Source organism: Oryx dammah, unplaced genomic scaffold (assembly GCF_014754425.2).
Source record: "Oryx dammah isolate SB20612 unplaced genomic scaffold, SCBI_Odam_1.1 HiC_scaffold_25, whole genome shotgun sequence".
Taxonomy (NCBI): Eukaryota; Metazoa; Chordata; class Mammalia; order Artiodactyla; family Bovidae; genus Oryx; species Oryx dammah.
This window is the reverse complement of record NW_024070209.1, coordinates 67,518,701-67,635,997: the sequence shown is the minus strand read 5'-3', so window position 1 is coordinate 67,635,997 and position 117,297 is coordinate 67,518,701. Positions and strand designations below refer to the sequence as shown.

At 44.5% G+C, this 117,297-nt stretch overlaps 1 protein-coding gene and 2 long non-coding RNA genes across 12 annotated transcripts; 1 reads left to right on the top strand and 2 right to left on the bottom strand.

Annotated features, from left to right (window-relative positions):
• Window positions 1-13,764: 13,764 nt before the first annotated feature.
• On the bottom strand, window positions 13,765-15,482 carry PCBP1 (poly(rC) binding protein 1). Its single transcript, XM_040224109.1, has one exon. The coding sequence runs from the start codon at window positions 15,219-15,221 to the stop codon at window positions 14,151-14,153; it is 1,071 nt and encodes a 356-aa protein (XP_040080043.1). The 5' UTR covers window positions 15,222-15,482; the 3' UTR covers window positions 13,765-14,150.
• A 937-nt stretch (window positions 15,483-16,419) lies between these two features.
• On the top strand, window positions 16,420-73,854 carry LOC120851389. 10 transcript variants are annotated; one of them, XR_005718309.1, is made up of 8 exons: window positions 16,420-16,505; window positions 17,533-17,623; window positions 19,466-19,621; window positions 31,092-31,156; window positions 33,769-33,949; window positions 42,688-42,792; window positions 60,684-60,831; window positions 73,509-73,854. It is a non-coding gene; the product is annotated as an uncharacterized LOC120851389 (long non-coding RNA). The 10 variants fall into 10 exon arrangements; XR_005718308.1 differs by having other exon boundaries at window positions 16,478-16,783; XR_005718304.1 differs by lacking the exon at window positions 16,420-16,505 and adding an exon at window positions 16,551-16,822.
• On the bottom strand, window positions 42,712-64,629 carry LOC120851392. The gene is made up of 3 exons (XR_005718316.1): window positions 64,617-64,629; window positions 58,228-58,233; window positions 42,712-42,810 (listed from the first exon to the last, which is right to left on the bottom strand). It is a non-coding gene; the product is annotated as an uncharacterized LOC120851392 (long non-coding RNA).
• Window positions 73,855-117,297: the final 43,443 nt, after the last annotated feature.

Below are 117,297 nucleotides of genomic sequence, written 5' to 3'. Positions count from 1 at the left end.
ATTCTCTCTGTGAATTTATCTATCCCAAGGCTTCAACTCCTACCTACATGATGTTAACTCCCAAATCTTTGTCTCCAGCCCAGATTTCTTACATGTCCAGCTGTCTCCTGGACATCTCCACACTGATACCCCTCTGAACATGTCCAGAATAGAACCATTATATTTCTTCCACCAAATTTGCTTTTACTCTAGTCATCATACTTAACAGTGAAACACTAGAAGTATTACCATAAAAGGAACGCAAAAAGGTACCCACTGTCATCTCTATAATTTAGGATTGTTCTCAAAGGACAATAGAAACCTGAATAGATAAAAAAGAAAAAATATAAAAAAAAAGAAACCTGAATAGAAAAATCTATTTAATTCAATGTCTTACGAGAAAAATCAATAAGAACAATACATATTGGCAAGAAGATAATTGTCATATTTGCAAATGTGGAAAATTCCAGAGAATCACATGAAAAACAAAGCTAATCAAATTAGTAAAGTTGTCTGTTACAAATTAATGACACACTAAGACCACAGCATTGCTTTATGCTATTATCCCTTCACTCATTTAAAAATTTATATAGAGCCTACAGAGGAGCTACAGTTATGAACAAAAGGTGTGTGGTCTCTGCTCTCATGAAGCCTACACTCTGGTAATAGAAGTTAGATGTTGTATCAGTAAGAAAGGTCTCACCACAAATATAAAATATCTAGGAACAAAGTTAGCCAATAATGTGTAGGACTTAGAATAAAACTATTCAGAAATGTGTTAGTCACTCAGTTGTGTCCAACTCTTTGAGACCCCATGAACTGTAGCCCACCAGGCTCCTCTGTTAATGGAATTCTCCAGGCAAGAATACTGGAGTGGGGTGGCAATTTTCTTCTCCAGGAGATCTTATTGACCCAGAATCAAACTCAGGTCTCCTGCTTTGCAGGCGGATTCTTTACTGTCTGAGCCACCAGGGACTCCTCAGAAACATAAAGGGAATCTTTAAAAATGGAAAGAAATACCATGTACCTAAACTGGGAATGAGTTTTAAATTTTAATTAAAATTAATGAATTAAATAAATAAAATTTAAATGAATATGAATTTTAAGTTTTGTTAACTTATTCTGGAGGCACTTTGATTCAATAAACGTAGAAGTTTAAATGAGAGAAAATATTCAAGAATGTGTTGCAAAGTGTATAAACCTTATGCTACTAGTCATTACCTTCTAGTGCATGGAAGTAATAACCAAACAAGGTGGAGATGGCACAGGAAAAGACAGGCATATTGATAAGACAGAAAGGAAAGTCTAGAATAAAAAAGAATAATTTCTAGTAACAGTCTTCTCATATCAATGGGGAAGAAGAAGGATTAGTCTCTGTTGTGATTTGCTAAGTCGCTCAGTCCTGTCTGACTCTTTGCGACCCCGTGGACTGTAGCCGGCCAAGCTCCTCTGTCCGTGGGGATTCTCCAGGCAAGAATACTGGAGTGGGTTGCCATGGCCCTCGCCAGGTGATCTTCCCAACCCAGGGATCGAACCCAGGTCTCCACATTGTAGGCGGATTCTTTACCATCTTAGTCACCAGGGAAGCCCAAGAATATGGGTCGACTATCCCTTCTCCAGGGGAGCTTCCCTGACCCAGGAGCTGAATTGCGGACTCCTGCAATTGCAGGTGGATTCTTTACCAGCTGAGCTACCAGGGAAGCCCTAAGGATTAATCTGCTGCTGCTGCTGCTGCTAAGTCGCTTCAGTCGTGTAAATGACAGAGTTTCATCTTGATACCAAGTGGCTACCTTGAAACTATCAAGTTTCATCTTGATACCAGGGCAGGAGGTGGCTGCCCTGAAGTGCTAGCAGGGCTGTGAGGCCTAGTCTAGGCTTAGCCAGGAGTTCTGCATTTGATTAGAAATGTCTTCCAGGGGCCCAGGAACAGAAAACTACACTAAGGCACATATTTGTCATTCCTGGATTATTCAAGAAATATCAATGGGATAACTAGCCAGCAATTTGGGGAAAAAACTATTAGCTTTCTCTTCCATATATACCACAATCAATTTCAGATGGATTAGATTTAAATGTAAAAGATGAAAATATAAAACACTAGAAGAAAAAACAGGATTTTTTTTTCTAATAATTGTGGTTCGGCAAGGATTTCCCAAGCGTGACACTTTTAAAGGCAGAAACCATAAAGTTAAAGATTGATAGATTTAGCTTCTTAGTCATTAGAAACTTGTGCAGAACAAAGTTAAAAGGAAACTGACAACTTGAGGGGAAAAAATGCAGTATATGGATTAATATTTTATTATATAATGAGTTCCTCAATCAATATGAAAAATATGACCACCCCAACAGAAAAAAGTGAAAAAGATGTTAATAGGTAATTCACCAAAAGAGAAATGCAAACAGCTGAGAAACATAATTTTTTCTTTTTTTTTTAATTACCAATAATCTAAGGAATGAAAATTCACACAATGCAATGATATTTGTTTTCACCTGCCAGATTGGCAAAGAAAAATCTCTAGTCTGCTTGAGAATATGGGAAACAATATTGGGAAAATCCCTGCTAATGCAGTTTAGCCATCTTGGCTGCAAAAATCCACTCTGTAATGGTTTCTGATTACCTTTTTCAGAGAGCAGTCAAATTCTAGAAGTTAGCATTTACTGGAGAGATTTGCAAAAAGTTGCAAAAGGAGAAGATCTCTGTAGCTAAGCTATAATTCTGTAAATTTGTGGTTAGCTAGAATATCCTGTCAGTCTGTTAGGTTCTAGTTTCCTTTTCTTATTTTAAAATGTCTCTTCCTAAGAAATGGGTCATGAGTGCTTAGGCTACTGACCCTGAATAAAGCTTTGACTTCTTGGAGACCCAAATCCTTTGCTAAAATTTTTGGGTAAAAATTGGCCCCACCTCAGGTACGTTGAGACAGCCACCTGCTGGGCACCAAAGTGTTGGCATGAGGCCAGGAGGCCCACTCAGATGGGCTATCTCCTCCTCAGTGAGGAACAGGAGACTCACCAGTCTCCAGCCTTCTGAGCCGATAAGATCCACCTCATCAGATACACAAAGAATAAATCCTACTTTTGTCACCTTGTTCTGAGGCAAGAATTTCCCCCCCAAGGACATTTGGTTGGGTGATGTCCTGGGATAATGACATTAAAGATCTTCTTTCACTTTCATTGTGTAATACAGAATCAATAGAATGAAAATAAGAAGATATTATTGATACTATAAAAGTGCTAATTCTGTACTTCTCAATGCCTTCCTAGGACAACAGGCCCATTCACCTGGTGGTGGTGGGAAATTAAATTAGAGGAGAATTTATTTGACTATAGGTAGGACAAAAGGAGAGCTTCCCTGGTGGCTCAGACGGTAAAAAAATCCACCTGCAATGTGGGAGACCTAGGTTCAATCCCTGGGTCGGGAAAATCCCCTGGAGGAGGGCATGGCAACCCACCCCAGTATTCTTGCCTGAAGAATCCCCAAGGACAGAGGAGCCTGGCAGGCTATAGTCCATGGGGTCACAGAGTCGGACACGATTGAGCAATTAAGCACAGCACAGCACAGGGCAAAAGGAAAGGACAAAACCATTAAAACTGCTGATAGGTTTGCCTATATAAAACAACACAAAACTCATGCACAAATATCCTTCAATAAAAAGAAAATGGGGAAAAAAACTCATGCATATCAAAAAACTTCAACATTCATAACCCCTGGAATTTAGATGCACATATATTTAGGCTATAATAGATGTACACCATCACCTTGCTCTAGAACAGTTTTCAAATTTTTTGGTCTTGGGATCCCTTCACATTCAAAAACTATTGTGGTTCCTAACACGCTTTTCTTGTGTGGGTTATTTTTATTCATATTAACTGCCTTAGAAATTATAGCTTATATATTTAGGGTAACTTCTAAATATATAGAATGCTCTTAGAATTATTAAGATAGAAGCTATTCATCTCAGGAAGAAAATGTACAAAGGATATGAAGAGGCAATCTATAAAAGAAAAACATAAATTACAAAAATCATGAAAAAATTTCAACATTATGAGAAATTACAGAACGCAAATTCAAATCATAAAGAGAGCCTACTTATTGCTTAACAAATTAGTAAATGTGACAAAAAGATATAAAATTGATAACCAACAAGGAACTACTGTACAGCACAGGGAACTCTCCTCAATCTTTTGTAATAACCTCAATGGGAAAATAATTTGAAAAAGAAAAGATAAATGCATATGCATAACTGAATTACTCTGCTGTATACCTGAAACTAATCAACTATATTCCAATATAAAATAAAATTAAAAAAAAGGTAATTCCCAGTGTTGGTGGAAGTGTAGAGAAAAGGACACAGTTGTAAGAGTATACTTTGGAAAATTTTTTCTACAGAGCAGTATTTCTACAAGAGTGGTCAGGGACCCATAAGAGCTCCTTGAGACTCTTTAGGGGTCTGAGAGGTAAAAGCTATTAAAAAAAATTTTTTTTTAAACAATTTCTCAGCTCCGCCAGGTAGTCTTCTAAAACTATTTTCATGATAACACTGAGATGTCATTTGCCATTTTGTTTTCTCTCATTAGTGTGGAGAGCAGTTTTTCAGAGGCTAGTTGATGTTTGGTATCTCAGCAGACTGATGCAGAAGGAGATATGACCCCTCAGAATATTCTATTAAGCCAAGATATTAAAAGGCTCTGTACAAGTGTCAAACTGCCACTTTTCTCACTAAACATTTTTGTTGTGGAAAATACTGTTTTTTATAAAAATATATATAACTTATTTTAACACTTAATGGGTTCATTATATTTATTTTGAAATGAATACAAAAATATTTAATTTTTTTTAATGCTATAATTTCAAGATCCCCTGGAGAAGGGCATGGCAATCCACTCCAGTATTCTTGCCTGAAGAATCACATGGACAGAGTAGCCTGGCGGGATATATATAGTCCATAGGGTCGCAGAGAACTGGACACGACTGAAGCGACTTAGCACAGCACAGCACATAATTTTTCAGATGGTTAATATGAATAAAAACAATCCACACAAACAAAAGCCTGTTAGGAACCACAGTGGGTTTTGAGTGTAAACGGATCCCAAGACCAAAAAGTTTGAGAACTGTTCTAGAGCAAGCTGATGGTGAGCATCTAAAGCCTCGAAAATAAAGCTACCCTTTAATCCAGACTTTCCTGTTTTGATAATTTTTCATAAGAAAATAGAGATGAATCTCAAGATATTTTTCTAAGTATATTCACCATTGTATTGTTTAAGACAGTAAAATGTAAAAACAATTTAAATTCTGTAAATAGATTAGTTAAATAAATTACATCAATGTGATGAAGCACATATGGCTAATAAAAATACCACTATAAAATAGTATATATTGATTTATTGCAGTGAAAATGTTCATAGTTGATTGTTAAAAAATAGGATATAATTTAAAAAAATTTTTTTCAACCAATAGTGCTGAGACAATTGGATATCCACATACAAAAGAAGGAATCTGCATCTGTACTCAGACCATATATAAGAATTAGCTCAAAGTGAGTGGATCAAAGGCTTAAATCTAAGGTCATGAAGATTTATACTAATGTTTTCTTTTAAGAGTTTTATAGTGTAAGAGGTAGAACTATAAAACTCTCAGAAGAAAACATTAGTATAAATCTCCCATCCAAGTACTAACCAGGCCCAACCCTGCTTAGTTAGTATAAATCTTTATGACTGTATATTAAGCAATGGTTTCTTAGCTATGACATCCAAAGGCATAACAAAGAAAAAATAAACTGGATTTCATCTAAATTTAAAACTTTTTGGGAATTCCTTAGTGGCCCAGTGGCTAGGACTTGGATCTCTCACTGCCAGGGCCTAGGTCCAGTCCATGGTCAGGGAACTAAGCTCCTGCAAGCTGTGCATGGTATGGCCAAAAAAAAAAATTAAACAAAATTTAAAACTTTTACACTTCAAAGAACACTATCAAGAAAGTTAAGAGACAACCCACAGAATGGGAGAAATATTTGCAGTCATCTCTCAGATAAGATTCTATTATAGAATATATAAAGAACTCTTACAACTCAACAGCAAGATAACCTAATTTTTTAGATGGGCAAAGTATTTGAATAAACATTTCTCCAAAGAAGATATTCAAATGACTGATAAGCACAAGAAAAAATGCTCAACGAAGGAAATGCAAATCATTAGGGAAATGCCAACCGAAACCACAGTGAGGTACTATTTCACACCCACTAGGATGACTCCAAAAAAAAAAAAAACAGAAAAACTAACAGGCATTAGCAAGATGGTAGAAAAATTGGAACACTTATTCCCTGCCGGTGGGAATGTAAAATGGTACAGCCACCATGTTAAACTATTTGGCAGTTCCTCAAAAGTTAAACAGATTTACCACATGATCCAGCAACTCTACTCCTAGGTATATCCTCAAAAGAAATGAAAATATATGTCCACACAAAAACTTAGAAAGCAATGTTCCTTATAGCATTATTTACAATAGCCAGAGTGGAAACAGCTCAAATGTCTATTGACTGATAAATGGTTAAACAACCTGTGCTACAGCCATACAATGGAATATATTCAGCCATACAAGGGAACAAAGTATTGATATGTGTTATGGAGGAAACCTTGAAGACATTATGCTAAGTGAAAGAAACTAGACACAAAAGGTCACATACTAGATAACTCTATCTATATGAAATATCCAGACTAAGCAAATCCATAGTCAGGAAGTAGATTATTGGAAGTAGAGTCAGGAAGGAGTTCTGGTTGCCAAGCCCTAGGGTAGATGGGGTGTATGAGGAATGATGAGTGAGTGGTATGGTTTTCTTTTCAAGGTGGTGAAACGTTTGGCATAAGATAGTGGTGATGATTATACAACGCTGTGAACATACTAAAATCTACAAAATTGTATACTTTAAAATGGTGAATTTTATGGTATATGGATATCTTAATTTAATAAAAATGAAAATAGTGTACAAATTAGTGTGTAGAGTATGATCCATTTTTAAAAGGCTAATATATATATTACTTTAAAAGAGTAGTATATAAAAGACTAGAGAATGTTAAGCTCTAGTCACAATAATGCAGTAATATGGGTTTTCATATGTATTATATATTTATGTATGTTCTATGAAATATGTATTGCTGTGTTAATTGAAAAATTGGGCAATAAAAGTTATTAAAGACAAAATAAAATACATGGGATTTTGTTTAAAGTATCTTGAATATTAACTTGATACTAATTTCTCATTTAAATGCTTTATTCTCTGCAATCACCCTCTGTGTTTTTTTCAGTCTAGCTTTATGGAAGCTTTTGATGACTAAGTCAAAGATCTCTCTTGGTAAATGTCACATTGCACTTGAAAATATGTGGGTTATTTTCAAATATCTTTTGATATTGATACCTAACATAATTCCACAGTGATAAGAGAACAGATTCTGTACGATTTCAACACCTTTATACCATGAAATTTTTGTACCTTGTTTTATGTTCCAATGTCTCCTAGTTTACAGTCTATGGGAACTTGAATAGAATTTGTATCCTACCATTGTGTGAAAATTTATAAATCTTAATTATGTTGAATTGGTTCACAGAGATTTTCAGGTCTACTATATCCTTCTGCTTCTCTATGTATTCATTCTATTAATTTTTGAGAGTTTGATAGTAAAACTCCAACTAAAATTTTTAATTTACCTACTTAAAAATAATTGTAATATATAGTGGAACTATATAGAAACTTGTTCTGTATTTTCCAAGCCTTCTGTAAATCTGTTATCAATTTTCATAATTTAAAAAAAGACAAAATAAAACAATATGCAGACTCTCTGACCATTTAGACTCTCCTGGGGAAAAATGTGTTATCATACTTTCATAATTTAAAAAAATGACAAAATAAAACAATGTGCAGACTCTCTGACCCTTTAGACTCTCTTGGGGCAATTTTTCTGGCCTAGTGGGACAACCCAAAATGGTGGTTAGGGGCTTCCCTGGTGGCTTAGAGGTAAAGAATCCACCTGCCAATGCAGGAGACACGTGTTTGATCTCTGATCCGGGAAGATCCCACATGCCAAGGGGAACTAAATCCGTGTGCCACAACTACTGAGCCTGTGGTCTAGAGCCTGGGAGCCCAGCTACTGAAGCCCTAACGCCCTAAAGCCCATGTTCTGCAACAAGAGAAGCCACCACCACGAGAAACCCGTACATCACAGCTAGAGAAAGCTGGAGCAGCAATCAAGACCCAGTACGGCCAAAAATAAGTAAATAAACATTAAAAAAAAAACCACCCCAAAACCCCAAAACAAACAAAACCAAAATGGTGGTTAGAAAGCAGCTTGAGAGCCACATTGTGCTCAAATACTGGCTCTGCCTCCCATTGGCTCTGTAGCCTTGGACAAGTCATCTCATTGCTGCGTGCCTCAGTTTCCTCACCTGTAAAGTGGCATCAGGATAATATGTACCTCACAGGGCCTTGTAGATTCAAGGAGTTAATTCATTTAAAGTGCTTGGAGCAGTGCTTTGCACATACCAAGCTTTTGATAAATGTTAGCCAGTCCTGGAGATGTTGCTGGCATGGCTCAGGTTGCAGGCTGGAGAATGACCACATCTGACCTCACTGATGTTCTGTTGGGAGCCAGTGGGAGAAGGTTTTCTTGAGGACCCATTGAACAAGCCCCAAAAATGCTTTCTGAAATAGAGGTAAACTAACAAATGATGGCATGGGTTTTCATCTCCATGAAGGCAGGTTTAAGAAAGTGCATCTATCTCCTTGCTGTTGCTGCATAGCTCAGGGAATAAGTGATTTGGGGTCTTCTACCACCTGAGTGAGTGACTGGGGAATGTGTTTGCTCTCACTGAAGAAGAGCTGCCTCAGTTCCCCACCAAGATGTGCTCAGCCTCGAGGCAGATGTCTGGAGTCTTAAGAGGCTGCTGGGAGGAGAAGGGGGCAGCTAGTTATCCTCTCCTTACTTTAGTGTCCAGGGGACACTCGGGGGAGCCATAGCCACTTCATAGAGCCCTCACTGCTAGGGCCTAGAACGGGGGAAGGAAGGTGTGGGGGCCTGTGTCTGCTGGTGGGACAGCTTACTCTGCCTGCCTGTGTGTAACCTTCCCTGGCACGGACCCCTGTGCCTTCCCCTCTCCTGCCCTCTCTGCTTCCCCATAAAGTCTAAAGGTGCCAGCACCTTCAGATGTTCAGAGCAAATGTCTCTGGTAGTTCCTTCCTTTCTGCTTTTTCCTCCATCAAGACCTGGTTGAATAGTTATCTAAAATGCCAAGCTGGGCTTGTTGTTGCCAGGTTTTTTAACTTCCCTTTTTCTTAAGAGTGTTTACAGAAGGCATGTGTCAAAAGTTGGTTCTGTGGCAGGAAGAGAAGCAGAGGTAGGTGCCCATGAAGGCAGTATCATTTCCCCAGGCAACCATGGATATTATCTTATTCAGTTATCTCAGATGAAGGACTGAAACCCAGAAAGGTGAGCAATTTGTCCAAAATCACCTAGAGCCAGGACTAGAACTCAGGTCTCTTGCTCATCCGTATAAATCTCCTTGCAGAATTTTCATGCTAAAAGAGCAGGAGCCCCAGAACCCAGGAAAGTAATGAAGAGAACATCCAGGGACAGATTATGAAGAAACAAACGCTTTTCCAAATGCAAGGATGTCCAAACAGAATGACTTTGGAGAATGTAAGAAGCTGGCAGGCTTTGCACTGGTGGGAACAGATCCCAAAGGGTCTGGAAACTCCACTGAGTTTGGATTTTCTTTTGAAGACCATGGGTGGAGGTGGGACTTGATGGCCTTTAAGCATGGGAGTGATGTGATCAGATTGGAATCTTCAGGTGACCAGGCCAGGCAAGGTGGCCAGAGGACTCAGCAGTGGGCAGCTCCTCTGACGATGACTGCCTATTTATATGTTTGGCTGGGTGCTGTCTTTTTGGCAGGAGGTGACAGGCCCAGCAATGCTGGACCGTATGTGTTTCACTCCTTGGGGTAGCTGGGGGGTGGGGTGAGGGTGGTGGTGGTGAGGTGGACTCAGCTCACAAACCTCAAGCTCTTGGCAAACAAGTGACAGAGAATAGGGAACTGCTCTAGGGGGTGAACCCTAAAATGGCGATGCACTGCCCAGTGGTTCTGCTGGCAGGGGTGGGGTACATGGCGGTGATATATGTGTGCGGAGTGGGACAACGGAGGGCACAGGGGTTGGGGAAAGACTAGCCTTCTAAATACAGGGGACAACTTTGGGGGTCTCACACAACAGGTGCTTGTCCAGCTGTTTAGCCTCCTCCAGACTGTGGCAGTGGCTGAGGCCTAACAGCTGGTGGTAGGAATGATGGGGCTGTGAGAAGAAACACAGCAACTGCAGAGAGTGTGCATCCATTTTCAGTCCTCAGTCCAGAAGAGGACAGGATGGGCTCAAGCTGCCCCAAAGAGAAAGGGGAGGCCTCTTGAAGTGTGAGTGCCCGTAAGAGAGGGGACAAAGTGGATTCAACTGTAATAGTCAAACTAACTTGCAGGATATCCGACAGTCACTGCCCCAAGGCTCTATTTAGTCTTCTCAAACCTGCAGCTTTCATTTTCAGCTTTCTACTGCCTCCTTATTACTCTGCCTTTAGTGAGGTTTCTTTCAAAAACAACAAAAAAAGACAAGACCTTTCCCCCAGTTTTTCCCCATCAAGTTATTGTCCTATTTCTTTCCCTCCTCTGTACCAAGCATTTGAGCCATCTACACTGCTGTCTTCACTGCTTTGGCCCCCAAGCCCTCCTCTCCGGCAGCAATCTGGCTTCTCTGCATCTCTCTTCTGAAATTCTGTTTCCTAAGGATGAGTTGGTGATGGACAGGGAGGCCTGGCGTGCTGCGATCCATGGGGTCACAGAGTCGGACACGACTGAGCGACTGAACTGAACTGAAGGATACCCATGACATTGAAATTATCTTCTCCAGTGTCCCCTTTAATCTCCAAAATGACTGGAGGAAATGGGATTAAAAAAAGTTATTAGAAATTAAGACTTCAGTTTATCTTTTCTAAGATATATTTCAAATTATGCATGTATATAGTTTATAAATAAGCATAATGACTACAGACACAAGTAATTTATTGATAAATGAGCATGTAATAAGGACTTTTTATAAAAGGGGTACACTTTAAGAAAATATTTGGAGATGACTGGTTTTCAAGATAAAGCTCAAACCCTTACTTTGGCACTGAAAGCTGTTTATAATTTAGTCTCAAATGATCCCACGGCTTCCTCCACCTCCCCTTCCCTCCCTTACCAAGTATTATGCTCTAACTACAACGGGCTATTACACATCTCCCAAGTGCATCAAAACTGGAGTTTTAGTTCAAGTATTTTTGCACCTAGTAGATGTCCAATAAACCTTAAAACCTTGTAATTACTGCCTTATTGTCATTCCACTGGCCTTGAAACTTTCCTCCTTGACCATTTTCAAGGGTGCTATTCTGGTTTCTCTCCTGCTGCCTATATTTCTTCTTCTTTGGCTGCATCCTTCATATTCCTTCCAAAAATACTTGCTGAGCCTTTGTTGTATGTCAGGTATGGTGACAGGCACTAGAAATATAGTGGTGAACAATTAAACTAGATCCCTTTACCACCAGGTTATACCCCAAAGCTCAGTCTCTAGCCCTTTCCTCTCCTTGTCTCCCGTAGCTGATTCCCTTTCAGTGTCTTCTATTTCAAGCTACTTGTTGAGTATTTCTGCCTGCAAATACTCCAGTTACCAGGTCTGACTTCTCATTCCATACATCTTTTTTTCTCACCCCCTCAAGCACTTTCAATCTCTCTCGCATTGGCGGCCCCTTCTATATGAACTTCTATTGATAACTACCTCCCCACCAATATTAGAACCTGCTTACCTGAGGCATTTTTCTAACTGCTGTTCTTGCCTTTATTCTAAGCTGCCAGTCTTTCTCTCCTATCCATTCTTGCTACCTAAATCATTAGTCTACAAATTAGTGTCAGCTTTGCCTTTGAAGCAGTGGGAAGGAAAATGATTTGAGGAAAATGAGGCCTACTTTTTATAGGGCATTGGAATCATCCCCCCAGCAAGCTTCAGGGACATCTCACAAACCATTTAGCTTGGTGTCTCAGGGTCCAACCTAATTATGCCCTCCTATTCTACACAGACAAGAGCTCATTATTTCTAGAAGACACTGAACCCATTTCTGGGTCTTCGCTAGGGTCTCCCTAACTTATCCTGGCCCAAGACAACTACCTTCTCTCAGCTTATCATTTAGTAAACATTGCTTTCTTTCAGTATTTCTCGGCCCACAGGGCCTTTGGCTTTTCACAATCTATATTGAAGTTTACTGTCTTGTTTTACTGTTCTGTTTTACATATGCTTGCCCCACCCTCCCCCCACCCCAAACCCGGGAGACGCTGATTTCAACAACTCCATCTTATACAGAGCGTAAGTAATTCGCTCAGGGCCACAGTGGCAGAATGCAAATTTAAATTCAGGTTTGACTCCAGGATTTGTGCTCCTTGTGACCACCTGCCTGACTTCACTCTACTGTGAAGTACATAATAGACCCCAATCTTACCTCCAGGGACCCTGGGAACCAGGTCTGTACCTCTGAAAAAAGATGCCCTGCAGAGAAGAAACCTCAACAGGTACTTATGGTGGCTAACACTCCCCTCCCACAGGGATTTCTCTGTGATCTCCCACATTGCCTGGTTTGAACTACACACTTTGGCACCTAATTGTGTTTTCCTAATCTGTTTCTTGTGTGTTTTTGCCTACTAGTAGAAAAATTTCCTCATCAGGTTCAGCCTAGGTCTACTGGCTGACAGGAGGCTGGCTGCTAGGCCTTTACAGCAAAACCTTCTCCACCGGTGAAGAGAATTAGCGGCACTAATTCTGAACCTTTCCGAGTCTTGTTAAAAATGCAGTCTTCTGATGAGATTTGGGGTGGGACCCAAGAATCTGCATTTTTAACATTAAAGTCATTCTTCGGCGGTTGTCAACGGATCAGCCTACATTCCTGCCAGTGTGGACTGCCCCATTTAGGCAGAATTATTTCCTGGTACAATGATTTCTCTAAACATTGCACACAGTTGGAAGAATTATAAGCTGGGCCTCCTTTGTTTCTGGATACGCCACTTGGCAGGTGTAGTAACATCCTCTGACAGGCTGCTTGCCACAGGTGCTATGCTCGACATGTGTGCCCCGCTGGTACCATCCCCCTTCAGTCCGGCTGCCCAAACCCCACCCTCTATGCCTACCACCACCCTGCAGCACCTACCCTCTCCCAAGCCCTTAGACCCACCCTAGCCCCCTTCCCTTCCCTCCCCCTCAGCCCCTCCCTTCACCCCCAGCCCAGCCCTTCCCTCCCCCACCTCTTCTCTGGGCCCCCCAGGCTCCTCCCACCTCAGAACATTTTTTTGTTCCTGGCTAAGAGTTTTGCACATGGGATTGGGGGTGGGGCTGGGGCCGGCGGGACTAGAGGACACACTACCATTCATTAGAGGTCCTACAGAATGGGCATACTCTTCCAATCTGAGAAAACCCTCATGTTTTCTCTACCAGAGAAATGTGCAGAGGCCTCTCTCTGGAACCTAGCTGGAGGGATGTCACTCTCCAAGAGAGCCTTCCATCTCTGCAAACACCCCAAAGCAGGCCCAGCCTGCCGGGTTCCTTTGTTGGGATGAGAGGGAATGGAATCTTACCAACAAGATGAAAAGGGCTGGAGAAAATACCAGGAACGGGCCCACCTTTCTTCCTACAAAGACCTAACGCTAAAAGGGGAGGAAAAAAAGGCACCAACAAAGAGTTTAAGATAGCAGTTCCCAACTTTTTCAAATATGAAGCATTTTTTAACCAATCCACTTTTTAATTCTTAAATTCTTGACATTACAGAACTAAACTGAAATTTATTAACATTCCACTCTTACATTTCTTATCGACAAACAGAAATAAAATTCATGAGCCAAAAACCCAAAACAAAACTAAAAACAGGGAAAAGCTTATAAAACTAAATATGGATCCCAGCATTAACAGCTGAACAGAGAATGTGATTTTTAAATTCTTAGCGGATGATAAAGTTGTGGAGAAACTGAACACTTACAAATTATTTAAAACCTGGAATCACTGACCAGAAATTACACAGTTGGATCATGGGAAAACAGCAGAAAGGGTTATGAGAGAACCTACACTGTTCTAGCTGCACCCCATGCCCTTCTCAGAAGAAAGCCTGGCATTGATTAGATACTGGGCCAGACTAATACTGGCAGCAGAACCAGTGATAGTAACCTGCCTACCAGAAGAGCCTTCCACTGGGTTGGCAATTTTGATCTGGGCCCCGGACATCTGGCGGATCTCATTAATGTTGGCGCCTTGGCGCCCGATTATGCAGCCAATTAAGTTATTTGGAATGGTGAGTTCATGGGTGGTTTGAGTAGATGCATCCAAACTTGCCCAATAGCCTTTCACCTCTGGAGAGCTGGAGTCAATTCCGGCGAATCCGGTCCCGCCGTGCATCATGGCAAAGTGAGACTGTTGTCTTGCCACCTGGTTCAGCTTGGCCAGATCGAGCGGAGAAATGGTGTGTTGTCCTTGAATCGAGTAGGCATCTAGAGGTGGTCCCTCCAGGTCATGAGTGGCGTGGGGGTAGCCCGCAGCGTCGCTGCACCGATCTTGGCCGCCCGCGCAGATGACTGGAGAGCTGGCCGGCATGGGCTGGTACGGAATGGTCATGACTCTCCCTTGCGGAGACTGGGAGAGCGTCTCCAGCATGACCAGGCAGATCTGCTTGACACACTCGGTGACAGACTGCGGCACGCCAGCAATGGTGATGGCCCGCTCGGTGGAGTTGGGCAGCATATCCCCCGCCACCTGGACCTGGGCCCCGGTACTCTCGCGGATCTCTTTGATCTTACACCCGCCTTTCCCAATCAGGGAGCCGCACTGGGTGGCCGGCACCACCAGCCTCAGGGTCACCGGGGGCCTGCTGGCCGCCGTGCTGTTGGTCATGGAGCTGTTGATATCTTCTTCCAGCTTGTCGATGATCATAGCGAAGGCCTTAAAGATGGCATTGGTGGGGCCGGTCAGAGTGATGATTCTCTCCGGGCAATTCCCCTCCGAGATGTTGATCCGCGCGCCACTCTCCTCGCGGATCCTCTTAACCGACTCCCCTTTCTTCCCAATGATGCTTCCTACTTCCTTTCCGTGCATAAGCAGCCGAATGGTGAGAGTCACATTTAGTCCACTTTCAGTCACACCGGCATCCATGGCGAGCGGCGGGCGGCGTTCGGGGGAGTTGGGCTCGTTACGTGGTCAAGTCTTTGGTGGCTGGCGGGGGGAGGGGAGGTGTAGGCCCAAAACTGCCGGCGCGAGGCGAGCGAGGGCCGCGGGAGCGAGCGGGCGCGGGCGGGAGGCCGCGGCGTCGTCGCAGGGGCGGGCGGCGGCGGCGGAGGGGGCGAGCGGGGCCGGGAGCGGCGGGCGGGCGGGTGGGCGAGGGCGCGGCGGTGGCGACTCCGGCGGCAGCCTCGGCGGTCTGGGCGGGGCGGGAAGCCCGCTTTCAACCCCGCGTACCCTCTGACCCCGGAAGTGCTTGCTGCGCAGGACCCCTTGAAAAAAAAATGAGGACCCATCCTTTTTAGGTCACAAGATTGCGCCAACTCCAATAGAGTAGTTTTTCAAAAACCCTCTTAATAGGCTAGCATTGAAAATAAAGCACCGATGGGCAGAAGCTGTGGTTCCGGCAAAATTTTAAGACGAACACGTATTTTATTAACCCCAGAAGGCGCCGGCAGACGTTTGGAAATGGCAATGTTGTGCTTGGGAGCGACACATTATTTCCCGCCGTACAAAAGCGGTTTGAGTGAGGAGCGACAGGGGCAGCCCTGGCCGTAACTGCAGGCGGCTGCTAGGACGCCGCGGATTTAAAACGTGCGCGTGAGGAGGCCAGAGCGCATGCGCAAGGGTGTGGGGAGGACGGGAGGGGCAACCGCGGTCTTCCGGGGGGGAGGGGAGGCGAGACGAGGCCTTTGGGGCGGGCGCCCGCTTGGACGGGCACGTGGGGCCCCTTCGTCCTCAGCGTCCGGGCGCCCCGCGCCAGTCCCCACCCCCGCCCTGGCCCTGTGGCGGCAGCCGGTGGGGAGAAAGACCAAAATCATCCCCCGCCGCCGCCGCCGTCAGAGTCGCGGCTGTGCTGATGGTTTCTGGGAAGTGCTAGAAATGGGGCCATAAAGAGAATGGCGTCCATTTACATAATGCTTTGTCTGCATTTTGCAACTCTCTTCGTTAAGCCCGCAGAAACCCCACCTCCTACGCTGGTGTCGTTTTAGTCGCTGCCGCCTCGTCACACGTTTAAGACAATGGCGTGCATTTATCCGGGCTCTTGGGGGGTTCCTGCGGTTTCCCCCGCGAGGGTTACGCTCCCGCTGCTGCTTTTCGGCACCTCAGCGCAGCCATCGCGCCCGCGCTGTCCGGGGGCGGCCCCCAACTGGGCCCGCCATCTTGGAGAGCCTTTCATGAGGGTGTGGAGCCGAGCGGCCCTCCCGCTAATAAAAGGTCGCAGGGGCCGTTGGTGCGCCAGTTGTGATTTCTGCCCGTTCCCTTTTCCTTCGGTTGAGCCAGACAGAACAGGCCGAGTGCGCGGTGTGCTTTAGGATCCCTTAGGGAAAGCGGCTAACGTGGCGGTCCCTCAGTCCCCCGCCCCCTTCCCCGCCGGGGTGGCCGCCATATTTGCTGAACACAAAATGGCGACACGTGTCCTGGATTCGTCGCCAACGAGAAATTGGGGTCGGCTTGAAAACTTTAGAATGCGCACCCCTCCCACCCCACCCACGGTATGGGGCCTTCTCCGCGCAACGAGTGCTGTGACCAGAGTGGGTTGAAACCGCGTGGGCTGGTCCCAACCTCAGCGGGGAATTTTTTTGTTTTTTAATACTTATTTGGCCGCGCCAGGTCTTAACTGTGCCATGTGGGATCTTCAGTCTTCATTGCAGCATACAGGATCTTTTAGTTGCAGCATGTGGACTCTTATTTCCCTGACCAGGGCTGGAACCTGGGGCCCCCTACGTTATGAGCAGAGTCTTAGCCACTGGACCACCAGGGAAGTTCCATCAGCGGGCGAATTTCAATACATTTCTCTCATTAATTTGCAACAGGACCGCGATTAATTGTAGAAAGTAGGCATCCTCTCCAGTCCCTAACTCGTTATGTTTAATAATGAATGGATAAGTGGGGGCACAGTACCAAAACATGTAGCAATCACTAAGGAATGAGATGAGAAATTACTGCTTTCCTAGACTTATAAGATAGGCTGTTGTGCCGGACAGAGAAATAAATGGTATTATAAAATTCCTTTTTTAAAAGCAATTTCCATGAAGCGTCTAGGATACCAATGACCTTTTTCGTAGGCCAGCTTGGCCCGTGAACCTCAGTTTGCCTCAACTGTTAACTTGTAGACTAGAAGGGAAGGCCATTTCTTGCGCATTTACCAGCGCTAGGTCCTCGGCTAACCATTTTACTGCATACTGTTTTTAATTTTTACGATGATTCTCTGAAGTACGTGTTCTCTCTTTTTTTTAAACAGATGAATTCATTTAGGCCCAGAGAGATGAAGTGACTAATTGAAGGTCACACAGTATCCAGGATGGATTCCAGACCTTCTGATAAACTTATTGGTGAGCACATTTTCAAATTTTTTTCTAAGTCAGGGTTTTAGAGTTTAAATACTATTTGGACGTTTAGGTGAGCTTGTCATTTAAAGGAACCCCTCAGGTAACTTCTTGATGCATAGTCATGCCCTGTTTGTATCTGTTTGGGAATTCCCAGTTTTTCTTGGTGTGAGCTATGCCTGTAAGGGGCTCAGATGCCCTTTTTTTTTTAATGTGTCTGGATGAGGCTAGAGAGAAGGAAGTGATTCAGCCCTGCATGAAGGCTCAAGTATCTGTCAGTCCGGCCTGGTCTGTGGCACATTTGAACTTACCTGGCTCTGTGGGAGCATCTGTGGGAGCAGTTTCTCTGTATGACTCATTTGCTTCCTTCAGCTACACATGGGCATGACTTCCCCCTTCCCCACCCCAACCTCCACCCAGGTGAAAATAAATAAACTTAACTCTGGCGCCAGGCCTCCATTTCTTCACAGATACTGACTGAGGGTGACAGTGTTAGATACATTGCGGTCTGTGGACTTTTCAGTTCATTGTAACAACTTGTGGGCCAAGCAACAAATATGTGCCTAAATAGGGCTGTGTTGTATTGGTGGAGAGAAGGGCTTTTTACTTCTTTTCACTTACACTGATCTTGTGTATTAGGCTCTCCAAAGGGCCTTCACATTACCCTAGATAGTCCCACAGACAACTTTAATAGGTAGGCACATAACAGTAACAATGACAGTTATAGCACTAAGTGCTTACTGTGTGCCGGGCACTATTTGAACTTTTGTTATTTCAGTGGTTCTTACATTTTTTAAAAAGCAAACCACTATGAAAAATATGTTTTACATAATAACTGAAACATATACACACATTAATATGAAGAAATGAAAATATTTGCAAAACCTACTCACTCATACTACTCTGGTAATTTTTGTTCTCTGCTTATAAAAGAAGGAGATGCATGTCAAACTAAAGAGATGAAAACCTTGTTAAAACTTAGGGGACAACAAAAGGAGTAAATTACAATTTACAAAGTAATTGTAATCAAGAATTATCCTAAAAAAAAAAAAGAACTAACGTGATTCAAAGCATTCTGGTCCTCTGCCACCTGTTTTTTTTCCCTAAAGAAAATTTTATCCACTGGGTCTTTCTTCCCAAGTCTGTGTAGTGAAGTGAAGTTGCTCAGTCATGTCCGACTCTTTGTGACCCCATGGACTGTAGCCTACCAGGTTCCTCCGTCCATGGGATTTTCCAGGCAAGAATACTGGAGTTGGTTGCCATTTTCTTCTCCAGGAGATCTTTGCGACTCAGGGATTGAACCCAGGTCTCCTGCATTGTAGGCAGACGCTTTACCATCTGAGCCACCAGGAAAGTCATAAACATTTTCTTCCAGATGTATTTCTTTAATCTCTTTATGTCTGAATATGTCTGGGACTTTACTTACCTTCCCAACAAAGCCTTCCCTTTCCCAGCTCTCAGCACCGACCTCTTCAGAGTCTTATAGCCCTTCCCTTGGGTAGCCCACATTTCGCTGTTGATGAAATTGTAGTGTGTCTTGCTGTTGGTAATGTGTTGTAAGGGCCTCAGGTGTTTTACGTGACCCTGAGATCAGGCAAAGAGGGCACTGGACATGGGAATTGGTGGCTCTGGCCCCTAGCTCGAGCTCTGCCACTGGCTAGCTTTTAGACTTCTACAATCAAGTTCATTTATCTGAGCCTCAGTTTTCCCATCTGTAAAACAGGAGAGTAAATGCTCTCTTAGGCCCCTTCTAATTCTGTCCAAATGATCTGGGTTATTTATTCCTGGGAGGGAGGGTTGTGTAAATGTTTTACTCATGTACAGTAAATTCTCCACTTCCTTCCTCAGACCTGCACTATCTTGTGGATATGTGAGTGAATTCCACACCTCCCATTTTACAGATGAAGCCACTGAGATACAGAGTAACTGACTAGTCACCACCCCACCCCTGGAGCCTCACATGACTCTTCCAGATGCGTTAAAGGGTTTAACAAGGTTGGGAAGGTGAGTCAGGCTTTCGCTTTGGAAACTGAAACGTAGAATTTTTACTTCCTTTGACCTCACATAGATACGTTATATAAAACTTTTCAAAGTGTTATTTAATCATCACAGTCACTTTTGCCAGTGAAAGACCCATCTTTGGATCAGAGTAGTCAAGCGACTTGCCCAAGGTTACACAGCTTGTTAGGACCTGAGCTGGGGATCTTGACTCCTAATTGTGGATTGTTCCTTTTCTTGGCTTCTCATACTGTGTCACTGACTTTTAACAGGTGGGATAACTTTGTCTTAAATTCAAAATGTTTTTTATCCAGTCATTATTTTTCTGTCCCAGAACATCCAATTTGTTGATGTTAGGTTCCTGACACTTTTGGTTCAAGAGGCTCTCCTCTCTCTGGTTCTCTAATGTTTACATTTGTGGATTTGGGAAGTGGTGGGAATAAGACTTAAGTTCTCTTGGGGCAGGGACCACTTTTTTTTCCCCCTCTCCCCAACCTTTCTGGCCCAGCAACTATTCTGTAGCTTTTAATATTTGCCCTGTCAACACACAGCATTTTCCCCCAAAACATGGCTTCTTTTTCTCTTTCTCCTTCATATTTAGCTTTCCGTTTCTCTTTTATTTAAAATTACTGTAAATTAAGAAGGCCTTTCCCGTTACTTTTCAGGATACTATACAGTCCAGTTTAGAAACTTGTCTTACCCACTGTGGGTAGTAACAATTTGACCTCATATGCCAGTAATCCTCCATTGGTGTTAGGGAATCAGTGCTTGGTTTCCTCAGAAATAGGAGAAATCTGTTGGTGTGCAGATTTACAGAAGTGACCAGAATTGGCCTAAGTTCTTCCAATTGGACAAAACATTGCCCACGGATTCCCCAGGGTCACTCTAACCGAAATATAGCCTGGAGAACAGAGTGCAGAGAAAAGTTAAAGGGGAAATGAGAACGAATGCAAATTCAAAGTGTAGAATATGAGGAAGGAAAAAAAGGTAGGAGAAAGAGAAAAGAAAGGGCAGAGAGAAGAGAAGGATACAGAATCAGTGGAAAGGAGGTGAGAAGAGCGATCCAGAGGTCTGTTAACCTCTCCTCTGGTGTGGGACAAATCAAGGAAGAGCAGCTATTTTAACTCTTCCTGAGTTGATCTTTTCTTATTCTCTATTTCCAGTGTCAGGTAGGGGAAGTTACTTTGTTGCTGCTATCAGTTGGGAATGTGATTAGATGCTGGTAATTTTATATTTTATATTATTTTATTGAAATACAGTTGATTTACAATGCTGTGTCAGTAAGAAACTGTTATATATATATATGTATATTCTTTTTTTATTTTTTTCTTTTCTATTATGGCTTATCACAAGGTATTGAATACAGTTCCCTGGGCTATATAGTAGGACCTTGTTTATCCATTCTGTATATAATAGTTTGCATCTGCGAACCCCAGACTCTTTAATTCATCTCTCGCCTACCCTGCCTCCCTCTTGACAACCACGAGTCTGTCTTCTGTGCCTGTGAGTCTGTTTCTGTTTTGTAGATAGGTTTATTTTTTTCATATTTTAAATTCCACATGTAAGTGATATCAGATTGTGTTTGTGTTTCTCCTTCTGACTTGCTTCACTTGTATGATAACCTCTTACGTCCATCCATGTTGTTGCAAATGGCATTATTTCATTCTGCTTTATGGCTGAGTAATATTCCATTGTATATGTGTACCACCTGTTCTTTATCCATTCAGTTGTCAATGGACATTTAGGTTGATTCCATGTTTTGGCTATTGTGAATAGCACTGCTGAGAAGTTAGGGATGTATGTGTCTCTTCAGATCACACTTTTGTCCTGATATATGCTCAGGAATGGGACTGCTGCACCGTATAGGTGCCAGTAATTTTAACATTAGCCTCAGTTCACCTGGGTTACTAAGGAAACGTGCTACAAAATCATGTAACCTATTTGAGGTAAAATTTCTTGTTCTTTCATTAGGCAGATACTTACTGATTGCTTGATATGTCCCAAACACTGAGGCTATAAAAATGAATGAGATATTGTCCCTGCCCTCAGGATGTTTATGGTTTGAAGAGGTAGACAGATGAGTAAACAGATTCACGGTGTAATGTCTTAAAGTATTGGGATATGAGTAAGCTTTGGTGCTTACCAAGCTATGGTGTTATGGGTTCAGAGGAGGCCCTTGATTCAAGCCTTGGAGAGGGAATCTGGGAAGGCAGCTTGGAGAAGTTGTCATTCACTCTGAGTCCCAAGTTGGTAAATTGCATAGTGAAGGGCAGGGAATGGTATTCCAGGCAGACGGAGCAAGAGCCCAGAGGCATAGAGCTCAGTCCATTCGGAAGTGTAACCATTTCACGGAGACATGAAAGATATTTGCATGATTCAGTTTGTGGTGATTATTGTTCTGCCGTTTCAGAAATGTAGATATTGAGACTTGTCTATGTTCACTAGAGCACAGTTAAAAATTCTTATTTTTAAGAATGAAGACAGTTTTAAGATGAAGACACTAGAAGTCACATTTCCTATCTAGAGATTTTAAGGACAAAATGTAGGTAAAGCAGAGCTTTTGAATTAGCAAATAATGATTAACCCTTTGTACAGTAAAAGAAAGCAGCTGCAATGGACAGCATATCCCTGTCTCATCCAACTTTTGGATTTCTGTTTTCTTTTGTTTTTAAAGGGGAGTGTGTGGACATTTAGGGTCTTTGTTTAGCTGCTTAGGATGTTTGGGATAGAAAATAGAGAAATGAGTTCAGGAATAATTGCTACTTATAGCAGAACAAAAGAAATTTGTTTGAGTAGCTCATTTGTCTTATAACACCTACTGAGCACAAGCAAGACTTGGTTAAGGACATTGTTTCAGAGAGACAGTTACTTCAACCAGATAAAACATTTATTCACCATTATTCACTGTGTAAAGTGTGTGGTGTCCATACTAAGAGCATATAAGAGTTTTTTGAGACGTGGATAAAGCTGCATTAAATAGAAACCTTATGTGAATTCATTGCACAATACTGGGATTTAACATAGACTAAAAGGAAAAAAAAAACCAAAACGTGTTGTGTGGTTTAGAGAAGAATGCTTAGAATATAGTACATATGTCCGTGGTCATTTCTCAGTTCTCTTAATCTCTCAGCAGTATTTGACCCTCCTTCCTCACTAGTTTCATTTTGCTTTTAGGATGCCACTCCCTTGGTTCTCTTTTTACCTCTCTAGCCCCTTCTTCTCAAATTCCTATGCAACACCGCCCTCCCACCCCCCACACCACACACACATTCACACACTTTTGGGCTGATTTCTTCTCATCTCATCAGCCTCCAATGATGGAGTACTCAGATCACTCCTTGGATCCCTCCTCTGTGTACACTCATTTCCTAGGTTCTCTCTTTTAGGAATTTAAATACCATTTATACCTTGAGAATTATAAAGTATATATTACTAGCTTGAATGTCTTCCTGTGAACTCAAAGAGTCTAATGTCAGCTGCCTACAGGATAATAGCTTCTTGAACTTGAAGTGAAGTCACTCAGTCGTGTCCGACTCTTTGCCACCCCATGGACTGTAGCCCACCAGGCTCCTCTGTCCATGGAATTCTTCAGGTAAGAGTACTGAAGTGACAGCCATTCCCTCCTCCAGGGGATCTTCCCAACCCAGGGATTGAACCCGGGTCTCCCGCATTGTAGCCAGACACTTTACCGTCTGAGCCACCAGGGAAGTCCTTCTTGAACTTAGCATATTCAAAACATTAACCCTGGAACTTCTCCTCTCAAACCTGTACCTATGTCAGTTTCTCCTCACCTCAGTTTCAGTTTTATAGAGGACTCTTCCTTGACTCTATTCTTTCTTCCCCCCCTTTTTTGGGGAGCTGTGTCACACGGCATGCAGGATCTTAGTTCTCCAACCAGGGATTGAACCCATACCCCTGCAGTGGAAGCATGGTGTCTTAACTACTGGACCACGAGGGACGTCCCTCTTGACTCTGTTTTTTCTCTTTCTTTCATCATCCAATCCACCAACAGGTCCTATGAGCTTTACCTTAAAATACATCCAGAGTTTGAACACTTCTCACCCCCTTCCCTGTTACTGTTGGAATATAGTCGTCCTCCTTTTGCTCTCGGTCCCCCAGTCTAATCTTAACAGTGACCAGAGTAATTTTGTTAAGTGTATATCAAATCATGCCACTCCTCTGCTGAATACTGTCCACTGAGTCCCACCCAGAATAAACGCTAAAGTCCTTAAAGTGATCTACATGGCTGCGTGGGATCTTCAGTATCACCTCTCCCAGCTGCTCTGACTTCGTCTTCTACCACTCTCCCCTTGTGCTCTGGCCACACTGGTCTCTTTGCAGTTGCTCCAGCATGCTAAGGCGTGGGGCCATGGTAGTTTCTTTTTCTGGAACATTTCTTCCAGATGTCATATGGCCTCCTCCCTTGCCTCCTTCAGGTTCCTGCTCAACTGTCACCTAATCTGTGAAGCTTTCCTTGGCCATCTTATCTATAGTAAAAACCATGTCTGTTCTCTGCCTTTCTTGTTTCTTTTCCTGCTTTGTTTTCCTCCTTAGAAACTTATTTCTGTTTGATATACTGTTCATGCATTCATTATTTAGATATTTTGAATGCTCCCCACTGGGTGCCAGGCACTGTTTTAGGAACTCTCTTCTATAGTTTAATATTTGCCACCCATGATCAGAATGTAAATTTCACCCACTTTTTTTGTTCTTTGCTGTATTCCTACCTTCTAGAACAGTAGCTAGCACATAGCAGGTGAATGAATAAATTTATTCATTTTTAAACAGAAATGTATTGAATAAATATTAGTAGAAGGTTGTGTACCAGATAATGAGGGGAAGATCTGTATGAACAAGACATTGTTGCTGCCTCAAATTGCTCACTCTAAAAAATACTTATTTTGAACTGTGCTTTCTAGCAGGATAAAATGATATATCATTTTAGAATTGGGGTGGTAAGAATGGGTGTGCAGTGATATGGTTATCTTCAGAGCCTGCTTTGTTAGGCTTATCAATAATTTGCACTGTTTTGGGGAGGGTAGGATTGATTATACCTCACTGCATGACTGGCTTTTGGGGTTACAATGTGTCTTTGATCTTGCCTTGTTAGAGCAAGAGCTTCTTAAAAATCCTATTAATCAGTCTTGGTTCTTTTTAGGTACCTTCTAGGAACCTTTTATCGTAACCACTTCCTCTCAGGATTAGAGAAGGAGTTTACTATCTTTACCTTCCTGCATGTCTGAAAATTCTTCTCCAGAGGCCCTGGCCAGACACTAGCTATGTGGTTGTGAACCTCTCTGAACCTCAGTTTCTCTGCCTGTCAAATGGAGATAATGATAAATGACACTAATCTTATTTCTTGTGAGGATTAAGTGACTAAATAATATACTAGTTTTGAGGACAGGAAAGTAGAAAGGGGAAGGACCTAGGGAACAATTGTTTTAAAAAGTAAATACTGTATATCTGTGCTTTATTTTGAAAAACTTAATAAGCATATGTTTCTTTTCTAATGAGAATAGTGAAGATTTTATTTTTAAAAACAAAGACTTCAATATATTTTCATTTTTAAAAACAGACAACTTTAAAAAATAATGTTTACCTATTTTTGGCTGTACTACATCTCTGCTGCTTTGTGTGGGCCTTCTGTAGCTGGAGCAAGCAGGGCCTCCTCTTGGTTAGGGTGTGAGGGCTTCTCGTTGTGGTGGCTTCTCTTGTTTCGGAGCACAGGCTCTAGGCGTGCGGGCTTTAGTAGTTGTGGCACACAGGCTCAGTAGTTGTGGCTCCTGGGCTTAGTTGCTCCATGGCATGTGTGATCTTTCTGTACCAGGAATTGAACCTGTGTCCCCTTCATTGGCAGGTGGATTCTTACTGTTAAAATAGCCTTATCTAATCTTTGCTATAACCCTTATCCGTATTTTATAGAAACAGAGAGATTAGGAAACTTGCTTAAAGTCACACAGTAAGTGGTAGAGCTGGGATTTGAATAAGCGTTCTGGCTCCGGAGCCCCTGCTCACAACCTCTACACTCTACTGCTTCTATTCCTCTTTTACCTGTTTAAAGTACGTAGTATGGATCAGTAGTGCGGGACTTAGTAGGGCCAGTCCTACTGAAAAATGGGGCAATTTTAACTACTAGACTAAGAATAAAGAGACCTGGGATCTTGTCTTGACTCTGTTGTCAGCTTGCCACATCTAGAACTTGACTTTTCTCAGCCTGTTGTCCGCATTTATTAAACAAAGGAGTCTCTCTGGATGGTCTCTGAGATAGTCCTTCTAGCTCTGATGTTCTGTGATTGGTCATATGAAGTGAGGAGGGTAATACTTGCTCAGCTCCTTGATTTGGCACATTGGTATTTGTGAGATTTGAGGGAGTTTGCTTTGTGCAAATGGAGATGCTAGATTTCAGGGCAAAAAATGAGCTGCCTTTCTGAGGAAGGTAGATCGGAGCTCCCTTTTTGAGGCTGGTTGCCAAGGGAACCTAGCCTCTGGCCAGCAACAGGCAGGAATTCTTCGGTTGAGAGTGGGGAGCAGATAACTAAAACAAGCAGCACATTTAGGTTTCACTTTCCACCCCCCACCCCCACTCCCCACAGCTAGCTGCTAGTTTCATACAGTTTCTACGTTAGGCATTGTTTTAAATGCTTTATAAAGTATGGTATTATTTAGTCTTCTTAGTAATCTTAGGAGATGGGTACTATTATTTGGGTTCTAAATTTATAGACAATAAGAGTGAAGTAAATAGAGTTAAATAATTTGTCCACTTTTACTTAAGTGAAAAGTGGTACCACATCCACGAAATTGAACTGGCTTCTTGGTCGGTCGGAGCTTGAAAAAAAATGCAAAGGAAAAATTCTTAGTTGTTTATTAGTGGTTTTTGTTTTATTTGTTTGCTTTATTTAGAATGATAGACTCTTGACATTGGAAAGGGCCTTTGAGGTAATATAGTCAGTCTCATTGTCTCCAGTCTGCCATTCAGTTACAGGATTGCTTTCTGTAGTCCCCTGACAGATACGATCATTTAAATTATTTTTGAATAGTTCTGTTGCTGGGAAGCTCATCACTTCTCAAGGAATCTAATTATATATATATATGTGTGTGTGTGTGTGTATATTTTTAATTTCCATTAGTTTTTATAGGATATTGAGTACGTCCTATGCTATACAGTAGGACCACTTTGTTTATTTGTTTTATATATGGTGGTTTGTGTCTGCTAGTCCCAAACTCTTTATTTATCCCTCCTGTACCCGTTTTCTCTTTCGGTAACTATAAGTTTGTTTTCTGTGTCTGTGAGTCTGTTCTTGTTTTGTGAATAAATTCATTGGTATCTATTTTAGATTCCACATGTAAGTGATATCATGTGGTATTTGTCTTTTTCTTTCTGACTTCACTTAGTACGATAGTCTCCAGGTCCATCCATGTTGTTGCAGATGGCATTATTTCATTATTTTTAATGACTGAGTAATATTTCATTGTGTATATATATTGCTTACATATATGCATCTGTTGATGGCCATTTAGGTTGTTTCCATGTCTTGGCTATTGTAAAGAGTACTGCTGTGAACATTGAGGTGCCTGTATCTTTTTTTTTTCATTGTCCAGAGAAATTTAACAGGTTTATTTATAATTGTTATAAAGTTGAACTGCTGAAACTTGTTCACTGAAACATTTTGACTTGCATTAATGCCTTTATGTCCCTGCATTTATATTAAAAATTCACACACAAATGAAAATGGAAAAACTGCCAATACCTGATTTCTGTACTCTATTTTTCCACTTGCAAACATATACTTAGGTATGTTTTGACCCCATGGGGGGAAAAAAAAAATAATGTTCAGAATTTCCAATAATAGGAAGAAGAGAAAAAAATATTTTTAAAGAATGAAATATTTCCCATCAGAGTGGATTCTTAAGCATGTTTTCCATGTATGTGGCGTGCTAGCTGGATGTCACTTGGCATAATTGTTGCACGTTTGGCATGGATAACACACAGGTTGGTGTCTTCAGAACAGCTGACCACAGATGGATTTCACTTGCCTCTTTCGAAGGACCAATAGCTGCACTCTAGAAGTGCAAATCTGTTTTGAAGTCCCGAGCAACTTCCCACACTGGAAGGAAAGTTTGTGAATCGGGAATTCAGTGGACTTCTGATAATTCTAATTTCATGAAGTGCTGCAGTACCAGGCCTGTAATGATGAGATTTCTTCACCCTTGCAATAGAGGGCGTACTCTTTGTGAGAGGCTTTTGTAGCCAGTTGCTTCCTTAGTGCTTTACCACAGGTGAATTTGCAGGCTGTCTGCTTTGTATGAACTATGGTATAGGGACCTTCTTACTTAACCTTATTCCCTTCAGCTGGAACTCAGTTGCCTGTATACTTTTGAATTAGAGTTTTCTCTGAGTATATGTCCACTAGTAGGATTGCTGAAAAATATGGCAACTCTGTATAGTTTTTTAAGGAACCTCCAATTGTTTCCATTGTGGCCGCACCAATTTACATTCCCATTCACAGTGTAGGAAGTTTCCCTTTTCTCCATACCCTCTCCAGCATTTGTTGTTTGTAGACCTTTGTAGTGATGGCACATTCTGACCCATGTGAGGTAATTCTTCATCGTAGTTTTAAAATAGAAGTATTTATTTATTTGGCCGCCCTGGGTCGTAGTTGCGGCACACATGATCTTTGTTGTGTCATGTGGGATCGTTTGGTGTGGTGTGTGGACTCTTCTGGTTGTGGTGTGTGGGCTCAGTAGTTGGGGCTCACAGGCTTTCTAGTTGCAGCACACAGACTTAGTTTCTCTGGGGCATGTGGGATTTTAGTTCTCCAACCAGGGATTGAACTGGTGTCTCCTGCATAGCAAGGCAGATTCTTAACCACTGGACCACCAGGGAAGTCCCTTCATTGTGGTTTTGATTTGTATTTCCCTAATATTTGGGCTTCCTTTGTGGCTCAGCTGGTAAAGAATCCACCTGCAATGTGGGAGACATGGGTTTGATCCCTGGGTTGGGAAGATCCCCTGGAGAAGGGAAAGGCTACTCACTCTAGTATCCTGGCCTGGAGAATTCCATGGACTGTATAGTCCATGGGGTCGCAAAGAGTATTTCTCCAATAATTAGCAGTGTTGAACATCTTTTCATGTGCCTATTGGCCATCTGTATGTTTTCTTTGGACAAATGTCTGTTTAGGGCTGCCCATTTTTTGATTGGGTTGTTTGAGTTTTTGTTATTGAGTTGTGTGAGCTGTTTGTATTTTGCCCATAAAGCCCTTGTCAAGTGTGTTACTTGCAAATATTTTCTCCCATTCTGTAGATTATCTTTTCATTTTGTTTATGGTTTCTTCCATTATATTGTTGAGTAGCTCTTTTTGGTAGAAAATTATTTCTTATTTTGAATTGAAATCTAATTGCGATCTGTTCTCATCGGTTATAGCCTGTATCTTCCATATCCAATTGTGAGAATGTTTGAAGACACTCTTCCTATTTATAAGGAATATTTGCAGTTTTCTCATAGCATCTAAGCTTGCAGTTCAGATTGGTCAGCCCAAAAGCAATCTATCTCACCGTTTGCAAGTGCAGCCTTGCACTTCTTGTGATTAGTTAGCACAAAATGTGGGCCGTTCCCACATTCTTGGAGAACGAATGGATAGTGAACTGAATCTGTTCAATTTGCTGCGAGTCTGGCAGGTTTGCAGTTCTCTGTTCAGAATCTCTAGGCCATCAGGCTGTAGCCCCCGTATATACTGCCAGAGATCACAAAATGTCGGGAAGTTTATCCGGGCACTTGATGAAACTGCATTTACTTCGTCAGGCCACTAGGTGATGAGCAACTCGCAAACCCGACTGTCAGGGAGGGTTGTGTATAGGACAGTTTCTGTTTGTACTTGGAAACACTGTCTGAAGTCACCTAAATTTCATTAAATGGTTTTTCTTGGGGGGAGGAGAAACATGTCTCACGTATTCTTTGTCTTTCTCAGCTTTGATTCAATTTTAAATATTAATTGGAGAGGGGATGGCTGTGCTCCGCAGCATTCCTGTATCAGGGATCAAATCTGTGCCCTCTGTAGTGGAAGCACAGAGTCTTAACCTCTGGACCGCCAGGGAAGAAGTTCCTTAAATATTAATTTGACTAGGACACTTTGAGTGTTTTTTGTTTTTTTGTTTTTTTTAAGAAAAGGAGCTTAGATGCTACTTTCAGGGTCCATTTATTTATTTACTTTGTGTGTGTGTATCTTGTATCTTCATGTATGAATGCTGTCAGCTAGGTTTAAGATTCTTGAATAGTAGTCCTAGTCTCTACGAAGTGTGGCTTCCCAGATGGTGCAGTGGTAGGGAATCTGCCTGCCAGTGCAGGAGATGCAAGAGACGTGGGTTCGACTTTTGGGTCAGGAATATGCCCTGGAGTAGGAAGTGGCAAGCCACTACAGTATTCTTGCCTGGAACATTCCATGTGCAAAGGAGCATGGTGGGCTACAGTACAATGGGTCGCAAAGGGTTGGATGAGACTGAGTAACTAAACACTACACTACAAAGCATATAGCTTTCTATTGTCTAATTTCTAGTGACTCAGATTAAAAGTCCAGTGTCAACAGGATTCTTTTCCCTTTGTAAGTAATAGCCACTTGTCTTTGAAAGTTTGTTAAGTTTTTTCTTCATGCTTAGTGTTTTATCATGATAGATTTAGATATGATATTTAAAAAAAGAAACTCTGCTTGCCACTTAATGAACCTTTTAAACTTAAAAACCTAAGTTTTTTCTCAGTTAAGGGAAGTTTTATTGCTTTCTTTGTGTCCGTTTCCAACCCCCTTACTTTGTAGATGAAGAAACTGAGCCCAGAAAGGTTAAGTGACTTACCTAAGGGTCACTCAGGTAGTTAAAATGAATCTCAAGAAAAGAAACTGACTCTTTTAATGAGGTACACTTTCATTGTATTAACTATTGCTATAGTGAGAGAGCCATCATGAACTGATTGGTGATTTTTTAGTGGGACAAGAGTTTTTCCAAGGGTTCAGGAGAAGATGAAGACAGAACAGGGGGTGATAGAATTCGTTACTATTAAAATGTGGCCCATGTGAATGACTGCAGAATTAAGAAATCCCCCCAATACCCCATCTATTGGAGATACCCCAAAGCTCTAAAATTTAATAAAGCCAAGAAGTTTTTTGAATATTTGGAGAATTATATTTTTAGTTGTCAGCAGTAGGATTATCATGGTCATTCTCTGTTGTAAATACTGGGAAATCTATAAATGGCATCTGAAGGCCTGGAGACAGACATCATTAACTGCCTTATCAGTGGTCTGGTTTCTGTTTTGAATTCCAGCATGGGACCCTTTTCTGCTGGGAACCACCTGTTCTTGGGCTCTGTTGATCTTTGGATTTCCCCAGCCCTTCAGTCCCTTTCATTTTTGAAATGAAACCTACCCCAGAGGGTGAGGTCAGGTACCGAGAGGACTTTGACAGATCACACCAGATTGTTTTCTTTTCAGAGCTGTCCGGTATGTGACTATGTGGTGCGTGAGGCACAGCAGGCTGTGATAGAGACTAATTGACGGTGAGTCAGCTATTGGGTAAGACCTAGGCAGTGTCATCTCTTTGGGTAGCCAGGAAAACATGTAGACCAAATATATTGTCTTTCATCCTCAGGAAGTTAAGAGCACAATCACCAGAGATCTGTCATGATTTCTCTGCCTTTGGTTTATTGACAAAGGAAAGGCTTTATTTCAGTGTCCTTGCTCCTCATTTTTAGAACCTTCTTTCTTTTCAGAAAGTAGCCAAGTCCCTGGTCTCTTTCTGCTGTTCCAGAAATTTTCTAAACTTTCACACTGTGCCTCCTGGAATTGCTGCTTTGATCTGCAGTGACTCCTCTAGATATGCCTAGACAACCTTTCACCATGCCCCAGCCCCTTCATAGAACGCAGCTTGCCCTCTTCCTTTTGCTGTGAATGTGGTTTCCACCACATTGTCGCACTTGGCTTAATGTCTTCATGAGTGGGGCTGATGATCTCTTCAGCTTGTCCCACACTGCATCCCCTGATTTTGTCTGACTGTCCTCCAGCCTCATCCCACAGCACTGCAGAGCTGCTTCCAGATCTTCAAGTACTTTTTCCCTTTTGAGATTGCTGCTGGCCAGCAAGGCCACCTGATTCCAGTCTTTGAAGCTGGCACCTTCACACTCATTCTCTTATATTTGTTTAGGACTTAGGCATTTCATCCTCCTCCAGGGGTTCTGGCCCAGTCTAGGGGATCTGTGGCCAGACTTGCTCTGGGGCCAAGGATTCGGGCTAGAGCATGGAATTAGGGGGTTTGGTGTTAACTTCTCAGACATGGAGAGATGGCAAGCCGGAAGATTTAAACATCAAGGCCAGTCGAGGGTAGAAGAAACAGAAAGTTTAGTATTTGAAGTAAATTCGTACTTTGTAGGCTCCCTCTTTTCCAGCATTTCAAAACTGAGTTATTTTTTTAGAACAGTTTTAGGTTCATAGCAAAATTGAGAAGGTCCAGGAGTTCCCATTATTTTTTAAAAAAACTGATCTTTAATTTTATAGACAATATAATAATATAGTCTAAAAAATCAAATGGCAGCCCACTCCAGTATTCTTGCCTGGAGAATCCCATGGATGGAGGAGCCTGGTAGGCTACAGTCCACAGGGTCGAGAAGAGTTGGACACGACTGAGCGACTTCATCTTCACTTCACTTTCATACTTATTATAAAAATGCATATTCAACTGATACTGAACAGAACATGTGAATAACCAAGAATATTAAAAAAAAATAAAAAATAAAAACATGTAGGTTTTTAAAAAAGTTTTTGAAAGTATTTTTACTTCAGATTGAAAAATGAACAGCTTCCACACTGTTCATTGGAAGATACACAGTATTCATGAATACAATGCTGGTCAGTTGAGGAAAGGTACAGGCTTCAATTTCTCCTTTACGCTTTTCTTTTAGAAAGATACTATACCAAAAAGAAACTCCAGCAGTACAAGGAAAACTATTTTCCCAATAAGTTTATGAAAACCTAAGTTTCCCAGTGGAATCAAAATTATCCTCCTGCTGCCACCACCTTAATATAACCTCATGCTTATTAGAACACTAATAGCTGCACCAAAACAAAGAGTACATTTACTTTCAATCGTGAGGGTGATTCTTTAAAAAATGTAACATAGATCTCTGCAAGTAGTGTCTGAAATAGACAGCTAATACTGGCTTTAATATTATTTTACAAATAATTGTTCTCTTAGCAGTAAATTTAAGTCTACAAACTCACAGTAGTGTTAGAAAATAAATACTATGATTATGTACTATATGTTATGACAAACTAGATTCAAAAAACAAAAGCTCAACATCTTGATAAAAATTCTCATCAGAATAAAATGTGACTAAAATTTAAAACTTGTTGAAATCACACTACGTTTAAAATCTTCCACAATTTACACAAGTATGAATTTCCAGTTTTGGAGGACCTTTTCCTGTTGTGAATTAAAATATGAATAAATTAAAAACTGTTAATTTCAAAACATTATAGGTGTTTTAAATACTCCTGCTCTCCTATTTCAATTATTTCTGTATTCCCAGAGCGAAGTTGCTCAGTTGTGTCTGACTCTTTGCGACCCCATGGACTGTAGCCCACCAGGCCCCTCCATCCATGGAATTTTCTAGGCAAGAGTACTGGAGTGGGTTGCCATTTCCTTCTCCAGAGGCAACCTGTTAAGTTTAGAATGTACCTCCCAGACTTTGTGTTTTCATACATATGTATGAACCCAGAAAAAATTTAAAGTGCTATTTTTGTGTTTTATTTATGTACACAAATGGGGTCACATTTTATGCATCATTCACGTATTTCTTTCTTTGATTCAGTAATGTGCCTTGACAGTATTCCATATTGGTGCCTGAAGATAGGTCTCATTCTTTTTGGCTACCGTATAGTATTTCATAGACTAGATGTTTTATGTTTTATTTTCCTTTTTTCCTATTGAGGGACATTAAGGTAGTTCTAATTTTCTATTGTCAGTGACTCTTTTTGTGCTTTTTAAACCTTTTTTTGGTTTTTCTTTTTTCTTATGTAGTTTAAAATTTTTTATTTTTTATTGAACTTTTTGTGGTTTAAAAGTCATCATTCTAGGCCTTTTTTTTCCCTTTTCTTTTCTTCTTACACCCCCTAGGTGGTCTCAGCCTCTCTGACCACTTCAGTTACCGTCTGCACGTGGATGATGCCCAGATCGCTCTCCAGACCCGACTGTCCAGTTGTTCACACGGACAGCTTCACTGGGACGTTTTGAAGACTCCGCAGAATGCAGCTCCTGCCCTTCCCCTCTTGCTCCTCCTCCAGTGTCCTGTCATGTGGTAAACAGCACCACTACCCATGCAGTTGCTGGGCCCAAAGCCTAGTGGTCATTCTAAGTCCTCTCTCTGCTTCCCAGCTGACAGCCAGCCTGTCATAGGACTTGTCCTCCCCAGTATTTCTTGGATCCAGTTGCTTTCTTCTTCCTTGCCGCTGTCCTGTACCTTAGTTTTCTAATTTATAAAATATAGTATTTGCAGGGATTTAAATGAATTAATGTATGTAAAATGCTTAGAACAATGGATAGGCATCTAGAATGTGCTGTGTGAGTATTAGCTATTATCATTGTTATTGTCTGCTTTTTCTTCCTCTTAACGTTCAGTTCAGTTCAGTTGCTCAATCATGTCTGACTCTTTGCGACCCCATGACCTCCCTGTCCATCACCAACTCCCGGAGTCCACCCAAACCCATGTCCATCCACTTTCATTTCTGTCTCCAGTCTTGATTTTATTCTCCTCTACCTTGATTCGATTCTCCACACTGCAGCCAGAGTGACTTTGTAAAATGTAAGAATGATCATGATCTGATTCCTTTGCATGTATGTACTCTTACCACACTTAGAATGCTTTTTCACTTGATTTTTGAATGGCTCATTCCTTTTTATTTAGATATACCTACTTTTATTTTTTTTATTATTTAAATTTGTTTTTGACTGTGCCATGTGGCATATAGGATCTTAGTTCAACTAGATATTGAACCTCCCCCCCTGCATTGAAAGTGCAGAGTCTTAACCACCGGACCACTTGGAAGTCCCTGGATACCTACTTCTAAATGTCATCTCCTCAGAGAGGCTTTCCCCTGATCACCTAATGATTATGAAGTAGCCACTTATATATGTATATTCTAGCACATCACCTATTTATTTTTTTACATAGCACTTGCTAATAAGTGATATTTTTCTAGTTTAGCCACATATTTGTTTATAGTTTCCACCAATTGGAATGTAAATTCTCTGAGAATAGGGATATTGTCTGTTTTATTTACAGCAGTAAAACAAGACAATACCTGGTACATTGTAAGCACTCAGTGAATACTTGTTAAGAGAATGATAAAACAGCTTCATATGTCTTACAAGACCCTCCTTCTTGGTCTCTCCAGCATCATCTGCCATGGTGTACTCTCTACCTTGACCTCCCCAGGTCATCCCCAGGTCTCTTCAGTTAAGCTTTCTTGCTGGAGGGACTTTACATAGGCTGTTTAATCTGCTTAGAACATGCTTCCTTAAATGCTCCGCCACTGCTTGGGTATCTCCTATCGATCCTTGGCCATGAAAGGGGCATGAGTACCTAGGATCACATTTGAGGATCTGAATAGGCGGATTATTTGAGTGTTTGATGGTAGAATAGCTGAGAGTGGAGTGCAATCCTAAGCAAGCAAGGAAAGAAGCAAAAGGCTTAGGGATAATAAGATAAGGCAAGGATGAAGTTGGAAGCTGAATCATTAGGTGCAAAACCTAGAGAATCAGGATCATGGGTGGAGTATAAGAAGGGATAGGGCAAGCAGTTCAGGATTAAAGCCATAAGTAATCTTTGGAATTACTAAAATTATCTTCTAGCATTGTTACTTCTTTAGTGTAAAACCAGCTGTTGGATTATAGGAAGGATCAGGTAGTTAACACATAAAAGTTTGAACTAAATTTTGTGTTGCTTTGTGTTTTATATGCTACTTAAAGTCAAATCCCCAGAGATCCTATCTTACCTCACCCTGCTCTTGCCTTAATTTCTGCTCCCAGGAGCTTACCTTCCCTCCTTTTAAATGTATTAGGCTCAACTCGCTCATATTTTTAATAAGTTTCCTGTACAGAAGCCTTCAGCAATCTCGGTGCTCCCTTCTGGTAGGCTGAGGGTACTCCCTTCAGGTATGGTGAGCACTTCTTCAGGCTATCTCCTCCCTCCAAATTAAGCATAGGAGCTAGCCTCAGGAGTTCAGGACTTCCTGCCTAACCTGAATCTGTGGAATTTCTCTCTGAAGTTTGAGGAGGGACATGGGAGTGTAGAATATAGGGTGGGACTCTTTTGGTGAGGCCTAGTAAGGAGTAGTGAAAGGCTGGCTGGGTGTGCATGGATGGTAGGATCTGAAGGTTGAAGGCAATGGGCTTCAAAGTTTCTTACCTGGAGTTGTGCTAGAGTTTATGGCAATGTTAGAGGGCTCTGATGTGCCAAGTAAGGAATCTTGGTGAGTAGGGCTAGTCATTACCCTTTAGAGGTGTTCTATATGTTTTTCTACGTAGCCTGGTGCTCTTCTACAGCCTGACCAATAGCTGGCATCGTGGTGGATGCTGAAGGGGAATCACTGGGATAGAAACAGTACTTACTGATCACTGGTGTTGACCCCCTTATGATGGTTGGATGGAGTGATTGTCTGCACATACTGGACATCCAAGGCCCAGTCAGCTGGTCTGTGTGAGATGAATCCTCTGCACTCCCCTCCTAGTACTTCCTGGGAAAACCCAACCTAAGGCAGCTGGAGATCGTGGCCATCGTTAGTGATTGCCCCAAAAGTGCTACCCGTCTTCGATTTCTCTGCTCTCTAATCCCCATGCTCTGATGTCCTGCCTTCTGTTTTCTGCTTTGGGGGCCTTCAAATTTCATAAGCCCTTCTGACTCTTTTTTTAGTTTATTTCCTGCCTAGCTTGAGTCTTGGCTCTATGCAGTCCCCTGGTTTTGACATTGCCAGTCAGCTTTCCTCCATTAGCCCTATTCCTAGAGCTGCGGTTTTGAGGCTTTAATGCATCAGAATTACCCATGGAGGCAAGTGTTGAGGAGTTGGATACTTATCTAAAATGCAGATTCCGGGGAGAATGGACATATGTATATGTACGGCTGAGTCACTCTCTTATATACCTGGAACTGTCACAACATTGTTAATCAGCTGGCTATACTCCAGTATAGAATAAAAAAGGCAAATTCCTCGTCTTTACTCCTGCTGTCCTGTTTAAATTGGTATGGGTGGTAACCAGGAATCTGTATTCTGATTGGCCTTCTAGGTGACTCTCACACCAGTCATCATCTACAGACCATATTTGGAAACCCTGACTTAGAGGACTCTCTTGACCACCTTCCCCGTATCCCTCCCCTAAAGGGGAAGGAAAAGGATTTGAACTCTTTACTTGGATCCTGAGGTCCCAGGAAACTTAGACTGTCACCGGTCATCCAGTGGGGACAGTGGATAACTGTCTCTGTGTACCTCATCTTCTCATTGCTGGTGGTAGGCACACATTCCCAGTGATGCAGACTCTACCTGGTAAGAGGGCCTTAATGACCCGGTAGACTGCAGGTCAGTAGCTCTGGAATATACTGGGGACTTAGGCTTTGGACTGAGAAAGCAGGATGGAACATAGACTTTGAAGGCTGTCAACTGCACTTCAGATTTGCCTCTGGGATGCTTCTCTCTCTGTACACAGTGACTGTGCCCTAATGTAGGCTTTTGGTCTCCAAGCTATTGTCACTCCCTATAGCAGCCATCCTCTAAAAAGCTTCTACTGTCCTTAAGAAACAACCCAGTCTCGTCTCTCCTTTTAAAATCCCGTGTTGCCTTTGTGTTACCTATACAGTCAGGTCCAGGTGTCTCGGGTTGGAACAAAGTCTTACACATTTTGACTCAAATTGTGGCCTACAAGGCCTAGTAAGATCTGGTCCCTCCCTGTATTTCAAGTCTCATTTCAAGTCCCTCTTCCCCTTATCTCCTGCATGCATCATCACCTGCTTTCAGTTCTCTGGCTTCAGGCCTTTGCCTAGAATACTGTTTACCCTGTTCTTCACCTCATTATCCTCCTCATTTTGGAGGTCTTTTTTGGCCTCTCTATGTAAAGCAACACCACATTATTATAGCACCCTGTTTGCTTCCACTAGACCACTTACTGCTTTTTACTCTTTCTCTCTTACTACACTGTAAGCTCCATGAGGACAGGGACCTTCTTGCTCATGATTTTGTCTTCAGCGCCTAGTGTGTAGAGGTACTCAATAAGGACTTGCTGATGAAGTTGCCTTTCACCTTCGTATCAGTGCCTGTGTTGGTGCTTTGTGGCTCTACACAGTTCTTACCCTTGGCATGTGTGTTGTCACCTCTGCCAGAGGCAGCCTTTCTCTCACTGACTGATCAGATTCCTTCTTGTTTACCACTTCTCTGAGCAATTCCTGGACTTCCCCGGGCAGTTCTAATTCAATAGAGAAAGTACTTTCGTCCTCTTGAATGGACTTTTCACCCTGTATGGCAATTTTCCTTATGTGGGAGATACATGGCATTGCCCTTGGTCTACAGATGACAAGCCAGAGGCTCTGAGAAGTGGATTAACTTGGAATAACTGAGATTCAAACCCTGTGAGTCTATAGAGCCCTCAGTTGTTCTGTCTGTGCTGTCTCTAAAAGACACCAAATAGCAGACTCAGACTCTGAAGTGAAGGAGGTGTTTTTAGAAAAAATTGCTTAAGTAATGAATGTGTATGTGTATGTATGTATGTGTATTTTTAATTTTCTGAGCATTAAACACAGTAAAGGATAGAAGTAGTTCCCCCTCATCAGAGGTTTTGCTTTTGGCAGTTTCAGATACTTCAGGTCTGAGAATATTACATGGAAAATTCCAGGAATAAACAATTCATAAGTTTTTAATTGCATGTTGTTCTCAGTAATGTGATGAAATCTTGTGCCATCCTTCTCCTTCCTGTCCAGGATGTGAATCATCCTTTAGTTCAGCATACCTATGCTGTGTATGCTATAGGAAAAAACATAGTATATATAGGGTATGGTATTGTCCATGGTTCCAAGATTTGGAATGTATCCCACACAGATAAGGGAGGACTGCTATATCATTGACAAACCATTTATAAAGAGTGATTATAGAATGAAGGATGAACAAATTATTCAGAGGATGGTGTGTGTATTCTGTTTCTTCATCAGTCATACCTTTGGTGATTCCTTGTGACAACCACAACAAAAAGCCTAGTAGAGATGAGCCTAAGTGAAGCACTGTTAAATTCAAACTAAAGCAAATGTCAGTTATCATTCATAGTTGGGTTTCCCAGGTGGCGCTAGTAGTAAAGAACCCGATTGCCAATGCAGGAGACATAAGAGATGTGGGTTCAATCCCTGGGTTGGAAAGATCCCCTGGAGGAGGGCATGGCAACCCACTCCAGTATTCTTGCCTGGAGAATCCCGTGGACAGAGGAGCCTGGCAGGCTAAAGTCCCTAGCATCGCAGCGTTGGACACGACTTAGCTCACAGCACAGTTGCTTGGAAGTATTATGAAGGGTAAAATCTGAACATTTTTGTTGGGGGGAAAATGTGCAAAAATTGGTGTGCAAAGCCGTTAACACATTTTGATAAAAAATATCTTACTGTATGTTGATAAGGGACTAGTTGATATGGTGGATAGCACCATATTATATAGCAGTTAAAAAGATATACCCACCTTTTCACACACATGTGCACACACACACACACACATACACAGATATGGAGCAATCTCTAAGGTCTATTGTTAAGAGAAAACTAAAGCAAGCAAGATAAGAGTTTATGGCATGCTAGTATTAGTATTTGTATGAAAAAAGGAGAGGCCTCTATATACTGGCCAGAAACAGACTACTTCTGGAGGTTTGTTTCTGTGTTTTTTTTAAATCTTACTGTGTTGCTGAAATTTTTAACCGCTATATACATTGCCTTTAAAAAAAATTGTGATAAAAACACATAAAATTTACTATCTTATCTGTCTTAAACTTTACAGCAAAGAAATGCTTTTTTTTAGTGAATGATTCCCAATTTTATGTCTTGGATTTTTGTATTTCAGATTTTTCTTGAAGTGAGACACATTTCTACTAAGAATAGGACAAAAGGGAGATTGTGCTTGAAATCGAAGATACCTATGTGTACCATTTGCCTGACATCATTTACTCCTCCGTTTGTGTTACTTGCACCACTCTTGCACTGGAAATCTTTCTGCTCCTCCCCTCTTTATTGGAGTGTAGTTGATCTACAATATTATCGAGTGTCAGGTGCAGAGCATGGTGTACACCTGCAAGTTACACTCCATTTTAAGATAGCTGTTATAATGGCTGCAATTCCTTGTGCCATGCAATGTATCCTTGTTGCTTATCTACTGTATACATAGTTTGTATCTGTAATCCCTAATTTGTCCCTCTCCTCTTTGGTAACCACTAGTTTGTCTTCTGTATCTGTCAGTCTACTTCAGTTTTACATATACATTGGAGTTGCCTTTTTGACTGACGGGCTTCTTGTGTGTTGATTTTGTCTTTCTAAATAGAGTAAAATTCTTGGAAGCAGGAGGCATGTCTTATGATTATATCCTATAGCGATAAGCATAATAGAAACTGCTCAATAACTGCATATTCAGAAAAGACTAGAGACAGGTAGATAAAGAGAGAGACTCTTCTGCTGAAGAGATGATCGCTTTGGGTTTCCTCTGATTCACCTTACACTCTTCCCTAGTGGAGAATTTCTTCTACTTACAGACTAAATGTGTTTCAGATATGTGTGTGTGTGTGTGTATGTGTGTGTCTGTGTGTGTGATGTTACCTTCTGAAAGCCCAGGAGAGAGGCAGAAGCTGGAATGGGGCCTTGAGGCTGTGGCCTGATAGTAGTAATATAGTGATTCTTCTGTGTTGTAGCCTGGAGGAGAGTCTCAGATTTTTACCCTCAACCTAATTTCAAGCCTGGATATTCAGCTATCACCGGGGTAGTTGGACCTGTATGTGCCTTAAGTGTCTAAATTTAGTAGCATATAATAGGAATGTTTGATAAAAGTAATTTGTCATTTTTGGTGTAAGTATATGAAAGCTCTTAACATAGGGCCTAGCATAGAGTAGGTATCCAAAAGGCGACAGATAGTCTTTGAGAAATATTTTGAAATAGTCAAATCTTTCCCTAGGTTCCCTATCTCTAGTCATGTGCCTCCATGGTTACCCTCAGGCTAAAGAAATAGGGAATAGCAACATGGATTCCACCTTTAGGAAGTTGCCAGTTTCTTGTTTGTGGCTTTATGCTCAAACTAGAAGTATATTCTGCTTCCACATATTTGAGAGCAAATATGGACCTAGGGATATACTCAAAACTATCAAACTGGCATGGCTGATCACCTCGGGAAGCTTTCTTGGTGGAGACCTGGCCTGAGAAACTTAGTGGGGAAGTCTTTATCTCTAGGGTGTCATGGCATAGCCAGGGTAGCTTGTTGGGTTCAGGTATGGAGGGAGGGATAAGTAGGGGGCAAAACAGGCTCAGCTCTGTGTCATTTTCTGCTCCAAGGAAGATGTGGGCACTGGTATGCCAGGGGCAGTGTTCTGGCCTGCTGTGGCTTGTCACCGCCCTATGAATGAGTCAGTCTTGCTCTTGGCTGCCCTGCAAGGCCTTTGGGGTATAGTAGGAGCTGGACTAGAGAATCTAAATCAGATAGACTTGCTTCAAATCCTAGAGATTTGCAGGGAGGAAATAGACCTCCCAGGATGTTTCCTGTGTGCTGAGGTAGAGGAATCTGAATCTCTGGGGGCTTCCCTCCATCCATGTTATGACCTCTCAGCTTTTCTTCATCTTAAGCTTTTATTCCTTTCACACTATCACTGACCTGGCTTCTGGCAAGAGCAGGAGGATGGGGAGAGTTAATGAACTTGTGGGGCTCTGTGGATTTGCTGTCCTTATAATCCTTTCTGGATCAAAGCGTAGGTGTGCAGAGGAGGGTGAATGAGTAGGTGGGAGAACAAACATATGCTGCCTGTACCACTTATCTGGCACTCAGCCTAGACCCTTGCTTGGTATTACCAACCTTTCTGTGTTGTTTTCTTTCCCATTTAGAGCATAACCATGTACACACGTATTAATAATTTCACATGAATGGACCCATACCTTAATACTGTGTTTCTTCTTTAAAACTGTCCTGTAATCCTTTTATCCCTTTTCCCCCTAGTTTCATTGAGATGTAATTGACATATAACATTGTGTATGTTTAAGGTGTGCAGTGTGATGATTTGATACGATTACCACAATATGGTTAACACATTCATTACCTTACATAGTTAGCTATTTTTTGTGTGTAGTGAGAATCTTTTTTTGTTGGATTGTGTGTTATAGACATCTTTTCATGTCAGTAAACATAGAATTAATAGCTGAATTATATTTCCAAGTGTGGATATACCATAATGCATATTACTTAGTATTTAATCTGTTTATCTCATCTCTGATCAGCAGGGCCTTCCCTGATGCTCTTACTTCAAGTTGTAACAATCCCCCTTCCTTTACCCTCTCCCTTCTCTCCTTTACTTTTCTTTATAGTGTTCAGCCCAACATGCTATACTACTTTTTTTTCTTATGTATTGCCTAACACCCTTCATTAGAATGTAGACTCCATGAAAATAGGGATTTTTTTTGTTAATCTACTTTTTCTGTACGTATAGCTTAGTACCAACTCTAGGTATACAGGTGGTGCTCAATAAATATTTGCTGAATGAATGAATTTGTTGGATTTTTGGTATGCCTGTTGAGGTTTATATTTGCGATTATTATATACATTCTTTAGAAATACTTTGGTATGTAATCTTTATACTCTTGTCTGTGTATCTCCTTCGGATAAATTGCAAGAAATGGAATGACTGAATTAAAGGATATGCACAGTTAAAATGTTGGTTCATGGGGCCAAACTACACTTAAGAATGTTAACACCAGCAGTGCATGGGATTGCCTGTTTCTCCATATCATCAGTAACTCTGGCTTGTGTGTTTTTTGTCTTCCTCACCTGACAGATGACACGTGGTCTTATCACTGTAATGTGGTAGTTGAGGCTGTGACTCTGGAGCTAGCCTGATGGGGACTGAATTCTGACTCAGCCACTTATTATGTGACCTTGGGTAAGTCATTTAACTTCTCTAAAGTAGGGTTAATGATAGCACCTGTTTCATGAGAAATAAATCAGTTAGTCCAAGTAAAATGCTTTGAATAGTAACTGAGACATGGCAATAAATATGATTTAGTGTACATTTCTGTGAATATTAAAGGTTAAACATCTTTTATAAATATAAATCCAGTATCTTTTGGGCAGATGTATATATTTTTTAAATCACTCATTCATGTCATGTCCTTTGCACATTTTCCTACTAGTGTTTTTTAAAATAATCTGTAAGAGCTGAAGTGTTCACAGTTGTATATGGTGCAGATATTGTTCCCAGTTTGTCTTTCGTTTTTCACCTTTGTGCAGTTTTTTATCTGTCTATAAGAGTTTGACATTTTCAGGTAGTCAAAGATAATCTTTTCCCTTATAATATATTTGCTGCTAGGCCAATGTTTAGAAAAGGCATTCTTTCCGGCTTCAAAATTATAAAAACAGTTATTGTCTTTGAGTACATTGTATGGATATGTATTTTTAAATCTTTGATCCATCTGAAATTTATTTTGATATGAAGATAGCAGTTGATCTGGCTCTGTTTCTTTTCAGAGTGTCCCAAACCCGTTTACTGAAGGAGTAAGAACAGGAGCCTTTAATCTATTCTCCCCTCCCCTAATTTGAAAGTAAGGTATCCTAGCTATAGCAAATAGCCAAGCTCCATTTTATTTTGTTTTGTTTCAGCTCGTTTCACTTTGGTTCATTGTATATCATTTCAGCCACACCACATGTCATGCACAGGATCTCAGTTCCCTGACCAGGGATTGAACCCATGCCCCTTGCAGTAGAGGCACAGAGTCTTAACCACTGGACTGCCAGAGAAGTTCCTGGATCTGCATTACTCCGGGATGAATGTGCTGTATAAAGCAGTTTGGGATCAGAACTCAGTTGACTGTGTGATGAAGCTGCTGGGCTCACTGGTGTAGCACCTCTCCTGGCTCTGGAAACTCCTCCTAAGTGGGTCCTATTTGGAGACTGCTTTGATAGGGCTGTCGTTAGTTTGGAATGATAAGTTCTGTTCAAAAAACATGTGACTGTAGCAGGTGTTTCCTCCCTCTAGCCTAGGTATATTGATAGGGTGTTGGTTGGGGGGGTTGTTGAGTGGTAATACACCCATCATGTTCTACCTCTGTCCTCATCTGCTCTTTTTGGAACTCTAGTCCCATCCAGTTTCTTGCCTCTGACTCAAAATGGAAGGAGGGCGATTCATATACAACAGAGCATCCACATATTTCATGGAAGCTACTGTCTGCTAGAGATGATGACAAAAGATAGCTAACTCATACATGGCATATACCAGGAACTGTTCTATGTACCTTACATATATAAATTCTTTATGTGGTAGGTGCTCTGTACTGGGTTGTATGGTGTTCCCCTAAAAATTCGTATGCACCCAGAATGTGATTTTATTTGGAAATAGGGCCTTTGTAAGATATAATCAAGTTATGAAGTCATTCCTTGATTGGGCCATAATCCAGTGTCTGGTATTCTTATAATAAGTGGGAGACAACACAGAAGACAACCATGTTGAGCTGTAGGCGGGGTTTACTGGCACCTGCTGGAAGCTGGAAGAGGCAAGGAAGGATTCTTCCCTAGAGACTTTAGAGGGAGTGTGGCCCTGCTGACACCTATATTTTGGACTTCTAGGCTCTAGAATCAGAGAAGGCAATGGCAACCCACTCCAGTACTCTTGCCTGGAAAATCCCATGGATGGCGGAGCCTGGTGGGCTGCCGTCTATGGGGTCGCACAGAGTCAGGCACAACTGAAGTGACTTGGCAGCAGCAGCAGCAGCAGCCTCTAGAACTGTGAGAGGATAAACTTCTATTGTTTAAAGCCACCCAGTTTGTAGTATTTGTTACGACAACTCTAGGAAACCAGTGCATGCTCTTACTGTCATCTCTGTTTTCAGATAAGGAAACTGAGGCCCGGAGAGGTCAAATACTTGGAAATCTCTTTAGGCCACTGCTCTGATGCCTGGGCATTCACTTTACATCTTTTGCTGTTGTTCTTAGCACCTTCACTACAGCCTTCCTCTTATGGTAGTGCTGGGGCTGAGCTACTCAGAGGTCTCCTTTCCTGTAACATAGCAGGCTGCAGCATTTTCCCCTCCTTGCCCTCTTCCCACTCTAAAGCGGAAATGCATACCTCTCAGGAGGCTTTTGGTTGAAGCCTGGTGATTTCAGCAGGTCTCTTCCTGGCCGTACCCCTGCAGGTGAAATCAGACTTTTTTTTTCATTTCCTTGCAGTGTCAGGGAAGTATCAGTGACAGGTCAGGGGAGGGTCACCAAGCTTCTTCTGGCAAGTGTTTTTATGCTTCCCATTTCTGGCCTGCTGTATTTCCTAGAATTCCTGCTAGCAGACAGCTCAAGTCTTGTTTTTCTTTGGCGCTTTCAGGATCTCACACATAGTTTACATGCCACGTCTCACAGTCTATGGCCGTGAGCAGAGAAGGAGCAGCTCCTTGGTAGCACTGTGAGGACCCTGGTCACTTGTTCTTGATTAACTCAACCCACTGCAGTGGCTCTCTCCCTTGATAAAAGGAATGGGAGGATAAGGGCATTGTTTGACCCTGCTCATCTCCCTGAACAGCACCTTGTCTGCCATGGTCTCTTCTGCTGGCATCCCAGAAGAGGTTTCCTCCCCTTGCATCCCAATGCTGGCCACAGAATCCTACCTGTTTTTTGTATAGACCTTTTCCTTTGGATGCTAATCTTTTTCTCAGCTCCTCTAACGAGACTGTGTATCTGTTCTGTTTGCTGCTGTATCCCAGGACTGAGTAAAGACTTCGCACTTATTAGCCCATCAAGAAATGTTTATTGAATGAAGGAGTGAATATTGACCACAAAGTTTTGGAATCCTGCTTTTTCTTGCTTCATATTGAAGCCAGGGACCAGATTTAGAACTTTAGAGGTCTAAGCAATGGGAAGATTATGGTTGTTACTGTTGTTGTTCAGTTGCTAAGTCATGTCTGATTCTTTGGGACCCCATGGACTGCAGCATGCTAGTCTTCCCTGTCTTTTCACTTTCCCTTGGAGTTTGCTCAGATTCATATTCATGTTCATTGGAAGATTATGACATTCCTCATAATTTCAGCCCTGAGTATGTATTTCAGAAACAATATTAAACACAAGTATAAGGAAGTCTAGCAAAGTATAAGGAAAATCCAGCAAAATTTTGATATTTACCATAATGACTACCTGGATGAATAGAAAATAATGTAAAACATTCATTATTGTTGTTTCTGCTTTGCCAGTTCCCTGAGCATGTGCTGTCAGGTAATACTGTCTGAACCAGCCCTTCCCTGGCCTTGAATTTCACCTTCATTTCCTCATAATTCCATCTGCTGAACCTGCCAGCCAGCCCTTTTCATCCCCCAGTGCTGTCCAGACCACTGAGAGCCCAGCCTGGGCTAGTGCTCTGGGCTCCCTGGGGCCTTGCCAAGGAAGGCACATAGAACATGTACACTGCTACAGGGCTCCTCGCAGTGAGAATTCCCATGCTGAATTGGGATTTAGAGTCAGCATAGCATTTTAAAAGTTCTATTTATTTTATTTTTGGTTCCACTAGGTCTTTGTTGCTGCACATGGGCTTTCTCTAGTTGTGGCGAGTGGGCTGTCTCTCTGTTGCAGTGCCTGGGCTTCTTATTGTGGTGGTTTCTCTTTTTGTGGAGCACAGGCTCTAGGGCGCAAGGGCTTTAGTAGCTGCCACACACGGGCTCAGTAGTTGTGGGTCACAGGCCTTAGAGTGCATGGGTTTCAGTAGTTGCAGCTTGCAGGCTCTAAAGCGATGGCTCAGAAGGTGTGATCCACAGGCTTCCTTGCTCTGTGGCATGTAGAATCTTCCTAGGCCAGGGATTGAACCCATGTCCCCTGCATTGGCAGGCAGATTCTTACCTATTGTGCTATCAGGGAAGTCCTTACCTTAGCATTGCCAAGTGATTACAGTTAGGACAGTTTTTCATTGTAGTAAATTAAATCAGTAATAAATGAAATGTAATCTGCGTTCATGATTGTGGATGTGGAAAGTCCAGAAATTTCCCTTTGTTCTTCTTTCCTAGATCACTGAGAAAGAAGTCAAGATGCAGGCCCACTTTGCCCCTATATTAATATGGGCCTGGTTGAGACCATTTGGAAGTGGAGCTCAGGCCTCAAATAGGCTGTTCCAAGGCTATAAATGTAATCACATCCTGTTACTGCTTGATTCCATAGAGTTTAAAATAGCATTGGAAACCTCCTAGGAAAAAACGCTCCACCGTAACTTCTTGGCTAAGGAAGTAGTATGTGCTGGCCAGAGCAGAAGGAGTAGCCAGGGCTCCCAAGTTCTATTCTGGACCTGTTGATTTGAGGTGTGATGTTCAGCAATCTGAGATGGTGTTCTATAGTGCTGAGGTTTCTCATCCTTAGCACAGAGTTTGTGCTCTCAGGGAAAGAGGCCAACACGCTGGTTTCCTGTCCTCTAGGAGAGTCTCATTATTAGAAGTCCTCCCTTTCATTTGAATTTCCGTGTCCCTACTTTTTTTTAAATGAAGAAACATCCCCCACAGAGTTAATATAGGAACCCCAGCAGTATCGTCCATGTTTTACTTGACTTCATTTTTTCAGAATTGCTTTCCTTTTAGCAGTGTGATTTAGATCAGCTCTTGTGAGGAATGGGAACTTTGATAGGATTTAGGAAAAGGAAGGGAAAGTTTGTGTGGGGCACACACCTTGGACAACCAGAAAGGAACATGAAGGGACCAGGTACCATAGATGTCACGCGAGAGTATGTTCCTTGGTTCTTTGTCTCGTCACAACAAAGATTTGGAGTGACGGACATTAAAGTCCCCTTGGCGTGTCACAGCTCTCGGGTCTTGGATAGACCGTGTTATAGCTCTCAGGTCTCAAATGGACCATGTTATAGCTCTAAGACAAATCAGTGTTACAGCTCAGTGTTACAGCTCTATTTTATTTAGAAGATAGCAGGAAAATCCATCTTCGAGGCATGAGGGCACGTCGATCCGAGGGCACATCGATCCAAAGACACGTGGAGAAGAGTGCCCCAGTGCGCGGGAAAGAGAGAGAGCTAGCTTTGGCTCCTCTCTTTATATGTTTATCTCTCCCTGGGCCTGTCCTATGTAAATTGGGCCAGCCAGGAGTGTTGTTTGTTTTACCTGAGGTCCTCACTCCTGTCCTTGGACCTTCTTTTGTTCTATTTTCACGGGCTTTTCCCTTCCTTGTCTTTTCAGTTCAGTTGAGTTCAGTCGCCTAGTCGTGTCCGACTCTTTGCCACCCCATGAATCGCAGCACGCCAGGCCTCCCTGTCCATCACCAACTCCCGGAGTTCACTCAGACTCACGTCCATCAAGTCAGTGATGCCATCCAGCCATCTCATCCTCTGTCGTCCCCTTCTCCTCCTGCCTCCAATCCCTCTCAGCATCAGAGTCTTTTCCAATGAGTCAACTCTTCGCATCAGGTGGTCAAAGTACTGGAGTTTCAGCTTCAGCATCATTCCTTCCAAAGAAATCCCAGGGCTGATCTCCTTCAGAATGGACTGGTTGGATCTCCTTGCAGTCCAAGGGACTCTCAAGAGTCTTCTCCAACACCACAGTTCAAACGCATCAGTTCTTCGGCACTCAGCCTTCTTCACAGTCCAGCTCTCACATCCATACATGACCACAGGAAAAAGCATAGCCTTGACTAGACGGACCTTTGTTGGCAAAGTAATGTCTCTGCTTTTTAATATGCTATCTAGGTTGGTCATAACTTTTCTTCCAAGGAGTAAGCATCTTTTAATTTCATGGCTGCAGTTACCATCTGCAGTGATTTTGGAGTCCCAAGAAATAAAGTCTGAGCCCAAAAAAACAACAGTCTGTTTCCACTGTTTCCCCATCTATTTCCCATGAAGTGATGGGACCAGATGCCATGATCTTCGTTTTTCTGAATGTTGAGCTTTAAGCCCAACATTTTTCACTCTCCTCTTTCACTTTCATCAAGAGGCTTTTTAGTTCCTCTTCACTTTCTGCCATAAGGGTGGTGTCATCTGCATATCTGAGGTGATTGATATTTCTCCTGGCAATATTGATTCCAGCTTATGCTTCTTGCAGCCCACTGTTTCTCACAATGTACTCTGCATGTCCACTGCCATTTTGGACTCCTTTTCCCTATTCTACCTACCTAACAACTTCATTTTATCAGAATTGCTTTCCTTTTAGCAGTGTGATTTAGATCAGCTCTTGTGAGGAATGGGAACTTTGATAGGGTTTAGGAAAAGGAAGGGACAGTTTGGGGTACACACCTTGGACAACCAGAAAGAAACATGAAGGGACCAGGTATGTACTGAGCCAGATTGGGAAGAACAAACATATCTCTGGAGAGCCAGACATAAATTAGATGTTTTTGTATATTTTTTCATTTAGTTATCATAATGCAAATCAGTGAAATATTATCTCCATTTTTGCACATGGGCAAACTGAAAGTCAAAGAAGTTAGGTAACTTGCCCAAGGTCAGACAGCTAATAAAAGGCTGAGTTAGGATTTATTTCTCCTCAGGTCTGTCTAGTTCCAAAGCTCACACTGTTTTCATAGAACTCTTCTATCTCTGACAAGATTTGAGAAAGGAGGGTGGGGAAAGCAGAGAAGATGGGGAGATGCTACCTTTCTTTACTTCACAGTTCTGCTTGTTTAGACATGTTTAGCCAGAGTACCCTGTTGGTAGAATAGGGGTGGATTCTGTATATAGGTGTGCTGCAACAACTTATGTGGGAAAGTCACCAGTTGACTGTAGGGAAGGATTAAAAAAAGCCTTTGTTCTTTACCTTTAGGTCTTCATTGTAGTGTAACTTATACTGTCAAAACACCACTGGTAACACTGGTGTACAGTTTAAGAGGGCCTTCCTATCATCCAAATAAAATGTGTTGATGTGTTCTAGGGAATAAGCCATGATGGCGGCAGAGATGAGGGTGTGGTGTGGCCTTACTGCGTGTATTGGGAGCTGGTGGCACCTGTTACATGACTATTACAGTGAATTATTACTGAGTAAACAAGAGGTGTCTCTCTCTTGCCTTTCCAAGGGAGACCAGATGGCGGTGAGTGTTGGCCCAGATCCAGGGGAGCCTGGCCTCTGGGCTGGCAGAGGAGACAGCTTTAGTGTCAGGTGATGAAATAAGAACAGACAGAGCTGGTCTGTCAAGTGATACAATTTCAGGGGGCACCAAGAATACATCTTGCCCCTCAAAGACTTTTCTCAACTATTTGTTATTGCTTGGAATTCTACCAGTGACATTTCTCCCCTTGATGTAAGCTTTTTGAGACCCTATTAAAAATGAAAAGACTCCAGGAAAGGGTATGATTATGAAACATCTTGGTCATGTAAGTGGAAGTATGAATGAGTTCTTACAATTGATTTCTGAGAACTAGACTAAGGGACAGAGGGGAGAAAGCATTGTGCCCCTAATCATAGTGATGGGAAGGATTCACCATTGAAATTGAGATTAGGGCCCTGAAAGGAGAAGTTGGGTCCCCAAGAACCATTTTGTGTTCTTTAGAGTTTTGCCTGAGGAAAGACACGATGCTGAGAGTGGTATAATGGAGGCTCCTGTGCTCAAGGAGGAGCTGGGTTTGAGCTTTCCCCACCAGTGTGCTGCCTGTGCGGTCATGATGATGTCTGGAGAACAGCGATGAGCAGAATGTGACAGGCAGTGTAGGGCCTTTGAGTCTGTGGTTTTCTCTGATGTCCTCAGACAAGGCCATCACAGATCTTAGGAAGCAGGAGGCAGCTTCCCAGAAATGGTGTAAAGTGGTGGCGCAAAAGAAGCCACTGATGATGACATGGGTAGGCGCTTCCTCTGTGGCCACTGGTCATAGACAGCTTCTGGTCCGGATTTCCCAATGAGCTATGCTGAGATCAGGCTTTACCAGGAAGTAAAATAAGCCACGTCCAAAGCAGTGACAAAGCATTTGAGGTGTCAATACAAAGGTGCAGTTCCCCCTTGTTCACTAATTTGTGGAGCCAAATAACTAAGCCAGAGATGCCAGCATAGCACCTATGAGTCAGATCTTTAACCCTTTTGGATTGAATTCACTCCTGGTTGACTGTTCATTTTTCATTTACCATTTACAAAGGCTCTCAAAATGCCTTTGTAATTGAAATCCACACATCCCAGGGAGTCTTTGACAGCTCACATCTCAGTGCTTTTCTCAACTCCTCACAATTGAATTCATGGATGCCGTTCACCCTCAGGCTTCAACTTTACTCTCTCCACATTTCTACCCACATTTCCAGAGGATTTTCTTTGGATCAGACTTTTGGCTTCATTCAGGCCTCTGAGGTTCTCACTTCTTTTGGCACATTTCCCTAGACCCCTTACCTCCTAAAGTTTGATATAGAATGGATCATGTTCCTTACTGGAATCAACACAACTTTTTGAAAGTTTCTGGTTATACCACACGTCTACCTCTCTCTCCAGCCACCTCAGCCTCACATCCAAGATCTAGTCGTGTAGTTGGATCTGCTGACCATGAGAATTTTGAAGCCAGTGCCCCCCTAGGGAGGGACTCCTGGGCGTGTGCCCTGAGTGAAAGGTCTGGTCTACTAGTCTCTGCCTCTCCTCCGTTTCACCTGTATTTTGGCTTTTCCCTGGAGGAGCCCCTAGCCCTGACCAGGACTATAACGCAGGGACTGTGGCCTTTGCTTTCTCTTTCAGGCCAGGTCCCTTCTCCTTTTCTTACAGGTAGGCTTCGGCAGGTAGAGTTCTGCCCATGCACTGATCTCCTCGTGTTGACTACTCTGAACTTTGTCTGCTGCTATTTGGGCTAATTGGACGTCTTGCTGGTCTGTTTATCTGTGCTGCTGGAACAAAGCTCTCAGGCGTAGCCAAGCTCTTGTCCTGAATTTCATGTTAGCTCTCCAGCTGCCTCTGCCTCAGGAAGAGCTTTTAATATTCATTTATGAAGCTCAAAAAGGGAGATAGAGAATACAGCATTTTCTAGACTGACTTAACTAAAGAACCTTTTTTTTTTTCTTTGACTGAAGGAATGTTTGTTAAAACTTGACAGAATATAGTGTTTGGTGGGGCACAGTTTCGGAAAGTGCAAGCTTTATCCCAAACCAGTGGACGTCAAATGAAGGAATTCTAGGTGAAGGTAATGTGACAGTCAGTGAGAAAAATTCTCTTGGGTAGGGAAATCTCTCCTGGGGCTTCTCTCTCAACAAATGTCCTCTGAGCACCTGCTACTCATCCGTCTCTCTGCTGGAATCACATCATGTGTTTGATTGCTTACTGTGTGTCTGCATAAGACCAGCTCTGATCTGGAGTGGAGCCCCAGGTGGAGAAGAAGGTAGGGATGCTACATTATTTTTCACACTTCTACATCCTCTTCTCCTTTCCTCCATTTGAAATGGGTGATGCCATCATGGCCACAGAAACCATTAGCTTCTAGATCCAAGGAAAGAGGGCTTCTCTGAGGCTTTTTCCCTGGCTTTGACCTCTTCCGGGATTTCTGTAGCACTTTTGCGCACCTCATCTCTCCTACTCTGGGACTACTTCATCTCTGCACTAGTCTCCAGTCTCACTGCTAGTTCAGGATTTTACTTTACATATGGGCATCAGTGCTAAGTGGGACAGGGCTCATTCTTATGGAATGGATATGACATTATAAATTTTCTACTTTGCCTATGAAATTTTTCTTCTTTTATAGCTCATGGTCAGTCCAGACTGTAATAATTTTTTTCACCCCCTCAGTGAAGATAAACCCATGTTCTGGGCAGGGCAGTCTTGCAGGTGAAGACTCATTTAAATCTGCCAGGGTGGGTGACTGAGTGCGAAGGACATAGCTGGAAAAGGAAGCCAGTTACTCCCTCTGAATATTACTCTCAGCCAGAATAGGAAAAGACCACTTGAAGCAGATAGAAGTCACTAAGACTCCTGATTCAGGTCTTTTGAGATCCTGGTATATATGTCTTTACTGTTATCAGTGAGATCTTTGGTTGGCTGGCCTTATTAACTCAGTTGGCTGAGCTAATCATAAACTAGATGGAAAGGCTCAGTGTTGAACCTTCCCTTAGGTTTGGTGTTCTCTGAACAGCAACAGATAGCATCCTCCACCCACAAAGCCCCACCTTAGAGGACTTGAAGGCTTGTTGTCACTTGTCCATTTCTGTCGCATCCTGTGAAAGACCATGGTTTTAACTGTGAAGATCAGGGAGTGAGTTCACTTGCAGGAAGGGGGAAAGGGCTTGTAATGGACATTTAGAGATCTTAAGTAGAGTCAGTCAGTTATTTGGTCAGTCTGTTTGGTTCAGTCGCTCAGTCGTGTCCGACTCTTTGTGACCCCATGAATTGCAGCACTTCAGGCCTCTCTGTCCATCACCAACTCCCGGAGTTCACTCAAACTCATGTCCATCGAGTCGGTGATGCCATCCAGCCGTCTCATCCTCTGTCATCCCCTTCTCCTCCTAACCCCAATCCCTCCCAGCATCAGAGTCTTTTCCAATGAGTCAACTCTTCGCATCAGGTGGCTAAAGTATTAGAGTTTCAGCTTTAGCATCAGTCCTTCCAATGAACACCCAGGACTGATCTCCTTTAGAATGGACTGGTTGGATCTCCTTGCAGTCCAAGGACTCTCAAGAGTCTTCTCCAACACCGCAGTTCAAACACATCAATTCTTCAGTGCTCAGCTTTCTTCACAGTCCAGCTCTCACATCCATACATGACCACTGGAAAAACCATAGCCTTGACTAGACGGACCTTTGTTGGCAAAGTAATGTCTCTGCTTTTTAATATGATCTCTAGGTTGGTCATAACTTTCCTTCCAAGGAGTAAGCGGTCAGTCTGTAGGTATTTATAATTATTAGTTGGTCTATAATTGCAGAAGGCTTACTTTCCCCAACTAGTCTTTCCTGTGATGAAGACATTTCCTAAGATTCTTTCCTTAGTCCCTTTCTCTGCTCCCTTCATAAACTATCCCTGGTTTATATCATCTCTGCTTATCAAAAACTTTCAGGTCTCTATCTCCAACATAAGTCTCTCTTCTTAGTTCCTGACTCATGATGACCAAACACTATTGATACCATAACCTTGATGGGTCTTAGCCTTTTTAAACTCTACATGTCCCAAGTCAAATTACATTGTTCATCAAAGCATCCTCTTTTCCCTATTCCCTCATTCCTTCTTATCCCTATTCCTCTTCCTTTGTTCCTTGATTTAGGAGCATCGCCATCCAGGGTGATTAGTAGACTTGCTTCTGAATCACTGTTTTGCCCTGTTCCCCCACCAGGAATTTAATAGGCTCTGAGTGTAATGTAAGAGGTTTAGGATGTGTCTAGATGATTTCTTTATTTTTTTCTTTTCCTTTTCTTAAATTTCTTGTCTGCAAGGCATGTATAGTTGAATTCCATAGAGAAGTTAACAGAAAAAATAATTAAAGGTTAATGTGAGGTTTAGATTTTAAGTAAAATGGAAGTTCTGGAAAGGAAGCATCCGAGGGCTACAACACTTTGAGAGGAAGCTTCATGAAAGAGGTGAGAGTTGACTAAGGACACCTGAGGTGGGATAGGGACCAGAAGACCTCTTTGGAAGCACGTGCAATGGTGAAAGGATGGGGCAAATAATTCGCAGCTTGTTTCTTGTGCAGGTTGAGTAATCATCAACTGCCCCATGAACTGCTTCTGCTCGGCACTAATGTACCTTGTGCACTTTGATTCTGTTCAAAAGGTTCTGAGGACTTGAGTATCCTAGTGTAATCTGTTAGTTAGCCTGGAACTGTCTTTTCCTTTAAAATTTTGGCTCAAAGCGTCATTGTGCAACTTGTGGGAACTCTTGATTCCTTCACCCGGAATTCACCATGTTCCTGGGAACTCTTATACTTATGGTCACTCTGATTTTGAGTTCTTGCTTCCATTAAATTTGTTCAGATTGTAGATGGTCTTTGTGTCTCAAGTTGCTGTTCCTGTTTCCATCCACATTGACTCAGATGGTAGAACTCATATATCTCCCAGCTCAGAGCCTTTGTTTGTGTGTGTAGCAGACTGTTAAAGTTTGGCGTAGTGGAGAGTATTTTACGTTGCAGCAAAGTAAGCAACTTGAATTCTAACACTGGCTCTTAAAGTACTTTGCCCACCTTTGCATTAGAGATCCATCACTATTACTGTATGTGGCCTTGGTGTCTCTTACAATCTTATCTCTCTTTCCTTTGCAGACCATCCTTACTCTGTTACTATTAAGCACTGCAGATACTTCTTACTCCTGTTATGCAAAGCAATTAAGCTCTTAACTCTCCCTCCCAAATTCACCTTGAATAGCCAAGATCCACTGAAGGACTCCACTGAATAAAAAGCTCATCTGCTTAGCCACACAATGGATTTGTAGAACCTCTTATATGTACATTATCTTCTCTCATTTGGAAGTATTTCTTGTTTTAAATAGGATTTACTTCTTCTTAACCCAGAAATGGTTTTGCTTTGAAGGATCTGTGCAGAGGAGGTATAAGAGAAAAGGACAACAATGTGAATATAAGCAGGAACCTACATAAAACCTATTGTGGGCAATGAAAGAACTCGTCTAACTGAAAAAAAGAAGAATTGTTAGGGAGTAGTGCTCAGCATAGATGAGGAAGTCCAGAAATGGACCTACATTCAGTGGGAAAGGATAGTGTTTAGGACAAATATCTAACCATTTAAAAGAAAATCTCTGCCACCTTCTAGTAAAATAAATTCTATATAAATACTTTTATTTATTTTTATTTCATCTTATTGGGTTGGCCAAAAAGTTTGTTCATAAAATCTTATGGAAATACCCAAAAGAACTTTTTGGCCAACCTGATATTTATTTTTATTTTATTTTTAAAAGTAATTTTTACTGGAGTATAGTTGATTTGCAGTGTTGTGTTAGTTTAAAGATTTTTACATAAAGTGATAAGTGTACTTGAAAATAGTTTTTTTAGTGTGGTACCAAAGGCAGAAACCATAAAGGAAAAAATGTGGTGGATTAGTTTTTTAAAAATCACAACAAACACCATAAGCAAAATAAAAAGTAGATGTCAACTGGTTAAAAAGAGTTTTCAGCATATCTCTAATGTGTGCAAAATTCTTAATTTGTAAACTCTTATAAATTAATAGAAAAAAAACACAAGAAAATGAGAAAAGTCATAGAAAAATAAGTACAAGTGATTAATAAAGAATATAGAAAACGGCTGTTTCATTTATAATCCAGAAAACACAAACAGAAATGAGATATCATTTTTCAATATCAGTCTATATTTAGACTGATAAGTTTAAAAAGAAAATATTTATTGCTGGTGAAGGCTGGAGGAAAAGAACTTTCCTCTTGCTGGGAATGAATATTAATACATTTTCTCTGAAGTTCAGTTTGGTGATATGTATCAGATTTAAGGTACACATGGTCTTAAACCAGCAATTCAACTTCTAGGTATTCATCCCAATGGAAAATGTACAGAGATACATATTTGAGGATATTTACTATTACAGAGTCTATAAAGCAATCAAAATAGCCATTGGTAAGGGACTGGTCAAATAAATTGTGGTATGTCCATACAATGATACATGAAGTAAATCTTTAATTATTGACACAGAAAGATGGCTATAACAGATGCATGAAAAATATATAGCATATGAACCTATTTCAGTTGAGATATAGTCATAACTATCTTCAGTTCAGTTGCTCTGTTGTGTCCAACTCTTTGCGACCCCATGAATCGCAGCATACCAGGCCTCCCTGTCCGTCACCAGCTCCCGGAGTTTACTCAACTCATGTCCATCGAGTCGGTGATGCCATCCAGCCATCTCATCCTCTGTCATTCCCTTCTCCTCCTGCCCCCAATCTCTCCCAGCGTCAGAGTCTTTTCCTGTGAGTCAACTCTTCGCATGAGGTGGCTAAAGTACTGGAGTTTCAGCATCAGCATCATTCCCTCCAAAGAAATCCCAGGGCTGATCTCCTTTAGAATGGACTGGTTGGATCTCCTTGCAGTCCAAGGGACTCTCAAGAGTCTTCTCCAACTATGTAGATATATTTTAAAAATCATGCAGTGCATTAACAAATTATCTTTTCTGATTCAGAAAAAAATAGCCACTTTAAAAAATTAGGAAATAACGAGTTGAAAGAGTAGCATTGAATTATATACATTACTGTATGTAAAATAGATAACTAGTGGTAAATTGCAATGTAACACAGGGAATTCAACCTAGCTCTGTGCAGCCTCGAGGATGGGGTGGGAGGGTCGGGGGTAGTTCAAAGAGAGTATACTTATGGCTGATTCATGTTGTTTTATGGCAGAGACCAGTACAACATTGTAAACCAATTATCCTCCAATTAAAAATAAATTTTAAAAATAGAACAATTATAACAATATCTGAAATTAAATAGTAAATACATTCTGACTTGTGATGGGTGGGCTGAAACCAGGCAGTTTTTTTTTTTTTTTTTAACCTTGTTGAGCTAGGCAATGAATAGTGGTGATAAAAGTAGAAAGTTTTATAGTGTGAATGTATGAAATGAATGAAGTGAAAAATGAGGTTAGGGAAACAAGTTAGGAAGCTATAGTGGCAGTGTAGGCCTGAAATATGAACTAATAAGGCATCAACTGGGGTAAGCGGTAGGATTATAAGGAAAAGAACTAATCTGAAGGGCACTTCATAGAAGAAACCACTGATCTGATCATCTCTCAGGCAGGAAGAGGATAAAGAAGAAAAATCAAGTCACTGATAATGCCAAGGTGTCTGTTTACCCTGTGAAGTTGGACAGCTACTCGTCGTGACAGATATAGGGGTAACTGGAAAGGAGAAGCACTCTTTCTAGAAGAGGAGACAAACTTGTTTCTTGGGGTTGAACTTGAAGGGCTAGAGGTACATCTAAAAGGAAATGTTCTTTAGGCTGGGGATTCCCATTTAAAAAAAAAAAAAAACATGTAAAAAGAGAGGTAGTAGGTGAAAGTGGGGGCTCTAAATCTGACACCCTTGAAATTCTTGGGGATGGGGTGGGTTGTACTTGGTTCTCCCTTTCCTATCAGCAGTCTTGACAGACTCTGGAGAGGAATGTGGCGTTGGTCTCATTTGGAACCTGAGAACAGAGTTTGAGAGGTAGGATTGGGCAGTAATCATCGTTATTTTAAAATCTCTCTGCCATTTACAAAGGCCATTATGTGCAGCAGTTTATTTAACACAATCCTGTATACTATGTGTTATTTTTTTTACTCCTTTAGAGAACTGAAGTTCAGTTAGTGAAATTAGGACTCAAACTAAGGTATGCCTGTGTGCTCAGTCACTTGAGTTGTGTCTGACTCTTTGTGACCTTACAGCTCCTCCTCTCCTTTCCGTCAGGCTCCTCTGGCCATGGGGATTCTCCAGGCAAGGATACTGGGTTGGGTTGCCATACCCTCCTCCAGAAGATCTTCCTGACCCAGCGGTTGAACCCATGTCTCTTATTTCTCTTGCATTGGCAGGCAGGTTCTTTATCACTGGCACCACCTGTAAAGCCCAAACTAAGGTATGTGAAGTGAAAGTTGCTCAGACGTGTCCAGTTCTTTGTGACCCCATGGACTATACGATCCATGAAATTCTCTAGGCCGGAGTCCTGGATTGGGTAGCGTTACCCTTCTCCAGGGGATCTTGCCAACCTAGGGATCGAACCCAGCTCTCCCGCATTGCAGGTGGATTCTTTACCTGCTGAGCCACAAGGGAAGCCAAAGAACACTGGAGTGGGTGGCCTATCCTTTCTCCAGCAGATCTTCCTGGCCCAGGAATAGAACCAGGGTCTCCTGCATTGCAGGTGGATTCTTTACCAACTGAGCTATAACTGAAGCCCAAAGATCTAGTATGTGTGTGCTCACTCATATCTGACTCTTTGCAACCTTTGGATGCAGCCTGCCAGGCTTCTCTGAACTGTGGGATTTTTCAGGCAAGAATGCTGGAGTGGGTTGCCATTTCCTCCTGCAGGGGATCTTCCTGACTCAGGGATCAAACCTGCATCTCCTGTGTCTCCTGCATTGCAGGCAGATTCTTTACCCGCTGAGCCATAGGATACAGGCCTCAAATTCCGTTTCTCACGTCTTCACTCTCTGTCACTTAGAGATGAATTTTCCAAAGAGGGAAAAACTAGAGCAAAAGCTGTAGCCTGGGTATAGTGGTACCTACAATTAAGAGGTAGGAAGAAGATGAGAGCCAGGGAAGACACCATGGTATTCACAGTCACTGCTCTGTCCCCTATCCCTTGTAGGCCCTGACATTCCTCTAACCAGAGAATGTTGGTTGTTCCATTGAATTCAAGGGGGATAAGTCCTAATCTATTCATAAATAGCTTGAAGTATTTTAAGTAAGGTCGGACAGTTTGGTTACAGCAGAGTTTGTGTGGTAACTTGGTAGTTCATGAGATTCTGATTTCATTCATTTGAGAGCATTACAATAAAAGCGTATTTACTTAGACCCATGAAGGAAGGGCTTAACTAGTTACATGAAAAAAGAGTTTCTTTGTGTGTATGTGACATCATTAGGTTTGTTTACTTTTGGAATGACATGGTAACTTACTTATGTATGCACTAGCTGGTAGAGAGCCAAAGACGACTGGCTTCAATGAGTAGAAAAGCCTTCGATGAGTAGAAAATCAGACGTCTCTTAAGTCACTTCAGTTTCCCAACTGACAATCATATTTATGGGATGAAATTGTTTAACTGGTCCTGATAGCATAGACACAAAAAGCAGTTGTCTCCTGTCAGAAGTTCTGGGTCACCAGGGTCCACTTTAGAGATGTTCTTAGGCAACTGACAGACTGCTGTCTGCTAAGAGTCCTGTAGGGCATCCTTGGAGCTGTGCTTGGAGCATAGTGGGCAGTCATAGTGCTTGGAAACAGTGTGTGATTGAGTGGATAAGTGAGTGAGAGAGCGATCGTGTGAAGGACTGAAGGAATCTTTTGCCCAAGGCATGCTGAGTTGTGTAGAGCATTCTTCCCAGAGCCTCACATTATAACTTGGCTAGGTGGTTTGGGGACAAGTCTTAAGACTCAAGATTTTGTAGCAGAGGGGGAGGAAATGGCACCATGGGAAGTTTCTGCTCTGAGCTGATGACTCCACAGAGAAGGGACGTTCCCAAAGTCAGTATGCTAGTGTGACTTGAGTCACAGTCACATGATCGCTCCTCCTAAAGAAAATGAGGCTGCTGAGACGGTCTGTGAGGCAAGTGAGAGGCCCATGGAGGTAGGAGAGTTCCTGCTGGCAACCTGGATCTTTCTCAAAGAAGGCAGCTACTTTATAAGTCGTCTGTAGGAGGCTCTCCACCACCCTTCCTCCTTACTGCTTGGATTCTAAATCAGGAGCCTCTCAGGCTCATCCCTGGCTTTTGCCTACCCAGCCTAGCCCTGCCCTCTGGCTGTAAGCCCCTGGTGATTATTAGCCTGGCTGGAAATTATGCCCTCTACAAGGTTAAAGCAAATTGGGAAGTTCTGGCTCTGGCTCCAGGGGGACCGGGGTCTGTCACCTGGCCCTGCCCTGTGTTTCCTGGCATGCTTTCCTGGCCACCTTTTCACCTTTACACAGTCCTCCAAGCCCATATTTCTGCCTGGGTGAGGATTAAAGCCTGGCTTCTTCAGAGGGACTGAGGGCGCAGGAATGTCAGTACTTTAGAGGTATCTGACGCCAGTCCCTGTGTTGTGCTTTAGGAGAATTACCAATTTCATACAGATGATCTCATGTTGCGGGTGGTTGGGAGACAAGGACATGGAGATTTTTCATATTCACAAAAGGATTTACCACTTTTCTTTTTTTTAAGCATTAAACCTGCTTAGAATCAGAGTTAATTTCCATGCTTTAAATAATGTGCAGTTATTTGCATCAGAAAAAACTTTGGAGATTTTTTTAGACAAATTTCCTTGTTTCAGAAATGAACAAAACTACGGGAGGTCTAGGAATGGCGAAGTGGCGCCTGTGCTTCAAACGCTCAGATTATGTGAAAGGAATTGAAGCAGACACTGTGTGAGGGGAAGTCTCAGTCCCTCTTTAAGGAGCCTTTCTTGGACCATTTTTCAGGTAAGAGAGGGAAAAATGCGTTCCTTCCCCTGGAATGCTCTGCTCACCCTCCTGGTTACCTCAGATTGGGTAATTCCTGCTCCCATTGACTTTTACCTTAGTCTTTTCAGTCTGAACAGCAAATGACATGGTAACGTCTTAGTATTTGATATTCTTAAGCCGGCTTTAAATAAGTGAAAACCTTTATTACAGGTTGTGAATGACTGAATGCAACTTTACTAAGTTAGCAAAATGTCATGGAGGATCTTCAAAGATCCTGAGTTAATTGGTTGAGTAGATTGATTTATTGTTAAAATTATCCAGTCTATAATAGGTACTTGTAAAGTCTACGCATTTGTTTATCAATTACTTATTAACTGTAGAGTTATGTAATAATTTGATATAAAGTGATAAGGTATGACAGGTGTAAGACTAATGTTGTGGGAACTCAGAGAGGAAAGATTATTTTTAGCTTTTGGATCTAGAGAATCAGGGAAGTTTTGTGAAAACCGGTTTGTCTAACACTAAATAAACTTGCTTGCACCCTAGTCAGAGGTGGTGTTGATTACAAAGGGAAATCTATTCTCCTCATTCATACTATTAAAATTCGGAATTAATAGCAACACAGTGTATTTCTTTTCATGGTTTCTTTGTTAATCTCTAAAGCAGTTTTCCAAAGAACAGATGTTTGGTAAATAAGAGGAGTCCACTTTCTTTTATTAGATAGTATCTCTGCAACTGGCGGCTGGGGGCAAGGGTGGACCCTGTCAGGGAGGCTGCTCTTTCAAGAAGCTTGTTTGAAGAGAGGAGTGTTAGTGAAGAGGGGACACAGGATCTAGGGAGGTCTATTTATTTTTTGAGACCCAAGCATGATCTTGCGCTGTGGGGAAAAAGTTAGTAAAGAAGGAGAAGTTGAAGATAGAAAAGAGAATAACAATTGTTGAGCAAGTCTCCTGGGGAGGAGGGTCTGCTGTATCCAAAGCACCGGTAGAGAGATTAAACTTGAACAAAAGACAAGGCCGTCGCTGATTTTAACTGTATCACCACCACACCACCGTCTATTGCTCTCCTACCTTTCGCTGGCACTCTGTTGAGCACTGTCAAGTCTCATGTGATCAGGGCGAGGGGCATGGTGTCAGGGCGAGGGTTGTGATGGGCAGAAGGGTTTGATAAGATTTTGGAGAGACATTTTCCTTCTGCTGAGCTATGTGTTCTCTGGGCAGCAGAAATTGAGGTCATCTGCCAGGAGCAGTTGGGAGAGTGGGGATAGTGGCATGCCTTTTAAAAGCTGCTGTGCTCATGGAGTGATCTGGAGACACATGGGAGGATACCTGAACAGTGCTGAAGACCCAACTAGTATTGGAAGCAGCAGCTTTCTGGAGGGAGCAGCCCTCATGACTAATGATTGTTTTAGCAGTGCCCACTCAACAGCTTGGGGGTTAAAGCAGAGTATATTCATACTCAGATAGGAGCTGTGTTCTGTGGGCAAATGGAAGACTTGGAGTAGGAGGAATCTGGGATATTAGCAGCAGAGTGGTCATCTAGTTGACTCAAGACAGAAGTGAATGAGGAGAGGACTGATAGGCAGCAAAGTGATGAGGGAGGTGGTATCGAGAGGCTGGAAGCCTCAGTGAAGTTGAAGAAGCAGCTGTAGATGAGATGAGGAGAGGTCCTATATATAGGAGGATATAGGAGATCGTGAGCAGGCAGCAGGTCTGACTTGAGTGGAAAGGCAGACTGATCAAGGAGGCAAAGTCCTTGATGAGCGAGAGGTTAGTTAGTAACTTAACAGCAATGAGGAGGAGGTGCATAGTTGTTTGGTATAGACCTCGGCCAAGGGAGGGGTTTTTTTGTTTTGTTTTTTTAAGGTTATAGGAATAAAACAACACTGAGATAGACCATTTGTTTCTCCTTTGGATACCACTGGGTACTGAAGGATGATTTTTATGGCAGAATCTTCATTGTCCAGAAACCAAGTTCCTTAAGGAGTGTCAGGTTTCAACTAGGGAAAAGATGTCCAGAAGCATCTTTTAGTCCTGCCTTCTGCACAGCTGGCTGAATAACATAGAGTTTTAGCACTGGGGAGGCAGGTTGCTGCTGCTGCTAAGTCGCTTCAGTTGTGTCCAACTCTGTGTGACCCCATGGACGGCAGCCCACCAGGCTCCCCTGTCCCTGGGATTCTCCAGGCAAGAACAAGAGTGGGTTGCCATCTCTTTCTCCAATGCATGAAAGTGAAAAGTGAAAGTGAAGTCACTCAGTCGTGTCTGACTCTTTGCGACCCCATGGACTGCAGCCCAACAGGCTCCTCTGTCCATGGGATTTTCCAGGCAAGAGTACTGGAGTGGGTTGCCATTGGGTAGTTCTGGCCAAATGGGACAGCCTCCACAGAGTACTGGGTCTGTAGGCAGAGTTTGCAGCAACAGGGACTAAGTACTCTTGCAGGGAAAATCCCATTTGGCCACTAGGGTTTTTTAACTGTTCGGGATTAGATTGGGCCAATGCTTATCTTCTGTGAAAGGCTGAGGGGAAACTTTAACGCTTTCTTGGTTGAAATACTAAGAGTTATTGGACTCTTAAGCCTTCTATTCCTGTGGGGTTTGGAATGTACTTTTTCCCTCTGCAGTGACAGCAAATAATGCCCTAAAGCCCACAGTTTGAAAGGGTCTGGAAATACTCAGATTATTGTTTATAAAGATGTTTTTGGATTTTCAGTGACTCAGGATTTCTTTGACATTGTTAGTACATTACTCAAACATTTAGGAAAGAAGCCTCCTAATAGATGAAAACAAGCAAGCAAGTAAAATTTTCACATTTCTTTTGTTTTTTTTTTCTTGATTAATTTACACCACCACCGTGGCTATAAAACCAGATATGAACAGCTCAGAAAATGATTGCTTACTCAGCCATTTCACCACAGGAACCTACTATGCACAGCTCTGTGGTCCCCAGCAGGAGAGGCTGTGTGGCTCAGAGCTTCAAGTGCATTGCACCCATAACAGTACTTTCTAAATTGTTCATAATTGCTTTTGCCGCATAAAGATGAGAAACTACTGTGTGACATAGCCAACATAAACAAAGATAGAAGACAGTCAACAGGCTGGGAGAAATTTTTGGGGATGTAGGTGATAGTGGATTAATTTCTATAATATATAAAGGGTTTCTAAAAATCAATAACAATAAGACAACAGACTCTATAGAAAATGGGCAAAGAATACAAGTAGACAAGTCACAACAGAGCAAACTAAGTTTCGTTTAAAGAAGTGCTTATTCTTGAGCACAGTGTTCTCTGGATGAGAATGTTCCTTGCATTGGTAAATATCCATGAGTAGAACTGTGAAATGCTGTGTGGCTATGAAAACATAACTATACCCCACAGGACTGTGAAAAGAGGGGTCAGTGAAAGTACAGGTCCTGAGTTTTCTGGGGACAGTTGCAACTTTGTTTTCATTTTAAATTTGTCACAAAATGTAACTTTTATACCTGTGTAAGGCTTGAATGTAAATAAATTCATATCCACCCCCCTAAAAAAGGAAAAAGCAAGTACAGAGCAATATGACCAGAATGTTCCTATTTATGTATTTATTTTTTAAAAGATCTACTTACTTATCTTGCTTTGGGGCTGTGGTGGGTCTGTTTGCTGCACACAGGCTTTCTCTGGTTACAGTGAGCAGGGCCACTCCTCATTGCAGTGCATGGACTTCTCATGGTGGTGGCTTCTCTTGGGGCACACAGGCTCTAGGCGTGCGGGCTCAGTAGTTGCAGTGTACGGGCCCAACAGCTGTAGCTCTTAGGCTTAGTTGCTCCACAGTATGTGGGATCATCCCGAACCAGGGTTTGAACCAGTATCCCTTGCATTGCAAAGTGAATTCTTAACCACGGGGCTGCCAGGGAAGACCCCTACTTATTTATTTATTTATTTTTAATGTTCTCACTTATTTGATTTGGAATGTATTCATCTTGTCTTAAATTTTATTAGAGGATTCCTTTAGGTTAAACAATATTTAAGGCTGTGTTTTTTTTTTAATGTATTTATTTATTTTTGGCTTTGCTGAATCTTCATTGCTACACATGGGCTATTCTTTGTTGAGGGACATGGGCTTCTCATTGCGATGGCTTCTCTTGTTGTTCAGTTGCTCAGTTGTGTCCGACTCTATGCAGCCCCATGGACTGCAGCAGGCCAGGCTTTCCTGTCCTTCACCATCTCCTGGAGCTTGCTCAAACTCATGTCCATTGAGTTGGTGATGCCATCAAACCATCTCATCCTCTGTCATCCCCTTCTCCTGTCCTCCAATCTTTCCCAGCATCAAGGTCTTTTCTAATGAGTCGGCTCTTTGCATCAGGTGGCCAAAGTACTGGAGCTTCAGTTTCAGCATTAGTCCTTCCAATGAATATTCAGGGTTGATTTCCTTTCAGTTCAGTTCAGTTCAGTCTCTCAGTCATGTCCGACTCTTTGCGACCCCGTGAATTGCAGCACACCAGGCCTCCCTGTCCATCACCAACTCCTGGAGTTTACTCAAACTGATGTCCATCGAGTCAGTGATGCCATCCAGCCATCTCATCCTCTGTCGTCCCCTTCTCCTCCTAACCCCAATCCCTCCCAGCATCAGAGTCTTTTTCAGTGAGTCAGCTCTTCACATCAGGTGGCCAAAGTATTGGAGTTTCAGCTTTAGCATCATTCCTTCCAATGAACACCCAGGACTGATCTCCTTTAGAATGGACTGGTTGGATCTCCTTGCAGTTCAAGGGACTCTCAAGAGTCTTCTCCAACACCACAGTTCAAAAGCATCAGTTCCTTGGTACTCACCTTTCTTTATGGTCCAGCTGTCACATCCATACATGACTACTGGAAAAACCATAGCTGTCACTAGATGGACCTTTGTTGGCAAAGTAATGTCTCTGCGTTTTAATATGCTGTCTAGGTTTGTCATAACTTTTCTTCCAAGGAGCAAGCGTCTTTTTAATTTCATGGCTGCAGTCACCATCTGCAGTGATTTCGGAGCCCATGGCGGAGGAAAAAAGCATTAGTTGCTGGGAATTTGCAGAAATTGTGGGAGGGTATTGGATAGGGGAGTCCAGGCAGCTTTTATAAGGACATGGACAGGGTGGTTGCAGCTGACATATGATTGCTGTAGTGCTGTGTAACTTGTAGAATGTTTGACAGTGATCCACCCCCCAACACACACTCCAAAATTTTTTCTATGGAGGTCTATTGGTTGGATGCTCCAGAAACTATCTTGATACTCCCCTTCCTGCCCAGCGGAAGCCATTTTCAATTCAGACTCCAAAAGGGAAGCAAAACTTCCGGGCTTGTCATTCCCTTTCTTTCATGCAATTTACACAGACCCTGAGGACACTTAACAAAGCCAAAGCGAGCTGTGGCCTTCACAGCCCTGCCAGCACTGAGTAGGGAGTGAAGGGAGGAGAAGAAGTCTTTCACGAGGTGTGAGGCTTGAAGACTGCTCTGAGCAAGTACATCAACGAATATTAAGACTCCATTGAGTGCCCTAAAGATGCCAAGGTCTCCATGTTGCTGGATTGGGAACAGGGCAGATCCAGTCAGTGCCACACTAAGTAAGCACTCTTGCTCATTCCTCAGGAAGAAAGACCCAGTTGATGGAAGAACCTGTTGTTTCTTCTTAACATCCACTTAATTACAAACTTTGAAGACAGTAGAGATCGTGGGCTTTGACTGCCTAGCATCATTCTCCCTTCTTAGATAAGAGCACCTCGATTTTCCTTTGAGGGATCACCTCCTTCCTATTCTCAGATCAGTTATGGTGGAGTTGAGTCCATTCTTTGGCTCTAGGTGGAGGACACCTGACTGTGCCAGTCAGAGAAGGGCATGGTCTCAAATTCAGGCCAGCTGGGACTCTGGATTTTCATTGAAACTGTTAAATGAATTCTCATTTATTTTCCAACTGGGTTGCTAAGCCTCTAGAATGTATGTAATCCTGGGGTTGTTGGTGACCATCTTGATACCTCAGGGGGAATTCTGAAGACAACACAAGTGAAAGCTGAGCTGCAAGATCTAGAAATGGAGACTAATGACATTTTTCGAGCACCAGAGATCTAAACATGCCTGAAGCTAGTCTAAGTCCAAATGATATCTCATTTACATGGGTCTAGGTTTCCCCCCACCCGCTTTTTTCCATTTTGAAAGTTTGATTTGGATTTTTGATACCTGCAGCCGATTGAGTCTTAATTCGTGTCATGAAATATGTGTAGTTCTCATTGTAATGTGTGGTTTGGCTTTTCTTAACATGACCTTTTGTCTTACAGTGCTAAATTTTTAGTTTGCTATGTGAATCAAGTGAGACCATAAGGAAACTAGCATTATCTTCTCTATATGGAAAAAATGGGAAGGAAGGAGGGAATGGGAAGGAAGATGGGATGCTGAATTTAAAGAACCCTGAAGTCCCTAGGTACCTAGAACCCTCAGACCCTATCCAGTCTTTCTGTTCTAAGCGCCCCAACTGTTCTGTGCTCTTCCCTACTAAGACATCATCATAGTTAGTAATGATATGTTCATGCAGTATTTTGATTAATGTCTCTGTCTCCCTCATTGACCTGGCAGTTCTATGAGGGCAATGATTTTGCTAAATGTTATATCCCCAACAACTAGTCCAGCATGTGGCATTCAGCAAATGTTTATGGAATGAATTGACATGAATAGTTATACAGATTGGACTGATCCTCCTTGATTATTGGGGTTAGGATTTTGGCAGAATTGGCAAAAGCAGGGAAAGCGGTGCCCATCCCCTTTGTATTTCCTGCACTACCCACACCACCAACACACAGAGAATGTTTGTCTTAAATGAGATAGTTAATTTCAATTTGACTGGGAAATCGTTTATCAAACCTTCAGTGCTTATGTTGTTATTAGAGCATTTTATTGAGGAATTAAATAGTCTGGTGGTTGACTTAATCTGTGGAAAGCCTTGCAGAGGAGTGGGTCAGATGTGTGTGATTAACAAGCGGTCTTGCTTGCTTCTTTGTCTTTATGAAATCATCTGTTTAACTGGGATAGTCCACCCTTACTCAGGCTTGCCCAGAAATGTGTTGGAGACTGTAAGAAGGCCCAGGCAGTCAATGAGGGAGAGGTTGAGGATGTTGGAGACTTGACTGTCTTAACCAGAAACAAAAGCAGTAAAGGGTGGCCCTGGGAGGAGGGGACGGGTATCCTGAAGCTCACTCTTTTCCCGCTCCCCTCTGGACCGGGCCCACCCCCTCCTCGCCACACAAAGCCTCCCCCTCCCAGCCGAGGCTGTGGTTCTTCCCTTCCCCCAGCCTGCTTTCCCTGAGATGAGGCGAGTGTTTCCCAAGGCCCATGTGACTTCCACTGGCAAGTGACGACTGCAGACGGTTTACCAGTCAGTAAAACTGCCAAAGGCTTTTGTGCTGTAATAATCCTTTTCCTGTTTAAAACTCGGGGGATTTTCTACTGTTGCCAGTACTTTTTCAAGTCAGCAATTACAGTGTGGATTATGTAATGGCTAGGTATTAAAAATAGAAAAGACCAGAGTTTGCATCTATTTTAACCAAATGAAAACAGAGCAGAGGGAGGGGAAAGGAGAGGGAGAGACCAGAGGAGGAGGGGGACAGAGTTACAGACGAGAAGCAGTGAGATCGCATCACGTGACCAGACAGCCCAGCCCACAGTCCACTCTGCCCTTCTGTCTCGCACTTCTGTTCTAGGCCTTCTCCGGGGAGGGGACCCTGCAGAGAATTCTGAGGACTCAAGACCCTCCTGGGTATTCATCAGCTGAGCCTTGGGGTGTTTGCTTACCTCTGACAAGGAAAGTGACCAAGATGGGGAGGGATTGAATTTGGTGTTCTCTTCCAACCGTGCCCCCTTCTCTCCCTACCCACTCACCCCCCGCCCCCAAGTCCAGGACTCCTGTGTCTTGATTTCCAAGGTCTTAGACCTCTGCTTGTTTCTCTTGTTCCAGTGTTAGCATCACGGGATGGTTTATGGAGGAGTCTTTAGCATCCCAGGTCTCTTATCAGTCCTTTGCCAAAGCCACCCCAAATAAATATATGATGTAATTGAAACCCCTGTATTCACTATGAAAAATGGCTTCAGACCCTCCAGCCCTCCTGCTTCCCCACCCCAGCTCCTCTTCCCACACTGGATTGCTACCTCTAAACCCTTCAGGTGGTGCTTAGGAATTCAGAGGCTACCACTGATTTGTTCTTATGCGACTTCTCCTTGGTAATGCCCTACCCCTACCCTGAATCAAGAAATCTTTTTGTTTTCTAAGAGACCTACTGAATTACTTCTGAGTATCTCTAATGGTGAAATTTTAGGTGCCAGGTGGGTCTGGAGCAAGGAGGATATTTTTGGAAGGAGGACTACTAAGAGTCTGACAGATCACATCAAAATACACCAGGCTTTCTACTATGTCACCATTTATACAGAGGAACCCACAGAGGGAGGTTTTGAGTTAATCACTTATACATAGTCTTTGAGCCTGCATAGAGCCTATCCTGAAAGTATCCTACCTTGTAGGTCTTAGGTGGCAGGAAGTGATGGGTACTTTGAAGAAGAAGCTCACTGTTTCCAAAGAGTGAACCCAGATGTGTTTGGTGGGGTTAGGGAGAGAGACCTAAAAGTCTGGATTGTCAATAGAATCAGTTGCAGGCATTATTAGAAAGTTACTTCCTCGTCATTACTTCTGTCCACTCTTGCACCTGCCCCATCACATTTCATTCTCAGAGCCTTCATCTGCACTGGGGGTGGAAGAGAGTGTCAGCAACTCATAATAACACTGGTCCCAGCTCCATCCAACTCCACCCAGCCCTGCCCAAAGTAGAGGGAGTGCAGGGAAAGGAAGAGGGATCTAATTTGTGAATTTTAGGCATCATTTCACTAGATAGGAAGGGGAACCTGGGGACCTTCCTTAGGGCCTTTCAAATCATAATACCAACCTGCACTGGAAATGTCCATGGGGTGGCACGTCTCTTGTTGGTTTTTAGGTCTTTGATTCTGGATTCCTGTTCACATTCTCACCAGAGGCTGACTTTGGTAAGGACTGCCAAATATCTGATATGGTCCAGATTTTAATTCTTCCAACCCACTGTGTCCATTAATGCACTTGAACGTGCCTGATCAAATTCCTGGCCTTGGGTGTGGTCAGGGTCAGTGCTGCATCAGTCATCTGTTATCTGGACAGGCTGGTCACTCCAGACCAGGCAGTCAGCAGAAGCTGGAGGTCATAGTGAGTATCCCATCCCACTCCTGAGACTTTAGCAAGGTAAGGAGTCCACTGACGCACCTGCCTTAGGGGCTGCCAGGGGCTCGAGTCAGTCCAGGACTAAATCATTAGCAGGTTCACAAAGGAGCCCTTTCTGCCTAAACTAAACTCTGTGCTGTGGCCTTCTTCCCATTCCCACCCCCATGGATAAGACCATAAGGAGACATGGTAACTTGGCCACAGCACCTGCCCCATCACACTTCATTCTTAGAGCCTTCATCTTCACTGGGGGTGGAAGAGAGTGTCAGCAACTCAGAATAACTGGTCCCAGCTAGTTGGGTATACTGGTTATTCCTATCCTTTTTCTTAAAGGGGTCACCTTTCCTGTCATTAAAATATCCAAGGTATTTTCACCCCTCCACACACAAACACACACAGACACGTGTGCACACATAGAGAGGGTGTTTCTGGTGTCTGTTGCTTAAGATAGTACTCGTAGTCATAAGCTGGTATGGACTGGGTAACACTTCAGTTCAATTCAGTCACTTGGTCATGTCCGACTCTGTGACCCCATGGACTGCAGCGCGCCAGGCTTCCCTGTCCATCACCAACTCCTGGAGCTTGCTCAAAGTCACGTCCATTGAGTTGGTGATGCTATCTGACCATCTCATCCTCTGTTGTCCCCTTCTCCTGCCTTCTTCAGTCTTTCCCAGCATCAGGGTCTTTTCCAGTGAATCAGTTCTTTGCATCAGGTGGTCAAAGTATTGGAGCTTCAGCTTCAGCATTAGTCCTTCCAATAAATATTCAGGACTGATTTCCTTTAGGATTGACTGGTTTGATCTCCTTGCTATCCAAGTGACTCTCAAGAGTCTTCTCCAACACCACAGTTCAGAAGCATCAGTTCTTCAGTGCTCAGCTTTCTTTATGGTCCACCTCTCACATCCATGCATGACTACTGGAGAAACCATAGCTTTTGATTATATGGACCTTTGTTGGGAAAGTAATGTCTCTACTTTTTAATATGCTGCCTAGGTTTGTCATTGCTTTTCTGCCAAGGAGCAAGTGTCTTTTATGGCTGCAGTCACAAGGCAGGGGGAGCGTTTAAATAGATTTAATTTTTATTTATCTGGCTGCATCGACAAATTTGAGACACAGTAGTGCTTCTGTAACATGGGACATTCATATGGGTCACAGAGCAAGGTGTAAATGGTAGATCTCTTGCAGTAACTCCATGACCGGGGTCAGAGCTCAACAACTATCTCCCTTTGCCGCACATAGTACCACACCCCTCAGACCTCCTCTTGGTCTGATTCTGACATCAGATTCAGAAATAAGTTTGGGAAATGAGCCAAGACAGGCTGAGGGTTGGGCCTCAGGACTCCACCTATTTGTCACAGCTCCTCTGGCTGGAAGTACCAGGAGACAGGAGTGAGGAGAGGTGGTGAAGCACCTGATATGACTGCAGCCACACCTGAGCTCCTCTGTCACCCAGCAGAGCATGGGGGTGGGGGGAGGAAGGAGAGGGGGAGCAAGGAGAGAGGGAGGAGGGACAGGAGGGAAGGGGACAGGGTGAGGGGCTTGGAGCCAGGGCCTTGGAGCTGGGCAGGGCCAGATTGACAGGGATGTCTCTGTTTCCACCAGGAACTGAGACTCCGTTTCCTTCTGGGACTGAGATTCAAGTGTTGGGGGTGCTAGTCTTGGGAAAGTCAGCAGGGGGTGTGCTGACAGCCAGCTTCGGCCTTGGGATAATCTGAGTCCAGGCTGACCAGGGTTACTAAACACGGAGCTGTGCCAGCCCCTCCTTTGTACCCTCTTTCCTTCCAACCAGACAGACAGGCCTAGGCTCCAAAAACTCTTTGTTTTGTCACAAAAGGAAAGATGAGGAACAACTCACTAGCTCTTCCTGCCCTGGGGGTTTGCATTTTAATTTTTGTGTGTGTGTGTGCAGTTTTTATTTAATTATCTGGCTGCACTGGGTCTTAGTTGTGGCATGTGGGATCAAGTTCCCTGACCAGGGATCAGACCCAGGGCCCCTGCATTGGGAGCATGGAGTCTCAGCCACTGGACCACCAGGGAAGTCCGAGGGGTTTGCATTTTAAAAGGACACTTTGAGAGTATTATTACTATTAGTATCACTAAAAGTGTTAACTTCTCCTCTAGTCAGTTTTGGTCATTAAAAATTTTTTATAAAAAGTAAAAAAAAAAACCCTTAAAATTATTAGCATAAAATTTATAGTCTTTTTTCCATATATACTGTATTTAATCTTCCTTTCTTCATTCCCAGAATTTTTTTTTTTTTTTTTGGCCACGATGTGCCCTGTGTGGGATCTTAGTTTCTTACCCAGGGATGGATCTCACACCCCCCGCAGTGGAAGCATGAAATCATAACCACTGGACTGCCAGGGAAGTCCCTCATGCCTTTCGTTTATGATTAGTTTTGTTAGAGGTCCATTTTCTAATAACCAGCTTTTGTGTTATCTCTTATTTTTTTGTCTTCTATTTCATTGTTTTACTTTTTAATCAGTTTTAAACTAGTTTTGTAGTTGAAAAATAATACAAAGGATCATTTTCATCTTATTAAAAAGACCAGCTACCCCAAAGAATGGACAAAAGATTAAAAAAGAGAATTTTATGTGACTTAAAAGACCTTACTTACAGGTAAAATAATGGATCTTAATGGTGGGCCGCTGGGCTTGAGTGGGGATGGGAGGCATCTTAGAGTCAGTGCCCCGTGGAGGGAAACCTAGGTTGCACCTTGGAGGCTGCTGCCCCCACCTGTGATTTAGTTACTGCTCTTAGTCAAGGCACAGACCTCTGCTTCCTCCCTGGTAAATCGTGACTAATGAAAGACGGCCCCACCTGTCTTAATCATTCGCTCATCAGTTCAGTTTCTGAGTGTGAGGGAGATAAAGCACCTGAACTTGCCCTCTTCCCTCTGCTTCCGTCTGCTACCGCAGGCGGCAGGGAGGGGCGAACCCAGCCTCGCCTGGAGGACTGCCTCACCAGGCTCTGGTGTGTAGCCTTAAAGGAACGTTATATTGAAGGGAAGGAAAGTATCTTATTCTCCCTTGAGCTTTTGCCTGCTCCCTTATCTCTTCTTCAGCTAGGTTTTGTTATTGACTTTATTTTTAGGTGTTTTATAATTCTTTTTCTGTGGAGAAGTGAGTGGGAGGGGTAGGTGTGCTGGAAACAAGTCCAAAGACCTGGGAGTCAGGAACCAGGTGGTCTGTATCTACAGTTCTCAAATGTTTTGGTCTTGGGACCCTTTTTATGCTCTTTAAAATTATTGAGGACTTTAAATACTTTTGTTTATGTGGATTGTAGCTATAGATATTTACCATAGTACAAATATGAAAAAACTTTTAAAAACGGAGGCTTTAAAATTAGTTGTTTATTATTTTAAAATAACAGTAACAAATCTTTTACATGTTAGCATACTTCTTATAAAAAGAACAGTTGTATTGTTTTATAGTTTTGCAAATATCTCTTTTTTTTTTCCCCCAGGCTGCTCCATGTAGCATGAGGGATTTTAGTCTCTAGACCAGGGATCGAACCCACACCCCCTTCATTGGAAGCATGGATCACTGGACCATCAAGGAAGTCCCAGCAAATCTGTTTAACGAATAGCCTAATAGAAGACAGCTGGATTCTCGTGCCTGCTTTTGTATTCAATGATATGTTGCTTTCCTTGAAGTAGATGAAAGAAATTGAACTTCATACAGATTTGTATTTGGAAAAAGTGAAAGTATTTTAAGAGCCTTTTCAGATGATTGTGGATATCTTTTTATTCAAAGTCATAATATTTTGATAAAGACATTTATTTACACAGCAGTAAAAGTTATATATTATACATCGTGTGTGTGTGGCCTCAGTCACTAACTCACGTCCGACTCTTTTGTGGACCCCTGGACTGTAGTCTGCCAGGTTCCTCCGCCCATGTAATTTTCCAGGCAAGAATACTGGAGTGGGTTGCCATTTCCTACTCCTTGGATATCTTTTTTGATATGTCACCAGAATTGGACAGGTGGCATATTCTGAAAGGTTAGTTGCAGTGTGAGATCTGAAGCCATATCAGTGAATTTCTCATACTCAGTTATATTAGGGCTTCCTTGTGGCTCTGCTGCTGCTGCTGCTAAGTTGCTTCAGTTGTGTCCGACTCTGTGCAACCCCATAGACGGCAGCCCACCAGGCTCCCCCGTCCCTGGGATTCTCCAGGCAAGAACACTGGAGTGGGCTGCCATTTCCTTCTCCAATGCATGAAAGTGAAAAGTGAGAGAAGTCGCTCAGTCGTGTCCAACTCTTTGTGACCCCATGGACTGCAGCCCACCAGGCTCCTCTGTCCATGGGATTTTCCAGGCAAGAGTACTGGAGTGGGGTGCCATTGCCTTCTCCGGCTCAGCAGTAAAGAATCCACCTGCAGTGCAGGAGACATGAGTTCGATCCCTGGGTCAGGAGGATGCCGTGGAGAAGGAAAGGACAATCCACTCCAGTGTTTTTGCCTGGAAAATCTCATGGACAGAGGAGCCTGGCAGGCTATAGTTCATAGGGTTGCAAAGAGTCAGATACTTCTTTGTGACTAAAAAGCAGCTATATTAAAGTCTGTTGCTCTCTCTTGTTCGTTGAATGGGTCTTTTATTCATGCCTGATTTTCTAACATGGTGCATTGGTGGTCATTGGAAAATAATGGCTCAGTGATTTATGCAGATCTTCCAGATGTAGACACATTTCATTTCATAATACCACATTTGTTATTATTACCACTAATTTCACCAAGTCTAGATATTTGGAAGCTGTCAAGCTCATTCTGTCAACAGTTTTCACTTGACAGCTCGAATTTTATCAGCAAAAAATACTAGCGGTTTCTTGATTTGACAAGCTCACTTCATTCATTTTTGAGAATGCGTCTTCCAGCACCCGTCTGAATTATCAAAGTTTATCAATTGTTCTTTCTAATAAAAATGATGTTCCCCCCAAAAGCAGGTAGTTTAGCTCTCCATGCAAACAATAACATAAACGCGTTCAGTACTTCAGCACAAGTGATTTGTGCATAGACTCATAACAAGATGTATACTCAAGGGTCATGTTTTAATAAGATTAATAATTATTGCTCCATTGTAGACATTCTTAGGTGAAATTGACCTTTTTATTAAAACATAAGTGCTTGGGAATGAAGAATATGATTTTATTGATTTGCATTAGGGCCCCAGCAGTTTTATCTCTTGTTGCTTTTGTGTTAGTACAAATGTCAACAAAGTGAACACTGCAAAAAAATCTTGGTAGTATTTAAAAGAAAAAGTCTTGGTATTATTATGGACTCCCCCGCCACCGCCCCCAGGGGTCCAGAGATCATAATACTATAGCCATTGATCTATGTGATCTCGGGCAGTGATGACTTGTGGGCTCCAACACCTCAGTCAGCCTTCCTGGGTCTCAAGTTTCTTCAACTGCATGAGGGGCCTGGTTGGGTTCTTAGTCTCTCCATACTGTTGAACCCTATTTGCTAGTCCTTGAAGCCACTTCTCCCCCAACAGCTGGGTTACAACTCTCTCCTGTCTCCCTCTCAGGTCTGATTTTCTCTCCATAGCTCCCCCTCAGCCCACCTCTCACAGGTGGGTGTCGTTGTTTCATGTGCTCCTTCACTCCCTGGGTGACCTTATCCCCTCCCTGGTCTTTAACCATCATCCGCAGGCTGACAGCTTCCAAATCTCTATCTTTAGCCCAGCTAGCTGTCCTGGGGCCCAGTTCTATGATTCCAGCTTCCCTTTGTACCTCTTCACCAGTATGCTTATAGGCATGTCACAGGCAGATTTCATCCTCCTCCTCCACACATTGCCTTCTCTTCCAGAATAGCCAGTCTTGGTTAATCCATCATCCACCTAACCACTTAAACCAGAAGCCCAGGCGCTCTTCCCACCTTATCCAGTTCCCTTACTTCTATCATCTAATCACCTAGGCCTACTGGTTCTGCTCCCTAAATATTTCTCCAGTCACTCCCTGCTCCCCAATTCTTCCACTACTGCCTTGGACAGGCCCTCATCATTTCTTAAACTATAGCAAGAACCCTCTCCCTGGTCCCCTGTCCTCCCTTTCAAACCCATACTCTAGCTTAGGCTGGAAACCATAAAAGTTTTTGTTTTCCCATTAAATTCATATTGTGTACTTACATGTCAGGGATTGTGCCGGATCCTGGGGCTACAACATAGAAGAGAAACACAGAAGGCACAATCCGTTGCCTTCAGCACTCACAGTGTATGAGGGGAGAGAAAAAAATAGAGGACACAGGAAAGCATGACACAGTGTTTAGAGATTGGGGGCTGCTTGGGAACAGCTAGCAGCTTTAATTGAGGGTTCAGTTCAGTCGCTCAGTCGTGTCCGACTCTCTGCGACCCCATGAATCACAGCACGCCAGGCCTCCCTGTCCATCACCAACTCCAGAGTTCACTCAAACTCATGTCCATCGAGTCAGTGATGCCATCCAGCCATCTCATCCTCTGTCATCCCCTTCTGCTGCCCTCAATCCCTCCCAGCATCAGGGTCTTTTCCAATGAGTCAACTCTTCGCATCAGGTGGCCAGAGTACTGGAGTTTTAGCTTTATCATCAGTCCTTTCAATGAACACCCAGGACTGATCTCCTTTAGGATGGACTGGTTGGATCTCCTTGCAGTCCAAGGCACTCTCAAGAGTCTTCTCCAACACCACAGTTCAAGGCGTGGCCAAAGAACAAACTTCCTGGAGGAAGCAACACCCAGACTGCACAACTGGGTGGGAGTTAGCTAGGAGTGGTGGGACTGTGGTGGTGGAAAAGCTTTCCTAGTGACCTGATCATCTCATTTCCCTGCTTAAAGTGCCCTTCTGAGCGTCACCACTGCCTGTAGGATAAAGTTCAAATTCCTTACCATGGAACACAAACTTTGTGGCCTCTTAACCATTATCCTGTATTTACCCTGAGCTGCTTTCAGTTCCCCTAAACCCCGGCTCATTCCCTCACAGTTCCTGGCCTTTGCATACAGGATTCCTCGCATCCTCCACCCTTCCCGCCCACTCTGTTACCTGAGTCAGCTGACTCAGGAGACCTTCCCTGACCTCTCCCGTACAGACACTGTGGCTCCATCACCTGTGCTCCCCACCTGTGCACACACCTGGACTTGTGTTCATTTATCACGTCATTAGAGCCCAGCCGATTGCTTCTGACTTGCTCCTGCTTGCCAGTGCGAGATCCTAGGTCTTGCCTGGTTCCCACTCGCTCACCCCATGATCATTTTGGGGATCCTCAGGGTGTGTGTGTCCCATGTGCTGATGGATAAGGTTAGTTTAACCCCCTACCCCCACTCCCACTCTCTTTTTCCCTTTGTCCAGCTCTGCAACCTCCCTTTGCCCCTGCCACACCCCATGGAGCTATCAGATCTGCTTGACATTACCACACCCATCAGGCACACTGCACCTGCTAAGAGCCACTGACAGTCCTGTTGGCATGAAGTCAGCCAGCTCTCTAGTGTCAGAGCAGGGCCATGGGGTATCCCTATTGCCTTACAGAGCCATCAGTTTCAGCTCCACAGATATGTCTAAATCACAACTACCATCCTAGCTTAGAATTACCTCCTCCATGCCACAGAGCAAAGCTTTTGTCTCTGGGTCAGCTCATTGTACCTATCTCCTCCTTCCTTTAGAAAGAGTTATTTCCCAACAGGCACCTCAACCCATCATGCAAATAGCTTCCAAGGCACCAGTGGGCCAGACAGGAGTCACATCATCACTTTCCATCCCCAGCCTGAAGGTAAAAAAATGTATGGATATTATTTATTTAAAATAATAGATTATATAAATAGTACTGAACATAGCTTAATCATTACAAATCTAAGCAGGTTAGAGATTCATAGAATAACACTGATAAAGCTCCTCTTCCATCCCTACCCCTGCCTTAAAGTTTACATTCCTGGTAGGTACTGGAGGGTTAATTATTTGCTGGAAATATTCAGACTTTCTGCTTTGCATTTACACACATGTGTGGCTTGCATAAAACTTGAGAAAGGATTCTTTTTTCCTCCCTGGATTTTCCCCCTTTCCACTCTCACATTCATGGAGATGATTTCCTCAAGTCAGCTCTCCAGATTAGAAAAAGGAATCATCCTTCGGGTGTCTCTGGCTTTTGTGTGTCAAAAGCTTACACACTTAGGGAAACTTTAAGACGTGTAGAATAGCTCATGGAAGAAAAAGGATTCTCTTCCTCAGGATGAATGCTTTGACTAGAAACAAGATGGAAGAATGATTTCACCTAAGTGGCAAGACCCCAACTCTTTGCAGCCTTACCCTCTGCAGACTGGATGCGGGCAGGAGACAGGGGAGAAAGATCTGACTGAGGTGGCTGGAGCCTTGCCCCACCTTCTAGCAGCTCACCTGGGCAGGCAGGAGTGAGGTCCCAGAGAGTGATGGCCACGTGGTAGGGCCAAGCTGGGGGGACACAGGCAGCCTGGTCCAAGATTCCTGGCTGCCCATAGCGGCCCAGAGCAGCAGAGGTTACTAGATCTGGCCTCAGTCCGCTTCACAGCTGCCTCCTGTGTCCCATGTCTGGCACTTCACAGTGTTCAGACATAGCTAGCATTAAGCTTCCCATTGGCCAGATGGAAACTCACCATAAACAGTGTGTTGTTGTGTTATAGAAACTAAAGTTTGTTTTCTTGCACATCTGAATTTGTGAACTGAGATTTGTTCCTGTGGCTTGTACCATTCATATTTTGCCACTTGTGAAAATGATTTCACAATATATCTTGAAAATGTTTCCACAGAAGTAGATATACATTTATCCTTTTTTTAAAAAAATAAAAAACTATAATTTTTAAAAAATACAGGCTCATAGTAAGAAATTCTAACAATACTGCAGGAGAAAGCAAAAATTCCCCAGTCATCTATTCCCACTCCCTAGATATAACTGCTGCTAACAGCTTCTTGAGTGTTCTAGAAATTTCCCATGAAGATAAAGACATGTCCGTTTCTATATAGCTCTTTTTATATACAAATAATCTCAAGCTACAGGCACTTATCTGCAACTCTTTTGATTCTTTAACAATTTGACCTTTATTGTTAAATAAGTTCTATTATTTAAATAGATACAGTTCAACTTTCTTTCAGTGATGCCCAGTATACCATAGAATGGATGCGCCACATGTTTTTAACCAGTTGATTCGTAAATTTCCAGATTTTTAGCTATTACTGATCAAGGGCACAATGACTATCACAATAGCTGGCATTTATTGATCACAGATACCTTTCTTAGCATATGGAAAGTCATAACCCTTATAACAGCCCATTGAGGTATAGGCCCTGTTATTGCCCTGCTTTACAAACACAGGGACTAAGCCGCAAAAGAGGTCAATAACTTTCTCTCGGTCACACATCTGGTGGTGCTGAGCCTGGAATTTGAACCAGGCATCAGGTCCCAAGCTCAAACTTGAGTATACCACAGCCCCGTGTGAATGCTGTACACCTGTGCTAATATCTCCATAGACGGACTTGTAGCAGTTGCAAATGCTGGGTCAAAATAAAAGCACAATAAACTTCAACAGTGCTAAGTGCTTAGAAGTCTATTTTATGAAGAGAGCAATGTGCTTCTTTTCAGAATCAAGTGCAGAGGCCACTTGTTTCCTGAGAAGAGAAGGGGCTACACCTCTTGTGCCCAGATACCTCACTAGGTAAGGGTGTTTTCTCTGCCGTGGTGAGGGCTTCAGTTCTGCCTCCTAATCTGGCCTTCTCTCTGGGCTAGACTATGCTCCCAGGAGCCTAGGTAGCCATGCCTATGCCCTTTAACTAAGGCCACAGCCACAGATTGCCAGAGAAGTCAGCCCCTGGACACGTTTCCTCCCTGTGCCCCCTCGGTCTCTCAAGGGCGAGGGTACCTCCCAGCTAGGAGATGGCCCAGACTCCAGTCTCCTGTTTATCTGAAAGAAGAGGGTAGCCATCTAGAGAAACAAGTTGGCCACTGTTTACTTCCCCACCCGAAGCTCCTAGATCTGACTACAAGGGGCCTCACCGAGAGCCTTGCAGGGCTGGCTCCACACTGGACCTGCACAGAGGTGTGAGACCAGAGTATGTGGCGCGGCTGCTCCTCGGCAGTGGTTTTTATAGGACTGTGTCATGAATGTCAGTCACTCAGCCATGTCTGACTCTGCGACACCATGGGCTGTAGCCCACCAGGCTCCTCTATCCATGGGATCTCCCAGGCAAGGATGCTGCAGTGGACTGCCATTTCCTACTCCAGGGGATCTTCCTGACCCAGGGATTGAACCCGGGTCTCCACCACTGCAGGTGGATTCCTTACCGCTGAGCCCCCAGGGAAGCCCTAGGACTGTTCTGTCAGCAGTTCTCAAGTGGGGGCCGTTTTGCCCTCACCGGCACCAGCAGGAGATATCTACCAATGTTTGGGGACGTTTTCCATTGTCACAGCTTGGTGAGGTGGGGTGTGCTGCTGGCATCCAGCGGATAGAGAGAGGCCACAGATGCTGCTAGACATCCTCGCAATGAAGGCACAGGACAGCTGTTCACGACAAAGAGTTATCCAGCCCAAAATGTCAGCAGTGTTGAGGCGAGAAATCCTGGGCTACAGAAGGGCAGACAGGGCCCAGCACATGGCTGTCACCATGACGTTTTCAGTGGCAAACACTTAACATCTTGCTCACCTGTAGCTTGCCACTGTTTTAAAGTGGATCATACCCATGAACTCATTTAATCCCCACAAGTCTATGAAACAAGTTCCACTATTATCACCCCATTTACAGATGAGGAACTGAGGCATGGGGCTGCGAACTGCTAGCTCAAGGTTCCCATGGTGGCATCTAAGCTTGGCCTCTCACAAGTGCTCATGGCAAGTGCTCCAGGACTTCCCTTCTCTCTCTGCTTCTTCCAGAACCTTGGGAGCACCCGGGATTGTTTATATCTGTACAAAGAGGGAGTAGAAAAGCAGTCAACTGGTCATCTCTTTGACTCTGATACCTCTGTTTCCAATGGCATTTGTATTTTTTTTTCTGCAGAGAGTTTACTGAAATGAGTATTGAGGGCAGAAATTATGGACAACCATGATGAGTTTACACAAAAAAAATTCCTCATGTCACTCCTCCAGTGGTCTCGTAGGACTCTTTCAACCTCTGGGCTTACTGCTTCGAAGGCTTAGCTGCTTGGAAAGTAGATTTGCTTAAACACAAGAGCAAACTTTATCATCTAGGAGGACAAGGAGCAGCTGGTGAGTCAGGTTAGGGACACCAGGGATGCCGGGCTGTTCTGACGAGGCCCATAGTTTGGATAAAGGGGGTGCTTCTCCAGATGAGGCCTCCAACGGCCAAGATAGGAAGTTGTAAATAGGGTGAGGATGGCGGAAGGAGTGGGAAGGGATCTGTTGGATCAAAGCCAACTTTTCACCATAGGGAATACTTATTAATTATAGGATGCCACAGGATTGGCTATGCCTCTGAGTGTGGGAGCAGTAACCTTTGCTTTAGACAGACAGCCCCGTCACTCAACAGTAATTAGCAGCAACAATAGGCATCTTCACAAGACCAGATTGACAGGTGGCCCACAACACACAGACTTAAGCCTGGCCGGGAACCGGGCTTGAATACTACACCTATGGAGTCAATCAGCCCATGCTCGGGCAGCCCAAGAAGTACTGACACAGAAATGACATATTCATCCTTGGGCTGTTTGCTGGAAACTTGCTGTGTACTAGGTACTGAGAAGGGGCTTCCCTCGTGGCTTGGATGGTGAAGAATGTGCCTGCATTGTGGAAGACCCAGGTTTGATCCCTGGGCCAAGAAGACCCCCTGGAGAAAGGAGCAGCTACCCGTTCCAGTATTCTTGCTGGAGAATTCCATGGACAGAGGGGAGCCTGGTGGGCTACAGTCTGTGGGGTCACAAAGAGTCCAACACGACTGAGCAACTAACAGTTTCACAGTTTTTCCTTCAGGCATTTAGAGGAACACAAAAGAAATGTAAGACACAGACCATACCCACAGTCAAGAGAACTGAGTAGACGATATTGTTTGAAAAGTTGTAATAGCACAGAAATATACATAGTTGTCCCTCCATGTCCAGGCCTTGGTTCCAGGAGCTCTCCCCTCATCCCTGGAGTTACCAAAATTCATGGATGCTCAAGTCCCCTGTATAAAATGGTGTAATATTTGTGTATAACCCATGCACATCTTCCCACATACTTTTTTTCTTTTTTTTGGCCATACTGTGTGGCTTGTGAAATCTTAGTTCCCCAAGTAGGGATTGAACCCAGGTCTCGACAGTGAAAACACGGAGTCCTAACCACTGGACCTCCAGGAATTCCAGTATACTTTAAAGCATCTCTAGAGTACTTACAATAACTAATACAATGGAAATGCTATTTAAGTAGTTGTAAATACAGTATAAGTGCTGTGTAAATGATTGCCAGCGAGAGGACAAATTCAAGTTTTGCTTTTTGGAACTTTATGGATTTTTCCCCCCTCGAATATTTTCAATCCTTGGCTTGTTGGATTTTCAGATAAGGAGGACAGTATATTACATATATGGTCCCTCAGAGCCAAATGGGAATTCTAGACCAGGTGACGGGAGAGGTCTGTATCACACTGGTGTGTTTCTTGTAAAAGAAGTAGGAAACACAAAGAAGAAAACAAATCATACTAATTAATGCTTGTCAGAGAAATATATTGTAAACTATTTTGGCTATATCCTTTAAGATCTTTTTTCTGTGCACATACATGGATATAAATACACATACACATTCCATTACACAAATGGGTTCATATACTCATATGTTACATACTGTTCTGTGATTTACTTTTTATACTTAGCAATACGTTGTAGACAGTTTTCCTTGTCAATAAATTAATGACTCTGGTATTTCACTATATACCTACCACGATTTAACCAATTCCTTATTATTGTCCCTTTAGGTTACCAACAGTGGTGGCCTATATATAATACTGACTCTGTGCATGTCCTTATTTTTAATCCTTAGGTTATAGTCTTTAAGTAGAATTGTTAGATCAAAGGATATGCACACTTTCAGTGATTTTGATACATTGCTCAGTTGCCTTCAGAAAGTTTATATCAACTTAAGCTCTGTAGTCCTATGAGACTCTCTTTCACTACATCTCTCCCAACATTAGATATTATTATTTTTAATTGCAAATTTGATAAGCAAAATAGTGTTTTGTTGTTACTGCTTTATTTTTACTTATTATTTTATTACTTGGACTTTGTTTGTTTTGGACTTTTTTTTTACAGGTCAGTTAGTCATTGGTGATTCTCTTGACAAATTGTTTGATTATATACTCAATCTAGTTTTCTATTGGTATATCCTTTTTTAAAATTTCATTTGTATTTTATTATTATTTAGTGTTACTAGGGTCTTCCCTGGTGGCTCAAATGGTAAAGAATCTGCCTGCAATGCCAGAGACCCAGGTTCGATCCCTGGGTCAAGAAGATCCCCTGGAGAAGGGAATGGAGACCCACTCTAGTATTCTTGCCTGGAGAATTACATGGACAGGGGAGCCTGGTGGGCTGTGGTGCATGGAGCTACATTAAAAAATGTAGTTTACTCTTTTTGTCTTATCGATTGAGAAGAGTACTCAGTGTATATTCAGACTATTAACTCTTTGTCTATTTTATATTACAAATATTTTATCCTAGATTGTCATTTGCCATTTAGTTTTATTCACTCTTTAAGCATTTGTAAAACTAAAATGTCCATGCCATCAAGGTAGTCTGTATAGGCTTTCCAAGCCACTAGGTGGAAGTGGCCATGCCTGGGAGCAGGGAGGCCCATTGGTGGCCCTTGCACTGGTACCAAGGTAGCAAGACAAGGCCCACAGTGAGGCCGCCTGGAGAGAACTGAGTTGTGCAGTTACAGACAGAGTAGAGGCGGCCAACATATGGTGGTCCTGGTGAGGGAGTGAAGAGGGAGGGAGAGGCGTCTGGTGGCCCACAGGGTGCTGATGGAGGGCAGAGGGAGCGAGCAGGTGGAGGATGAGCCAGAATGGGGACTGCAGGAAGAGGAGGGGCTGGGGGCATGGGGGAGGGGCTGAGTGAGGGGGAGGGGCTGGGGGGCGTGAGGGAGGGGCTGGGGCGAGGGGGAGGGCCTGGTGGCCAGGGGGAGGGGCTGTTGACGGAGTCTCCGGATCTCTAGGTCCGGATCTCTAGGCCTCTTTGTGTCAAACTCAGAGAGGCTTTCTCTGCTACAGAATTATAGATTTAGTTAAATCCTCTCTTAATACTTTTAATTTCATCTTTTTTGGATTTTTTTTTTTTTTACATTAAAATCTGGATGAATTTGTTGTATTTTCCTGAGCTGTGAGTTAAAGATTTAACTTGCTTTTCCTTAAGGACAGATAGATAATCCTATTTATCCTTGCCCTCCTGATCTGAAATACCACCTGGATCTTACAGCAGATTTCCATGTATATTCCTGAGTCTGCTCCAGGATTCTCTGGTGTGTCCCAGTGAACTGTTTCGTACTACACCTGCACCATATGTCCTGATCACATTTTCTTTAAATATTGGGTTGGCCAAAAAATTCATTTAGATTTTCCTGTATGATGTTACAGAAAAACCCAAGTGAACTTTTTGGCCAATACATCTAATCGGTGTTAGTGATAAGGTATACTTCATACTTTTTTTTTTTTTCTCTCAGAATTTCCTTTGCTCTTTTAGGATGGACTTCAAAATCATTGTGTCAGGCCCTGCTCCCTTAGACTGCACAGTGGGAGCTGGAAACACCGGTGACTCCAGTGGGACCCTTTGTATTCATCAGCACCAAATATACCAGGAACTGGGTTTGATGAGGCTGGACTTCCTTATCGGTACAGAAATCACATGAGGTTTCTTTAGGAAGAAGCTCCTCACTGCTATTGACTTGGGGGCATCCCCCATTCTCTGGCCCAAGGACACTCCTGTGGACCCTCAGAGCCCCTGTGTCCTTGCTGCTGTGGCTACCACAGCTCCCAGCTATATGCTCCCCACTGCAGACAAGTCAGCCTGTACTGGGGGTTTATTCTTCATCTTGCAGGGAATCCGGGCTTCAGTCGTTGCCTCCTCCAAGCCTTCTCTTCTCTAACGATTTCCTGTAGGTTAGCTCTGGGGATCTTTCCTTAATTGGTTCTTAAATGTGTTTTTCTTCTAGAGAATTCTTCGTAATTGCCAGCATTGTGATGGCTTCTTCCTAGTTTCTTCTGTGCATGCAAGTTCCCTCCTCTTTCACATTTGCTAGTTTTTTGTGTTTTTTTTCTTATATAAGTGACTTTTCCAGGGTCCGTTTTTATTGAGGAATAATCGGAGAAGGCGATGGCACCCCACTCCAGTACTCTTGCCTGGAAAATCCCATGGACGGAGGAGCCTGGTAGGCTGCAGTCCATGGGGTCGTGAAGAGTCAGACACAACTGAGCGACTTCACTTTCACTTTTCATTTTCATGCATTGGAGAAGGAAATGGCAACATACTCCAGTGTTCTTGCCTGGAGAATCCCAGGGATGGGGGAGCCTGGTGGGCTGCCGTCTATGGAGTCACACAGAGTCGGACACGACTGAAGTGACTTAGCAGCAGCAGCAGCAATGAACGTAAAGTCACAAATTCTAAGCACACATCTCAGTGAGTTTTTTTCATATCTGTAAACCATGGAACTACCACACCGATCAAGATAGTTCTTTCAGAGTTAAGAAGCTGTTGGTGGGAGGTTGCATGGAGAGGGAAATCATGAGTGTCCCCAAGATGCCATCTTTTTCTAGAACTGTCTTTAAAGAGGTTTAAGGAGGGAGCCTCACACCAAGTCTATATAATAGTGTGGAGAGCACAATGGTTAGGAGTGATGGCTCATGGTTTGGTCATCCTCCTTACCAGCCATGGGACTCATGTACCTCAGTGTCAATAACTGTAAAATGGGAGTAGGTGATAGCTCTTACCTAACCAGCTTGTCATGAAGATTACACAAGGAAGTACCTGTCAGTGCCCCCAAAAATGTTAATTGTTGTTTTTGTTGTTACTAATAACGAGGAGGAGGAGGCAGTGGTTCTTAATGAAGGGTACACATCAGAATCACCTGGGGGCACTTTTGCAAAAATATACATATGCTCCATCTGGCCAGATGCACTGAGTCAGAGTCTAGAGTTTGAATACCTCCCCAAGTCATTCTGTTGCTTGGTTAAGAACCACTTGGCTGGAGGCGGCCATGGCAGGACGCAGGAAGATCAGTGGGTGGCTGCTGCAATAGTGAGGGCAGGAGAGGACTGAGCTGGACAGATTCAAGACTGAGTGGAGAGGTTGCCAGGATGATGACCTTGGGTGGGGAGCAAGGAGGGAGGGGAAGGAGTCTGAGGTGACTCACAGGGTGCTGACCTGGATGATGGCTGGAGTAGGTGGAGGATGAGCCAGAATCAGGAATACAGGAAGGGGGGTGGGGAGTGGGCCAGAGATTGTTATAATTCTTCTTGGGATTGTTGAATGGAGGCTTCTGGGGGGAACACCAAGCAAGTATGTGGATCTCCAGGCCTGGACCGGTGGTGTTTTCAGGGAGTCACTGGTGGGAAGGAGATAGATCAAGCCATGTGCATGGTCATAGAGTGAATGTCGAAGGCAGAAGAGGGTCAAGTTCACAATCATTCACCTCTGGGAAGGCGTGGGTCTATCCACTTCTTACTCCCTCCCTCGAAACAGAAATGCTTATTTCTCATGTAACTGTCCCATTGCTGAGGACTGCTGGGAAATAAAATCAGTCTTTTCACTTGAGGATGAGTAATCACTGTGGGTCACTTCCTTTCCTCACAGGTCTCAAGGTTTTCCTCATTTGCTGATGGAAGAGCTTAATCCTCCACCAGCATCCTCAGACAGCACATTCTCTGGCTTTCTTCAGGCCCTTGATATCAACCAGTTATGCTTTAGAAAGAGTTTAAGCCATTCCAGGATTAGTTTCTTGATTAAATATATGTGTGATTTTTAAAAAAAGGAAAGAAAATGGGTCTTTGAAATCAAACGGGCTCTCTTTTCCCACCTTTCCAAGGGAGCAGACTGTCCCCTCAGGTCTCTCTGGGGCCTAGTTCGCCTCACTCATTACCATAGGACGCTGCACATACCTTTCCTTCTGCCCTGCCACCCCTCTGTATTCCTGCTTGTGCAATGGCAAGCCCTGCCTCCTCCAAGGAGGCTTCCCTGACTCTCGTCCCTTCCAGGTGAAGCCAGATGTGGGGCTCTGAACAGATTCCCACTGGCTTCCCAGCTGGGCATGGGGGTGGCAGGGATGGATCTCAGGAAGATGGGTCTCAGGATGGATGTGCACAAGGTCACTGCCTTTCAAACTTGCTTGATCACCACCTACAAACAGATATATAAAACCGAAGCAAAAGTTTTGTAAAAATAACACTCACTCTGTGTGATCCATTTCGGTATTTTCTGTTCCGTTTATTTTTTAAAGAAAAATGCTGGTTGCAGCCTCTTCAACTGATTTCACAACCCAGTCATGGGTCCCAGCCCAACAGGGTGAAAGACGCAGGGTAAGATCATTAGTGCTCAGCACAACTCCAAATACATCCAAGGGGCCCTCTCCAAATGTTGCGGGCAGATGGTGGCGCCGGCAGCCGTGTGCGCCCAGTGGCAGTCCAGTGGGTAGTGCTCTGCTCTCTTCGTGGAGTCTCCTTTCAGGGCCCCTGTTGGCTGTGCCATAAAGTGGCCATGGGCACACATACTTTGTCAGTGCTGAGAGGTGGAAGTCTAAGAAGCACTCCAGACGCCTGATAGCAAGATGCCAGCTCAGTGTGAAGTGTCAGAGGGCTGTGTATCTCATCCATTAGATGAGGCTCCTTGTGAAGGCAAAGCTTCCAGCCCCTCTGGCGCTCATGGTGCTGCTCACCTGGCTCAGTTGCTCAGTCGTGTCTGATTCTTTGTGACCCCATGGACTGTAGCCCACCAGGCTCCTCTGTCCATGGAATTTTCCAGGCAAGAATACTACAGCAGGTTGCCATTTCCTCCTCAAAGGCGTCTTCCCTACCCAGGGATCAAACCTACTTCTCTTGCGTCATCTGCATTGGCCGACGGATTCTTTACCAATAGTGCCAGCCAGAAAGTCCTACTCACCTAACAGGGCTACAAATAACAAATAGAATAAGAGCAAAACATGGGGCTCTTGCATGCAGCATAATAACAATGATAAAAGTGATGGCTCTTACTGGCCAGAGGAGGGATAATAAACCCATCAATACACAAGGAACATTCCAGTTGCAATGAATCTTGGAGCCCCCTCTCCCTCTGGAACTAGAAGTTAGTGAAAACAGAACCCGTAGGAATAACTACCTCAAAACTCCTGCATTTAAGCCTGGTGCTTTATCTCTCTGAGAGCCTCAAAGTCTGTTGACATTTACTTAGTACACTTTTCTAAGAAAAGCAGCTATCTGATTTCTCAACCCACTGAAGAAGAAAATAAATTGCCCGGAAAGGTGTTGGTGGTAGGTCTTTTCTAGAGAGAGAGAGATGTGTAGGTAACAGGAAAGTAAAAGCCGTGGGGAGGGAGAAAAAACAGTAAACAGGAACCACAACCGTGTGCTTATCTTGTTCCTTAGGGAAAGCTCCTAATGACCGCTTCAGTGGGAAAAGGGTATTTTTTAAAAGCATTAGAAAACTGTGGGCCACATTTGAGCAACCACTTTAAAGTGGTTAAAATAGTGTTTTGCCCATTGAAGTTTCATTTTTCAGAAAACATATTCATGGGAACCTCAGTTATTCTGGAAATTAGGTGCTGTTGAACTGCCCCTGATCAGGGCTAGTTAGGGGTTTGAGGCATGCTGTGAGCTTGGGTTCATGGGCAAGTCCTCCCCACCCAGCCCTAGTCGGCCTTGTAGCTTGAAACCCCTCCATTACTGTTATGTCAGGCTCCTTTTTTCACCGGTGTGAATTTGGGAATAAACTCTTTCCATTCTGAAAGCTTCTTGATACAATTGTGGCTCCCTGATATTCTGAAGGGAGATGTACAGAGGGGACTGAACGGGACACTTCCCTGAGGATGGAGTGGGGCAGGACCTGATGGAGTGGCCTGAAGGACTAGTTGTTGTTAAGTCACTGTTACGTTTGCCTCTTTGTGGCCCCATGGACTGTAGCACACCAGGCTCCTCTGTCCTCCACTATCTCCTAGAGTTTGCTCAAGTTCATGTCCATTGAGTTGGTGATGCTGTCTAACCATCTCATCCTCTGCTGCCCCCTTCTCCTTTCATCTTCTGTCTTTCCCATTATCAGGGTCTTTTCCAGTAAGTTGGCTCTTGGCATCAGATGGCCAAAGTATTGGAGCTTCAGTTTTAGCATCAGTCCTTCCAATGAATTTGTCTTGATTCATGGACCTGACATTCCAGGTTCCTGTGCATTATTGCTCTTTACAGCATCGGATCTTGCTTCTATCACCAGTCACATCAACAACTGGGTATTGTTTTTGCTTTGGCTCCATCCCTTCATTCTTTCTGGAGTTATTTCTCCACTGATCTCCAGTCTAGTCAAGGTTATGGTTTTCCCTGTGGTCATGTATGGATGTGAGAGTTGGACTGTGAAGAAGGCTGAGCGCCGAAGAATTGATGTGTTTGAACTGTGGTGTTGGAGAAGACTCTTGAGAGTCCCTTGGACTGCAAGGAGATCCAACCAGTCCATTCTGAAGGAGATCAACCCTGGGATTTCTTTGGAAGGAATGATGCTAAAGCTGAAACTCCAGTACTTGGCCACCTCATGTGAAGAGTTGACTCATTGGAAAAGACTCTGATGCTGGGAGGGATTGGGGGCAGGAGGAGAAGGGGACGACAGAGGATGAGATGGCTGGATGGCATCACTGACTCGATGGACGTGAGTCTGAGCGAATTCCGGGAGATGGTGATGAACAGGGAGGCCTGGCGTGCTGCGATTCATGGGATCGCAAAGAGTTGGACACGACTGAGCTACTGAACTGAACTGAACTTCCAATGAATGTTCAGGGTTGATTTCCTTTAGGATTGACCAGAGGGTGGGCCAAAACTCCTGGGATTGGGGCTGGGATGAGTTTTTAGGGAGCAGTGCAGGGGGGCCAAGTTCTACCCTTTTCACTGCTTTGCTTGAAGACCGTCCGCTCACTGAGACAGAGCCAGGTTCCTGCTTCTCCCATAGCCTGTCCATGTGAGGCTCGCTGGCCACCGTATCCCCAAATCTGCTTCTGTGAGTCACCCTGAGTGACTGCAGGAGTGCCCCAAGGAGTAAGGGCACTTAAAGAAAAGCCAGGTTATTTCTGAGACAAAGATCACTTATTCCACACCATTTGAGAAAGCTACCTTTGAGTAGAAAGCAGTGGAGTTGGCGGTTTGTCACACCCCTAGGAGGTTTCTTATTTACTTATTTGTTATTTTTGCTTGTGCTGGGTCTTCATTGCTATGTGCAGGCTTTTCTCTAGTTACAATGAGTGGGGGCTCCTCTGCGTGGCCGTGCACAGGCTTCTCATTGCGGTGGCTTCCCTTGTTGTGGAACACTGGCTCTAGGGCACTCAAGCTCAGTAGCTGTGACATATGGGCTTAGTTGCCCTGTGGCATGTGAAATGTTGTTGGACCAGGGATTGAACCTGTGTCCCCTGCACTGGCAGGCGGATTCTTAACCACTGGACCACCAAGGAAGTCTGAGGTTTCTGTCTTAACAATAGATTATACATAATATGCATACATAATGCAATTTTATTATTGATATTTGCAAATACTGTCTGAGTATAAAATGATGATACCATGTCTCCCCACGGGGAAAATAACAATAAACTAAAATGACAATATCACAAATCTTTGAAAAGATTTCAGGAGTTGGCAAAGTCATTTGCTGATGTGTCCCCAAGGTCTGAAATGAATCTGGGCTTGGTCAGGTGGTGGTTCTGAGATTGCTGCCTAATGGAATTCTTTTATTTTTTTTTAATTAGGAATATAATGTGAAGGATAGAGAAAAAAACACTTAAGCTTAAGCACTCTAACTAGTGGAAATTAGATTCTGATGATGAAATCGCAAATGATTTTAACAGGGAAAAGAAGGGGCATCAGCAAAAGAAGACCCAGGAGCTTAGATTTTCAATGAACCCACTGTTTTTGCACTACATGTATGGGGTACTTGGTGTGTGGTACACGCATGTGAGAATGTCCAGAAGGAGCCACGTCCAGAATTAGAAGAGATTGTACAGGAATCCCAACCAGCCCAAAAGTTGCCTGTATACTTCCTTATTGAAGTCAAGAGGAGGAATAAGGCAAAGACAGGCCCTCTGCTTAGGGGGGTTGGGCAGAGTATTCATGTCACAGAGGAAAAAAAAAATCTGCCAATTCCCATTTACTCCCAACTCTGCCTCCCTTAAGAATAGTCCCCAGGCTGGGGAGAAAAAGTAACAAACATCATATGGAATGAAATGAGGCTTCCAACAGTAAAGGAGATGGTAATGGAACCCGCTTCCCCAGAGCAAAGTCCACCCGTCACATTTCCCCATCTTGGTTGACTCATGTTCCTGAAATAGTACTTCCACGGAGAGGCAGTCTATCCAGAGACAGATCCATTTATTAGTCCTAGATTGAAACACAGATAAGGGAAACTGAAAGCTGTCCTGAAAAGGATTTTTAAATCAGCAATTTTAAATCAATAAACACCCACTGGGTAGGGTCTGCTCTAAGCTAAAGATGACAGCTCTGGTAAATGGCTTTGGGGTGACAAAGTGAGGGTTTGAAACAGTCTTATCAGGGTGGAAAAAGAGGAAGGAATTTTGTAAGGGAAAAGGTAGTATTTTATATTTGGGTTCAACGAATTTAGTCATCCAAGTAGGTGCTGGGGGAGCCTGAGATGGGCTTGTGGAGGGGCATGAAGAGGCTGGTTTCGCATAGACTCCCTATAGACCAGGAGTGCGCACCAAGAAGGAAACATCTGGGGCGGGTCATCAGGATGGAGAGGTCTGGGGACCTGGGAGCCCAGGGTGTTGAGCCCAGGACCATCAGCTTGGGGAAGAGTCCAAACACTTGAGAGTCACCTGAGAGTGAAGGAGGGCACAAAGCTTATGTCCAGAGTGTGGGCCAAGTGAGAGGGAAGCAGGCCTAGGCTCTGTCTGAGGAGGTTGTGTCTTCCCTGTCAATGAAAGCTTTGTGCAGCCTTGGGATGGCCTCCCTGCAGGGACATCTCGGGGCGGATGCCTCTCCAGGTGGCCTGCAGATTCCCTTTGCCATGGATGAAGAGTCTGCAGAGAGCACCTTGGCCCAGGCACTTTGGAGCAAGGGGCAAACTGAGGCCTCAGGTTCAAGTCCTTCTTCTGCCACTCTGCCTGTTACTCTCTGCACCTTGGTCCCTTCATTAAACACATGGATCATGGCAATAGTACACGCCTGCTAGGACTCTTGTGAAGTTTATGTGAGTGAAAGCGAGGCCCTTAGAACCACGCTACAGCCTTGCTAAGGGCTGTGTACCAGATAACCTCTGTGATTGTCATCTACCCGATGTCACTGCCCCCACCCCCCACCCCCAAATCTGTCACACAATTACTAATCTACTGATCTCTGGGCTGGGGGAATAGAGGCGAGTACTTTGGGTCCCTGCCTTCCAGAACTCAAAGCTCAGTGTGGAAGGTGGAGACCCATCACCCATCAGTGCAGAGAGGGGGTTCGGGCGGTACAGGGCAAGGCTTGGGCGGGGCTATGTATGGCAGGCCGGGGCCTCCTTCCTCTGAAACTAGCTTCTGAAACCCTGACTTGGCTCCGGAGCATTTTCAGGTGTCCCAGGGCTGCTGTCTTGTCAACCCGGCCGGCTCTCTCCCCGGCTGCTGGCTCTGGGGGTGGTGGCTGTGCATGAGGGCCCCTTCTGCATCCCATCAATGCTGGGACTGGCCAGACTGGCTTGGCAGGTCCAAGGGTCTAGGGGTGCCCCAGGGCCCCCCAGCACAGCAGGGATCCACAGACCCTCTTCCTGAACTGTAGGGCCCTAAATGCTAAGCCCCCTGGGCGCCTCCCCAGGTAGTGGTGGCACATCATATCCTGGGAGACGGGTGGTATTGGTATCAGTCATCCCCATTTTACAGCTAAACAAACAGGCTGGGACCTTAAGTGTCTTATAAAGGGTGGGGCCACGACTTAGACCCAAGGTTTCCAAGGCCAAAATTGGGTGCCATTTCCACACCTCACCCTGGGCAAGACCCGAGGTGACTCAGCCAGGAACCCTGCCCTCCAGAGGAGCTGGAGCCAGATGTCTGATAACTGACTACTGCAGCCAGGGGAGGGGCCGGAGGGCTCTGAGAGCCCCACCCTGCCAGGCCTGTCCTGCTCCCCAGATCCCCGCCTCGTCATGGGATCCCCCCACAAAGCCAATGCTTGTCTGGGAACCCCAGTTCAGGGGACCCTCCTGCCAAGTTGTCCTGCCCGCTTACTCTTCAAGGAAACGTCTCTCAACTAGTGGTCATTTTAGAGAAAGAAGGCAGTAGTTTAGGAAAAAGACCTGTTTTTAAGCAGTGGTGGCCTTTTGTTTTCCCTACAGACATTTTAAAAAAGAAACAGTTTTAGGTTCACAACAAAATTAAGAGGAAGGTAGAATTTTCCCATATATGCCCTGACTCCACACATACACAGCCTCCCCCAGCACCAACATTTCCTACTGGATCCATGTATTTGTTACAACTGATGAATCTATGTGGTGGTCTTGCTTCCCCCAGAGGTTTATCTGAACAGATTGACATTGAAAACAGATATTCTGTGTGAAGAGGACATGTGGGAACCTGTGCCTGCCCTCCTCTCTCTTGACCCTCTTCTACTGCCCCACCCAGATTCTGAAGAACCCAGATGTAGTTTATACCCCTGATCTGAGATGGGGACAGTTAGCGCTACCCTTTGTTAATGAGCTCTGCTCCAGGTTGTGCCTCTAGAACCTGAGCTCTATGGGCCAGGTTTTAAAATGTATATATTGTAAAGCATACACAACACAAAATTTGCCATTTTAACCATTTTTTGAGTGTACAGCTCAGTGGCATTAAAGAACATTCACACTGTTCAGCAACTATCACCACCATCCATTTCCAGAACTTTTTCATCATCCCAAACAGAGCCTCTCCAGCCATTAAACAGTAACTCCCATCTTCCCTCCCCCTAGATCCTGGCAGACACCATTCTACTCTGTCTCTGTGAGTTTGTCTATTCTAGGTGCCTCATAATTGGAGTCATGCAGTATTTGTCTTTTTGAGTTTGGCTTATCTCACTTAGCATAACGTCTTCAAGGTTCAGGCATGTGGTAGCATGTGTCAGATTTCCTTCCTTTTTAAGGTTGAATAATATTCCATTCCATGATATGTATATGCCACAAGATTCTATGTTTAATTGTTTGAGGAAACGCCATGCCATTTTCCACAAAGGACATCCCATCTTACGTTCCCACTGGCAATGTACAAAGGTTCCAGTTTCTCCATGTTCTTGCCATCATGGCAGGGTTTTTAATCTCTCGTTCATGACTGTGTCCCCAGAGACGAGGACTATGCCCAGCACATAGTTCAGTTCAGTTCAGTCGCTCAGTTGTGTCCGACTCTTTGCGCCCCATGGACTGCAGCACGCCAGGCTTCCCTGTCCGTCACCAACTCCCAGAGCTTACTCAAACTCATGTCCATCACGTTGGTGATCACATCCAACAATCTCATCCTCTGTTGTCCCCTTCTCTCCTGCCTTCAATCTTTCCCAGTATCAGGATTTTTTCCAATGAGTCAGTTTTTCACATCAGATGGCCAAAGTATTGGAGCTTCAGCATCAGTCCTTCCAATGAATATTCAGGACTGATTTCCTTTAGGATTGACTGCACATAGTAGGTACTCAATAAATATTTGTTGAGTTGGATGATTGGGAGGCTTTGGTCTCTAGGCACCTGTGGAGAAGCCCTTGTACTTGTCAACAGAATCTTCCCCTTCTAGTCCCTAAACTCCATGTGCAGAACTGTGTACCTACTGCTTCCCCTCTCCTCCTCCACTCTCTGAATTCCTCCACTAATTTTTTTATTGGCGTGTAATTGCTTTACAATGTTGCACTAGTTTCTGCTGTACAACGAAGTAAATCAGCTCTGTGTATACATATATCCCCTCCCTCTTGGACCTCCCTCCAACCGCACCCCATATCCCACTCTAGGTCACCACAGAGCACAGAGCTGAGTTCCTTGTGCTGTACAGCAGGTTCCGACTAGCTGTCTGTTTTACAGATGACAGTGTATATATGTCAAAACCCATCTCCCAATTCTTCCAGTCTCCCCTATCTCCCTGTGTCCATATGTCTGTTCTCTATGTCTGGATTTCTATTCCTGCCCTGCAAATAGGTTCATCTGTGCCATTTTTCTAGATTCTACATATATGCGTTAATGTACAATAAAAAGCTAAAAATAAAACTACCATGTAACCCAGCAATCCCACTCCTGGGTATATGCCCTGAGAAAACCATAGTGCAAAAAGACATGTATACGCCAGTGTTCATTGCAGCACTGTTTACAATAGCCAGGACGTGGAAGCAACCTAAATGTCCATCAATAGACGAACAGATAAAGAAGATGTGGTACATATTTACAATGGAATATTACTCAGCCATAAAAAGAAATGAAACTGGGTCATTTGTAAAGACGTGGATGGACCTAGAGTCTGTCATATCGAGTGACGTTAAGTCCTCCACCAGTTTTTCATTTCAACACACTATCTGCCCAACCCAGGCTGGCCTGGCCCCAAGCAGGAGGAGAGCATCTTTACTCAAAGGGCTACACTGCTCAAGACCTCCCATCTCTGCCCCATCCTCCACAAGAGTTCCAGCCCACATACTCACCTGCTCTTTGCTAAGTTCTGTACACCCTGCAGAAAAAAACTCAGGACACTTTTTATTTATTTATTTTCTAATTAAAAATTTTTGTTTTGGCTGTACCACACAGCCTGCGAGCTCTTAGCTTCCTGACTAGGGATGGAACCCATGCCCACTGCAGTGGGAATGGAGAGTCTTAACCACTGAACCACCAGGGAAGTCCTCAGGCCAGTTTTTAAACTTTCAAGTATGCTTTTTTTTGAAACTGACTCTTTCTTTTTACTTTACTCTTGGCCCTGTCTTATGTTCTTGGGAAGGCTGCAGGAGAACTTGGCCTTCCAACTGACAAGAGGCTCAAATGAGACAAATTGAGAAGACAAGTACTGAGATCGCCAAGTGTCCTTAAGCGCCAAGCCTTCCATGGGGCTATGGGAGGGGAGGGTCTGGGGGAGCGACCCGCCACCGGCTTTGCCAGCCCTTTCTGCTCCTCTTCACTTTTAAGGCCTCCAGGCCTGAGTAAGTTGAGAAGCACATTTAGCTGCTCAAGACTGGGAAGTTGGTGTGCTTGCCTTGATGCCCTTGTCCTCATTCCCTCTTTGAAGGCTCCTAGCACTGGTGCCCTCGCGCCCACCAAGGCTTTTCCATACCAGGAAGCCCTGCAGCTGTGAACCTTGGCAAACCCTCGGCAAAGTTCTCTCTCCTGGGTTGCCTTCCCTTTCAGCTAGCTGTATGTTGGGAGGTCTCATCAGTTAATTCCCACACAGGTGGTGCATTTAAAATCTCAGAAGACTTGTATTTTATAGAGGAGATTTAATAGAGAATGTCAATCTCGAAGGGTAACTTGAAGGATTAGCTCTCTATTGTGGGGTTCCCTGGGCAGGGTGGTTCTAGTGCCTGAGGGATGGAGAGAGGGAGAGAGGGAGGAGGGTAGGGAGCGAGGACTAACTGGTGGGAGGAATGAACTGATGGGGAGTGATTTCTTGTTACTTTCTCAGAATTCCATTCACCCCATAAACAGATGGCCACCTGCTCTGCCTACAAAGGCTTGGCATTTTGAGGGCAGCTGGGCTCTACCGTCTTGAGTTTTCTTTGAAAAGTAAGGAAAATAAATTGTTGAATTGATGAGAAGCAGTGAAATGTAGCATTTGGGTAGGGGAATTTTTTTTTCTTTCTCTCTCTCTCTCTCTTTTTTTTTTCGAGATATAATAATCCACGAACCACACGTTTACCCTTTAAAGTGTATAATTTAGTGGTTTTTAGTATATTCATAAAGTAGCAGAACCATCATCACTATTTAATTCCAAAACATTTTCTTCACCTCACCCATTAGCAGTCACTCCCTACGCCCCACTGCCAACCACTAACCTACTTTCTGTTGCTATGGATTTACTTATTCTGGACATTTCATGTGATAGAATCATACAATCAGTGTCATTTTGTGTCTGGTGTCTTGCACTTAACACAATGTTTTCAAGGTTCACCCATGTTATACATGTCAGTAATTCATTCTGTTTAGTGCTGGAAAATATTCCATTGGCTGGATATACCACATTTCATTTGTCATGAGGGATGTGTGGCTTGTTTCCATTCTTTTGGCTATTATAAATAATATTGCTGTGTACATTCACATAGAAGTTATTTTTTGCAGATATATGTTTCCAGTTCTCTTGAGTGCATATCTCACAGTGGAGTTGCTCAGTCATTTGGTAACTCTGTGTTTAAATTTTTGAGGAACTGCCATGGGCTGGGGATTTTTGATAGCTTTTTCCCCTGATTATAAACGTAATATACGTTCATTGTAGAAAATTTATAATATACATAAATGTATTTAAGAAGCAGCTTAAGTGAAGTGAAAGTCGCTCAGTTGTGTCTGACTCTTCGTGACCCTGTGAACTACACAGTCTGTGGACTTCTCCAGGCCAGAATACTGGAATGGGTAGCCATTCCCTTCTCCAGGGGCTCTTTCTGACCCAGGGATCGAACCCAGGTCTCCCACATTGCAGGCGAATTCTTTGCTAGCTGAGCTACCAGAGAAGCCCAAGAAGCTGCTTAGGTCCACTCTAATTATATTAATAACCTATTAATATGTTAACATGTTATATTAACTATGTTAATAAACTATTAATATATTAACATGATGTTATATAACTTTAACATCAATATATTGGTTTGTTTGCTCATGTACATCATTTAAAAATTGTATTGCACTTAAAATATATATAGTCTTGTGTCCTAATTCTTTCACTTTACCTTCTATTATAAGCATTTTCAATGTCAATACATATTATTATAGTGTGATTCTTTCTGACCACATTCTATCATCATTGGATGCACCATAACTTATTTACTCAACATGCTGTTCTTGGGCGTATTCTTTTCCATATTTCTGTGATTATCACAATTGGTGCAACATCCTGGCACGTAAATGTCCATCCACATCTCTGATAAGTTTTGAGATAAAATCTTAGAAGTGAAATTCTGGGTAAAAGAATGTGAGCGTTAAAAAAAAAAAAAAAAGCTTTCACTTTGAAATAATTTTAGATTTGCAGAAAATTTGCAAAGATAGTACAGCAAGTTCCCATATTCCCTTCACCCAGCTTCCTCCATGTTAGTATCTTACCAGCCAGAGTATATTTGTTGAAACTAATCAGTTTCAACACTGGTATACTACTATTAACTAAACTCCAGACTTTATTTGGCTTTGACCAGTTTTCTCACCAATGTTCTTTTTAAAAATTTTCATTTATTTTTAAATTGAAGGATAATTGCTTTACAGAATTTTATTGTTTTCTGTCAAACAGCAATATGAATCAGCCATAGGTATATATAGCTTACTAATGTTCTTTTTCCATTCCATGGAAAATTCAAATTCCTATTGTATTTAGGAAATGAATACTTTTAAGGCTTTGTGTGTGTGTGTATAGAAAAGTTGTATCAATTTTTATTCTCATGAATAGTATAGAAGGAAAAAGACTTTGCCAATCTCACAGACGTAAGAGTAAAACTAGGAATGTGACTTTAACAGGCTTTTTTCTGACCATGCCACATGGCTTGTGGGCTCTTAGTTCCCTGACCAGGGACTGAACCCAGGCCCTTGGTAACGAAAGTGAAGAATCCTAACTGCTGGACTGCCGCGGAATTTACCTACCATGCATTTCTTAATTGTTAGAGGGCTTACAGATTTGCTTGTATTTGGTGGCCAGTTGTACTTTTTGTTTTTGGTTTCCAGTCACCTGTAGGGGTTTTTGTCCATGTCTAGGCCTTTAGCTTCCACCCAAGCTGACATCGTACCAGTGTCAGATGTTTCTAGAAAGTCATCATTGCATCCTGCCAAGTCACCAAGGCAGGGGTCCCTGGGAAGGGTGGGCCCCAGACCCTCCCTACAGGCCTGTTTCTCCCACAGAGGCCTGGCCTGGGTCGTGGAACCAGGTGACATGAGGTGTGCTCTCCGAGACTGGGCTCAACCAGCGGCCAGGGGACCAGCTGTATGCAAAGAGCAGGACAGGACAGGCAGCGACGTGTCGTCAAGAGCTCTGTCTTGGGGTCAGGAGAACTGGGTTTTGTCCTGCTTCTCTTACTACTTACGTGACCTTGAGCGAGTGCAGTCCATTTACCGAGCTCCGTTTTTTTCCCTCTGGTTAATGGGCAGAATCTCAGGGACTGAATGGACAGTTGTGAAGGCACTTGGTCAAGCGCTGTGCAAATGGGTGATGTGGTCAGAGAGAACCATATAGTGAAGGGGACTGAGCAGGGCCTTGTGTAGACAGGGTAGATCTCAACCCACCACCCTCCCGAGATCAACTCAGTCCGCACCTGAGCTCCCATCAGGTCTGATGGGGAGGAAATTGCACTGTGGTTATTCTAGGGCCCTTCCCAGGAAGGATCACCCTGGAATCCAGGAGGCTCGTGGTGCCGCAGGAAGTGGCCTCCTGTGGGCTGTCCACTCGCTTGGGCCCTGGAGCCCTGTGAGGCTCTCCCTCTGCCTCCAGGTCATAAGTCAGGCTTCTGTGCCCAGGATCAGGTGTCTGGTCCTTAAGCTCAAAGAAGACAGATCCAAGACCTTCCTGGAATGGCAAGAGAGAGGAAGAACACAACCATTTCAACACAAGTTAATCTCCGAGAAGGTAATCTGGCCATGCTGAGAAGACACTGGAAGATATGTTCTCTTGTCCAAATGCAGTCACAAACTTATAGCGTGATCTCTGGCACATCACCCATAGTCTCTGAGAATGTTTCCTTGGCTGTGCAATGAGCGCGTGGTTTCATAACCTCTACAGCAGCCGTGGACACTTGCCGTCCTGGAGTCTGCCAGTCCTGGGAGGGGGCAGGTTTTCCTTTTTTGTGATATTCCTGGCCTGTCCCAGTCCCTGTCCCGTGACCTGACCAGGAGTCCTTTAGCAGCGTGGCTGGCAGACTTCTGAGGCCTGCTGTTGGTCTAATCTGTGAGGGGTGTGCAGCTGTGTGTAATCCTCACGGTAGATATGCTCTAGTTCTGGGTTGGCCAGTGCTCTCAGTACACTATCATTTAATTCTCATTAATGTGTGTTGGGTTGGTCCCATCTTTCATGTTATAAGAGAGGAGACAGAGGCCAGGTAGCTTTCCCACAGCTGAATGGTGACTGAGGGGCGGTACTGGCTGACTGAGGATTCTAGGCTAAGAATTCTAGATTCTGTGCTGGGGATTCCAGCGGACTGGGTTGTGTCCCCTCTGGGGCAGAGGGAACCTGAGGGCAAATGTCCTGGGAGGCACGTGTGACCATTCGAGAACCAATCTAGGGCAATCCTCCCGAGGAGACTCTCGGGTCTCACATCTCCCTGCGTCCTGAACAGATAGGGAGAGAGTCAGGACTCCTGGGGAAGAGGGCTCTCTGAGGGTGACAGCAAGCATCTCTCAGAGTTCTGGGGTCTCTGCCTGGACAGAAGGCCCAGGACCTGCCTGCACACCCGTCCTGCAGAGGGCTCTCCTCGTTTCTCCTGTGTTTCTGCAGATGGGGTCCAGGGTAACTCCCCTGCTTCCTCCTTAGGCCAGAGTGGGGGTTATCCACCAAGGGCAGTGACCACATCTGGGGCTCACCACCTAGAGACAGGTGCAAGCCAGCCTGCAGTGGTGCGGTGACACAGCAAGACCCCACTTAGCGGCTCTGTCACGTGAGTCCCTCCACTGCCCCCACAGAGTTCCTCCTCCTGTTCGCAACCTCTCTCCCCTTCACCCCAGGGGCTGAAAAATTGGTTGTCAAAAAAGAGAAGATCTCTTATGATCCTCCAAAGATGCATTCTATCCAGCTTTCCTGAAGAATTTATTGGGAAATGGTACCTTCATCCAAATCTTAATTCAGATTTGGGGTTATATTGACTCATAAATCATCTTGGATCATTTCTTTCCATTTGTATTTATTAGAAGCCCTTCCAAGGTGGTACCGGGACAGGCACTGTGAGTACAACAGAAGTTCTAAAGGCCAGCCTTTATTTTACAGGTGGAAAGAGGACAGCCCAGAGACACTAAGGAGCTGAGCCAAGGCCACGCAGCCATTTAGGTTCCTGCCTTTTGGCCCCGTTGCTCTTTCGACAGCATCTTACGCAACTTACCCTCTGGTTGGAGGTGCAGGAAAGGCACCTGTGGAACAATTACAGAACTCTCATAGGGAGGAGACTTCCCCTTGCTGGTGATTTCCCACCCACAGTGGGCTTGTTGCCAGTGTTTTTATGCTGTTTACTTATATATGCTTGTCTGGGGGGAGGGGTTGTAATTTTCTTTTGAGACACTGGAAAATCCCACAATTAAAAAAAATTCAGTGACATCTAATTCCTATATTTTTGTCCAGTTTGTGCTTCTTCTGTGTGTGTGTGTGTGTTTTGTATTCTAGCACTTTCTATCCCCAGACGATTTGACATAGGCTGATCTGGGTGAGGGCTCTCTATGTGTGCTTTACATGGGGCACAATGACAGAGACAGAGTGGGCATGAAGTGTGGGGAAGAGGCAGCCGGCGTCCATGAGGAAAGGAGGCCTCATGCCATCTTCCTCTCTGGGATGCTCCAGACCTGAGGGAGAAGGGTGTCTGTCTGCCATGGTTGTGCCCTGGTCGGGTTGGGGGAGTCTCTGGAAAAAAAGAAAGAGGGCTGGTAAAAAGTTTCCTTAACCCAGAGACGCAGAGGTTTTTGAAGGAGCCTGACAGTGTCAGTGTTATTCAATCACTCATTCAAGTAATTCTGGAGAAGATTCTACAAATAATGATATAAAATCACCTCTGGGCAAAGACCCAGTGTCAAGTCCCAGAAGGGATGTGTTTCATATCTGAGGGTACGTCTTGGTTCTGTTTCGTCTTCCTTACGAAAGAATCAGTCTGTCTGGGCCCATGGCCTGCCCGAGGGCTCCCACTCTGCCTCAAGGCCCCAGAGAGACTCCTGGCTGGGGCCTGGCCTCTCTCAGCTGGGGTGGGTGTGAAGGGCGCCCTGCACACCGCTGCCTCCTCAAGATCACATTGGAAGGAGTGACGTGCCACGGGGCTGGCCTGCTGCTGCTAAGTCACTTCAGTCGTGTCCGACTCTGTGCGACCCCATAGACGGCAGCCAGCAGGCTCCCCCGTCCCTGGGATTCTCCAGGCAAGAACACTGGAGTGGGTTGCCTTTCCTTCTCCAATGCATGAAAGTGAAAAGTGAAAGTGAAGTTGCTCAGTTGTGTCCGACTCTTAGCGACCCCACGGACTGCAGCCCACCAGGCTCCTCTGTCCATGGGATTTTCCAGGCAAGAGTACTGGAGTGGGGTGCCATTGCCTTCTCCGGGGGCTGGCCTGGCTCCCAAGAAAAAGCATCACTGAAGCTCGTCTGAGAAGCCAGCGGGCCGGGAGCAGGGCTTGGAGGATTGTGGGCCCTCAGTCCTCCCTGACGTACTCTCGACCCTCTGTCAGAGAAGATGAAAGCAACCAGGCCCACTGTCCAGAAATGAAACCAGGTCTGGCTCTCACGAGAGACCAGAATAGAGTGTAAAGATGGAGACCCGGGAACCCTGGCATAGCTGGGGCGCCCGCCTCAGGGGTCTCTGTCCTGGGTTGGGCCACTCCTGGCCACATGGTGGTTAGACGGGGACGGGTGCGTCACATTTCTGACTCCTGTCTCTTTGGAGCTGTGAATTAGACAGATTTTATCTTGCTTGTTTTGACCTTTCATGAAGCAACAGCTAGAGGTGGGGCATCGAGTGTGCAGGTTCTTCTTTTGGCCCATTTAGCAACTTCCTGTAATTTTTGAGCAAGGACAGGTATAACCCCCTGTGCCCTGAGGCACACAGGCTCCAGCATATGCTCTGGCCTCAGGGCATCTACTGACCCTGGCTCAGTCCAGTCAAAGGGGAATTCATTGTTCGTGGGGAAGCATGGGCATTAAATATGCCACTGAGGCCGGGCCCTGCTGTCTCCTGTTTGACCACTTCTAATTTACTTTGATTCATGGACCTAACTTTCCAGGTTCCTATGCAATATTGTTCTTTACAGCATCAGACTTTACTTCCATCACCAGTCACATCCACAACTGGGTGTTGTTTTTGCTTTGGCTCTATCTCTTCATTCTTTCTGGAGTTATTTCTCCACTGATCTCCAGTATCATAGTGGGTACCTCCCAACCTAGGGAGTTCATCTTCCAGTGTCCTATCTTTTTGCCTTTCATGTGGTTCATGGGGTTCTCAAGGCAAGAATATTGAAGTGCTTTGCCATTCCCTTCTCCAGTGGGCCACGTTTTGTCAGAACTCTCCAGCATGACCCATCTTCTTGGGTGGCCCTACACAGCATGGCTCATAGTTTCATTGAGTTAGACAAGACTGTGGTCCATGTGATAAGATTGGTTAGCTTTCTTTGATTGTGGTTTTCATTCTGTCTGCTCTCTGATGGATAAGGATAAGAGGCTTATGGAAGTGTCCTGATGGGAGAGACTGACTGAGGGGGAAAATGGATCTTGTTCTGATGGGGCAGGTTCAGTAAATCTTTAATCCAATTTTCTGTTGATGGGCGGGGCTGTATTTCCTCCCTGTTGTTTGACCTGAGGTCAAACTATGGTGGAGGTAAGGAAGATAATGGCGACCTCCTTCAGAAGGCCCTATGCACGCACTACTGCACTCAGTGTCCCCAGCCCTGCAGCAGGCCACCACCGACCCACGCCTGCACCAGAGACTCCTGGACACTCACAGGCAAGTCTGGGTCAGTTTCTTGTGGGGTCACTGCTCCTTTCTCCTGGGTCCTCGTGTACACAAGGTTTTGTTTGTGCCATCCAAGAGTCTGTTTCCCCAGTCCTGTGTAAGTTCTGGTGGTTCTATGGTGGGGTTAATGGTGACCTCCTCTAAGAGGGCTTATGCCATACTGAGGTCTGCTGCACCCAGAGCCCCTGCCCCAGAGGCAGGCCACTGCTGACCCATACCTCCACAGGAGACACTCAAACACTCAAACGCAGGTCTGGCTCAGTCTCTGTGGGGTCTCCTGCTGCGCATAAGGTTTTGTTTGAGCCCTCTGAGTGTCTCTGGAAGGTATGGGGTTTGATTCTACATGTGATTTCACCCCTCCTACCATCTTGCTGGGACTTCTCCTTTGCCCTTGGATGTGGGGTATATTTTTTTTGAGGAATGCAACATTCTCCTGTTGATGGTTGTTCAGCAGTGAGCTGTAATTTTGGGGTTCTCATGGGAGAAGAAGATGAGCACACGTCCTTCTACTCTGCCATCTTAAAAATAAATGTTAGGTCTGAACTGAACTGAGGCCGGGCCCAACTGATCAGTTATTCAGCAAATAATTTGGGGCATCTACTTTGTGCTTGTCACAGTGAGGGGCCTCCAGGCTCACGTCTCCTTCAAGCTTCACTCTTTTCCCCTTTATCACTCAGCAAGGCCCACACTTTCCCAATGATGACATGGCACCCCGGGGAGAAAAACCACAGACTTGGCCTCTGCCTCTGAGTGAGGCGTGCGGCAAATTCAAGGGTATCTGCTATAGAGCCTTCCTCAAATAATTCTGGGTGCTTTCCAAACTCAGCAATTCCCTAAAGGAGGGGGAGGGGCAGGGGAACTTTCTGGGGTGAGGAACAGCACGTGCAAGGGGCCTGTGGTGGAAGGTAACAAGGGCCCTTCAAAACCTTGAGGGAGGGCAGTGTGACGGGAAGAAAAGGGGACTTTTGCAGATTGGGCTCCTGCTGGGCAAGTGGGGCCTCTCTGTGAGCCTCCTCTTGATCCCCCACTTCACCTAGGGCACCCCTTTTTTTCCCTCAGATCTCAAATGTGGAAAGCCTTCCCTGAGTGCCTAGAGACAGTCAGGTCCTCTGTTAATGCCCACTTATACTTCCTCTCAGGACCCTAGTGTCTCGTCTGAGGGAGCTCTGCCCTTCAGGGACGGGGGTCTTCAACCTTCCGTGGCCTCTGGCTGGGGTGGACCCTGCCTGAGGGTCACGCCTTAGCCTGCAATCGCCCTGAGGGGAGCACTGGCAGGAGAGTGAGCCCTGCTCTGTGCCTCGGGTTAGCCCTGCTCCAGGGGCTCAGGGGGTGATCAGGCACAGGGCCACAGGGCCGCCAGCTGACGGCGGATGTGACAGGACTGCAAACATGCCGTCAGTCCACGACCCCACACCCTGGGAGCAGCCTGGCCTCATGGCCCTGTGCCCTCCTCAGCCGCCCAACATTGTCATGACCAAGAACTGTTCCACCTCTGCTCTAAAACAGTCCCCACGCTCTGATCCCAGCCTTCTCCCTCACAGACTTTTCGTCCACAACTCCGTCACCCCGTCCTCAGCCTCACAGAGTTCCCCGGCACCCGCCCTAGCCTATCCTCCCCTCCTGTTCCCAGAGGCCCAGGCCCTTTCGTCACGTCAGGCACCCTCTTCCCCCAGCCTGCCGCCTGGTCCTCTGTCCTTCCACTGCCCCTGACTGACTGGGCTAGACATCTGGCCCAGGACAGACCAGCCTCCTGCTATCCTCGTTCCCCCGTGGGGGTACTGAAGTGATTACAGACTCCAGGCCTCCACACGCAGCCACACCTCAGGCCTCCCGCATTAGTCTCCTTCTCCCTGGAACTGTCCCAAGCCCTCCCCGCCATCCTCCACCATCAGCTCTCCACCACACGCCTGCCAAACAACCCCAACTCCACGTCTCTGAGAGATGGGGCGCCCCTGCTGTGGCCGTCACGGAGGCACACTGCTCAGCCCTGGGAGGGGGCCGAGGGGTGTGGGGAGAGCTGCGCCCAAGCTCCCCCAGTGCTGAAGCCGTAGGGCAGGGAGGGGCCCCCTCGTCTTCCCCCGGTGTGAGGCGTCTCCTGCCTGATCTCAGCCCTCACTGCCTGCTTCTGCTCCCCTCCCTCTCTCTCACAGGTGTCTCCCCACTGAATCTCGTCACTCCTAACTCCATTCCGCATCTGCTTCCCAGGGAATCTGGACAGAAACCCCACCTTCCTGGCTCGCCTTGGTGTCCCCCTGCACACCTCCTGAGACACAGCTCCTTGCCTGCCCAAGGCTAACCCTTCCAGCGGGGCTGTGGACGCCTCCCTTGTTTGTCCCCCTCAGGCCCCACGCTCCTGGGAGCCAGCATCCCCTCTTGCCAACCTTCTCCTTCCTCCACTGCCCTGCCCTTGTCCTCACCAGCTGGCCTCCCTTCGACCCCTGTCTCTGGGCCACCAAGTTGCTAAAATTCTCAGCAATAACTTCCATCCTTCCCATCCTTGGCCAGTGCTAAGCGTGCCCTCCTCCCAGAATTGTCACCCCTTCTGTCTCTCTGGCCCCCACTCTGCTTTCGGCCTCCTGCCTGTCTCACTGCTTCTCCATCTCTGGACCCATGGCCAACCCTCCGACCCTGGTGTCCCCAGGCCTAAGGTGGGGTCCTCTGCCCAGATAATTCCCTCTCTCCAAGGGGAGATGGTTCCTAAATACTGACTGTTGATGGCTCTCAAATTCCATCTTTCGATCATGACTTTTTCCTGAAGTCCAGATTCTGATATCCAACTGACAAAGGGACTTTTCCATTTGGTTGAACATGGACCTCAAACCCAGAACATCCCAGGATGAGTTCGTAGTCACCCCACAAAGCCATTCCTTCACGGTCTTCAGAGAGTTCTGCCACTGTCCTCCAAGACACCCAGGCCAGGAACCGGGCAGCCCCTCAGTCATCCCTTCTAGGTTGTCACCAGGTACCCCTGCATTCCTTCCTAAGCTGTCCACTCCTCTCCCCAGAATCACCGTGCCTTAAGCATTTTTAAATTGTACTTCTGATTCCATCACTTAATCCTGTACTCTGTATCTCTCTATTATATTTCTCAAATGGATCCTTCAGAAAGGCCTGTAATTCTGGATAAGGAAGAATTTCATTGCTTCCCATTGCCTTCATCACCATTTATCAGCATCACCATTTATCAGATTTTCTCTATGTGCTGATTAAAATCCCTCTGGATCATGCCTTTCTCTGTGGGCTTCTTTTGACCCTTGAGGGCTAACCAGACTGAATCACACAGTGGTTTCTGGCTTGGGTTCCTCAGTGGATGGAGAAGCCCTTCACCATGATGGTAGCCCTGGAGTGGAGAAGTTTGAAAGCAAGAAAATTAGTTCAGTTGGAAGGGGCCACCAGGCTGGGAGAACCTTCTGGAGATCCCATTCAAGGCAGAGCTGGGAGGAGGGGTCAGATCCACATGTGTTCAGATCAGATCATCTCCTAAGGGTTAAATTCCTGAGTTTTTAGGAACTTTGTGAGGCAGTTGCTAAACCTAGCTATTATTAAAAAGTTAAGCTAAATAAAATTACAATGAAATAAGTTCCGTTAAAAACAAAGAGAAATACTCAAAACTCATCATCTCTGAAGAATTTTACTAGGTTTTACTGTTTATACTTTTTTTTTTTTACCTCTTATTCCTGTGGAAATACTATATAATGTTGTGTTACTTTGCTTTTCTTCCCAGCTCTGCATTCAGTGACATCCTGTTGGTAGCTTGAAACTGGCCATGGTGCGAATACCATTGAAATTCATAAATACCACAAATCAGAGCTTGATTTATTGTATTGTTGACTATCTAGACATAAGAAATTTATAAAGGAAATGTTAACAAGGCAGATTAAATTAAATTTAAATGTATGGTTTGCCAGTAGCCCCTACATTATGAATGGCACAAAAAAATTTGAACACATGTTCTTCCAGTATTCAAAAACTATTATCTGATTCAGCAGGGAAGTTGGTCCCACCATCGACAAATGAGTGAAATTCCAACATATATTCTTATTGTTTCACTTTTTTCTTCCCAGATAGCACAAACAAAAATATCAACCACCATTCATGATGGAACTACACTCACTTTTCAGTTATAATTTTAGGTTGGTTATGGAGTCAGGGGGTTGGTAAAAATCAATGAAAGCATTCTATAAGACTCCATTTGCTACATTCAGTTGACAATAAAGAATACAGTATTTTTATTATTATTTATAAATTGCTAAACATCTTTTATGTCAGTAAAACTTATAATAAACTCATATACGTGTATATATGCATACATTATTTTCTCTAGCGGGTCTGTTGTTTAACGTTTATCAGCACACCACAGGGCAGATTTCCTTAGGCTGAGGAGTGATCAGAGACTTGACTGTTTGGAAGGATGCTCAGAAGAGGGAGGGAATAATCGGTGGAAAGAAGCTCCGTCAATGTAGAGAGGAGGGTGTGTGAGTGAGGCCCAGGTGGAGGGATTAGTCTGATGGGTACAGAGTCCCTGAGAAAGGAGTGGGAGTGGACAGAACCTGGGGCTTACTATTCTCTCTGCCTTGTAGGATGCAAGCCATCTTCTGAGAGCATGAGGCAGAGAGGAAGCAAGGAGCTGAGGTGGTTTGGCTGCAGTGGTTGGTGAGGGGCAGAGAAGGGACCTGCAAGGATGAGGCTGACTCAGAAAATCAGGGGACCAGGACAGCAGAATCCTAACCACGAGGGTCAGAAGCAGGGTGTCAACCAGGTTCCAGTTCTGGGCCCCTCCCTGAAGGACAGATTGTTTTATTAATCTCCCAGGATGATTCCAAGAGGAAACGGAGGCTGGGAGAGGCTAAGTCCTTTGTCCATGGCCCACAGCTGCTTAGTGGCTGAGTTGGGATTCGAATGTAAGCAGGGTGGATCCATAGACAAGGAGCCTGCATAGCAGTGCTTGTCGCCTTAGCAAATCCCTTCAGACTGTGCAAATTGGAAGTGCCCTGGGAGAGAGGTTGGCAGTGCAGGTGTGGCATGTGTCAAGGACTCAAATGCATTGCCTGGCAAACAGGCCCGGCAAAGTCACCTCACATCTCTGGTCCCAGCCTAGCATCTACCTCTCAGCATGCTTCTGACATCACTCCACAGTGTCTACAAAGGATATTTTTAAATTACAGCAAATAGGGGCTTGTGTTATTTTTTATATTTTTGTTATTTTCTTTTCTAATAATTCTTTTTTTTTTTAAGTAAAGTATAGGATGGATTGTAAATGCACAGGGCCTTCACTTTCATACATTTGAGAAGCACTGTCCTAACCCACCCTTCTAATCATGTTGCTCCCTTGCAGGAAACCCTTAGTGATCCCCACTGGCTACAGCAGAGGTTTTAAATGGTGAGGGCAGGGGACCAGTTCATGGTTGGGAGCTTAATTTAGTGTGTCATTACCAGCATTTAAAAAAGAAAAAGTGGAGTAAAATAGAAAACATGAGTGTATCACATATGGTAAATGCATTTTGCTTATATATATATGTATATGTATATGTATATTATATATATGTGGGTTTCCCTGGTAGCTCAGCTTGTAAAGAATCTGCCTGCAGTTCAGGAGACCCAGTTCAATTCCTGTCTTGGGAAGATCCCCTGGAGAAGGAATAGGCCACCCACTCCAGTATACTTCGGCTTCCCTGGTGGCTCAGATGGTAAAGAATCTGCCTGCAGTGTGGGAGACTTGGGTTCGATTCCTGGGTTGGGATGATCCCCTGGAGGAGGGCAAGGCAACCCATTCTAGTATTCTTGCTTGGAGAATCCCCATGGACAGAGGAGCCTGGTAGGCTCCCCAGCCTGTACCCCTGACCTAACTCTCTGCTCCACTGCCACATACACCCCACAAGTCCACTTTCAACACTAAACACATTGTCTTCCCAGAAGACAAAACAGTAACAGTTTGAATAACACCAGTCTACCTGGTGAAGACAGCACTGCTAGCCTGACTTGCAAAGTCACAGAGGAGAGGAAGTTGTTGAGGGAGAGCAGGTAGTGCTTCCAGGGAAAAGAGTGAAGGCGAGCAGGGTCTAGCAGATGGATGAGCAGAGGGAACGATAGGAGCAAAGACCCTCGGAGACCACGCCCTTCCTGCTTAGATTGTGCTGGTGCTCCAGCTAGGAGCTGGTCTGGCCCTGGCTTCTGGAAGTTTGCAGATGGCATGAAGACTACAGTCCCCGAGATGGGAGCTTAGAGGAGGGAGACCTTAAGTCTGTCAGGAAAATCTAGGAAAACTTCCAGGAGGTGGCAGTAACCTAGCTGATTTCTGAGGGAAGAGTTAGAGTTCACCTGGAGAATAGGGCTGTGGGGAAGGCTTGCCCAGCCAAGTGACAGGCTTGTGAAAAGGCATGAAAAAGCCTCTCATGTTTGGGGAACTACAAATCATTTGGTGTAGGTGGACCATGAGTTAGGCACAGGCCTTGCTGAGAGTCAGGATTTTGTTTTGGCCTGAGGAGCCATGGAGGAATTTGGGGCAGAAGAATGACATGAGTAGCCTTCCATCTCAGGACTCTGGCATCCCCAGGAGAGTGGAGACCTGTGGGACAACTATTACAGTAGTTGGGCTTGAAGTAGGGCAGTAGGGGTATAGAGGGCAGATGGACCCAGGATGGGGGTGGGGATGGAGTTGGGGGTGTGGGAGTTGGGGTAGGGACTCAGGAGGAGCCAGCAGAGGAGGCGGGCAGGCGGTGAGGATGAATGAAACTGGCTCCACCATGGTGCTTTTGCCTGGATAAAGAAAGAACACGTGAGGCAGAGCAGGTCTGGGAAGACAATGTGTTTAGTGTTGAAAGTGGACTTGTGGGGTGTATGTGGCAGTGGAGCAGAGAGTTAGGTCAGGGGTACAGGCTGGGGAGAGTGTGGAAGGACAGAGGAAGGGCAGTAGAGGGAGCCTTGGGGAGAAAGGCACCATGAAATACTAGAGGAGTGCTCTTTGAGGCACAAGATAAAAAACCTGGGTCCCAGGAACCAGTGGGGCAGGAGAGACCTAGGGGGGAAAAGCAGATTCCCTGAGGGGCTCCCGGGATGCGGCCACTGGGGAGCCACGGATGTCCTTGGCAGGGGTGCAGCTCCGGGAGGAGGGGGCAGAAGCCAGGGGCCTGGGCAGCGAGTGGCGGACACAGTGAAACAGAGGGAAGCAAGGATGCTCTAGGCTGTGCGGCGCCTTGTGCGATTTGGACCAGCTCGCTGACAGAGGGACGCGGGCGGCCTTGAGCCACAGTGGGGCACGTGCAGGCCTTGGTCCTGCGAGTGTGGACCAGCCCTTCTAGAAACTGACTAGGGAGGAAGGAGAGGAACGGTCATTAACCAAGGGGGATGCTGGGCCAGCGAGGGACTCATTTTTAGGATGTGAGAGCCTGGTGCCAGCTGACTCAGATGAAGGAGGAGAGTCCATGGGGAAAGAGTACAGGACAGGAGCCTGCAGCCTGCAGGAAGCTGGGTGGCGGCCCTGGCAAGGAGGATCAAGGCTACTGTTGTTGCCATGAGTTTGGGGGGCTGGGCGCTGACGGGGAGCAGTGTTGAGCCTGGAGCCTAGGGCCCATGTGTCAGTGGTGCTGCGGACAGGAGTTAGCTGAGAACCTCTGCTTTGGGGCTGGGGAGAGGATGCCCAGAAGGGACACTGACCCTGCCTGTCCTGGGTCACCAGTGATTCCAGTGCCCAAGACTGGGTGACACACAGACTGCCAGGCAGTGGGTTTAGAACTGGGCAGGCCAGGCTGGAGATGGTCTTGGCGCAGAGCTTTGGTTTACTTTTTTTAAATTTGGTTGTGCAAGGAAGGTCTTAGTTGCAGCATGTGGGATCTAATTTCCTGACCAGGGATCGAACCCCGGCTCCCTGCATTGGGAGCATGGAGTCTTAGCCCCTGATCATCAGGGAAGTCCCTTGTTTACTTACAATTTCACTTTTTATTATGGAATACTTTTGAACACACCCCAAAGTTGTGGGAAACTCAAACTCTCATACCTATCATTTAGTTTCAACAGTTATTACTATTGGCAATGTTATTATCCCTTCTTTAAGTACCTTTTAAAAAAAAAAATAGACAATTTTTTAGAGCAGTTTTAGATTCATAGCAAAACTGAGTGGAAGGAACAGATTTCTCATATACTCCCTGTTAAAAACTTTTTTATTTGAAAATAATTTTAAACTTATAAACTTACAAGAACAAGTTTGTTTATTTTTAAATAAGCTTTTTATTAGAGAATATATTCTCAGAATGAATATAGAAGAAAATTAAGGTCCTCATGATCCCACCACCCAGACAAAGGTACTGTCCTAGTTTTCTTGTATTAGGCTGGCCAAGAAGGTTGTTTGGATTTTTTCATAAGATGTTAAAAAACCTGAACCAACTTTTTGGCCAAACTAGTATTTTCTTCCAGTCTTTTTTCCATGTTTATACACATATTTTCAATTGGACTGCTGAATCTAGAGAATAACTGCCTTCCTGTCTTGTGTGTTAGCCCGAGGGCCTTCGCCTCCAAATCCCTGCACAGAGTGAGCTGAGAGCAACAGCAGTCCATCTGAATTTGTGATGTGTGATTGCCCTCATTCCGTGGTTTCAGCTCATTCCCTCCTCTCTAGCATCCCTTTACTTTTTGTATTTCTTGGGTAACACTAGTAGATTTCTGGTGGGATGAGGTGCCCAGTGCTCCTTGGACCACCATCTTGCCTGCCTCCCATTCTCATCTCTCTGGAATTAGGGCACCTGTGTCTGAGTCTTTCTTCCCCACTTACCTGAGAACTCTGTGAGGGCAGGGCTCAGATCTGACTCATCACCCAACATGAAGCAGAGTTAGCCTCAAGAAATAGGTCTGGAATGGAATCAACCCGCTTCTTCGGCACTGCCCATCCCCATCTAGCTTCAGACTAGACTCAGAGCCTTTCACACACTTGGAGCCGCCAGCATGGTGTGTGGCCCAGGGTAGGTGCTCGATAAATGGTTGTTACTGCTGCTACTAATAACCTGGAGACCTCCCTCCGTGTCAGAGCTCCCCTGGCATTTCCATCTTTCCTTTCCTGCCTTCCCCTCCTTCTTCTGGATGGTAAAGCAGAGACCACTTTGACACGCCAGACGGAAGGGGCCACCCTTTGTCCCCTGTCTTCTATAAGTCAGGAGCAAAGCTGAGTTGGCAGTGGATTCCAAAGCAGCAGCTCCTGTGCTGAGGCTGTTTTATATGTTTGCATTCCTCAAGATACCAGTTATCATTAGCAGCAATTAAAGCTATTTTGGGATCAGTTCAAAGCTGCCTTTGAGGTATTTTAAGTTGGACAAAAGTCCTCCACGTGTCTAGCTTTAAGCTGAGTGTCCTGATGTCATTAGAAGCCCACTTGTACTTGGAGACTACAATCTGTATACTTTGATTTTTGTGAACGTTTCATAAATTTTAGGACTGTTTGTTAAAAGTGAGTTCATGTTTCCAGAGCTGTTTGGACTACCTGATGAGTCTTGCTGCCAACCTCAGTTAAATGGAGGGGACCATGGGGATGGGAAAGAGGGGATCTTCTAGGGTCTTCCCTTAGAGCCAGTCCCTGTTGCCAGGTAGAACCCCTGCCCCTAGGGAGGGTGGCAGAAATCAGAGAAGGAAGGGATGAGGGCTTGGTCCATGGTGGGGGCACCAGGAATTGGGAAGAAGGCGGGAGCCTAATTTGGAGGGTCTGGGTTGGGAGGAGGGGAGCGGGGAGGTCTTCCGAACCCCTTAAGTAATCGTCATAGTTGACTGAAAGATAAAAACAGGGGAAGAACTGGTTTTGGCATTGAGCTTCTAGGGAGTCAGCCAGAAACTTGTTCTGACCAACTGTTGGTTGGCCCTGGCCTTGACCCTAGGTCTGGAGGGCTGGCAGTGGCTTTAGGCCTGGGATCACTGTTCCCTAAACTTCTCTGGGACCCTCCAGTGTGATGGTCTTGCAGGCTGCTGACAAGGGGAGTTCAGCTGGTGGGTTGAGCGGGGTGGCATCCAGGTGGAAGGCTTTTAAACCAGGTGGTAGATAAGTGTCGAGGGGGTTGCAAATGGGAGAAGGTGGTTCTGGAACAGTGAAGAACAGGGGCAGGGACCCGGGGCAGGAATACTCTGTCCCCGAGCTGTGCCCAGGACCCAGGGTGGGAAACACACAAGGAAAAGCTATCCTGCCCTAGCGCTTTTGGCCACAGGTGATGTGAACGCCAGGTGTGGCATTCCCACTCAGAACAACAGGACTGGCAGTCCAGGGGCCGTGGTTTGGGTTTCAGGCACCTGCCAGTGCTGTGGATTTCCCCACATGCCTGGCTTTGGTCAGAGCCCACCCAGATGCCCTTGGATTCTGATCTGAATCCCTAACTAGATTTTCGTGCACAATTCACCACTCTGCCCCTCTTTTCAGCTTGAGGACCTGATGCCACCACACGCTGAAGCAGGACACCGGAAGCTGCTGGGTCCCCACCTCCCCGGAGCTGTGCCATCAACCCTCCCCAACCCCACATTCACATCAACCCTAGGACAGGGTCTTGGAAGGAACGGGCCAGGTGGGAGCTGCAAGGAGCGAGCCAGGCTTGGGGGAGTTTGCTTGTGGTGGGAGAGCCTGGAGGCAGGAGGAACAGAGGGAATCGTGTCTTTGGCCCCACACAGTGAGGGCAGTGGGTGGGGGCAGAAGGCGGTGTGACCTACTTTCGCAGCAGTGTGGCTGTGACTGGGGCTGCTTCAAGTGGTCAGCCTGCACACACACGTTGGTCTTAAACTCTTCAAAATCAGGCTGTTAACCAGCTGTATCCTGTTTTCATTAGCGTGTAAGCCACAGTGATGGGACCTGCCTAGTTTTCTGGGCCAGTAAGTATGCCCAGGGGCTAATAAACTGCAGGTGCCTCCAATAAATTTGGTTTTAATACTTAGTGTAAATGTGTGTGCAAAAATATCTGTGAAATGAAAGGTGGGGGCTGAGTTCTATATGCATGTTACACAATTGCTTAGTCGTTTTGAGCTGAGAACTATAGTGTGACTGTGTGTTTGGTGTGGGTTTTACATGCGCAGGATGTGAGCACAGTGTGTATGGGGGTGCATTTTTGTGGACACGTGTATATGTGTGAGGGCTTCCCAGGTGGTGCTAGTGGTAAAGGAGACGCAAGAGACGTGGGTTCCATCCCTGGGTCTGGAAGATCCCCTGGAGTAGGAAATAGCAACCCACTCCAGTATTCTGGCCTGGAAAATTCTCCTTGGACAGAGGAGCCTGGCAGGCTCCTCAGGGGTCACAAAGAGTCGGAAACAACTGAGTGACTGAGCATATATGTGTGATGCGTGGTAAGGAGGGTGTGCAGTGTGTGTGGGGGTATGTATGTGCGTGTTTGTGTGTGTATGTGTGTGCTAAATCATTTCAGTCATGTCTGACTTTGCGCTCCAACCCATACTGGAGTGGGTTGCTGCGCCCTCCTCCACGCGATCTTCCCAACCCAAGGCACAAACCTGTGTCTCTTACATCTCCCACCTTGGCAGGAGGGTTCTTTACCACCAGTGCCACCTGGGAAGCAGGTTCAATCCCTGGATCGAGAAGATCCCCTAGAATAGGAAATGGAAACACACTTCAGTATTCTTGCCTGCAGAATCCCATGGACAGAGGAGCTTGGCAGGCTTCAGTTCGTGGGGTCACAAAGAGTCGGACACAACTGAGTGACAGCATATATGTGTGATTCGTGGTGAGGAGGGTGTGCTTGTGTGCATGTGTGTATGTGTGCATGTGTGTGAAGTCCCATCAGATGGGTTGGAGACACAACCAGCTACCTAATTTACAGGGCCTGGAAAAAATGAGCGTGGGGCTCTTTGTTCCAAACTACTGGGAATTTAAAGTCAGCAGTACAGCAGACCAACCCTGGCCTTTCTGAGAGCAGAGTCCCTGGGACTTCACAGGTTGGATGCTCATCAAGCCATCCCTGCTTAGAAAAAGTGCACCTTCTGTCTCCCCTCAACCTTCTTTGTTGCCTTGAAAACTCCTTAAATTTGTGTCTGCTCTCGCCCCATCCAGTTCCCAGGGTGACCTTGATCTTGGGAGTGTGGGGCACCAGCCAGAAGCAGCTGGAGAGGAGCTGCAGAGCCCCTTATCTGGGCATAGCAAGGGCTGGTGGCACCTTTTGTGCCCCTCCTGGTGTTACATCTGGGCCTCACCCAGAGCCCTGGAATCTGTAGGGTGTCTCCAGGCTCTTTGCTCAAAATGATCTCCTGAGAATGCCCAGGTCCCCTCCCAGGCCCCCCCACTGCCCACCCTGCACCCCGGGACCCCCCTAATCTCAGAACTTGAGGGGTTGGGCTCCTCTCTGGGTTCCACTGTGCCCCAGCAGTGGTCAGGAAAAAGAAACAGTAAAGAGAAGAGAAATGAGGCTTCTGGGGTGTTCCCACTGCTCACCAAGGGCTTCAATTCTCAGGGGCCCCCGATGGGCCCTTTCATGGGCTTATAATGCATCACCCACCCCCACCCCCACCCCACCCCTAGGGCTGGGGAGGGATGAGATGGCAAAGGGGAGGCAGTGAGTGGGGCCAGCAGAGCTCAGAGCCCCAAAATCTCAATGAGGGGTGTGGAGGGTGGGGACCCCGTAAATCCTTCCTGTTTATTAAGTGCCTGTCTCCAAGCACACTTTGGAGATGCCAATGGGTAATAATGAGGGTGTTCCCGCCCCAATACCTATATTTGTCAATAATTAACCACGATTTCCTAGGTCCTGGGAGGAGGCAGTGGCACCTGTCCTGCCCCGGCTGGGCTGCGCATCAGTTCAACACTGACACAGCAGTCCCAGGGTTTCTGAGTGGTTCTGAGGTCTTCCAGGGATGGGCCTCTCCCAAGGCTGAAGGGAGCTAGAGAACTGAGGTCACCATTTTCCTGATCTTCACGAGAGAACCTCCCTAATCTCAACCCTTGCCAGCTCGCCTAGTAGCCATGAAATCCCCTGTGTGCTTGTCTTGGGGACCCCAGGTGGGACTGTGTGGAGAGCTAAATTAGAGGGGTTCCCTGAGGACCTCAGGTCCAAGGACCCAGAAGAATAAGGGCTGCGGGGGAGCGTGAGGCAAGGGGGCTAGAGAAGGGACTTGGGCACAAGTGGTTGGGCAGGAGTGGAGATGCTAGAAGCTTGTTAATTACTGGCTGTGGTGCTTTGCCTGCCCCAGAGAGAGTGACCAAGGTCTGCAGGCAGGAATGTGATGACAAGCTGGCTTTCCAGAAAAAGGGGGGCTTGATTTAGAATTTGCCAATTTCTGTGGTATAAATGCTCCCACCAAGTCTGCTTTCAAGCTACCAGTTGGTTTAAGACTAACTCAGAAAATTCTCAAATATTTAGCCATCAGCTCTCACTGCCCGCT

Excerpts from the sequence above, each read along its gene's own strand:
- PCBP1 (XM_040224109.1), bottom strand. The coding sequence starts at position 15,221 with ATGGATGCCGGTGTGACTGAAAGTGGACTAAATGTGACTCTCACCATT.